The 144,179-nt window shown below is 36.0% G+C and overlaps 1 protein-coding gene across 1 annotated transcript; it reads right to left on the reverse strand.

Moving 5' to 3' along the window:
- Positions 1–20,428: 20,428 nt before the first annotated feature.
- LOC145662465 (uncharacterized) lies at positions 20,429–91,591 on the reverse strand. The gene is made up of 2 exons (XM_081728071.1): positions 86,510–91,591; positions 20,429–20,913 (listed from the first exon to the last, which is right to left on the reverse strand). The coding sequence occupies exon 1, from the start codon at positions 90,242–90,244 to the stop codon at positions 89,060–89,062; it is 1,185 nt and encodes a 394-aa protein (XP_081584197.1). The 5' UTR covers positions 90,245–91,591; the 3' UTR covers positions 20,429–20,913; positions 86,510–89,059.
- Positions 91,592–144,179: the final 52,588 nt, after the last annotated feature.

Raw genomic sequence — 144,179 nt, forward strand, 5'->3', positions numbered from 1 at the left:
AGAAAATACTGTGGAGGTAAGGTATCCGAGTACTTCCAAAGACTGGGAAGAGAGTGACATGTAAAAGAATGATCGAAAAAGACTGATATAATTGTTTTCGAGTTCGCTAAGTTGAATAGTATGTAACATTATGGATGCCGTTTAAGTTGAAATTGAATCCCCATCGGCATGTAGGGTGAGAAGAGATTGAAACTAAAATGTACAAATTGAACGAAATTACTGTCGAATCCATAGTTTAGAGTGATGACAGACCCAATGGCATACTTATCACCTATATCCAACTGAGTTTTTGCCTTATTTATTTGATTAAAACTTTAGGATTATAAGGTGGGAGTGAGGAACTATAATTTATGCGAAAAATTGGTTATTTCACGAGCTCGTCAAGCTAGGAAGATGAAACTCAGTATATAAACTCCTCATTGAAAATAAACAGACACGTTTTGCAGCGTTTTTGGAAATTCTCCTTTTAATGGGGAGAAGGGGTATTTCATATACTTTCTCGCTACTGAAGGAGGCGCTCTCTGGTGACCGTAATCATATCTCCCGAGAAACAACTGAACATTTTGAAATGAATTTCGAAAAATAGTTACTAAGGCTAGGACCTTGAAGCTCGGAATATAAACTTCTTATTAATAAACAAACGGAAATGTGTTTCACAGTTTTAAAATTCTTCATTCTGAAGGGGTAAGAAGGAGAACATTTACTATATGTTGTCGCCTCATCAAAACCGACAGTATCTGTTTCTTGTGTGATTGCATCACGGGAAAATGACTGACTCGTTTGAAATAAATTTTGGAACATAATAACTTCTCTAGGATGGATATCATGTCAGTTTGACTAAGGGACGTATCAAATGTGGATAAAGAGACTGAAAAGCTTATGCTAACAATAAACTACCTTATGGGATTTTTAATCATTACACTTTTGAAGTGCCTGTCTTAAGGAAGGAGAGAGGGGTTCAAATACTACCCACAAATCTATTTCTCCCATTTCATCTGGTTAATATATAGAAGTAAGTACAGAAGACGAATTAGAAGAAATCAATTATTGCATGAAATTTAAAGAATTGCTGCACGATACTAATATTTTGCATACGTTCTTCAAGATATATCCGTAACATAATGAAGCAATCCGAAGTTCGTCGCAATTCGTTGAAAAAAAAATATCATGATCAACATACAGTGTGTTGTAAAATACATGTTACAACACTTGGAACGTGATTCTACAAATTAAAACAAGGATAGCATCTCACGTGCAAAAGTGCCGAGAACGACACGATATGCAAGTGAAAGGCGTCCTAAAATCGCCGCAGACCATGTTTAAACCACATCAATACAAGAAGGTATAAAGATTGCAATGCCAGATTAAAAGAAGACAAAGTAAGTCTTACCTGACGAATGCAACAGTGCAGCAATGAGGCCCAGTTTAAAGTGCACAAGGGTATTATCAAAGAAAGTGAGGAGTCCCCTATGGAAAATACATTAAATTTAAGACTATGGTCCATATAAAGTTGAGATCGGAATGTAGGTAGTAAAAAACGCCAAATGTTCGAAATTAACGATGCAAATCTCCTGTTACACACAAGAAGAAAAACCAATTTGTCACATGTACCACTACTGATGTGCAATCATCCCAAATAACAATAATGAAAAACGTGTCTGCAGTACGAAATACAAAATTAAAGCAATGGTCACGATTGATAGCCTGTACAAGAGAACTCCAAAATAAAGTGGGTAATCCTCAAAGGAAGAAAGGTGTAGAATGTCGAGAAAACGCACACGTACATGTGAGAAACAAACAACATCCGCACATGCAGATCGACAACATTTGGTAAAGTGATCTCCAGCGTTCACTAGAGGGTATTATGCGGTACTGGTAGGAGGTCACAAATACTTGTATACTTAGAGACGATGTCAAAAATGTCCCCACTGACTTCAATACAAAGAGATATCAATACAAGGACCGATTGTCTGGGTAGACGCTAATCCCTGTGGCATCATCCTACTTGTTCCTACGGTGGCAGTTAAACGAGCAACGAGGTACTCAGCACTTTGGGCAGGGGATTTATATGCAACCCATTTCACTTCTCCCTACCAGAAGAAATTCAATGGTTTGGGTTCGGAGGAGTGAGGTGACCACGGACGAGATTCATACCTGTTAACTCAATGATCATCGAATATATCATTGATTACGAACCTGGCTCCCGGGTAGAAATGAGCGGGGGTGCCGTGATGTTGAAACCAGATATGCTGTTTACCTGCCACTGGCATATTATCCAAAAGTTCAGTAATATGTTCTGAAGAAACCAACAAGTCCCACCACACAAAGTAGTGGTCAAAATGTAAGGGCTTATCACGTGGTCACTTATTATACCACACCACATATTCACTGCAAACGTAGGTTGATGCTGTCACACATTGATTGAGTGTGGATAGTCCATATTCCAGACGTGTCTGTTGTGGCTATTGTACACGTTGTCCGTGGTGAAAATTGCTTCATCGGTCCACAAAGCTATTGTTGGAAAATCTGGATTGGCAAGAGTTGCTGGATGTACTATTAAAAGAATTCCATTAGCAAGGGAAGTCCGTGGGCAGTGTGTGGTGCACCTTCTGCAATTTGTGTGGGTGCAAACCGTCTTCCTCAAGATCGAACACATTAGTATACCGGTTTGTCTGAATAAGCAAAGGCACGTGTGCTTGTGCCAGGACAATTCCGTATTTTGTCCAACACATCCTCTTCAAATTGCACGGTGTGCACAGTGAAGGGTATTCCACAATCACATTTACGAGGTAGTAGAGAGCCAGTTCCACGCAGTCGAGCATCAAGTATTGGAAGAAGTATATGTGTTAGTAGCCGTCTGTTAGTAGAGAAATGTTCCTGATACAAACGCCTCGCCGTGCTTCTTGGCTTTCGGCGTGCCTCTTTATAAAGAAGATCCATACGAGCAAGCTCAATGGTAGAGTACTCTGCCATTGTCCTGTTTCGGAACTCAGAATCAATGAGAGAACTTTACATCCGAGTGACGGATCATCACTACTTTGATTAGCACCCATGTAATGTCATACAGATGTCCTTGCAGTTGTTGTAAACTGAGATAGAACACTGGACTACGCACATTACGTACAATTCTCTTTGTCGCAATTCAACCACACACATGCCAGACTAAACTTCAAGAAGCGACGCGAAAAACAAACAGGATGATCAACGATCGGCTGAACTCTCTACGTAGTATCTACCAAGATGTAGCAGGTAATTTACACTTCAAGCATCTGTAGCGGAGCTTTTGTATTGCAGCTGGAATCAAATCCAGCGAACTCTGACAACATAGTGTTACGACACTACACGTCGGAGGTCCTTGGTTCGATTCCATCGATGGACTTTTGGATTCACGACAGCTACTTCTCTGGATTATTTTTATTTTTTTTCTTTCTTCGGAATCTTCAATTATGTTGTCTCAAGCTTCCTAGAAGCATTTTTGTATACCTTTTTGTTTTATTAAAGGTAAGTGCAATAGCAGATTCGTTTAACCTTATAACAATTCAATATCCTTGTTTGTTTCCTTACCTTTGCATAAAAACTCATGTTATCAATTACACGCAAATTCTAATTGCTTATCATTAATTAACCTAAAACACACCTGTTGTAGTAATTTTACAACAGTGTTGGCAGGGACCGCGCTTCTTTAATATATATATATATATATATATATATATATATATATATATATATATATATATATATATATATATATATATATATATGGATTTGCATTAAATAGTCTTTTTACATGGCAACATTGGATCAACTTTGTCACATTTTTGCACCAATGGATAAATGTTAATGAGTTGAGTTGAGTTAATTTTGGGTTTAACGTTCCTTTTCAGCAGCGAGGCTGTATGAGACGTGGACCTACTGATTAACGTGGAATCCGTACCACATGAGCTCCCGCAGGAAATCGAACCAGGGTCTCCCACGCCAAAGGCGCGTACGCTAACCGCTTGGCCACGGAGGAGCTCGGACAAATAATAATTCATATCGCACATATACACAGGGATTCACCCCCAGGAAATCAGTTTTCTGCAAGTTAATATTGATTTTCCTAATTTTGTACATTTTTGTTAATTTTACACTTTCGGTAATTTCTTTCGTTACTACACAAAAATGTTACAAATTCCAGCATTGGTCATGATCTCGAAAATATCTACATAGAACACGCTTACATTTGTTTTCAGTCTCAGGTTTTTATTGTTCTTGGTTCAAAAGATATACGTAATCAAACTTTGGTTTACACAACTTTAAGAACACACTGTAGAACTGAGAAATTCTAGGAGGGCACATTAAATTATGTTCTCTTCTCTCCCCACCAATTAAAGAATACAAAGTGGTAAAGGGAAATATTACTTTAAAAAAAACTTGGTTATAGACAGTCTTATGATCATGTACAGTACATGAACGTAATCTGATCATGTTCCGCTTTGGTAAGTGTGGTGATATCTTGCTTGAATATTACTTATACACTTTGATATCTATTTACACAAGATAATTGATGTTTGAAAATTGATACAAATTAGTTAATATTTGCCTCTTAAATATGTGAGATTCTACGAATTCAGAACCAAAAGTAAACTTTATACTTGATTTGTATTGGAGCAAGGATTCTCGCCATTTCTACCGTCTCGTCACCAGCTGTAGTCTAGACAGAGATAACGAGGGATTATGAGTGTATATAACACATATGAATACTCGAGTATTCACATATGAAACTTGCTGACGATATTACATTCTTAAAGGTTCTCGTATAAGGTGGAGTAAAAGGAAATAATCAACATGAACTCCACCCATTTGCTTATTCAGTGAGTATATATTCTATTGTCCCTCCATACTTACAGGTACACTTATGCATAACTATAAAAGAGGTCTTAAGTAATGAGGGATGTCAGTGACTTGTGGACATTTTCGCGTGAGAACTAGGCGGGCAGTGGGCAGGCAAAATTCTTGTTATTATTTCCGTTCAAAATAAAGCAACTTCCTTTTTTCAAAACTTCATTTCGTTAGTTTAAGCTGTAAAAGAGAAAGCAGATGTCAAATAATGCTGAAGCTAATAAATGTCTTTAGTGTAATCCTTATGGTACTAATGAGATATAGCCTTCGAAATTATGACGTACTCTTCAATTTTAATTTCTGCTTGAATAAAGGGAGCACGGTGACTCAGGGTGGTAGAGCACGTACCTCTGGCATGTAGGAGTCCCTGATTTGATCCCCGGGCCAAGCAAGTTTGTGATGGACAAGATCGTGTCTGTGTGTTTTCTTGGAGTATTCCCACTTATTCATTCCACCAATTCTTTCATTATCATTCATTCATTCCATTATCATTCACTTGCCTTAATCATTCCTCTCCATTAGCCTAAAGGGTATAAAAAGTGAGACGTTAAACTAAAAGATATCATTTTCATTCTTGTTTAACTATAGTAATATTACTCAAAATTGATATACATCAGGTAATAGACCATATCGAACTAAATAAATTGTTTTGGTCGAACATAAATTCTCATGCGTGATTTTTGAGAAAATCGAAAAAAAGCTATTTTTAGGGGGCTAAAAAAGTATGTCATTCGTTGCCAATAATAACTGACAATTTTAATTCTGTTAGAAAATATTATTTATTAATTTATGTATTGTATGTGTATGTAAAAAAAAAAACAGCTGTTAAACTAGCATTTTATCTACTGTTGTTTATGTTCTCTAACGATGACACACATATTTCTAACAATGACACCGATTCTCCTGACAATACTATTTGTAAATACGAGGGCACGCCTTAAAATAGGTTAAGCTATTTTTATGTAGACTTCAGCAAAATGAGTTTCCTTTCATATTACGGGTCCAACATTCTAACCTCATATGATAGATTAAGGTGACCAGAATTTTAACTTGCAAAAACAGGATGCATATCAATCAGAGAGCGGGGAGGGAGTAAATCTCTGATTATTCCCAAATTACATTTTGGACACCAGCACTGTTTTCAAATTACATACGAGTGATAACGTATTTGAAAGCATTCGAAAGTTCTGAGTTCTAAGATCATTCAAAGATTCCTGGCACAGCCTAAAAATTTCCAATAAGTATTAATACCAAAAATAGCTCTGTAGTCATTTTAACGACTGAATGTAGAATTTGCTCTGATAATTAATATTTTAAATAAGAATTACTGGATACATTGTTCATATTTATTTAACTCTTGGATACATAAGTGAGGTCTCTTGGACCCCAAGCCGTTTTTTCTTGCTTCACATCTCCCTTGTCATATGGCACAGGAAATCCAAATTTGATGACTTTTATTCCTACAATATTCTTTCGTGTAAAGACATTTCTCAAATTTCTTTCAAATTTCTGAAAAACAGTCGATTTTAATCGATACCCTCATTTTCCATGCATCTAAGGGTTAAAAACGGGACACTTTGGAGTCCTGATTGATAATAAGAAGAAAGGGACATTGATTCAATAAGGGACTGTCCCAGCTAAAACGAAATGTCTGGTCACTTTATGGTAGTCATCAATTCTATCTTCAAAATTTTGATAAAAGAGGAGCTTGACATAGATTCTACTCTTGGGATCAGTGTGTGAATTATGTTATTGATATTAGAGGGAGAGGATAAAATTAGGCCCAACACGACACAGGAGTCTGAAGTTGCAATACTTCAAAATGAGATAATGACGTCTTCCTCACGCAAAATATGATTATCTAGCAACAATAATTAAAAAAATATTAAATCAATAAAGTTGGCAGCAATAACTACAAATTAACTATATCTTGCCTGAGATAACCACACTACCTTCCCGAATGTATTTGGGTATAAGATTGAAGGAACATTAAATGTTCAATGTAAGACGTTTGCAAATCCATAAATGATTTCGTTATAGGTGGAAATAGGGTTAAAGAATGTGTATATCATGGTAGCTATGAGCATTAAAAAAAGTAAATAGTTTTTCTTTCGCAATACAATAGCAGATGAAAATTATATGAAAGGACAACAGAGGGATTTAACAATATACTAATACTTTTTGCGACTCAATATGCTTTGGGGGGCGGAACTATTAACCCCGGAAGAAATGCTTCAGTTAGTTCCTTTGAGGAGGATCAGAATGTGATTAAGGGAGAAAATTCTCCTCGAAACCCCTGGCAATTCGCATCCTTCTTGGAATGCTAAATTTAAATTTAAAAAAATAATTTAATAATACCCCAGGCAATTTCTTATGGCTTTTGACCTATGAAAATAACCCAGAAGCAATAGATTCCTACAACTTCGGATTTCAATAGATGGATTAAAGTTACTATTAATCTAATCTCGGGATACTATTTATATCAAGAACATCAATATTGATTAACTTAATCAGGTTTCACTGTATATGACTCTGCACTACCCTGTTTCCAAGAAAAGCCCACTTAGATCTTCCGTAAATACTAGATAACAGTTTCTGTGGAATAAACTGCTCTTCGAACGGTGTGACTCTCCCATCAGTCTCCTAAGCAGACATGTGTCAGCATATTTTTAACTGAACGTCGGATACACATATGAACCCGTTATTGAACTACCGTGTTTGGTTACCACGTCCTTTCAAACGAAGCTGCTCAGAGTATTTCAGTGTTAATTTCCTCTGGAAGAACATGCACAATTTCGTTACAGGCATGTGTTCTGCATAGCAATATAAGGTTACAATTACATGCGAGGCCTATTCAAGAACCGTTCGAATTTTTGCCATAAAAACACAATTAACTCAAACAGAAATCTCCTTGTGATCCCACTATCCACAATTGTTCTACGTATTCCAAATTTATTTATTTTTTCAATGAAGTGCAGTTGGGTTGTAACGTTTCACAATTCTTCTCGTATCAAATCTGATTCATTTCAGCGAAATTTTAAGCTTGGACAACCCTGTTTATATAAACGAGCACACTAAACATGAGTCCTGGGGTGCACTGCCCACGCAAGAATAACGCTACTAAAAACGAAGATTTTTAAAGTCCTTAATCAAAAGAAAAAAAGACAAAAGAACAATTAAAAGTAAAATTAGTATAAATTCTATAAGGCAAACTCGGTCAGTTCCGTGACTTGGATAATTTAGTGATAATTACACAATGATTACAAGCTTATCCTGACAACGAGACTAGAACAAATGAATTCTCATAGTGGGCAGATGAGTGCACGTAGGTAATTCTTGTAGTGGAAACCGTGAAGCGACAACAGCACTCTGGTAAATGTTGTAGGAACTAAATCAAAAGATTATGTTATTATCGCTGTAATGCAAAGAGCGAAATGAATAGTTTTGTGCTTGAAAGAATTTGTGGGTGGAATTAGTTTATGGTAAAAAGTAAGTGAAAGGACCATTGTTTCAATCCATATACATTTTATCAATATATTGTCACAGGTTCTGAAAAATTCCTTAAGTTGGGTGGTTCTTTTTTCCCTTAGTGTTTTTACTCAATAATAAGCATGATAATTAAAATTAGCAGATATATAATCACTAAAGTGACAAACAATGCAGGGCTAGTTGTTTCAATATGCGGTCTACGGCTTCAATGCGAAAACGTAACTCTGCAGCAGAGAACGCAAGATTCCGGCACAGTTAAGCACTACTGGAAGCCACAATAAATCTTTCGTACAAGAAAAAGACAGGTACAATTTAACAGTACACCCACATAGCTCTAAGTATCACGTGAAAAAGGATAAGAAACCGAGGATAAAGGGCACCTGAGCCATTGTGCTCGACGGTTCGTTTTATTCTTTCCTGCATAAAAGACATCAGTGACGCATTCTAAAATACTCAATATTATCTATGTGATTCTTGTACTGGTCTTTAAAGTGATGATCTGAACGGTGAAAATTGGATTCAATGTTTACAGTGTGATGAGTGATTTCACCAATTGTGCCAAGAATTTGCAAAATACTAATGGAACTTTATTTGAGTTTGATGCGAGATGGAAGATGACTTTGCCACACCCGCTTAAGTTGGTATCCTTAGACATGAGAAATATCACTGAATTAATTTTCACAGATGGGATCCAGACTTACTTTGCCCCAAATTAACCTTTCTATATTTCACTTTACTCTTCTTTACCCTACTCTAGTCTATCCTATCTTATCTTACCCTAAGCTACCTAAACAGTCCTACTTTTCAATGCGTAAGAAGACGAACTAGATTGTGTCTTACAAAGTAAACCCGATGAATGAAACAGGTTATAATGACAGAGATTTCATAGTTGATAGTAACGTAACCTTCACGAAATTACCTGTAGTTACAGAATTTGCAGAAATTTTGTAGAATTTTCTCAATTATATATATACAGGGGTAAAAGTGGATCTGAAAAGGTAGGGGGACGCATGACGTCACACCGTCCTCCGTGCCTATCGTTGTCCATTGTAATTTTGTTAGAAACTAGGGGACGCCAGGATATTTCCTGGAAGTGGGGACGGCGTCCTTCCGCGTTCCCCTACACTTTTACCCCTGTATATATATATATGTATGTGCTTCTATGTCTTCTTTTTATGTCTTAGTAGGTTAGAAACGTGATAGCACGAAACTGGCCAAGTTTACCTTAAATACGAAAGGTGTAAGATACGCACTTTATTGTGAATCATGTTCTCTACTATTTATAACAATGTTCTCTTATTGATAGCAACAGTGAGTGGTAATGGGTCTTGACCCCTATACAAAACGAGAGCACAGGTGACTTCACCTTGGACAAGTGATGGAAGTATAATTCATCGTAGTAGGGTAATTTGCGGGTCTGTCCTTCTCCAAAACTATTCGTGTTGTTGTAAAGACTGGAATGTCATGGTGGGAGAGGACACCAGCCCACAGTGTGCTTAGGACAATATATATCAAACGCTGTCCTGAGTTTGGAGAACACCCAAAAATCAGAAGGAATCATAACCAGAAAATGGGGAACCTGGTGAAGTATATTAAGCAAGAGAGATTGAATCAGATGCGAAGAATGCACAGAACATGGCTATGCAGCTGTCAAGTGTTCTGTTAGGAGTAGGACATTAGTTTATAGGAATAGGTTATAAGCGTTGAAAAACTAATAAAGCACTATCCAAAAAGAAGAAAAGAAAGAAAAGAAATATTTATGTTGTTAGGGACAGTTTAGGTAGTTGATTTGTAAATGGAGAAAAGTTTAGTTGGTTTGACAAAGGGATCATAGAATTTAATAGAATTGTGAAATGTTAATAATTGAGAAATATGATGTTATGAGAGAATTTTAAGTGTACGATTTCTGGAAACAAATAAAGAGTAGCTGAAGTTTATAAGTATAAAGGATTGGTTGTTGTTAGAACATTATGAGTTTCAAATTGGTACTACCTAAAAAGTTAGAAGTGACTAAAACCTAACCTAACAGATTTAGGAAATAGAACTTAACCTAAGAGAATTGGCTGAACTAAACCTAGGAATTTTAATACTAACATGTTCACTACCCACCAGTCAGATAATTCGTACCATAGATGCTGCAGACTGCATAGACACTGGACTGTTCGATCGAAACTTACGGGCACCCAAAAATGATACGGTGAACGATTACGGTATATTGTTATATGAGAGAACCTAGAACACCTCAAACTCATTCCCCAATAATGCTGTGTTGTTGTTATAGCGAGGGCCCAAGGAAACAGCCTGATGAACTTGCAACGCTGCCTTTTCATTTAACATACGGCGCCTTACCTGTATGGTGCCACAGCGGTTGCAGCTGGTGTAATTGGGAAAATTACACCATTTTAGATTGAAAACCTCCTATTGCTAACAAATCTCTTCTCATTCCATTATTTTCGCATGTTTACTCATAACCAGTGGCGTATTTATGATTTTGTTTCGGGGGCGCTTTGCTAACTTTACTCCTGAAAATTGAGAATTCTGCAAGATATTTCATTTACTTGAACATAGTAAATAAAATTTGGGGGGCTTATGCTCGAAATCCTCCTTAAATTCGCCACTGTTCATAACGGAGTTGGCCTACAGACCCGGACTTTTAAAACACCGGGTGTACACAGTGGGGCAATTTGAAATCCAGACTGGAGATGTAGACAAAAAGAGAGTGATGATAGAAAGTTGCGTTTTTAGATCATTCACAGTATGAGCCTTCTGCATTCATATACCGGTATCGCTGCATCCTAGTCGTCAGTGCAAAGAAGGATTGCTGGAAGTCCAATGGAATGCTGTTGAAAACCCTTGTTTAGCTATTGGTGGTCGTTACATCATCCAAGTACGAACCTTTTAGTGCAGAGTTGAGTTTAGGAAATAGAAAACAATCGCATGGGGCCAGATCTAGTGAAGAGGGAGGATAGGACAGTATACAGATCACCTTTTGGGACAAAATGTGTTGCACAATCATTGTCTTGGGGCATTATCATGGAGCAGACCCGACTAAATATCACGCCTATACTCGAGCCTCACAAGTGTGTTACATTGCGGTAATAGTTTCAATACCTCAAGATAAAATGAAACATTACCTGTCTGTCCGGTAGGTAGAAATTCCTTACGCGAAATGTATATACTATCATAAAAAAAAACATTAAGCAAAAACTTGATTTTGGTTTTTGACTGGCGCAGTTTTTTTTTTCCTTGTTGTTGAGAGTTAGGACAATTCCCTGCGCACTGACGTTTTGTCGACGGGTCATATTGAAAAACCCATGTTTCATACCCAGTGACGATATTTAGGCGCAAGTTAGGGCTCTATTGGCGGTAGCAATCAGTTCTTTGCAATGATCAACCCTGTCCCTTTGTTGGTTATCTAGTAAGAAATGAGGAACGAGACAGGCACAGACCTTTCTCTTGTTGAAATCGTGGGTTATTATTAGGGGTGTTCGGAATTCGATTTCGTATTCCGGAATTCGGAATTCATCTAATTCCGGAATGTTCCGGAATGTTCCGCAAATTCCGTAACATTCCAAAAGTTTGGAATTGTGGAATGCTCAAAAGTATGAATTTCGGAACTGTTTTCAAGACTGAAATTTTGAAGAAATTAGTTCGAAGTTTGAGTATAAAAGTTCGAAACAGTCCTGAGGCAATGGTTCTCAAACATTGTTACAAGGCTTTAATCCCACAAATTTACTCGCAAATACTTTCTCGTTTTCACTTTGGTATCTATGGAATATAGTAGCAACATGTCTTAAACAGTTATGTATTCTCGTATTTACAATTATTGGAATAAAGTACAGCATTTTATCTTTATCTTTTACATTTTTTTCAATCATTGCCATTTTGTATTTTGAAGTACCAACAAGGAAATAATTTACATGTTTGACATTTTAATTCCAAAATATTTGTTTTACTATTAAGCAAACAATACAAGAGCACACGAAACATTTGTAGTCATGTCATTTGGAATTATATTAATGAACTTTTAATCTAAAGTACAAGGAGTACACATGAGTAATACATAATTGTGAACATTTTGACAACTGAAACCCTAAAATGGTATAACTGATGCTACCTGAGACGTCATCAAATAATGCAACAAAAATGTAAATGTAAATTACTATTGAAAGAAAAAGCAAAATTTCTGTGCTGCAAAATAATACTGTTAGAGAACAATGATGTGGATAAAATATTATAAGAGCAGGTATTAAATATCAATTTTCATATATATGCCCAGATGATTTTTTTAAAAATTAGGGGAAAGTAGACTTTAGACGATATTAGACAAGGCAATTATGTATGCAAAATTAGGAGACATGCATTCAAATTATTTCCTGTAATAAAAATTAGAATTCAACTTTCCATGGTAGATTGCACATGTTCTATCTCCGAACAAGGTGAAATACGTGCAATTTACTATGGAAAGTTGAATGTTAATTATTATTACACGAAATAATTTGAACGCATGACTCTTAGCATGCAAGATTGCATAGAAAATTGCATCGCATAAAATGGGCTTTAGGGACTTTTAGCTTAACAAACTTCTTTTATCTCGTTGATCTTTTTTATCTGATTTATTTGAGAAATCAGGAGAAAGAAAGTTTTCGCCAACTTTTCTACTCAAGGAAAGTAAGACATCAATTTTTGTAAAGATCAATTTACGCGAAGTACGAATAGTTTTTGATACAAATTAATTATTTCGTAAGAGCGAAATATGAACATTAGGCTAATACTTTTAATGTGAATATTAAAATTTACGAAATGATTTCTTTCATTTTTAACTTTTACCATCGCTACTCACAATTTCGGGTATACTAATTGAACATTTACCTTTCTTGTTGTTAGTTAGTCATTGGTGCAGACCCTTTCATCTGAATGCATAACTACCCTTCATATTGCAGCTTTGTATGAAAATGTACATATTCTGTTGGCTTGTATCAAAGTAATTGTTTAAAGAAAGTAACATGCTTTTACATCAGAATTTCACAACATTGATAATATATTGGTGATTAATACAATTTCTCAACAAACCAATTTTAAATGTTTTTCACTCACACAATTCATTTATCATCTTGCATAAAATTTTGATTAGTAGAGTTAGAATTAATCTTCATACGTAGGTTTCAATGCTTAGTATTTAACTGATAGACACCTTTATTTAGTTAGTTATTCAAATAAGTGTCGCAGGACAAGAAAAGAGTAGCGCGTACATGTGAATAATTATAAGATATTATGTACAGTTTGCACCTCTATTCGATTTACTCTCGTTGTACATTTTGACAAGTTATGCAAATAATGCTTGATAAAGCTTTCATTAAAAAAAAAAAAAAAAAAAAAAAAAAAAAAAAAAAACAGCAGTAGCATCATGATTATAGAAGTTACAAAAAACATTAAACAGTAATCCCTTGTTCTAAGAAATTTTTTGCTGTTTACAGCATGCAGTATACTAAATACAATACAAGCGATGCATTATTAATTTTAGCTTTGCGTGATTTGAACCTGAAATATGAAATACTGATCCTAGTTTCCAAAAAGTTCATGTAATATCAATAATGCATATTTTTACATAACACGGGCAGCAGCATAATAATTGTACATTTATATATCTGAAGATAAAAGAATATTAAACACTATTTTGTAACAAATTATGTAAGATACTAAACGGTACCACAATAATATCTACCTACCAGCTATAACATCATAGAATTAAACTGTCATTACAAATTACTAGAATTTTGTGGTGTTATGAAAAAACTTTATTGAATTTTGACTGGTTGAGTTTAAACTTGAATGACTAAATTTGAATTTAGTTTTATTTTTAGGCAACCAAGGCTAAAAATAAAAATAAAACTGTTGCGCGAGAGGCGTAGGTGTAAAGATGTAGAAAGGCAGAGTCCTGGCCGTACAGCTTTATATGTAACTTTTGAATAGTTCGTTATAGTTAGTCCTGATGAGACGATTCATGACCTCAGTGCTTTCTTTTCCCACATTATCTCTACTTTATTCATTAATACTTCATTAACTAAGTTAAAGAGATTTTTCTCTTATTTTGATTTTTCGCCATGCTATTTTGACTTTTGTTTTTCCGTAATTAAAATATATTTTTACTATCTATATTTGCAAGTAAGAAGGTAGTAATATTATGCATTTTGTAACTGAAAATTTAAAAAAAAATGCTAATTAATTACTAATTTATTTTTTTACTTTTTAGCTCAACGACGGAAATTCCGGAACGTTTCGAAATTCCGGAATGTTCCGAAATTACGGAATGTTTCGAAATTCCGGAATGTTCCGAAATTACGGAAGTTTCGAAATTCCGGAATGTTCCGAAATTCCGGAATTCCGGAACGTCTTGAAACTGTGTTCCGATTCCGGAATTGGAATTTTCGTTCCGAAAAATTCCGGAATTCCGGAATTAGGAACAGCACTAGTTATTATTTGCCGTACAGTATCTTTATTTATGTACAACTTCTCAGCAATGATTCGCAGTGTCGCATTTTGGTGTTCTGTGATCAGCGTTTTCTTTGTCCTTGCTACACCCGGATGTTCGTCGTCTTCTATTGACTCCTGTCTCTCCCTGTGTTATGCAAATACACGTGCACAGGATAAATACCGTAAGTGCCTCCGTACACTTGTTGCAACATTTGATAAGTAGTAGTCTTACCCAGATGTGCACAAAATCTAATGTTCGTTCTTTGTTCCATCACGACGCAGTTTAGCAACACCTATCTACACTCACACACGTAACTGTCAGTTAAGACCAATGCATCTGGTATCAGTTACTCATTAAACATTATCCTTTTCTTTGCATCACAGCTCACTTGCACAGATGTGCCGTATGTTGAGAAACAGTCTCAATTTCAAATTGCCCCATTGTATATTCTTTAAAATTATGAATATAAAAATATTACTATAAAAATTAACATTTTAACCGAAACATGGGTCTCTGAGACCCAGTGGCAAATTTTAAAACACAATGGTGGCACAAGTGTTTGCTCGTGAAAGTTTAAGTTTAATTGGTTCTTTTATTTTATACTTTCATACACCATGTATATAAAAAAAACTTAAATACATACATTTCAAAGTAAATATAATACAAAATTGACTTAAAGGTCTCTGAGATCTTCTGTTTCACATAACGTTTCTGAGACTCATGTTTTGGTTAAAGTGTTAAAATGCAATCACAGATAAAATAATTTCAGGGCAGATCATAGGTTGTTAGTGAACCATAACATACATGTATATACACCAACCGTAAAACCATATAATTATATTGGAAACAAGAAATATTAGCTAATAAAATGTGTTATTTTGAAGACATGAACAAAACACCTACAAAGCTTTGAAATTGGAGGACAAGAAACATGTTGTTTGGACTGAGATAATTTCTTCCTCACCATGAAACGTGTCTGTACGCCGAACAGCATGCCCAACTCACGATGTGGATTGTGGACATTTTCATCCGGCTTCACAATTGATCTGGGTTTTAAACTCATATACTATATCGTGACACACTACAATATTTAGATTAATCTACTTTTAACATTTTTTGCTTCATAATATTTCATGACTTGTAAGAAACAACTATAATATTTGCGAACTTTGTGATTAAGGATCTAAATGGTTATATTCAGAAGAAATATAACTTTACCGGATTAGCACGGGTCGGCCTGGATCACCATTGTGTCTGAGAGATATCTGAGTCTGCATGGTCTCCGGATCTGTGAAACAAAATAGACTTGGGTGGTTCGAAAAACTCACGTACCATAAACGCCTGTGTAGTTCTCTATCTGTGTTGATTATTACATAGTTGTCTAATGTTGATGTCTGTTGGCTGGATATATAGCTTTTACTTCTTTTCAGAGAAAGATGTCCAACGGTCGTTACAAGTTAGAACCAATTATGAAGAAACCAGTGTAGTTTGTGGGAGGATTCTATCAAACAAAACAATGGAAACATTTGCAGAAGAAAACTAAGTCGTTTTCCTTTTTGTCTCTCTTTCTTCCTTCTGCCTTTCTTTCTTTTGAAATCGTGGGACTAACTCAGCAGGATATACTAAAGAGAGTGAACATTATGACCTGGAGTAACCCCAATGACGTAAGAATTACTACATACACCGTCCAGGAGTAAGTAAATGTGTGTGTGTGTGCTCTTTTGATGCCCAAGGCATAAACCAAGAAAACAGTATACAAAAAAGTAAATAAAATAAAACAACTAATGCGTACAATTAATCACAGTGATGTTGTGGTAGTAGTAATATTTATAGCAATCAACTTACGTGTATAGAAACAAGCATCTACAGTAGTTTATCACATTTTTTTCGCCAAGTACTTCTTTTAATATTTCACTTTTTTCAATTTGCATTACAATTAGAGTCCAATTTAAAGAATTATATAATCATTTTACTCTTAGTAATTGTAGCAGTTTGCCTTTTACATCATACTGGACACTTCCACTAGATTTGCTATACTAAAAATGATTTTTAGGGTTGGTTGGTCACATAAAACATTTTGTTCCGCTCATGAGTTCAATCTAACTAACAAAGCTGGACGCTCAATTTATGCCTTTCACTCGTACACTCAAATTTAATTTAAAGGGTTCTGAAATGATATTCGAAAATCAAGGGAAACATTGCTACTAATAAATTTCCCTCAAATTTAAATATCCTTTCTGCGAGAATTAGGCATATCAAAAATTAGTCAGAACAGAAATCTCTGTTCTACTTAAAGATGGGCAGAACAGGAAGGAATCCCGCAATACATTAAAGATGTTTTAAAACTATCGTGGAAAATCAAAAATTTATTTTAATTTGAGGTAGTAAATATCCAACTTATTGTCCCAGAGGCACATTAAGGTCACAGAGTACTAACGGTTTGATTTAAAGTATTGCGGAACAATGCAGGTCACATTTAAACTTATAGGTCGACTAAAAGATTAGTTTAAAAATGTCACAGAGACTTAAAGTTTAATTTAAAGTATCATGGAATATTAAAGGCCCGATTTGAATTTGTAGGCAAAGTAAAGGTTTATTTCAAAGTGTCACAGAACACTTATGAAAGGTGAAATTTAAAAAAAAAAAAAAATCGTGAAATAGAAAAGACCCAATTTAATTTGCAGTCACCTGAAAGGTTCAGTAGAAAGTCTTACAGAGAACTGAAAGTTTAATTTTAAAAAATCACAGATCATTAAACTCCAATTTAGGTTTGTTGGGAGAGCAAAGGCCTAAATTAAAACGTCAAAGAATACTAAAGATATAATAAAAAAATTTCTGGACACTAAAAGGTCAATTTAAATTTGTAGACAAACTAAAGATCTAATGTAAAGTGTGACAGAGCATTAAAGATTTAATTTAAAGTATTGCGGAACACTGGAGTCCAATTTAAATTTGTAGGGAAATCAAGTCGTCTAATCTACAAATCAAATTTAAACTTATAGGCCAACTAAGCGCCTAATTTAAAGTGTCACATAGCACTAAAAGTTTAATTTATAGTATTCCAAACATTAAATATTCCATTTAAACTTTAAAGCAAACTAAAGTTTAAATTAAAAGTGGCACAGAGCACTAAGGATGTATTTAAAATATTTGAACTACGAAAAACTGAGCTGAAATTCAATAATATTGCTTCAGTGAGTAAGTGGTATTTCTATACGGTAGCTCAGTGGTATTTGTACTTACCTCTGATGTAAGACGTCCCTGATTCGATCTCAGGTCGTATGAATTTGTGGCTAACAACATCATACGTTTTCTCGAGGTTCTCCCGTTTCCTCCCTCATTCTCAGTCCATCAATTCTTTCATAATCCATTCACTTTCATTAATAATCCCTCTATTTTCGACTAAAGGTTATAACGCTGGGACTTAAAAGTAGAATTTTCATTTCATATTTGCAGTGTTGTCAGTAGGTAAAATATTTCAGAAGTTATCCAAAATTGATTTTTCCCTTTATTTTCTTTTTCTTTGTATACTGTAAAGTTCTGCTTATGCATGTGTAGGTAGAGCAAATTATAGTTGTTTTCTCCCAGTACCAAGTATTATTACAAAAATCCTCTCTTCTATAAACAGCATATTACAAAAGTGATTATAATATAAAATTCTCTAAAATTTGGATAAAATATAGTATCCCAAGGCCCGAGTAGCCTAGGGACACAGAGCTCCGAGCAAGCTTAAGTGGAGTGAATGTAAGATCCTCAATGCTTAACGGAAGCAGAAGGGAGGGGTGTTAAAGGCCACAAAGTTTCAAGTAAGCTGGGTAGCTGAGGTTAGGAGTCCAACAGAGTTCCGAACAAACTTAGTGGGCAGGAAAGGAGGTCTGGAGTTCCGAGCAAACTAAAGGTTTCGGCTTAAGTTCCTCTCAAAGTTCCAGGCAAGCCTACAGAGTGGAGGTGATAAGTCGTAGACTGATAATAATCGCTGTGATCCTACTGCTTATATAAGTGCTATAATGTTGCGGTGGTCCTGGTGGACATTCGTCATGTGACTAGGGGAGGTGCTAGTGTTCCTTTCGTCTGTAAAAGTAGTAAGTCGCAGTAGGACCTAAATGGTTAATACTTGTAAACATAAGCATGTGCAGGTTGTTTGTCAATAAAGCCATGTGGGGGGGGGGGATACTACAATATAAAACACTTGAAAAGTTAAAACGAATTCTTTCATACTAATCTGCAAATCATAAGATTTCAAAAGAGATGCTCTCCACTGATGGAACACAATTATTTGTTAAAGAAATCCGTAAAATCACGTCATTACACGTTCAGGGTGGTTTCCTAAATCACATCTCCACCTACAGAAAAGTGTTGTTGCTTATATGGTGATCTATTGGGGAATGATCCATCATATTTCTCAGGCGAGGAGAAACCATTAATGAAAATCGTTACACAGTTGAGCTCAATGATATACATCGCAAATTTGTTTGCCAGCATCCAGCAGTAGTCAACAGACATTTTATTTGCATTTCTTTAATCTTATATTAAGATCACAAGCTTTTCCTGAAGCTTGGAAGATTAGTAAGATCAATCCAATTCATAAAAAGATAATCTATCTTATGTTGAAAACTATAGACTGATATCAATAATCTTTGCTCCTTCTAAAATATTTGAACTTTTCTCTATTCCAAAATATACAATCATGCGGTCTTATAGATACTGACGACATGCCTTAATGGCATTGTTATAGGGATTAAATAGAGCTGAAATACTACAAGATTTAGTACCATAAGGACACACGTACTTTACCAATCTCGTATTGGTGGTCTTAGTTTTTTTTTTTTTTTTATAGAAATGAATCGTTTGACACAGAAATATATTTTCTACTCAGTTTAATAGTCCTTTATTGAACATTTAGGAAATGAGGAGTTTAATGTCGTTTGTGAATTTTGTGTAGGCAAGAAACATAATTTTCTTTTACTGACCTGCTATTGATGATGTAAACGGATTTTCTCTTGTGAATTTGGAAACGGATCGTCTTTGTAGATCGAGAGACTCGGACGCGATATCTACTGGATTCACTACTTATCTAATGCAACATAGAATTGAGATAGTTGATAATTAAGGGTGTTACTTTATATATATATATATATATATATATATATATATATATATATATATATATATATATATATATATATATATACCATAGAAGAGGTAGCATTGAAACGTAGAAAAGTACTACCTATGATGTCTCAAATCTAAAATCTGAACATGTCAGTTGAAGAGAAATACGTTTATCAGCATAAGTAGTAGGAAGATTTGACAGTTTGTTACAATTTGTTGTTTACACAGTTTTACATAATACAGAAGTTGTACAATGGAGGCAATATAATTCAAATATACAGACACAACACTATTTTTATTTTATTATTTATTTATTGCTGGTCTGGACAATTTAACAAGCAGATAGAAAAAACAAAACTAAAAAATCCATGTGCATGAAATAAATATAAATATTTTAATAAAATTAAAATATTGATTTTCTTTTTTATATTTTAAGTCCACAATATATATATATAATTTGTGAGCTACAGATTGTGAAACATTTTTGATCTTATTCTATAGAGGTGAGACATAGTGCATTCTAATGATGATGAAATGACATTTCTAATGATATACTGCACGTGGAACTGGTGTCTTTGAGCAAAAGTCATTGAGGGAAATTTGGGAATCAGTGTTGCCATTCAATTCCTTCAAATAATCTGAATTTCCTTTAATTTCCCTCAATAAGTTCCACTACAAAGACACCACTGTCGCATACTGCATATCACTGGAAAGACCATTCCATCATCATTTAAATGTGTTCTACATCTGTACAGTAACTACAAGGCGAGCAAAAGCAACATAAGGTCAAAAATGGTTCACAGCCTGTAACTCTCAAACTGTTGAGAATAAGACACATGGTCATATGAACTTTTATGCTTAGGATCACCCATTTTTCAAAGTATTACCATTTTGTCCCTGCACACCTTGTACACCGGGCTGCTGAAATAATGGAGTCACGAAGATCTTGGAGAAGACTTGAAAGAAAGAAAAAAAAAACATGTAGTGAACACAGAGCGAAAGATGTGTCCTTTAAAAGTTATAAACTGCCGAAAACGAAGGAAAATAAGCTTTAAAGCTCTAAAGCTCGAAAGCTAAGGAATCTATTGTAATTGGGTCAAGGAATTACACAAGAACTAATTCCTAATTCCTTTAGCTCTACCTAAATATTCACGTTTCAGAATCCTGCTGTGAAGGCAGAAAGATTGAACAGAGGGGTTATTACAGGAAAACACTTTTATGCACTATTTAACCATAATGATTATATTCATGTAGATGCTATTTAAAAATCATTCCATTCCCCATTAAGAATCGAAAATCATTAATATTACCTTTCGCTTTCATGGAACTACCAATATTGTTTTCAGAAGTTATGCAACCACACTCACCATATTTTAACTTCGCAAGATTTTTTTGAATGATAAAGTGGAATCAAATTTCGGCATTAAATTATAATTTGGTAATATTTGAAGGATGTATTTATTAACTTGCTGTTGTTTAAGAATAAAAGGGCTCAATATATGTCGCAGCTTTTAATTTTCACAGGAACAAACAGTAAAAATAGTAGCTAGGACAAAAACTATTATAATTAATTATAATATAGTCCGTTAACAAAAAATTATTATAATTACAGTCAATTTCTAAGAAAATAGATTAGTTTTTCATAGGGATTCCTGCTGGTTGATTTTAGACCGAGAATTGTGCTCATGATTTTTTTTTTCTTTAGGGAGGATGTACGTAAATTTTTCTAGAAAATAGCAATATCGAACTTTGATTGATGCTTTCAAGAATATTTTATAAATAATTAATTGCCATAACAAAGAATTCTCTTTTGATTGAAAAGATAACATTCTGGTGCGGATAGAGATTGATTCTGTTTTGAAAAGACGGGAATACAGGCTACAAAGTGAAGTAACCTCCTATGAATTTGACAAGCAAATGAGTGTGGAAACTGATTATATTTGGGGGAGTGGTAAGCAACCTGGACAAGTATTTTCACACACTTTTTTCCGGTGGGAGAATATTTGGGGGGGATGAGCACCATTGGTTCCTCATGTGAATCAATGGGGTAATAAACTAAAATGACATAGGCATTCATCAGCAACACCCTTAAGGCTGATGAGATTGCAAAACAATACATATCATATAGTCCTGCACTCTGAAAATATGCAAGTCAAAATGACCAGTATAGTAATGTTCTTTGTTATATATTGCCAGTGTGAGGGGCTGAGATACTTCCTTAGTGAAAGTTGGTTTAACAAAGAAGTCCTTTTGTGTATATTCCTTTGGAAATTAAAAAAAAAAAAAAAAAAAAAAAAAAACCTTTTCATGGAGTAGTAATCATCATATGTATACTGAAGTGCATCCACCTACAAGAGCAATTGAAACACCAGCTGCCAAACCTTGTTCTCCGTAACTACATATGCAGTTCGACCTCTGTGACCGAGTGCTCACCCTTCAACCATCTCACGACACGTGTAAATTTACGCCCATGCTTGTGCATAAAATGTTCGTTAAGGAGAGGTACTTACTTACACCCTGCCCTCATTTTTTCTTACCACTTAAAAAAATAAAAATAAAAGATACCGTCGAAAGTTATGACTTCGAACACCATTACAATAGCCCACGAATAAATAGGTAAGTATAATCAGAAGATCAATATACATTTGATGTGCAAGATCTCTAAATCAATTTACTTCTTTAGTACATTCAATGGCGGATCTAGTGCGGAGCCGGAGGGCTAGACCCACCACCCCAGTTTTTTTGAGTGACAAAAGTAAATGAAGCTATTACTTATATATTTTTGAATGTTTATATTAAATTCATGATACAACTATCACTGTCTGGTTTTTGGCTGGTTCTCCCCCAGTTTTTACCGCCTAGATCCTGCACTGAGTGTACCTGAATTTTGCTGAAATTTTTTTGTATATATTATTATTTATTGTAGACTAACAAAATCTTACTGAGGGCAATATTTTGCGTTCCTCCTTTTGGACGTTTCATATAGAATTCGTCTGGGTTCGAAGTTCTCGCACGAAATTCAAACCTTGTCTACAGGAGATCTTAATGAACTGCCGCATATTTTTTTCTTCCCGTCTGAGACATGTGTTTAATTATTTTAAATCAAAAAGATTCCAACAGATGGATATCTTATTATAATATTTGCAACAACCCTTATTTCTTTACCTTCCCATCTCTTTTCTTCCCTCCTAAGTTTGGCCTAGGCGTTGATCAGTCAGTCTTCAGTAGTTCTTTCGATATATACATACATACATCTATATATACATACAGAGTGTTAATGAACTATACCGACAAATTGTAAGAGGTCATTCCTTACATCAAAATACGAGTAGGACAAAAAGTTCACATGAACCTGTGGAGAAAAGTGCATAGTTTTAGAGCTACGGCTATCCAATCTTCATTTCAACAAGAGCTATTCTGAACAGCGGCGTAGCGTAAGGGAACGCCAGTATGCCAGACATCCCCTGTTAATAAGAAAAAGTACATATTTCATTATATATATACATTGTTTGCTTGTAATTATCACAATTATTTCCACTGCAAACATCTGAATGCGGTCTCTCGCCTTGCATTGACAAACGGAATCTACAAGATATACACGATGCGCGTCACTCAGATGCACATTTTCTGTTTTTCCCCTTGTCATATGCCAATGTTCCTTGGGCTTCCAGGCCTACTGCAAGCACCGGGGTTTTCGTCTGCTTTCTGTCGAATGCGTATATCCAATTATTTGTTTCTTACTCCTCCTCATCCCTTGCAACCCTACATCTGCTTTAGATATAAGCTGGCGTATTCTCAAGTATTTTTTTAAAGAGGTTGTTGAAATACTCTCAAACAACCTCCCTAAAATTGATTGCGCAAGTATCGGAGGTTTTAAAAGATGGATATTTGAATAGTTTACATATCAGTTGGTCAGTGATGTGTTGACCAATCATCGGCTACGATTGGTCTACAGTAGTGGAACTATTGGTATTTAAAGTTCATGTTTTTGTGTAACACCCTGTATATATATATATATATATATATATATATATATATATATATATATATATATATATATATATATTATGAAATTGAAATATAAAATTATGTTTAAGTAAGTATGTAAAGGGAAAAAATATTAAGTTGTGAAAGGTCCTTGGTAAATCAACAAGCTACATTGTAGGAAACACTTTTGCAGCTATGCAGTATAGGTTAATATCCATAATCATATCTACAGCGATCTTTAGACAGACAGGAAGAATAATTTCGTGGAAAATTAAGCAGTGTTCTTGGAAACAAATATATATAAATAGAGGGCGAGAGAAAGAAGAATATAAAACGCATACACACGAAGGAAGAAAAAGAAGTCAACGAAGGGGCCAACGAAACGAAAGAAATAGCATGTGTCAGGCGTGCGTTTGGTTGAATTGAGCGAAAACAGACAAGACGAGAGAAAGAGAGAGATTTTCGTGTTGGGAAAAGCTCGCGGCAGACTCTGTCCTTGACAGAGAAAGCATCACAGACTTTTTAGCGATTTTTTTTTGTCTTTTTTTAAAGCTATAAAAAGAAAGTTCTGTAAGTAATAAAAATAGTGTAACGAACCTAACTTCTTTGGTAAGTTAAGCAATATAAGTGAGACGATTAAAAGGAAATAACCGAAAATTGCCGACAATGAACGAAGATCGAAAAACTAAAAAAAAAAAAAGAGAGAGAGAGAGATTAGCAAAATAATGGAAATAAAAAAAGCTATCTAATTTTAAGAAGATAGAGGTACTCTAAGGACCAGAAGGCGCTGGTTTTAATTGAAACCTGCTTTTTTTTCTTTCTTTACTTCTTTCTGGTTTTTTTTTTTTTTTTTTTTTTTTTTTTTTTTTTTTTTTTTTTTTTTTAATGTATCCGTCACGATGCTTGTTCATTATAGCGAGACGGAACGAACGGACCATTTGGTGGTGGAAGTTTTGCAAAGAATTGTCTGTTGAATACTGGCTTTCGGAGGAGGTATGTATAATACACTGGCGTCCACAATACGAGTAGGGGTGGGAAAAGAGGTCATACGCTTGTTAGATGATCACCTGGTGTGTAAATACACTTGTAGCAAGCAGTACAAGCAATTACTATACTTTAAAAAAAAAAGTGAATTTTAAAAAAAGAAAAAATGAAGTAACGATATAGGAAAGCATGAAAAAAGCAACGGAACTAAGCGGATGTTCGTTATAGGATGTAGGCGGCGGGAAAATCCTCTTAACAGTGCACATTTTTGCAAAGTCATTGATATTCAAAATTCTTTTTTTTTTCTGACTAATTCCCCTCTCTCTTCAAAGAGTGTTCATATTCTGATTGATTGATTTACCAGGCTGTACAAGAGAGATACGAATACTTTAAACGTTTTTAGGCATACGTTAAAATTCAAAGAAACGATAATTTGATTTGAGTTTAGCATTTCGTTCGGCAGCGAGTCTATATGGAACGTGAACCTACAGCTTAAGGTTGGATCCGAACCACGTGAGCTTCCGCGGGGAATCGAATCTGGGATCTCCCGCACTAAAGGCGCGTATACTATCCACATAATTACGAGGAAGCTCTCAAAGAAACGAATAGATGTTCCCAGTAGGAATATACAAATGTATTTTGTATTTATTTCAATTAAGAGGTATTAATACTTTGATTTTTCTTGGACATTTTTCCTGAGTTGGGACTAACTTCATTGTCTCTCGCAGGGAAATCCTCAGATTTTTTTTTTTTTTTTTGTTCAAATAAGGGCTAAAGACCGACACACACATCCAATCGCATACTCACTTTCATGCATCTATGCATATAAGCTATATATATAAAAGTGACTATGTTTATGACTTAACTCTTGAACTACCCAACCGATATCGATCAAATTTTCAACATAGATGAGGTTCGGGCCTCAGATGATTTTCATAATTTCAGTGAAAACCATAGATATTAAGGTTGGTTTAAAGGGACAAGTTTTGCCGATAGATGTCACTACAGTCTTCGTATCTCTCTCATGTATTTTTTACCTTTCACGAAAATTCACGATTTCTCTTACAAATTTCAACCTAGAGACTTCAAATTTTTACAGAAGGAACTCTATGACCTATTGAAGGCAACAATCTATGCCGATTTTTTATTTACAATTTTCTTCATTGTTGAAATGGATATCGAAACCTTTAACAATATAACTGTTTCAACAATGAAGAAAATTGTAAATAAAAAATCGGCACCAATTGTTGCCTTCGATAGGTCAGAAAGTTCCTTCTGTAAAAATTTGAAGTCCCTAGGTTGAAATTTGTAAGAGAAATCGTGAATTTTCGTGAAAGGTAAAAAATGCATGAGAGAGATACGAAGACTGTAGTGACATCTATCGGCAAAGCTTGTCCCTTTACACCAACCTTAATGTCGAATCCATAGTTTTCGGAATTGCTAACAATGAACACTTCTAACGCCGTTTAAACCCAAATTCAGCTCCGTAACTTGGGGACGGAGAGGGGGGAGGTATGTATAAAAGTGATCGAAAATGACCGATATTAATGTCGAATCCATAGTTTCAGGGGTCGTTGAAATGAATAATGTCTCCCCCGATGTCGTTTAAATCCAAATTTAGCCCCGCAACTTGATAGACGAGATGGAAGAATTATATAAAAATGATCAAAAATGACCGATATTAGTGTTAAATTCGTAGTTTTGGGGGTTCGTAAGTTGATTGGTGACAGTTTTGATGTTCTTATGTCCAAAGTGAAAAGTGCAAAGAATGGGCATTCTGCGAATACATCATATAAAGCAACAGTTATTTACGCACATATCTTTATTAACTACAATAAATCAACTGTAGTACTACAGTATTAATACATATTGTGTGTGTCTGACAAGGAAGGGTCACGCAGTGGCTTCGCTGAGATCCGAACGAGACAATTGTGTTTGCATTTGATATGTTATAAGTAGACGAATCCCAAAGTTATACGTGCCACCGGGCGGAATGTCGTGAGTTACAACATATTATGTAATATAAAAGCTACAAAGCTGACAGAATAGTTTGAACCGAGTCATTTACTCGGAAATCGTTGGGTAAATGGAAAACTCGGACAATACGTATCCCATCATTTTCAAGAACACATTTTTTCGGATAAAAAAGTTTGCCTCAGGATCCTCGCAGGGTCCCAGACGGGATCCAACTCAAATTATTTTAAATGGCAAGGGGGGTTAAGTAGCACATCGTTTGAAATCTGTTGTAAAATGAAAGAAAATGCAACAAGTCTCGACTCTCTATGACAACCCTGTGCAAAATAGTGGAGGGTCAAAATGGAAACAAAATCTTAAATTGAAAAGCCCATGGTCACCCCTAAGCGGAAACAGTGAGACAAATATGAAAATAGGAAAGGGAGTGTGGCATTATTTTCAAAGTACAACAATTTAAGTTAAAGCGTCTTGTTCCAGGGTGCTCACAGGGTCCCAGGTCGGGTCCAACTAAAAAGTTTCAAATGGCAAGAGAGGTTAAGAAGCTCATCGTTTGCAAGATCTTGTTAAATGAAAGTAGATGGAACCAGTCTTGACTTTCTACGACAACCCTGTCCAAAATTGCGGCGGGTCAAAATGTACAAAAGTTTAAATGAAAAACTATTGCCACCTTGAATCCAAGATGGCCGCTTAAAAGCTATGTCATTCATAATACAAATCTAAATCTCTATTTTTCTCTATTATGTATTTAGAAATAATAGGAAGACTAAAGAACAATTGAATATCGATTCACTTCAACTATTATTTCATTTGGTAACAACACATATATGTTTTGTTCTTAATGCACGTTCATCACGGTTCTCTCAACATTATTTACTTCAATATAACGAATATGCGATGAACACACAACTCCGACTTCCTACTCATACTGCTAAACAAAAGTTGAATACCTTCGGGTATTTTTCTAATTTTGTCATACGTAGTTCATACAGAAAGAACTTGCTGCACCAGTAAGTTGGGGGCTCTATTGTAACGTATTCGTGACGGTTACATTTGTATGTCATTTGTTGGTTTTATTGCAATACTTCAAGCAATACCAAATATACAAAAAAAAAAAAAAAAAAAAATCATTTGAAGATTGGCGAGTAGTACCAAACATGTGTGTCATTTCAGTACATCAAGCTGTGTCAAACTTTGTTGTTTTGGTCACAGTATTCCAAGAAATAACATATTTATATACAAACACATTTTTCACGCTGGCAGCCATATTGGATTACAGATTATACTCTTTGATATTTTGTGGATATCTACTAGTAACCATAAACATTTGCTTCTTCAACACCAGTGGTGTGAGCTGGATATGCGTTCGATACATAGTGCGGCATTTTGAACTCAAGATGTTGCGATTTTGAACATTTTCCATATTTTAGTCACCTACTAATCAACATTAATGCCAAATTTGTTTTCCTAGCTTCAGCAGTTTGGTATAGTTATCCTTTCGTTATAGGTTTTAAGCGGCCATCTTGTTTTCAAGGTGGCCATAGATTTTCAATTAAGCTTTTGTTTACATTTTGACCCACCGCAATTTTGGACAGGGTTGTCGTAGAAAGTCGAGAAGTGCGTGCTCCATCTTCTTTCACTTAACAAGAGCTTTCAAACGATGTCCTACCTCTCTTGCCATTTGAAACTTTTTAGTTGGACCCCACCTAGGACCATGTGGGGACCCTGGGACAAGACGTTTTCACTTAAATCGTTGTACTTTGAAAATAATGCCACACTTCCTTTCCTGATTTCACATTTGTCTCACTGTTTCCTATTTATAGGAGTGAAAATGGACTTTTCAATTAAGTTTTTGTTTACACTTTGACCCGTCGCCATTTTGAAAAGGTTTGTCATAGAGAGTCGAGACTTGTTGCATTTTCTTTCATTTTACAACAGCTTTCAAACGATGTGCTACTTAACCCCCCTTGCCATTTGAAAATTTTAAGTTGGAACCCGTCTGGGATCCTGCGGGGGACCCTAGGACAAAGTTTTTTACCCCAAAAAGTTTGTCGTTGAAAATGATGGGATACGTGTTGGCCGAGTTTTCCACTTATCCAACCGTTTCCGAACAAATGATTGGGTTCAAACTGTTCTGCCAGGTAATTTTTTTGTAGTTCTTACATTACAAAATATGTTGTAACTCACGATATTCCTCTCGGTGGCACGTATAACTTTGGGATTCATCTAGTTATAACATATCAAATGCAAACACAATTGTCTCGTTCGGATCTCAGCGGAGCCACTGCGTGACCCTTTCTTGTGAGTAAGTGTATGAGTAAGCAAACAAGTGTGTCTTGAGATGTGTTTTTAAGAATTGAACACATGGGGAACAACTGTCTCTCCTTGCTCCCCGCTGCAAGTGCCCATAGTCACTTGCTACATGGCACAACATGTTCACGGGACACCCTACAAGTTCCATATATGATACCTGACCTGGATCATCAGGCTTTGATTGGTAACTTAAAGTATAATGAAAATATCCTAGGAGTTTTCATTGGATTCGGGTGTACAAGAATCGTCATGTCGTAATCAGAAATGGAGTGGGTCAGTGGGTCAAGTTTTCTGAGTGGGTCAGTGGGTTGTGGGTCAACAGCATGTCACCCACTGTGACCCACCACCCACAGCGATCCACCACCAACCATGACCCACTGCGACCCACCACCCACCATAACCCACTGCGACCTACCACCCACCGTGACCCACAGCGACCCACCGACTCAGTATGATCTACCAACCCACTCTGCTTACCGCATTGTAGACAGTATCTTCTGAAGACTGGTAACTTTGTCTTCGTTTTACTTTCAAGACCTTCATTTCCCTTCCTTTTCCATTTGTTTCTGTCTACTTACCTGAGGTGAGTATATCTAAGTGAAAAATGAACTTCAGGCACTTTTGGATATTGATATTTTTAATTGTAATAATAGCAATAGGACTTATACTACTACTTGGCTTTCGAGACCTGTGAGTTTTTAGAGGAGCTAACTACTGGAAAAATACACTTTTGAATCACTGTAATATATAAATTATTATATAAAAAATTGAATGTAACTATGTGTACCTGATCATCACGGTCAAATTGCAAAGTGAAATGAAATTACTTTTGGTATATAGTTAGGCCTCAATCCAGATTGGGATGTTATATTGCTTTCATTATAATGCATAATATCCTGAGGAGGTAGTGAGGATCCGAATTTTTGCGAAAAAAAAATTAGTAACTCGCACGCCGTTAAACTTACGGAGCTGAAATTCAGTATATTAACTCTTTATTGAAAATAAACAGAATGTGTCCTAGCATTTTTTTAAATTCTCCTTTATGGGGGGGGGGGGAGTTTCTATAGGTATATGGAAAATTTTTAATGAATTGGTTTGTAAAAATGATCGAAAACGATCGATGTTATTTAGAAAAATATCAGACAAAAAATACAGTGCTTGGCTTCATATATCCATTACTTTCTACTATAATAACTAACTTTCTACTATAATACGGTATTGTTATTACTGTATGTACTGAATAACCACTGTATCGATAGAAGAACATGCCGTACAGTATATGTAAGCCTAAATCGCATTTCCTTGGTCATTTTCGAAAATCCGAACTACCTGTGGTCCCAATTAGTTCGGATTTTCGACTTCCTACTGTATATGCTGCAGACATGTTACAGCAAGTAAGATGACTAGCATCAGGCCGAGAAATAGTTTTTAAATTATATTTTCTTGTTTTGCCAATATTTCCGGACAAATGATTTTTTCTAATGAACTCAAATTTTCCGGAAATTTTACATAGAACAAGGAAGACATCTCTATAAAATACATGTTTGGTTTAACATATTAACTAAAATGATTCTGGCCCTGTTATTTTAACACTTCCCTGCCATCAAGGATTAACTTCATAAGATTGCTCAAGATAATTTTAATGCGCCTATACTAATTAAGCTAACTAGGATTATATTTTAGTTTCTTTTGTAGCCATAACTCCGTTCTATCACGGTGCTAACTTTGAAGTGTTTGGATGAGTTGTGCACAAAATTTCCCTATTCTAATACAAGAAACATAAGTACTCAATTATCTTAACTCTATATCAGTAAATACAAAATAGATTTAATTTTGAAAGCATAATATAATAAAATATTCGAAAATTTCAATTTTACCCAAATTTTCCGTTTTTCTTCAAATTCGGAAAAAACCGTAAAAAAAAACTTTTTTTAAACCCAAAATGTCCGTTTTTTCCCAGGCCTTCACAACACTTGTCTGAATACATAGCGCATCGAACACTCCTAACATTGGTCCTCCGCAGCCGATGACCTATTCATGTGCGAATGTTAACACACGATATCGGCAACTACGACTGAAATGAATACGTGACCTTCGCCACTGGACCTTGGTATAGTGGCAGAGCATTGCATTGTCTGATGAATCCCGATAACTACTTTATCATGACGATGGTAGGGTGCGAATCCGTCGCATTCCAAGAGAACAGCTCCTTGACATTGTACTGCGGGACGGAGACAAGCTGGCTGCGGTTTAATTATTATCTGGGGAACATTCACGTGAGCATCCATGTGTCTAATGGAGCTCGAGCAAGGCACCATGACGGCCGAGGCGTATCGCACACTGCTTGCAGACTACGCACACCCCTTTATGACGACCATCTTTCCCAACGGTAATAGCATTTTTCGACAAGATAATACACCATGTCACAAAGCCAGGAGTATGATGGGGTGGTTCGAGGAGCGCAGAAGCAAGTTCCAAGTGATGTTCTGGCCCCCCAACTCGCCGGATCTGAACCCAATCGAACACATCTGGGATGTGATTGAACGTGACGTCAGGGCGCATCATTCCCCTCCCCGGAATTTACGGGAATTAGGTGACCCGTGTGTGTATATGTGGTGTCAACTCTCTCCAGCGACCTACCAAGCAAGGATCATTGCGTGAATGCCAAGACGTGTCGCCGTTGTTATCCGTGCCAAAGGTCGACATACTGACAATTAGGTAGGTAGTCAAAATGGTCTGGCTATTTTTTAACTCGTATATTTTGTCTCGACTCGAATTCGAGTCGAGTCGAGACACGAGTCAAGACAGAAACATATTTTCGAGTCGAGACATCATTTTTTCGAGACGAGTCGAGACAGGCTTAAATCTCGACACGACTCGACTCGTGCGCATCCCTATGAACAGTTGCTAAATATAATAGTAGTATTATCGAATGTACCGGTAAGCATAAATCAATAAATATGAAAATAGTGAAGAAGAAATTTCGCTGAACGTATTTTCTAAATATTGAAGTAAAACTTGGAAGCAAGGAGAGCATCCACGTGAGCGTTTATGAATCTGATATTGCAACTTCTGCTTTTATACAGTCCGGAAGCTTTTTTTGGATTTGATATTTTGCTTCGCTTGATGTAAGAAGCTTGTAGCCTCCTTCCCATCTTTAAAAGCCAAACTACAAATTGAAAATTGTAACAAATAGACAACATTCTAGATATAACTAACCACTGAAAAGAAAACCTTTACCGGGCTGAACCGCTCCAACGCCATCTGTTAACGACCGGCTGTACTGCATCCAGCGTAGTGACGAACACGTGGGGTGCGCGCTGCTTCGTTTTGTCTTTAAGAGTCTTCATCCCGGCGAAATTAAAATACCGCTAATTTTACAGTAATTATGTGATATCTTCAAATAGATAAAAGATAATTGAAGTATGGAACAAGAGCGCCCTAGACAATATTATTTTGCGTGAAGTACCGTTATCACAAGTCACCTAGTGGCTTTCCGTTTGCAGCTGTTTAGAAACGCGAAAATAAATGCCGAATTTCAAAATGGCTCGAAATCGAAAGCAGATAAGTGAGTCGTGATAACGGTTTCTTATGTAAAATAATATTGTCTAGGGCGCTCTTGTTCCACATTTCGATTATCTTTTATCTACTTGAAGATATTACTATAAAATTAGCGGTATTTTAATTTCGCCGGGATAAAGACTCTTAACAGGCGTATCAGGAGGCTTCTACACCTAGTGACCGTCAAGTCTCTTATATTCACGTCACTCCCCACTTTGTCTCACGACGCTAGTTGGACGCCGAAAATTGGAAGCACCGGACGGAAATCGAACCCGAGACCACACGAACTTGTGTCCAACGCTTTAACCACCAGACCACAATAACCCTTTGAGACATAACTACTTACCCATTTTATTAAGTTACAAGAATTTCGAGTTTTAAATACTTTTTAAAAATCATATCCTCTGCAGTGGAAGGCTGTTTTAAGATGCTGCAGGCTTGGATATAATGACCATAATCTCAACAATGAAAGCAAGTCAAGCAAGAAAGGAAAATATTACAATAAGACCAATAACAACAGTACTTCGTCTTTTTCGGACAAACCAATGTCTTCGAATGTTTCCTTGCCAAAATCTAGCACACACAAACACATACAAAATAGCTGCTTTAGTATTTTCCTTTTTCATCTCTTCCTCTTTCAATATAGGACTGTATATGCATATATGTATTAGCAATGTGTTGCCTTAGCAACAAAGAGTCATGTAAAGAGACTCAAAACTAAGCCAAGCCAAGAAATAAAGAAAAGATTTTTTGAAGAATTAGACAAAAAAGATAAAGAAGGAAACAGAGAAAAGAAAAACCGTTGACCTGTGCAGTATTTAGTGTCTCACTTCTTAAAGAGAGAGTGCTCCAACAGACTATACAGTATAAGATAGACGTTCTGAGGAAAGACCAAACAAACAAGAGAAGATCAATATCCGCATCAGGACGATGCTGCCCTCTACTGAAAACTTCAAGAAATAGATCTAGGTTAAAAAGTTTTGTGAGATAAACTTGTCGGAAAAGTTACACTTTTGCGAGAGAAGAAAAAGGAAAAAAAGAAAAGATTTGACAGAAAATGAAGACTAGTTAATTTAACAAGTTTTAACTTACTGAGAAAGAATTTCAACTGGAATTAAGGAATTCAATCCTAAAAAGAAAACAAGTAGAGAAAACACAAAAGTTAGTTGAATATGTACAATTAGTGTAAGTGATTAAGTTCTATAATGAATATTGATCTTTAAACTTTAATAAATCAAGTTGAGAGTTGTAATATACAAGAAATAATTGTCCACTACTGTGTATGCAGAATCATCACACTAACTTCAGCGACGGTTTTGGGGACATTGGATTGATTAGTTGACGTGATCAATATGAATGGCCTTCACGGAATCCTGATCTCACCTATAAAACTCACTTGTGTGAAACTTCTACAGGAAAAGGTTTACTGCATCAAGAACCGAACTCTGTACCAATTGCAGAAGAATATTCAGCTATTGGCTACAGTGCATTGGAATTCGTGTAGAAATATAGATTGTTCCCAAATTTTACCGAAGATCGTTTACAATTAGGGTTATCCACGAAATGAGATGAGACAGAATTTTTGTGACTAGATACGAGTCAAGACGAACTCTTCTGATAGAAAAAGATACACTTTCCGAAAAGACACAACACTTTCGCGGCATCTTATCAAGGCAAGACAGCTCCAACCTTTGTCTCGTAAGCGACACTATTTACAAATGATCAAGAGATATCTTTCACTATCCATTCCTATAGCTTCATGGCAAGTGGTTAGCACACATACCATCGGCACGGATTCAATTCCTAGTGGAAGCTTATGTTTGTGGATCCCACGTTAATTTGTGAATCCCGATCACATATATCAGCCTTGATATCAAAAACGAACTTTAAACTGAAAGTCCGTCAACTAACTATCCAAATCTAAGGCTCTATTAACAAACGACAACTTTGACGAGGCAGTCGACTTCTTTTCGCGTTGCAGGATGCTCTCCTTAAGTCAGTACGTTATACGGTTAGCCCATTCAAATCTGCATATACAACACACAAAGAACCCTTCCCAAGAAGGATACATAGATAAATATTTACCAGATCTAATCGCGTATGAATCGCCTATTTTTAAATTTTCGAGTCGAGGAGGATTTGAGAGAGCATTATACAGTGATTGTAATGATTATGAGGTAGGCAATCCAATTGTCTTTACTGTGGTTCGGGTTGCATATCTTCCAGGTCTTTAAATTATTTTGCATTAACCCTACTCTTCCTGTGCAAAAAGCGTCCATGTCAAGTGGTCCATGAGTTGATAAGGGAAACTTCGAAGGTATGCTCATAGTTCAATATTTCAGGCATTTCTTTACATTCAAAGATTGAGCATAAGCTTTATTCTTCGAGTGTCAAGAACGGGTATTTCAGCTAGCAAACAATAAATATCTGACAATATCTAGGGCAAAATAATTGATTTCCATCTTTAATTCATGATAGATGTCCATCCTAATGTCTGTAAAATTTTTAACACTTTGCTGCAAATTCTAATGTCTAAAGTGAAACTTATTTCATTCAAATCCGCCACCTGTATAGCATGTAGTGCTCTGTACCAATTACCAACTGACTTACTTCTTGCCCATCCTATGTGATTGTGTCTTTAATTTACTTGTTTTTTTTTTTTTTTTTTTTTTTTTTAATAAGAAACTCTTTAATTTTGCTTAATATTCCCGTATATCTAAAACGATTAAAAGTGAAACTCATACTTTTACATCGCCTGAGAGAGAGAGGATCTGTTTATACAGATCTGATTACTAATAGCTTAAGCAGTTCCGTTTTTTCCTCTCTTGTATCAGTTTGAAACTCGATTCTAACGTCTATAAACACACTGAGGCCTATGTAGAGTCGTTCTGACTCGTGATTAGTGCCATACTAGAGTTCGACTAACATATGCTTCCTGCAGTAGCCAGGCCTTTAATATGACGCTAATCATACGTCAAAACAACTCTGTGGACTGTGTAGAAGCACGGTAAAAGGGAAGCAGGCGCGACTTTAGCAAGAATTATACATATCTGAATGGAGAATGGAAAAGTGGAATATGTTGACCTTCTTAAGATTTATTCTAAGTATGTTTAATATTGTATCTTTACTGGTAGATCACAAATTCAGCAGTGGAAACAAATTCGTAATAAATGGAGTATTAAACTAGGAGTGTAAAAGCCATGATGATTGGAACGAAGTAATCGGTGTCAAATACAGAAGTTCGAGGAGAGAAAATAGAAGAGGTGACTAGTTTTCAATACCTAGGTGATATTATTGGTGATGATATGAGGTGCAAAGGTGAAATAAAACCAAGGATAGGAATGGCGAAAGAAGCATTAAGGAAGAAGAAAAATCTACTTTTTTTTTAGGGTCCTTGAACAAACAGTCGAGAAAAAGACTCATAAAATGTTTTGTATGGAGTATTTTACTGTATGGGACAGAAATATTGACACCACGCAAAAGTGATGGAAAAAGAAATACCAAACTTTCGAAATGTGTGTGTGGATAAGAATGGAGCTGGGTCAAACAGAAAACAAATGAGAGGGTGTTAGAAATTGTGGGAGGAGAAAAGAACAATTTTTGATGTAATTAAAAAGAGGATGAGGAATTGGTTGAGACCTTGGTTGAGAAGGAACTTTTATCAATAGGGACGTGCTAGAGAATACTGGGGCAGGAAAAAGAAGTCTCGAAAATCGTACATGAACATGTAAAGGTTAGCTGAAGACTCTGAATAATGGAAATTTCTTACTTGTATTGCGGCAAGTGACCTGCCAATAATGGCAGAATACCTCTGATAATGATTCCACCCAGTTGTTCAGGTTTGTCCATATTAATTTTTTTTTTATCATAAATGTAGTTTAATCCTTCCTTATCTTATCTTCACGCTGAGGGTGGTGTACCAGAATCCCTTTCATTTGAGAAAGAGCGTGTGTACTGTATAATGATGATAGAGTTACAATTAGGGGTGTTCCGGATTCCGGAATTCCGGAATACTTCGGAATGAAAATCTTAATTCCGGAATCGGAATTAAAATTTTAGTTATTCCGGAATTCCGAAATCTCGGAATTCCGTAATTTCGGAATCTCGGAATTCCGTAATTTCGGAATTCCGTAATTCCGGAATCTCGGAATTCCGTAATTTTGGAATCTCGGAATTCCGTAATTTCGGAATCTCGGAATTCCGTAATCTCGGAATTCCGGAATCCAGGAAGTTCATTCCGAAATTTCGAAATCTCTAAATTCCGGAATTTCGGAATTCCGAAAGTTCACCTCGAAATATCGGAATTCAGGAATCTCGGAATTCCGGAACTTCAGTCAGAAATTTCGGAATTTCCAAAACTCGGAATTCCGGAATCTCGAAACTTCAGCTAGAAATTTATGAATTCCAGAATATGAGGACTTCGGTTCAGCACTTCTGAATCTTTGAAATTCGAAATTCCCAATAACGGTACGTCGATCCAGCATATCGGAATCTCGGAATGCTGAAATGTCAGCATCTGAAATCTTCAAGTAACATGATTATGAGATAGACATCAACACTCAGACAATGTAATGATGAAACTTACTCTTTTTTACTCATTGTCAGTGGCGGCAATACTCCGTCTTTCTGCAGAACGAAAAGAGCTGAGCAGAAGGACTCATTGAACAAAGTGTAAAGACTTCATTTACTGGTTCTTGTCTTGTTCTAATGTTCTACCCAAGGGCAGGCTCTAACATGTTTATACATCGTTGCTAGCTGGGTCACTAGTGCAATACGGATAGAGTATCGACCAGTTTCTTCCCTGCGTGGCTTCAAAATGACATATAGAAAATGAAAAACTTAGAAACAGAGTGAAGCCATAGATTGCGAGTTTCGTATTCATTACCTATATATTTACTTGCACACTTGAGCCGATATTCACCCTCGTACTCCTTAATGTTTAGAAGAAAGGTTCTGGATACGTAGCTGAAATGCTCGTTCTGCGCACGAAGAGATTTTAGTTTTTAGAAAGGCATACGACTCGGTTAGGAGAGAAATATTATACAACTTCTTACAGAACTTGGAAAGCTAATTAGATTAATTAAGATATGTTTAAATGAATCCCAAAGTAAAGTCCGGGTAGGAAAATTTTTGTCCATGAGCTTTCACGTCGAAAATGACCTGAAACAAGGAGATGCGTTGTCGCCATTATTATTTAACTTTGTTCTGGAATACGCTATAAGGAAAATCAAAGATAGCAACCAGGGCCTAAAGTTGAACGGTATTCACCAGGTAATGGCATATGCTGATGATGTAAATTTAATAGAGGATGATAGGAGAACAATAGAAAGAAATGCAGAGATCTTATTAAACGCTTACAGGGACATGGATTTAGAAGTAAATGCAGAGAAAACCAAATACATGGAAGTGTGTCGGGACCGTAATACGGAAAATTGTGGATGCGTTAAAATATTAAATAATACTTTTGATAAAGTGGATGGTTTCAAATATCTAGGATCAATATTAACCGAGGAAAATCATATTCACGAAGACATTAAATGTCGACTAAAAGCAGGGAATTCGTGTTACTATTCGGTTCAAAATCTCTTGTCCTCGCGAATTCTGTGGAGGAATTTGAAGCTTAAAATATATAAATCGATAATCATCCCTGTTGTTCTGTATGGTTGCGAAACATGGTCGCTTACACTGAGAGAAGAACATAGACTGAAAGTATTTGAGAACAAGATCGTGAGACGAATATTGGGACCCAAGAGGAATGGGGAATGGCGGAAATTTCATAACGAGGAACTACATAATTTATACGGTCTACCCAACATTGTTAGGGTCGTCAAGTCTAGGAGGCTTAGATGGGCAGGTCATGTAGCTAGAATGGAAGAAAGTAGAAACGCTTTCAAAATCTTGACTGGAAGACCAATCGGAAAACGACCATTAGGAAGACCTAGGCGCAGATTGGAGGACAATATTAAGGTGGATCTCGCAGAGATTGGAATACAAAGTAGAAACTGGATGCAGTTAGCTAAGGATAGAAGTCAGTGGAGAGCTTTTGTGAACGCGGCATTGAACCTCCGGGTTCCATAGGCCATAGAATTAGTTAGTTAGTTTAGTCATATGTGTACCAAGTATGGTTGAAATTGCTTCAGGTGTTCCAGAATTATGCTGGAACAAACATACATCCATTTTTATAAGACAAAGCATCTAGCTCTTCTCCCTCATAGTTTTCTTAGTTTCTATTTTCTTGTATTAGGAAAACAACTTTTCAACGAAAACACGTGGTTCGGAGCTCACATACGTAGTCGGTCCCTGATAGCAAATACTTTTTCATAAAGTAGGTTTTGCATAATGCTATACCATAATTATGTAATTTTTGTAGATAGCATGGCACAAAAATTAATTCAATTATACCATGATACCTTTTTTAGTACACAAAATGAAAACTTTCCTTAATGTCAAATGTATTTTGCGTTAATATAAAGAAGAAATAAAAATATGATAGATCTGAACTGCGGAAGATTGGAAATACAATGTAATATATTTGTAATAACTGTATTTAATATTTGTAAAAGCAGTGGAAAAATATACAATCAATCTAGATTTCAACATAAAGTAATAATGAAATGCCATATCAATAGAATGTTAATCCTCTCAAATTTCTTTAATTTAAAGGAAACCTATAATTTTAGTCTCTACCGTAATTTTTTCTATCAGAGCTTTACATAATAGCGGATTCTTACTCTTATAAGTTAGGCTACCTGTTCATAAGATCAATAAAATAAACAAACAAAAAATACCTTATTATGTTTAAAGATGTTGGTTAATGCAATATAAATTTCGTATAAATTTTCGTAGATTAGAATATACATTATTACAATTAATTTACAAAAACTAAAAAAATACACATTACCTCAAATCCAATACTATCATTGTACAACATTTTAATACTTTTCTGAACACGGTACTCGCGGTTATAGAACAACCTTTATTTCGTCGGACTCTGATGTATAAAATCAGTTCTTCGATCCCGACTTGTGAGAGGATAGTTATGTTCGCGACAATTTTCAAAAGAATAAATGTTTTAAAAATTAGAAATAATATCCCATATATTTGATGGATGCCATTAAACCTGATTGTATCTGTAAATTATTTCTAGTACAAAATGTTACTTTTGAAAATTCTTTTATCCTTTCATAGCGTTTTCAGTCTGGTTAGTTTTACTAGGACATATGTAAAAGGCAGAATGGAAATGTACATTAACTACAAATTAAAATAAAAAGTACTTATTATGATGAAACATAAGGAAATGTTATACAAATAACATAATAACAATATATATTACGCATATTTAATACGTAACACTAGAAAACTAAGAAAATGTTATGCTGTACAAACAACATTTTAAATACGAAATATTATGAAACTTAAGAAATATATTAATTGAAATATTATATTGAAATAATATATTAACATTATGAAATCAAAGGAAATGTTATTTGAATAATATACAGATACATCTATGCAGTGATAATGACACTGGTAACTATGCCCTTCTCAATAGCTTAAATTTACCGTATCTTTGAAAATAAGAAAAAACAGATACAGAGACCGACAGAAGTATTGGAATGATATAATTAATACTTTATTTACATTGTATGAATTATAAACAACATACATCATATTTGCTTAGTAGTGTTGAATTTGTAAACATATAAACGTTACCATTATGTGTCTCCGAAACTATATTTAAAATATCATAATGCATGTATTTAACACACAATAGACTATATAGAGTCTACTATATTTCTCCTGCGGTCTCACTTACAGGACGACATAACGTCTCCAAACGAGTAGACACATGACTAGATGCATGTTTTATGCCCCCACCACACAGTCGTTGATTTCATACTGTGCCTCGCAACAGCAGCTCGCAATTGTAGTGTAAAGCTAAGCATTCACAAGTGACATGGGGTGTAAAGGTAAGGAGACAACAGTCGAAGAGAGAAATGTTGTAATTAATCTGTACAAACAACACAAACCCCTCTCCGAAATTGATAGTACAGTCAACAGAAGCAAAATCATGGTGTTCTCCATCATTCAGCGCTTCAAACAGACTAATAGTATTGTGAATAAGCCGAGATACGTCGCTCCTTCTAAACTTACTACTAGAGACAGGAGCCAAACAAGCAGAATCCGGCATCTGAGATTAGAGGAAGCCTTGAACAATATTCTGGCACTGTGATGCACACAGGAACAGTTGGACGGATTTTACATAGTGCCGGTTACAATGCCAGTTTTCCTACGAGGAAACCATATGTCAATTGTGTGAATCAGAAAAAGAGTCTAAAATTTGTTAACCTGTATAGGGGAAGCCAACAGAATTCTGGGATCACGTTCTCTGGTCGGATAAAAACAAATTCTGCTTATACAAGGGTGATGGACGTCTTACAGTGTGAAGGCTATCAAATACAGCTAAGAACATGGTAGCTACAGTGAAACATGGAGGCAACAGTGTGATGGTAAGGGGATGTATGGCTTCATCAGGCGTTGGGGAACTTGTGCTCATAGATGGAATCATGGAAAAGTTTGAATACAAGAGAATTCTTGAAAACAATCTTAAGAGGAGTGCACAGAAGCTTGAATTGGGAAATGGTTATTACTTCCATCAGGACAATGATCCAAAGTATACTGCGGAAATTATGAGGCTTTGGATGGTGTATAACACTCCTCACACTTTGAAGATACCGACCAAATCACCAGATTTAAATCGTACAGAGAACATCTGGAACGAGCTCGAAGATCGTGTTAGGAAACATCACATTAGAAGTAAGGACTATCTGAAAGAACTTCTTCAGAGTGGAGAAATATGAACTCTGCAGTCAGCACAAAAAAGTACAGTCATGTTAAAAAAATATTGTAGTAATCCATAGAAAGGGGAACATAACTAATTACTAGCTGTTCTCTGTTGAATGCTGATATCCAGATGTAAACAAACTATTTTCATCCTTTCTGGTAGTGGAAATAAGTATCCGATGCTTTTCATGAGTTTATATATTTAGTAGGAGACTCAAATTTATTTTGTAGCAGTTGTATTTTTGTCTACTTTCTTTGCATACCTATAGAAATGATAAATCTAGTAAATATGTTTATGTTAGAATAATTATGTCGGACTCTGTACTTCGTGTTGATTTATGAATTCCCTGTTATACTAAGCCAGAGATGTGAAACAATGAGAAAATTTAGCTTATATTCAATAGTATTTTAAAATGTTTTTGGACAATAGCTTTGTTCATGGACAGAAATATTAACTGCCCGGCATGCTCAGCGGTAAGATTATTTGTGTACAAAAATATTTTCTCGCTAATTTTGTTAATCTTGAAAGATGGTGGGAATGATTATTCCACCAAAGTAGTGGCTCTTCCTCCAAATCTGCATCCCTAAGGCTTAGGTACAGGTTCAATTATTCTATTTGACTGCCTTCTTTATCCTGTCACCAAATGTCCTTCGTTTTAGGCAACTGTCTCATCTTTTAGTACCAACATTCCCTCGATTATCTTTTTTAGGATTTCCTGCTGGAATAAGTCTCAACTTATACAGTACTCTACCTTTTGTTATCTCAATATTTTTACCCAAATTATCTTCTTTAAACCTGAGATCTAAGAAAGCACAAATTTTCTACAGAATTCTGCTTCTTTCATCCTTCTCGAATCGCGATTTCAGAAGAGACAAAATTTCCATTTTCATGCTTCTTTCATCTTCTTTGAGGCTGCTTCTAAGATCTGTTCACTATCTCCCTCTTCAGTCAAAAAGTCATCGAATGAAAGATGTGTTTCCTGCGTATTTGCTTCATCTTGTTATGATATATCGTCTATCAGTTGAGATTCTTCGACTTGAAAATCTTTTCAAAATTTGTTCAGATGGCCATATGTCCGACGCTGTAACAGATGTTTCTGCTGACATACTGTCACAAAGCATTTGTAAGGACGATAATAGTTAATAATTCTAATTAATAATCATAGTTAATAATTCTGTTTCTTCGTTCTGAAGGATAAGATTTTTATATATTGTTTGAGACAGAACTTTTGCTATTTCTTCTTGGCGTGTTAAAACTACCAGCATCAAAAGGAAAGTAAACAATCATCTTGTTGGCGTGCATGACGGAAGTATTTTACGCAGAAGGCCTAATGCATCTTACTCTTCTTCCAGCGCATGTCTCATTTTCCTGCTTTGACTCATAATTTGTCTGTTTCCCAAGATCCCTGTAGCTCAAGGGCTTTGTTTACTCTAATATTCAAAGTATGGCCGAAACAACTCAAATGTTGGAAATCGCTCAAGTCAACAATGGCTTTTACAATATTGGCACTACTGTTGTTACACAACGAACATTTTCAGTTGGTATTTCCCACATATCTATACTAAAATATAAAGCCTCTAACAGATTTGATTTCGGAAAATCGGAATTCCGGAACTTCATCGCAAATATCGGAAGTTCGGAATTCCGGAATCTCGAAACAAGATCTGAAATTTCGGAAGATCGGAATTCCGGAATCCAGGACACGATACTAAATTTCGGAAGGTCGGAATTCCGGAATTTTAAAATTCCATCGGAAATTTCTAATAATCGGAATTCCGGAATTTTCGGAATTCCGGGATCTCGGAATTTCGAAATTCCGGAATTCCGAAATTCCGAAAATTCCGGAATTCCGAGATTCCAAAAATTCCGAAATTCCGAAAATTCCGAGATTCCAAAAATTCCGGAATTCCGAGATTCCGAAAATTCCGAAATTCCGAGATTCCGAAAAACGGAATTCCGAAAAATTCCGGAATTATCGACATTCCGAATTCCGGAATTGAAATCTCAATTCCGAACACCCCTAGTTACAATCCATAGGAAATATAGGTGGTATGAATATATAACGAGATTTTCGTTATATTTTATATTACCCAATTCGAAGATTAAAATAAATAACACAACACCATTTATTTTTTATATATAATTGGCAAGAACCATCTATTATCACACATTAAAATTATACACAGCACAACTTACTTTAATTCTCAAATATCCTTGAAAAACTTTCTGTTATCATAGCAACACGAAACTGTAACTATCATTATATAAATATGTATCTATCTCAACACATATTCTACATTTTTTCTTCTTCTTCTTCTTTACAACAGATTGTGCACTTTTAAGCACCGTTGTCCAAAATAGCTACAATTAAAAATGGAAGTAATTCACAGATATCAGATATACAATATCGTTGTACATACATTCGCATAACTTTCTTATATATTTATTTAACAATCTTCTAGAAACAGCGTGTCACGCCAAGTTACGTTGGTACAATTAATTGAAACAATAGTTTGGAGGTTACAAAACCTGTCTATTACGGGTTCGAATCCCGCTTACCATTTACTTCGTCATCATGATTAATCTCTCATCGTCTCTTTCGGTCTAAAGAGTAGAACTGTGAGACGTAACACTGAAAATAAATAAAATAATTAATAAATGGAAAAAGAAGGAATTTGGCCAAATCTTGTATTATTTAAAGGTACAATCCAGGTATTCGTCTGGGGAATCTGAGGAGGATTAATTGAGAAAACTTCACTCTGGATGACCAGGTACGCATTAAAATTCCGAACCATCCAATTGAAATACAGGTATGGAATACCCGCTTAAAAAGTAGTTGTTAATTTACTGGTGATCTTCGGTAACTTGAATCCTAAACTTCCGAATATCCCTTGTTATTGTAATTTGTTTCTTGTTTTACATCATTTCCATCTTTAAAGCACGTAGACCTATATTGAGATACGAATAAGGAAATAAATATTAAAAACAGTTAAAAACATCCATGTTCTTCAGTGAGACAAGAACCAATAATCCATTGGGACCCCCTTTTCCAGTCAATTGACGCATACCCTTTGACTATGGCCAGCAGACACCTATAACCTAGGTTCGAATGATTTGTAAGAATATTAAGATAGTTTACTAAAGATAGATTTTATCATAGATCTTTGTCTTAAACTCGATGAAGGGAAAAGTAATAATTTAATTGTAGGATATTAAAGAAATAATAAACACTTCTGACCAGAGTATATACACTTGTTTATTATATAACGAAATACTTTAGTTTGTATAATATTTACCTGTACCGTGGGCAAAAAGTGCTCATAAATATGTAATATACTTAGTAGAATGTTCATTTTAAATTAACAGAAGAGAAGAATGTCTTTAATATATGTAAGAGATTATTATGGGATAGTTGTGGCTATGTACATGTTATGTGTTGACCTAGTCAAGTGAATTTATGTACTTCACGGTTTTAAAAAGAGAATATTTAAGACATATCAAGCAAATAAAGGTGAGACTAATGATCTTTGAATATCTGAGTTGATTTTTGCATAAAGAAAAGTAATTATCGCTTCGTAACTTATATTTTACAAGACGGACCAGGTTGACGACGCTTTTCTATAGAGTCGTTATAAAAATTTGGTTTACCAAACCCGGGACTTTTGAAAATTCAGTTCCCGAAGAAGGAAAGTAGGGCTGAATTTACTTGGATATTACCATTTATGAATACGAACTTAACCGTATTACGAAGCGGTAAGGTCATCAAAAGAAAAATGGATAGTGAAATAGTGCAACAGGAATCTAATACCAGTAATCCAGGTGAAGTTAGTGCAACACCAAGTTTGTCATCTGAGGATCGACTTTTGTTAGCTGTGCAGCGACAAATTATGCAAATGACGACTGAGATAAAACAAACCATGGAACAGAAGCTCAATGAATCTAACACAAACATGGAACAGAAGTTCTATGAAGCTAACAAGATCATGGAACAGAAATTCTATGAAGCTAACCAGACCATGGAACAGAAATTCTATGAAGCTAACCAGACCATGGAACAGAAGATAGAACTGAAATTTAATGAAGCTAACCAGACCATGGAACAGAAGATAGAACTGAAGTTCTATGAAGCTAACAAGACCTTGGAACAGAAGATAGAACTGAAATTTAACGAAGTTAGCCAGACTATGGAACAGAAGATAGAACTGACATTCAACGAAGCTAGCAAGCAGTATGAAGAATTAAGTAAACGGATAGAACGGATAGAACTGAAATCAGATGATACAAAACAAACAATCGTCCGGGTGATGAACGACATATCCTCGCAGTTTGAAGAGAAATTAAAAAGGATAGCCGATGAGTGTCAAGAAAAGCACGATCATCAAAATCATGAAATCTGTGCTGTAAAAAAAGATTTAACGTTAATAGAATCTTCCATTAAACATCAAAAGATTCAGTTGGCTACTATGCAGGAAGAAATTAAAACGTTACAGGCTAGAGACAACATTTATCGCAATAATCTGGGCAATGATCGCTTCGAGTTTCCCCAATCACCGGATATAAATACGCCTTCGCCGGAATCTGAGGAGGATATTATATTAGAGGAAAATTGTCCGAAGATCACTGATGAACGAAATATTGATGGTATCATGACACAGCACGCCACGGATCGGAATTATCCTACCACAAGAACAAGGAATGAGAAAAGAAAGGTAAAGTTAAGTGTCAAGATGAGCGAAATCAAAGCCATGAGCAAATTTAGTGGTAAGTGTAATGAAAACGCTAGTTCTTTCTTAGAGAAATTCCAAGACGAATGCAATATAATGTCTATCGACCGATCACAATACATGAAATTAATACCCCATGTATTACTCCCACCTTGTTCCTTATGGTTTAAGGCAATACGTGATCACATTAGTACATATGAGGAATTTAAAGCGGCATTGATCGCGAATTACGAAAATGACTTTTTGCTGGCAAACAGAGATGCCACTCTTAGAAATCAACATTTCAATCCTCGATTGCACAAATCTATTGTAGAGTTTGTTGTAAATGTCTATAATGAATTAAAGGTTGTTAATCCCTTGCAATCGGAATCAAGAATAATTGCATCGATTCGCAATTTGCTTCCATTTAAATTACAGCAGATCTTATTTTCCACCCAGTGTATGAGTTTCAGTCATTTATTAATGCTTGTGCAATGCTACGAAACTCAATATCATGCTATGAATCTAACACAACCAGGAATGGGTAAAAATAAGAATACTTCAGATCATTTGGTCCCTGTTCGGAATTTGAATATCCGAAGTGTGAATAATACTGAACCGAACCTAAGACGAGTATACTCTAGCAATCAAAATGAACAAAATAGACAAGGCTATGTAGGGAATCCGCCTAACCTAATTAATCGCAATATTTCCTATATTAGACCATATAGTCAAAATAGGTTTAAAAATAGACGAAATGTATGGAGAAATTCCAGGAACGCAGCGAACTACGTGGATAGAAGTAATGGAAGGACAAGAGATGGCACTTCACATCAAGATCCAGGTATTGAAGTAATTTCTGTACAGAGCAATAATACAGGACATAATCATGATTGTGCTGTACAGTGTACCCTATTGGAACCCTACTCGAGTATGAATTTAAACTAATTGCGGCTGATGTGGTAGGGGTTAAACCCATGTCAGCTGTAGATTCTCATGAGCATTTATCTAAAAATTTAAGCGATAATTTCTATGAACATTTATCTTCCAATTTACAGGTTCATGCTAATTATGAAAATGATCTTTCCTATGACGTTTCTGTGAATAACTATTCAGAAATAGCAATTAACAGGTGTCAATATCAATTTATACCTGTTGTAAATCGTTGTTGGTTTGAAGATGATACTGTCAATGATGGTTTTAATATTGAAGAAAATTTTGTATTTTTAAAATCATATAGTACCGCTAAAATACCTATTAAAGTCAATGGATTAAGTACCGAAGCTTTACTCGATACGGGAGCAAACGCCTCTCTATTATCGTATTCATGGTGGAAAGTAATTACTAGTAATTATTCGAATCCTAAGCTACAAAAGGCTGAGAACCTTATTATAGTTGATTTTACCGGTAAACATAAAAAGAGAGTAGCAGGAATTACCCGTGTGTCAATATCTATTCAAGATTTCGAAATATCAATCCCTATTCTGGTTATAAAGGATCTTAACGAGAACTTAATTATGGGTTTAGATTTACTATCCCAATTACGAGTCATGCTTGATTTTAAAAACCAAACATTGACGATACCGGGTATACCTCAGAAAATTGTTCAGAAACTGCTTCCAAAATTAGATAATAGTGCTTGCCAATATAATGATCTGTCTCCTATAGTGAATAATGTTGCTATTAGTGAAAAAGGTGATAAATTAAATGATCAACGATTGGAAAAGACACAAAATTTGATGGATGTAAAGGATGATGTAACATTTTCTGAACATGTTAAATCTCTCGAAAGCAGCCTTGATTTTGCTGATAATACCATAATAGCAGACTTTAAGAACATTTTATATAAACATAGAAAGGTCTTTTCAGAACGTCCTGGATGCTGTAAGGATTTTGTTTATTCTTTTAAAGTTAAAACTGATAAACCTATAGTAACCAAGCCCTATATAATTCCATATAGATACAGAGAGAACGTACGTCAACAAATCGCAGATATGTTAAGAGATGGGATCATTAGGCCTTCGAGGAGCGTCCACCTTAATCCATTACATGTTGTTCCAAAGAAAAATGGTTCTCTACGTGTGGTATTAGATTTGAGGCGAACTAACGGTCACATTGATCTGGAACAAGTGAGGTATCCTCCAGTAGAAGAAATACTAGCTTCTTTACAAGGGAACACTGTATTCGGAAATTTAGATCTAGTAATGGCGTATAATCAGGTCGAGTTACACGAAGATTCAAAACCATTTACAGCATTTAGTTTTGAAGGTCACTTGTACGAATACAATCGTGTAGTCTTTGGGCTTATCAATGGTAGTGCAGCATTAGCATCCTGCTTGAACAAAGTTCTAGGTCAAGACTTGCGTAGCAACGTGATAACGTATGCTGATGATATCTTAATCATGGGGAAAAATCCACATGAATACCTGAAGTATTTAGATATAGTTTTAGACAGATTGGAAAGTTCAGGCCTTACTATCAATTTACAGAAATCCAAGTTTTTGCAGAATTCTATAGAATTTCTTGGGTACCAGATTGATGCCTCTGGTTTACAATTCAGTCAATCTAAAGTTCAAGCCATAGAAGATCTGCCTGCTCCAGTAAATGTGAAACAGACACGACAAATATTAGGACTCTTCAATTGGTTTCGCAAAGCCATCCCGCGATTTGCTGAGATAGCCCAGCCTTTATTTATGATCATAAAGAAGGGTATACCATGGCAATGGGGTCCGATCCAGGAACACAGTTTTAATAAATTGAAGGAGTGCGTAAAACGAAATATCCATTTGAATCACCCCAGATACGACGTTCCTTTCTACGTACAATGTGACGTTTCTCAACTTGGAATCTCTGCAGTACTCTGGCAGCCTAACCCAACTATGCAGGAACCAGCTGTTATACATTGCGCTAGCCGTACTTTAAAGAAAGCTGAAAAGGGATACACTACGACAGAAATTGAACTTTTGGCTGTACGTTTTGCTATACAAAAATTCGCTCCCTATCTGAGCGGATGTCATTTCATAGTACTTACCGACCATAATTCATTGCGATATCTTAATAGCGTACAGGGGTATAATAACAGATTACTTCGCTGGTCGTTAGATCTGCAAGCTTATGATTTCGAAGTACAACACATTAAAGGAGTAGATAATGGACCCGTAGATACCTTATCACGTCTGTTTCCTGGAGAAGAGCAACATATTTTGTCTATTAATGAATTTAAGATCTTACAAGATGAAATAGCTACCATTTCAATAGAAGATTTAAGAGAACATCAAATGAAGTATCATGAATACCAACAAATCATGGAACATTTATCTTCATGTGGCGATGGATGTAGTTGTCCCAAGCACTGGAATTCCAGATTTAAATTAAATAACGGAATCTTACTCATTAAGGATTTTAAGTTCAAATCTAGGAACAAAATTTGTATTCCACCTACATTAACAGCACGCATCTTAAAGGCCTACCATGACGATTTTGGACATTTTGGGTATGTAAAGGTATGTGCCTTGATTAATAAATCTTTTTATTGGAAAGGAATGCGAGCTCAGGTCAAAAATTATATCAATGACTGTATCGAGTGTATGCAAATTAAGCATAATTATCAGGCTATACAAAAACCAATGCTTTCAATAACACCGGAGAGACCACATTCATTTCTATCGATTGATTTATATGGACCGTTACCCAGAGCAGCTACTGGAGAAGTTTATTTGTTAACAACAATGGATATCTTTTCACGATATGTGGTAGCTTACCCCTTGCGCAAAGCAACCTCCGCTGCTATAGTGAATAAAATTCTAAATGTATACATTCCACACTGTGGCCCTATCGAGCATATATTATGCGATAACGGCTCACAATTCAAAAGTGATGTGTTTCTCAAAGCCATGAATAAGGCCAACATTAAAATTCATTTTGTGACTCCGTACCACCCAAGTAGCTCCGTAGTAGAAAATGTACATCGCAATTTCGGTATGTTGTTTCGGCACTTTTGTAAGGATAAACATGCTGAATGGATTAAGCATGTCAACCAAATTACGTACCTTTTGAACCATTCTATATCAGACACTTTAGGTGTGTCTCCTGCTAAGGTGCATAATGGTTCTGATGTAATTTTCCCTGTGGAACAACATTTTGATGTCAAATTAGAAGATTCGACAATTATAGACTCATCCAATTTAGTGAACATGGTTAAGATCCGAAGACACAACAAGTTTTTGAAACGTAATTCGCAAATAGAGTCTTTACAAGAAGGAAAATATCGGATCAAGGTCAACGATTTAGTTTTCGTTAAACAACATCCGCAGAGTAATATGTTGTTAAAGAAAATCTACAAATTTTGTGACATTTTCTCAGGTCCTTATTTATGTTTTAAAGAGATAAATCCTAAAGTCTTCGAATTGTTAAACGCTAAAACGGGGATGTCAATTGGACTTCGCAACATAGATGAGTTAAAGGTTTGGAAGCCTACTCCGTATACAAAGGAAAAATGGATGCATCTAGTTAAAGAGTTAGTAGCACCCAACATTCTTGATCAAATAAATAAGAATGAAAAAGAATAATAATAATGAAGAATGTGTTTATGTAATAACAAAAGGGTGTCTTTTGTTTCTGTAAAATAAATTTATTTACTTCTATTTGATTATTCAAACATAGGTTATGTTTAATTTTTATTCTTTCTTATTAATGTGAAGAATCATAATTCAATTTATAATTAGTTAAAGGCAAAAATTATTTATATTAGATTGATTTGTGTTTAATTATCAAAGATTTAGTGTGAATGTATTTATGTGAATGATAATAAATAATATTTTATATATATATGAGGGTTAACCAAAATATAATGAAGATATATATACGAGGTGTGATCAAAATATAAAGAACATAGGTGATATAAAGAACATTAATGTAACCAGACCAGTGGTTCTTGAATATAAAAGCCAAGCTCACTCATGACTTTTATATTCAGTCCCTTTGTCGGGCGACATTTTCTATAACGAAATACTTTAGTTTGTATAATATTTACCTGTACCGTGGGCAAAAAGTGCTCATAAATATGTAATATACTTAGTAGAATGTTCATTTTAAATTAACAGAAGAGAAGAATGTCTTTAATATATGTAAGAGATTATTATGGGATAGTTGTGGCTATGTACATGTTATGTGTTGACCTAGTCAAGTGAATTTATGTACTTCACGGTTTTAAAAAGAGAATATTTAAGACATATCAAGCAAATAAAGGTGAGACTAATGATCTTTGAATATCTGAGTTGATTTTTGCATAAAGAAAAGTAATTATCGCTTCGTAACTTATATTTTACAAGACGGACCAGGTTGACGACGCTTTTCTATAGAGTCGTTATAATTAAAAAACTAAATTCCAGTGTAACAGTTTCAACAACGTAACGTTGTCTTCATCAGACACTAACTCAGAGTCGTGCTCCAGAGTCGTGATGGATAGAGTTGCATAGGATATTAAATACTCTAGAAACGAAAAATTACGTTTAAAAACTTGGATATCCATTTATGTTTCCAGTGGCGTAGGTTATATTTAGGTAAGAGAGGGGATATAGCCTAGCAGTAGAATAAGGATTCTGAAGTGACTTATTTATATTCACGAATAACTTGTCTACCTAGTACTTATTGAAAGTATGGTTATTGTATAAGTTCATTAAAAAAAATAAATAAGAATGTTATTCATTTCTTTAATTTTTGCTATTTTTCTTCTAGTGTGGTGTGATTGAAGATGTTAAATCTTGAAGAAGAAATCAATTAAGTCATTTGGTTTGGTTAACTCAAGTCCATAACACCAGTTGTAAGAAAATTTTATGTTTAGAAATTCCTCACAGAAATTTAATTAAGAACTCGATGAAGAAAATCCAAAGAAATTAAATTAATTCATGATGAATCCAGATCAGCAAAACAAAACGTTTCTCAAGTGAAAACTGATGTGGTCAAAATGAATAAAGCGTTTATTTGATAATAATAATAATAATAATAATAATAATAATAATAATAATAATAATAATAATAATAATAATAATAATAATAATAATAATAATAATAATAATAATAATAATAAAAGAAAAGTTTGAAAAGTAGGAGAATAAAGCTGATTGCACCGAAATGGAACAACAAAAGCGCAGATGTTGGTTAAGAGATGAAATATTTAAACTGGTTCTGTCAACTTTTACTGTATTGTTAATTATTGATTCAGGAAATGGCTCTTATGGTTGATATGTCCAGGGCCGGCCTTAGGTGCTGCGGGGCCCGATTGGGAACATTTTTCGGGGCCCCAGGTTTACAACTAACTCACCAAGGTCTGTAAAACCCATATATATACAGGGTAGCCCATTTCAATTTTTCCACAGAAATATCTGGAAAATGGCTAAACATAAATGAACCAAACAAAAGCTCAAAAAGGAAATACCATGGGACAAATCGAATGCTGATGTTGCGGTGCCACCCAGGGCCGCCCATCATGGGGGCCTGGGGCCCAACTTTAAAATTTTAAGTGGAAACAAGGGGCGGATGATACCTCATTCAAAAGGGCTTAAAAACTAAAATGCGTTGTTGCAAGAGATTTCTCATATCAGTCAGCGTATTCAGAATAGCCTCCAAGATATGTTGCCTGTATCACACAAAACGTCCAGTACCACTAATATGAAAATGGTAAAACATAAATGAACCAAACAAAAATTCAAATAGAAAATATCATGGGGACACCGAATAGTATTGTTGCTGTGCCTCCCAGGGTCGCCCTTCATGGGGCCCAGGGACCAACTTTAAAATTTTAAGTGGAAACATGGGGCAAGTAATACCTTGTTCGATAGATTCGTTGGGGCAAAATATTTTTCATATCGGTCACCGTATTCAAGATGGCCGCCAAGACATTTTGTTTGTATCAGATAAAACGTCCAGTAGGCCTACCGCTAACATGAAAACAGTTGGAGATAAATGAACAGAATAAAACTCGTATACGAAATCAAAGAGGGTATTCATCATTCCACAGCTCGAGAATAATGCAACGGAGGAAAAGATTATTAAAATACTCTCTGTGATTTCCTAGTCGAATTTTTGCTCTGGCGTTTTCAAAAATTAGTGGTACTGGACATTTTATCTCATACAGGTACCATGTCATGTGGTCATTTTGAAAACGGTGACTCATATGAACAAATTTCGCCACAACGCTTTTTAGGTTTTAAAAATCTATCAAACGAGGTATCACTCGCCCCTCGTTTCCATTTTAAATTTTAAAATTCATTCACTGCCTGCATTTCCATTTCAGTTATTTCTGTGGAAAAAAAAATAGCTGCTATAAGCAATGAAAGGGTGAGAGATTTCAGCAGAATGCATATTTCACCCTTGTGCCTCGCAATTTTTCAAGAAGGTTCTTGTACCGGTATTTCATAGTTTCCTTCTCTTACAATTAAACTCATCGATGTCGAAATCTAGTTTATTGACCAAACTTGGCAGAGAAGTGGAGAATATCAAGAAACAAGCGTAAGCAAAATTTAAAGTGCTTCCGTCCATAAAGACGGCCGCAGTGGCCAAAAACTCGATTGATCAGAATAAGCCATAACACTGTATTTCAATTTTGAAAATGTAATTTTATTTGTACAACGGGTAAAGGATTGAGTAACAAAAAAAAAAAAAAAAAAAAAAAAACATCGTGAGGAAGTAAACATCTATTTGAGGGTATGCTTATCATGACCACCACCTTGTATCTCACTTGTCTTTTCTAAATCGGAAGAGGGTAATGTAATATACAAAATTTGGCTAGAATTTTACGAGAAATACGATAGTAAAGTCTATGTTTCCATAAGTTGATATTTGTAAGACATAATGAAATGCACATTGATATGAATTCGTTCGTTCAAAAATTTCCTTACAGCTGTATCATTTGAAAAGAATTCAATTCAGGAAAACTTAATGTATGCTAGTGAGAACATCGTAGATATCTACTTATAATCAGTTTGAACTCGTTATAAACTCAAGACAAAACGAAAGGGTGATGAAACGATCACAAACCTTAAGGAACTGAGGGAAGATGGATGACATATTTTCCATTGGATTATTCGAGTTAGACGGCAAACCTTCATAAGCAGCCACATATTAAGTACACACTAGTATTTCTATACAATAGAAAGGATATGCAAAGAAGTCGCGCTGAGGGTGATTTATTTGATACCCTCTCTGTATTCACAGTAGTATAACATGACATAATCACTAAGAACGCCAGGAACTTTACTTAGTGGGGTTGTTCAAAATCACCCAAAACAATGATATACATTTTTACGCAAACACAAAGAAAACAAATTTTTCATCCCTGGACATAATATCTATTTTTACAACAAAAATTGTGAACGTAAATAATAAAAAAAATAAATAAATAAATAATAATAATAATAATAATAATAAAAGAAACTATGGTAGCATTAAATTCAGAAAATAATTGCTTATACCCGGAAACTTAATACAAACTATTCATTTACTTGTTAGGAAGAGGTCATACCCTCTTCTGGAGTCCACGGATGTACCACTATTGAGGTATCTTGTTGTCTGTACTTGACAACCGAGAGTAGAAGAGTCATCTTAACGGCACCATAGCCATCTGGCCGGGAGTTCCGCAAGCATTGAGGTCCCCGCGAACAGAATGGCATGTACACTGCTCCACAAAACTTAAGCAACCCGAGAGAACGTGGTATAAGCGACGTGTGGGGCCCATTCAACACTGGTTAGTGGCATGCACATGCACACAGACGCGTCAGAGACACACAGGCAAGGCGAGCACACGTTCTATTGCATAAGCAACACCGTTTCAAGCGCGGTGAACAAATTATGCCATGAGGCGTACACCACAGCCTAGTAGTGTCCGAGGGTCCAAGCATTGTGTTAGTGGTTCTTGTGTGGGGTACACACCTTGCAATGACTGATAAACGACATTTGAGTGACTTTGACCGCGGGCGAATAATTGGGCGGTTGGAATTGGGTCGATCGCAAGTGGAAGTTGCGCAGGAATTCAACGTGAACAAAAGTGTTGTGTCGAGGCTGTGGAGTCGTTCCAAAATGGAGGTGAAGTCAGTAGACGTCATGGAGGAGGCCGTCCGAAGAAGACGTCGGCCGTCGATGACGCATTTCTCACAATTTCTGCCAAACGTAACCGTCAAGAGTCATGTTCTCAACTGGCCAATGAGTTGTTTCAGGCTACATAACAACGCGTGAGTCGTGAAACTGTTCGTCGTCGGCTGAACAGAGCAGGACTCTATGCAGGAAGGCCTGTGCTGTGTGCGCCATTGAAAGTGGAGCACAAACGTGCGCGTTACACATGGTGTCAGGAACATGTTGCATGGGGGAACACCAGTGGGCGCGTGTCATGTTCTCCGATGAGTCGAGATTCAGTTTGTCGTATGATTCTGGTCGGACTTTAGTGTGGAGAGAGTCAGGAACACGCTATCATTCAAACTTCATTGCTGAACGGCCTTCCTATGGCGGTGGTTCCATTATGGTGTGGGGTGGAATTATGCTGAATGGGAGAATGGACCTCCATATTGTGCAACATGGCACTTTAACAGCACAACGGTACCGGGATGAAATTCTGAATGCACATGTGCGCAATTTCCGCGGAGCGTTTGGCCCAGACTTCCTGTTCATGGATGACAATGCCCGCCCACACCGTGCACATCTTGTTTCCGACTATCTGGAGAGCGAAGACATTACGCGTATTGCATAGCCTGCATATTCGCTGGACTTGAATCCCATCAAGCATGTGTTGGATGCTCTTGGACGGCGAATAGTGCAGTACAGTCCACCACCACGCACTCTCCCTGACCTGGGAGCAGCTCTCCTGGAGGAGTGGCAACATCTGCCACAAGACTTGATCAACACTCTGATTTGCAGCATGGAGGCCAGATGTCGTGCCTGTATAGCTGTTCGTGGTGGTCACATACGAGCATGGAGGCCATATTGACTGCCTATGCCCTCGCACAATCCAGCTTCACCTGTTGAGGTATTGTTGTGCTGAACTTTTTGGTCACTCTGTACATCCTAACTGTATTGTTCGTCCTCACTTGTGTTGCATTGTGCATCTAGACCGTCGGTTTCTTCATTATACTTGGTGCAGTGATGGTGTCGTTTTATTTTCTGCCACTTTCTTCGAGTTGCTTAAGTTTTGTGGAGCAGTGTATTATTGTATTAGGAACAAACTTTAGTCATAGGGACCACAACACACTTATTTGCTCTGGAGTCTAATATGCTGTAAAAACGGCACTGGAGAGTAGAGTAGACGGAACTAGCGCGGGGCTTCCCCTAGGCGCGGGGCCCGATTGGGAGCAATCGGTCCAATCGGCTTAAGGCCGGCCCTGGATATGTCACCTTATCTGTTGGCTGATATACGTGTTATCTATTGACTGATATATGTATCACCTTATCTGTTGACTGATGTATGTGTAATCTATTGACTGAAATATGTGTCACCTTATCTAATGACTGATACATGTGTCATCTATTGACTGAACTATGTGTTACCTTATGTAATGACTGATACATGTGTCATCTATTGACTGATTTATGTGCCACTTTATATCATCATCATCATAGGTATTCTGCCTTTATTGGCAGGTCACTTGCCGCAGCTGAGAAGCTTCCATGCTCCACGGTCCTCCGCTAACCTTTTCGTCTTCGCGTATGATCTTTCTGTTTTAATATCATCCATTAATTGTAGTCTCCTTCGCCCCCTCCCTCTCTTTCCTGCCACCATACCCTCTAGGACGTCCCTCATGATACAATCTCTTCTTAGGCAATGTCCCAACCAGTTTCTCTTCCTAATTATATCTAAAAGTGTTCTTTTCTCACCCACCATTTCTAACACTCTCTCATTCGTTTTCCGCTCAACCCAACTAATTCTTTCCATTCTTCTCCACATCCGCATTTCGAAGGCTTCCAGTCGATTTTCGTCACCTTTACGTAATGTCCACGTTTCCGCCCCATACAGTACAACACTCCACACGAAGCATTTTATGAGTCTTTTTCTCAACTCTTTGTTCAAAGTCCCACAAAACAGACTTTTCTTTCTTTTAAAGGCTTCTTTCGCCATTCCTATCCTTGCTTTTATTTCAAGTTCGCATTTCATGTCATTACTAAGAATACTACCCAGGTATCGAAAACTATTCACTTGTTGTATTTTCTCCCCTCCTACTTTTATATTTGACACAGACCCCTTCGTTCCAATCACCATGGCTTTTGTCTTTGTTACATTTATTTTCATCCCATATTCTTCAAAGCCCTTTCTCATTTTTTCTAACGTTTTATTGATTTTCTTTTCAGATTCTGCAACAAGCGCCATATCGTCTGCAAATCTTATGCATCTAATCATTCTACCTCCTACCGAAATGCCATCATCATCATGTAGGCTCTTTTTCACTATCTCTTCTAGATAGGCATTAAATAGTGTCTATCTACTTTATATATTGACTGATATATGTGTCACTTTATCTAATGACTGATACATGTGTCACCTTATCCATTGACTGATGCATGCGTCATCTGTTGGCTGATATATGTGTCACTTTATCTATTGACTAATACATGTGTCATCTATTGACTGATTTATGTGTCACTTTATCTAGTGACTGATGTATGTGTCACTTTATCTAATGACTGATACATGTGTCACCTTATCCATTGATGTGGGAGACCCGAGTTCGACTCCTGGCGGAAGTTAATGTGGTTCGGATTCCACGTTAATCAGTAGGTCCATGTCTCATATAGCCTCGCTGCTGAAAGGGACGCTAAACTAAAATTAACTCAACTCAACCTTATCCATTGACTGATACATGCGTCATCTATTGGTTGATATATGTGTCACCTTATCTATTGACTAATGCATGCGTCATCCATTGACTGATTTATGTGTCACTTTATCTATTGACTGATATATGTGTCACCTCATCAATTGACTGATACACGCGTTATCTATTGACTGATGCATGTGTCACCTTATCTATTGACTGATGCATACGTCATGTATTGACTGATATATGTGTCATCTATTGACTGATGTATAAATGTTGTAGTTAAACAAAAATTAAAATTTAAGAGTAAGTGATGACTATGAGCTATATCTTGTTAACCATATCTGTGCACTCTCATCTTGGTAGCATCAAAATCAAAAAGCTTCATGAAGATGTACTTTAATATCAATTTTACCTGAATATACGGCATGGTTATGGTTCAGCTCATTTCTCTCAATTTTCTTGAGAGGCTCGTGTATGAGGACTTCCCATATCATTTTGGTCAACTTAATTAGATTTATTGATTGGTTTAAGTCTCCTCTTTGGATATATTCTTTCCCCGTTAAGTTCTATTAATTTGTAGAATTAACAAAGTGGCGAATCGAGTAACAATTGGGACATCCTGTATAATGAAAGAAATAAAATGACTCCTTTAGAATCACAACACACGTAATTGGATACAACGTTAAGATTATCCCTTTCAATTTGGAAATACCTAACAAATCATAAGTAAAGATTTCTTCATATGTCTTGAATATTAGCTAGCTTTTTGAATATACCATTAATACAATCTGACTGCTGAAATCATACATCCATCTCGCAACCTCTGTTTACGAATTATTTACGGTAGAACGTGTTAAAAGTGAATTGTATAGACGAAGATAACATTCCCACGGTTTTTCTCTTGATTCCATTGTCTATTTTTCATGGAAGTGTTTTTCTTCGATCTAAGATAATACTTCCTTTCTTCACGATGATAATAAAACTACGAATGAAGAATAATAATCTGTATATACAAGGTCAGTTTCATACAAGTGATACCAAAAATCAAGCAAAACTTGATGTGATCGAAGAGCATTTTGTTATTTGACTATAACTTCCTAGAAGTTCCCCCAAACTACCTACAACAAACAAATGAGAAGTCTACAGCATTATTGAAGCTAGTGTTCGTACGTGTTATAATGAGTAATATTTTGCGATTCCCGTCTGCATCTTTCATATAGAATGGGATTTAGGATTTAGATTTCTGGGCTTTTGGCATCTCTGCTCCCGTCACGTTTGAGGAATAACATATCACGGCGAGCACACTAGCCGAAGAAAGAGAAGGAAGGAAGCGACCTGGGACCTATACCCTCTATATGTTAGGTATCACCCCGGTAGTTTTCTGGTGTGAATGAGGAAACCCGAGGAAAACCTCACTCAGCTTTTCTTTTTCGACCGAGTGCTTCCACTGGGAATCGAACCCGGGACTGCTCGAACCGACGGCGAGAACGTTAGCGACTACGCTACTCGGGGCCACTCCATATAGAATGCATCTGACCTCCAAACCTTCCGGAAAATTCGAACATCTTGTATTGTCATTTAAGTGAACCATCCCACGTCTTCTTTCCCATTCTACATCAAATATTGAAAGACTGAAACACGTTTTTCTTGAGTTTAAATGAGAAGTCCAATTACCAAACTTTGTACCTCTAACCTTAATAGACTCCGAGATGTCGACATCTTCTTATAATAATTGCAATCCATATTCCTCACACCCTCATTACACGTCAAATTTCCAAAAATCGTTCCTTAGTGGAACTTTACGTCACAAATATTATTTACTGGTCAAATTTTGAGTTTCTAGTTTAAACAGCTTAGTTCTATATCAATCAGTTAGGCCTTCTTTCATACAGACTGTCCCAAAATAAACTTTATTTTAGTGTTGCGAAGGAATGAACACTAAAAAAGCGAAAGTTGGTGGTGTGAGGTGCTAGGTAGCCAGAGCCGAAACTACTGTTTACCTAAGAACACCAACACAAATAAAAAAAAATTGAATGAAGGAGAGTGGCTGGGAATATTCAAATTAACTGCAATATTTGCATAGAATGCAAATACAAAAATTATGAACAGATTTATTCCCCTCTTGGAGATAAGATTCTCTCCTGTAAGGGCCACCACTCCCTTATGAAGTCGGTAGAGCAATAATATTAATGTTTTGTGGAACAGCAGATCTCAGGGCAATCTGCATAACAGCCATGCTCAAAGATGCTAAAATAGTGAGTTAGTTATATATTTCAAATAAGGTTAAAAAAAAAAAGAAAATTTAATCTGACATTAAAATTTACAGGTAGCAGCCTGTATGTAATCTCACTATTTCATGACTGTTATTTGGTTCCTTGGACAGAATTCTCTCTGAGCCCCATACAGAGAGGTGGTCAAACATACACAATCAAGGGGAAAATGCCTCCTTGAATCACACTCCTGAAAACAAACATATCATTAGCACAGGTACTCACCATACAGCAAATTGAATAGACAGTTGTTCTGGTAAGAGCTGGCAGTTTTATTTTCCACAACGGAATCAGGAACATAAAATAGGATGAATGTGTTGATATCCACACTTAGATACACTAATACTTATCACCTTTTTGTAGTGCACTACACACACACTTTTTAGATATATAGATATGCTTGATAATTTTAAAACACTATTTCATCATTATAAAAAATAACAAAAAGGAGAAGGTAGGATGAACCTGAAGTTATAAAGGTCTGTCTGACCTTTCAAAAAGAACGAGAAAAAAAATATATATATATAGATCTTTACAACATTCTTTTATCTCCTCATAATTTTGAGTTTCTTGTCTCTAACAGTTTTTAGAGGAGAGATGTATTTCACAGAAAAACATATTTCAAGATATATGTATATAAATACACAGATTGAAGATAAAAATAAACACAATTTAATATACTGGTTCACTGTTCCGATATTCACTTGCTGTTCACAAGTTCTATGTTGTATGACACAGTGTCCTCCTAGATTCCCATTCCACTGAAATGTAAAATGTTCTGTAGGAGATACGGTAAGCTGGATTTCACACGTTCAATGAAGGAACTTTAGTAGCTCCTATAACCAAGCAAATTATAATTACTGAAACCTTGTACTAAATGTCCAAGGACAGGCACAGCCTAGAGACGTTACTGGCCTAGGTTTTATATCTCTAACTGAGATATCATAAAGTATGTATTTCTTCCATGTTTGAAAAAACTGGGTTTTCCCATATTAAAATTGGGAGGTGCAACGAGATTCAACATATGTTGTCTCTATTGAGCATCTATAGCACTCAGAGAATGAACAATTATAAACTGTTGATCTCAAATTTTATCTTCCATTGTCACTATATGTAATAAGCACCACTGACGACAAACTGCAGATATGTGTAAGTCTTACACATTTTTGTAATATGATTATAGCTTCACATAAAAAACTGAGTTCTACACACTCGCGTATTACAGTTGTTCACAGGACAAATCCAGGGGAGCCGGAAAACAAATTGCTCACACCTCGTCCTGGGTATCGAACACTCTGTCAGAGAAGTCAAGTGACTTCCTTCGAACCGAAAAACTATATCTTGTTGCTTCACGAGTTTAGCTTGAACTACCACGTTCTCTCAGGAAAACGAGTATATGTTTCTGGCAAAAACAAGGAAACGAAGAAACTCGCTTCCTCAAGCAACCTTTGACAAAAGGTTCTCTGCCCTGAGGCGATTTGTGTGTGGTCCGACCTGCACAATGCACTTGTTCAGCTACCATCCGTAGCCAAATTCACCCTTTCTTGGCTGACACGTGCTGCCCCTATTCTGAGGAACGGCCAACACTGAACTTTTTGCTCGCAGCAGAAACTATGAAAGTTTTTCGCACACTTTTGTTTTTCTTCACTTGTTACATACAAATAAAATTGAGAAACATATGATATTATACATAAAAAAAAGGTAAACATACAAAGAATACATATATATACAATTTATGAACTGTCATCTCTCTCAGAAGCAGCAGTACACCCAATTTCTGTGGCTGTCGTTCAAACTGTCTGCTACTAATGCAGCCATGTTTTCTTGGAGAGAGATTGAAGGAAACATCTTTGTTAATTATTTATTTTTCACAAATACAAGAACCAAGTGTCTTGTTCGATAAGGGAAACACGCTGTTAAAATAAATCAGAATTTTGTGCGGTATTTCCAAGAACGTGTTTAGCTTAGTACGTAAATATTAATATTAAACACAGAAAATAAGTCAAATCAGAGTATACATTTTCAAATGGGTGTTGCATTTCGGGAACTAACTAAAAGGCTCGCTGGCCAGGTTACTGGTCTCTGGTGAGAAGGGGGGGAGGAAATGACGCTTGATCTCGGTGCATTGGAAATCACACCTATAGAAAGCTAAAATTTCGCATGTAGAAGCGAAAAAGTTTATGGCTTTTGAAACAATACAAACGCTCTGTTTCAACACACTGTATCAAACTCAGTGTAGATTCACCAAGGAAATTCGTAGGTTACTTCCTGTGTATAAAGATACTTATTTAGTTCCTATTCTGGTAATTTCTTTCCATGTAGGGTTGAGAGAGACCTCACATCTAGTAGTCTAGGCGACAGCAAGTCGGGAAAGAAAAAAAAACTTCTCTCAGCGCTAGCTCTCTTCCAAGCGTTCTGAAAACTCATGTATGATTCCTATAGAATCTTCTCATTTCCTATTTAAATTAATTCTTCATCTCTGCTTTTAATATCATTCCTTCCATCATCCTCTGTAAACTATATATTATGCAACGACGCAGTAATTTTATGCAACCCATTACTACACTATATAATGCCTATAAATGAAATAAACACAAATGAAATAAATACAATATAATACAATATTGTATTAATATTTACGTACTATGCTGGTGTTTTACACTTCATTACTAATAATATAGAAATAATATGCATTGAATATGCTAATGTTAAGCAAATTATTATACCACAAATTCATTATATTTACATATAAAAATGCAAATGTGCCCCTCATCTGCATTTCGATATGCAGATGATGGAGAAGGGCATCGGCCTTCTACAGTAATTTCCCCCCTATGATTCTAGGTGCTGTACTTTCTAGTACAGGACATAGATCATACGGAGGGCACATTTTCGTTCCTGAAATATTATTTCACAAAACATCCAAGGTTAAAAAAAAATCAAAGTTAAATACACAGTAAACATAATAAATGAAAATCAATACACAAAGACTAAATAAGAGAATTCAGTATTCCCTTAGCTACATAAACATAAATGACATCGGTTCCCAATACATACACTTACACTAATACACTAGTTCACTGAAAAAAATACACTAACACTAACACTATATACACATTTTGTCAAATCCGGTAAAGTGATGCTTATATGTGTGATCTGTGTCTTCTCTATTTACCAGTACCACTGTGATCCTTCTCTTCTCTAGAAACGTATGGTTTCAATAGAAAAGCATTTCTTGTCATCTTGACTTCTTTTGTCGCTGGATCCCCTAGTGTGTACATGTTACAACCAGTGGCGGCGATAATCTGCCATGGTCCCGAGTACAAGAGCAAGAGCTTCTTCGACACACCTGCTAGAGCATCCGACTTGGGGAAAACTCTAGTTAGAACAAGATCACCCCCTTTGTACTCTACAGTACGGTGTGACTTGTCGAAGTTGTGTTTTCGTGCAGCAGCATTCCTTTTATGGTTCTTTCTTGCAATTTCTACATAGTACTGCACGTCATGGCGCTGATCCACTTCTGGGATTTCAAACAGCCTGGCTATGTCTCTAGACATAGACTGCCCAAAGTGACACTCAAAGGCTGACACGCCAGTGGTCAGGTGTTTTGCCGAATTTAAGCACTTCTCTATTTTCTCCAAGTATTTGGGCCACAATCTCTGGTTATCATGGCACAATTTACGTAGTAAACGTACTGTCGCCTTGACAGCTACCTCTGCCATTTCACCTTGCGGATAATATGGCGTCGACATGATGTGCCTGATACCAAGATCTGCTAACTCTGTTTTCCAGCGGTTAGACTGGAAAGGTGACCCTCTGTCTGTCAAGACTAGTTCCACACTAGGGTTAACTTTCAGATACTCCTTCAGTTTCCTTATGGCAGTGGTAGTGTTTGCCTTTCTACATGCGTACAAGCCAATTAGCTTGGAAAATGCATCATAAAATACCAATATGTAATGGACTCCCCCAATTCCCTTGGTTAGAGGCCCTAACCAGTCAGCGCAGACCAAATAGCCTGGCTTCTCAACTACCACGGGATTCAGTGGTCCCGGACGATAACATTGGGGGGGTTGCTTTTTTTTTACATAATTCGCAGGAAGCACAAAAACGCCTCACACTTGCCCTCATCTTTGGCCATACGAAAAATTCTGATAGAAGTGGAAGTAGTTTGCTAGCCGACATGTGCCCTCGATCTGAATGGTAATAATCGAGCAGTGGAACTACTAACACTTCTGGGATGCATATTCGGACTCCTTCCCGGTCACGCTTGCATAAGCGCCCGTTCAAAACTTCAAAACGGTGACAAGCACCATTCACCTTTGGTGAGTCCGTCTTCTCTTCGACATCTTTCTTGATCTTGCCGTAGACAGGATCTGAAGACTGCATCTCCGGTAGTATGGCTATCATCTTCCTCAACTCACATGGGATTTCCGTCAGGATGGACATCAGCGACTCCTGGAGGATAGGCTTCCGTGCAACACTGAGGTCTTCTTCTGTGTGAGGAGGGTACCTAGAGTGATAATCACTCAAATTCTCATTGGACTTTACAAACTGGAATTCGAAATTGAAATTTGAGAGCAACATCGCCCACCGGGTGATGCGCTGGTTTGTAAGTCTACAATAGAGAATAAACTTAAGTGCAAGGTGGTCACTGCGTACTATGAATTTAGTACCAACTAAGTACTGTTTAAACTTAACAACGCCATCTATGAGTCCATAAAATTCCTTCTCCGTTATCGAATAATTTCGTTGTGCGGCATTGAACACACGTGATGTAAAAGCAATGACACGGATGTCATCATTGTCATCACGCTGGTACAACAGAGAAGAACACGCAATATCACACGCATCACATTCAAGAATCAATTGCTTGTCAGGCAGGACGGTTTTCAGTACAACTTCCTCCTGGAAGATCTGCTTGATCCTGTCCATCGCTGCCTGATGTACTGGTTCCCATTTGAACCTAACATTCTTCTTTAGCAGTTGGAACAACGGATGGAGAACTTCCGAGTACTTCCTACTAAAGCAATGATAGTACTGGCAGTAGCCAATGAAGGAACGCAGTTCCTTTACGTTCCGTGGTGTCCTAAAATCTAACACCGCCTTCACTTTCGCCGGATCTTTGCCGATACCGGATTGCGAAAGATGGAAACCAAGTATGTTCAATGATTTTCTCGCAAAATTACACTTCTTCAGCCTGAGAGTTAGGCCGCCCGCAGTGAGTAAACCCAACACTCTGTCGAGGTGTACTAAGTGATCATCGAAGCTCCTGTCGGCTAAAATTAAATCATCTACATAAGCGCCGCAGTACTCTCTAGCTTCTGATCCAATCAGCATATCTAATGCTCTTACGCAAGAAGCAAGGCTCTGTTTTGTCCCAAACGGAAGTTTTTGAAAAACATACGAAATGCCTTCATGTAGGAACCCAAGATATTTCTGGTCACTTTCTTTCACCTTAATCTGTAAAAACATCTCGGTTGCATCTACACAACTGAACCAAGAGTTGTCGCAAATGTCTTGGAGAACAGATAGGGGTGGCATAGGTCTGTCGGAGAGATCCCCTGAAATTTTGGCCAGAGCTCTTCCATCTCTACAAACTCGAATGCGTCCGTCACTTTTCGGCGTCACTACCAGAGGGTTTATATAAGCTGTAGGCATCTTCTTAATCACACCCCAGGCTTCCCAACGCGAAATTTCATTCGATACTAAATTCCTGAATTTCTTTGGGTAAGGATACAATTTAGTTTTTATGGGACGTTCGTCCGTTACTCCAACCTCGTGCTCTTAGTTAGCTATGCAACCTGGCTTGATATCAAAAAGCGCCTGGTGCTTTAAAAGAACAGCTTTCAAACTCTATCTTTGTGAGGCTGAGAGATCTGAGTAGTTCGAGACAAAATCTTCTATATCGGAATGGGAGGCACGTGTGTTCACTTTCAACCACTCTTCTGGTGGGAATACATGAACTGCCATTTCTTGGGCACTTGGGAATCTACCATCATCCAAGTTCGGGGCACGAGCAGCCTTTTCTCTGCAGGTCTTATGCTCATTCTGTGCGCTAACCCGTATGGCCTTCCGTCCTTCATCTGACGGGGAAAAATTACATTCAACAGTATCTACTTCCTCTATGAAGCTATATGGTTTCTCGCACTCACCATTCACTTCTAAACAACGAACTACTAGATCCTCAGTCTCGCAATCTACGGATCTAAACTTGACTTCTACATCATGAGGATGTTTGAGATGTAGAAGGCCGGTGTCATAGTCTAACACGGCACGAGATTCTGTAAAGAAATTGGAACCTAAAATCAAAGATCTGTTCAGACCTGAAATAATGATGCCTAATGTATGAAATTCCTTCCCATGTATCTGAATGACTAACAGCGTCTGGCCTATGATTGTCGCTGATTTACTTCCGAAAGCAGACGTAACCCGTATATTCTTAGCACTCAAAAATGCGGGTTTTGGGGTGGCTATTTGAGACGGAGTCCCAAATTTCTTTAGAAATGGCGGAGCAAGTAGCCCCTGTAGCTAATAAAGAATTAACTTCCTTTCCAAACAAAAGTACATTAATCTCTGGCAGTGAGATGACGTTATTACTGGGTAGTTCTTCATTACTTGAATCAAATAAATTCTTAAAAATGCCATTGGCCTCTTCATATACAGCCCTATCTAAATCGATGTGTTCTCCAGTCCTACTTAACAAGGTTAACTTATTTTTGAACATGCCTTCACTGAAATGCTTCTTTTCCTTAATTTCTAAACAAATTTTACAATTTTCTTCTTCTTTTCCTTCTACATTTTCAAAAATTTCTTTAACTGCGGTTTCACATGTATTTTCATATAAGTGTAGGTTTTCTACATTCTCTTCTAAATTTCGCACATACTTGGAATTTACATTTGTCAACTCAGATGTACTCGTATTCTCCATAGTCATCTTACCGTTGTCCCAAGCACATGCGGACAATCCTCATTCTCTGGGAGCAGAAGAAGAGGATTGGTTACTCCTGGTAATGTTTTGGTTCTGGCTGGTAGAAGGAGGCGCCCGGTCATAATGTTCCAACAGCTGGATTTCCTGGTCCTCGTGACGGAAGGAATTTCCCTGCGGTCTATCCGTTTGGCGCATTCCTCCCCTCCTACCGCGGGCTCCACGAACGTTGTTGTTGTGAGAGGAGTGGGAGTTCCCCCCACGTGACCAGCCAGACGACCCACTTCCGCTGCTCTGGTGGCGAGGCGGGGATCGCTGGTGGTTGTTTTGATTCGTGTTTTGATGTCTCTTTCTCTGGTAAGGACGCTGGTTTTCTCTCGTTCTATTCTTTTTACGAGCAGCGTGCTTACCACTGTGGCCAGAGGGGTTATTGTCCTCATTTTCCATGCTCACTTGGAGCATGTTGACCCCTTTCCTCTGGTTACTCTGGAAAAACTGGTCGCGATTCGTCATCGACGACTGCAGTTCCTGTACTAGATTTAAAAGTTCTGCTATTGTCTTTGGGCGAGAAGAGACTATCGCCCTAAATAGCCAGTTCGGGAAATGACGCGGAAGTACCTTCAGTAATGTAGCATCTGACATTCTTGGCTCTAATATGCTATTCTTGTGTAACAAATCCAGCAGATACTCTGCGGGGGATTTGTGTACACGATTGTCGAAGTGGGAGGTGAGAATGGTTGCCCTTAGGTTCGCCAGCCGCTCTTCGCTAAGGTAACACTGTTTGAAGTTTTGCACAAAATCTTCGTAGGTGTGGATTTTGTTCCGGTTTATTTGAAACCACTGGTAACAAGTATTCCGAATTGCTCGCGGTATGAAACTGAGTCTCATCTCGTCCGGTACTCCAGTGACCTCAAAGTACCGGTCGAGATCTTGGAGAAAGTTATAGGTTTCGGTCTCAGATTCATTTCCAGCATACACAGGTAAGGTAACGTCCCTGTGTATGAGACCAAAAGCTGTTGCGAGCTGCTGTCTCGTCTCATGATTACATGAGCGAGACGTCGACGGGACAGGTTCTGTCTCGTGGGAAGTAGCGAGGTTCCCAGGTTGAGAACCAGGCAGATCGCGACTCGAGATGTCGTTTGGAGATGGCGGTCTTTCTTGTGTGCCGGAGACAGAGATGTTAGCGAGTCTCCCCTCTATCACCTCACTCGTCTCCTTCTGAATGGAGCTCTTCCACTCCTCCATTTTCTTCTCGAGTTGTGCACACACGTCATGAACGGTCTCTTGCATCTGTTGGATGCTACCGTTACATTCCGACCTGATCTCATCGAGTGGCGTTTCCTGCTCTAGTTCCCCCCGGATCCTGGCTAGTTGGGAAGCGAAACTCACTTCCACTCGCCTGACCTGATTATTCAGAGTAAGTGTGGTCTGTTCTACACGAGACGAGACCTGTCTAACACTCTCAGAAAGCTCTGAGTAATTCTCTTCTAATCTCTTAGTGGTTTCCGTGACACGAGAATTGAGATCTTCCCGAGCGCCTTCAATCTCCCCCCTCAGCTCTACAGTGGTAATTTCAAGTCGCTCTGTCAATTCTCGCTCACTCTGCTCCAGTCTTGACGTCACGGAATCTAAACGAACCTCAAGACGAGCATTGACCGACTCTATGGCCTGTTCAATTCTTTCACTATTATGCCTAGTTTCATTATGAACTTGTTCAAGTCTCTTATCTAATTTCTCTAGGCCCCTGGAGCTTTCTCCTAATTTCAAGTTCAACTCTTCCTTTAAACTTCGATTATTCTCTTCAAGTTTTGATTCTAGTTTTCTTTCTAAACTGTATGCGTTTTCTACTAATTTACTTTCTAAAGTTTTCGCATTCTCCTCTTGTCTTCTCGTACTTTCCTCTAATTTGGAGTTAAAATCTTCCCGTATACTTCTACTATTTTCTTCTAGTTTTAACAAAATCTCCCCTAACATGGCAGCAATATTTCCGTTATTTCTGTTCTCAAATGCACTACTCGTGTTACTGGCTGGGCTAACTCTACTTTGTTCTGTAGTTTCCGTGGTTACCTCCCTTTCCTCCCGCAATGGTACTTCCTGTTCCCTACTGGGGACTGGCGGAACGGTATCCACCGCATCAGCGTCTCCCACTACGCTGACCGGCGCGTCACCAACACTATTCTCCTCTGAGAGCTCCCCAGCTCTCTGAGCGAACTCTTCAAATACAAACTCTGTGTCCATATTTCCTACTCTTCGAGCCTGTGCTCGCGTTACCACCATTTACAAATACAAACGGAAATACAAAGTTTCTTCCCCCCAAAGTTCTAAAAAACTGAATTCTCTAAGACACAGTGATGGTAAAACAAAAATATTTAAGAGACAAATAAATTTCAACACACAAGACACCTACGTTCTTGGAAATTTTTCGGGAAGAGAAACAAAACATATACCGAAATTTTAACACAAACTGTATGTTGACCAGCTAGTATATAACATATACTTCATGCCCTTTACGCTGATGGCGCCACTTTTAATGTGGCGCAAAAGCGTGAAGTATCGTGCCCTGCAGCTGGGTAGCCACTTTATTGTGAGGTGCTAGGTAGCCAGAGCCGAAACTACTGTTTACCTAAGAACACCAACACAAATAAAAAAAATTGAATGAAGGAGAGTGGCTGGGAATATTCAAATTAACTGCAATATTTGCATAGAATGCAAATACAAAAATTATGAACAGATTTATTCCCCTCTTGGAGATAAGATTCTCTCCTGTAAGGGCCACCACTCCCTTATGAAGTCGGTAGAGCAATAATATTAATGTTTTGTGGAACAGCAGATCTCAGGGCAATCTGCATAACAGCCATGCTCAAAGATGCTAAAATAGTGAGTTAGTTATATATTTCAAATAAGGTTAAAAAAAAAAAGAAAATTTAATCTGACATTAAAATTTACAGGTAGCAGCCTGTATGTAATCTCACTATTTCATGACTGTTATTTGGTTCCTTGGACAGAATTCTCTCTGAGCCCCATACAGAGAGGTGGTCAAACATACACAATCAAGGGGAAAATGCCTCCTTGAATCACACTCCTGAAAACAAACATATCATTAGCACAGGTACTCACCATACAGCAAATTGAATAGACAGTTGTTCTGGTAAGAGCTGGCAGTTTTATTTTCCACAACGGAATCAGGAACATAAAATAGGATGAATGTGTTGATATCCACACTTAGATACACTAATACTTATCACCTTTTTGTAGTGCACTACACACACACTTTTTAGATATATAGATATGCTTGATAATTTTAAAACACTATTTCATCATTATAAAAAATAACAAAAAGGAGAAGGTAGGATGAACCTGAAGTTATAAAGGTCTGTCTGACCTTTCAAAAAGAACGAGAAAAAAATATATATATATATAGATCTTTACAACATTCTTTTATCTCCTCATAATTTTGAGTTTCTTGTCTCTAACAGTTTTTAGAGGAGAGATGTATTTCACAGAAAAACATATTTCAAGATATATGTATATAAATACACAGATTGAAGATAAAAATAAACACAATTTAATATACTGGTTCACTGTTCCGATATTCACTTGCTGTTCACAAGTTCTATGTTGTATGACACAGTGTCCTCCTAGATTCCCATTCCACTGAAATGTAAAATGTTCTGTAGGAGATACGGTAAGCTGGATTTCACACGTTCAATGAAGGAACTTTAGTAGCTCCTATAACCAAGCAAATTATAATTACTGAAACCTTGTACTAAATGTCCAAGGACAGGCACAGCCTAGAGACGTTACTGGCCTAGGTTTTATATCTCTAACTGAGATATCATAAAGTATGTATTTCTTCCATGTTTGAAAAAACTGGGTTTTCCCATATTAAAATTGGGAGGTGCAACGAGATTCAACATATGTTGTCTCTATTGAGCATCTATAGCACTCAGAGAATGAACAATTATAAACTGTTGATCTCAAATTTTATCTTCCATTGTCACTATATGTAATAAGCACCACTGACGACAAACTGCAGATATGTGTAAGTCTTACACATTTTTGTAATATGATTATAGCTTCACATAAAAAACTGAGTTCTACACACTCGCGTATTACAGTTGTTCACAGGACAAATCCAGGGGAGCCGGAAAACAAATTGCTCACACCTCGTCCTGGGTATCGAACACTCTGTCAGAGAAGTCAAGTGACTTCCTTCGAACCGAAAAACTATATCTTGTTGCTTCACGAGTTTAGCTTGAACTACCACGTTCTCTCAGGAAAACGAGTATATGTTTCTGGCAAAAACAAGGAAACGAAGAAACTCGCTTCCTCAAGCAACCTTTGACAAAAGGTTCTCTGCCCTGAGGCGATTTGCGTGTGGTCCGACCTGCACAATGCACTTGTTCAGCTACCATCCGTAGCCAAATTCACCCTTTCTTGGCTGACACGTGCTGCCCCTATTCTGAGGAACGGCCAACACTGAACTTTTTTCTCGCTGCAGAAACTATGAAAGTTTTTCGCACACTTTTGTTTTTCTTCACTTGTTACATACAAATAAAATTGAGAAACATATGATATTATACATCAAAAAAAAGGTAAACATACAAAGAATACATATATATACAATTTATGAACTGTCATCTCTCTCAGAAGCAGCAGTACACCCAATTTCTGTGGCTGTCGTTCAAACTGTCTGCTACTAATGCAGCCATGTTTTCTTGGAGAGAGATTGAAGGAAACATCTTTGTTAATTATTTATTTTTCACAAATACAAGAACCAAGTGTCTTGTTCGATAAGGGAAACACGCTGTTAAAATAAATCAGAATTTTGTGCGGTATTTCCAAGAACGTGTTTAGCTTAGTACGTAAATATTAATATTAAACACAGAAAATAAGTCAAATCAGAGTATACATTTTCAAATGGGTGTTGCATTTCGGGAACTAACTAAAAGGCTCGCTGGCCAGGTTACTGGTCTCTGGTGAGAAGGGGGGGAGGAAATGACGCTTGATCTCGGTGCATTGGAAATCACACCTATAGAAAGCTAAAATTTCGCATGTAGAAGCGAAAAAGTTTATGGCTTTTGAAACAATACAAACGCTCTGTTTCAACACACTGTATCAAACTCAGTGTAGATTCACCAAGGAAATTCGTAGGTTACTTCCTGTGTATAAAGATACTTATTTAGTTCCTATTCTGGTAATTTCTTTCCATGTAGGGTTGAGAGAGACCTCACATCTAGTAGTCTAGGCGACAGCAAGTCGGGAAAGAAAAAAAAACTTCTCTCAGCGCTAGCTCTCTTCCAAGCGTTCTGAAAACTCATGTATGATTCCTATAGAATCTTCTCATTTCCTATTTAAATTAATCCTTCATCTCTGCTTTTAATATTATTCCTTCCATCATCCCCTGTAAACTATACATTATGCAACGACGCAGTAATTTTATGCAACCCATTACTACACTATATAATGCCTATAAATGAAATAAACACAAATGAAATAAATACAATATAATACAATATTGTATTAATATTTACGTACTATGCTGGTGTTTTACACTTCATTACTAATAATATAGAAATAATATGCATTGAATATGCTAATGTTAAGCAAATTATTATACCACAAATTCATTATATTTACATATAAAAATGCAAATGTGCCCCTCATCTGCATTTCGATATGCAGATGATGGAGAAGGGCATCGGCCTTCTACAGTGGGACTAGTATAGATGTAGGTCTGAGGTCTTGAGTTGAGTTGATTTTGAGTTTAACATTCCTCTCAGCAGCGAAGCTATATGAGACGGGACCTACTGATTAATGTGGAATTCAAACCACGTGCGCTCCCGCCGGAAATAGAACTCATGTTTCCTATGCTAAAGGGGCGTACGCTAACCGCTTAGGCACAAAGGAGCTCTGTCTGAAGTCTTGTGTGATACTAAAGTGTTGTCCATGGCAGTGGTTCTCAACAGGTATGTCTTGACACCTTGATATGTCATGCAGTTCCGTAAGGTGTGTCGCAGGATTTTAAAATTTAAAAGTAAGTCCAGATTAATTAATTAGTTAATATCAATTGTGAGATAAAGTGTACTAGTCGGCGCTTCCAGTGACAGCAACAATGCTTAGTAATTCATTGTTACTAAGAAATAGAAATTTCAAGTCTTGCACTATTATAATTTATGTTATTAACCCTTTAACACCGGAATAACACGCAAAATATTTTGGGAAAATTATTCTGTTATATATTCTACTGACTTAAGGTTACCAAAGGTGCATCAACTGAAAAATATGCGAAAAGTATTTCCATTAAGTTTCGAAAAAAGGACTAATCACATTAGTGCAATATCTTGAGAAACATTTGGTCCAAAATGAACACCATTGCGTTTCTGAATGAAATCAGCAAAAACACAGGAACATGTTATTCTGCTGCCACCGAAATCCTCACTCTCACAGTAGATAAAACCGTCGGTAGATGGCAGAGTAAGCAAGGTTGAGGTGAACAGGTTCGTCGCAAATTTGTTGCAATCGACATCTGCGGCCACCGCTACACACCGGCTAGCAAACACACTTATTGATGTCATATCGCGAATTCGCGACACTAGTCTGAAAGGGGTTAATAATAAGAAATCAAGTGTGACGTAGTCTCATGGATTTCAGTTAAGTGTGTCATTCAAAAAAAGTTGAGAACCACTGGTCCAGAGTAACAAGGACTAATGAATAAGTCATAGAGTCCAAGGTCAAAATGGGATTTCACTATCAAATACCGGTATCATTTGTAGCTTTTTGAAATATCGATCTTTAACTTCATAAATTGGCATACTTGTATAACTTACGATGTGAAAAAAAAAATGTAGTAACGAGCAATATGCTGTAACCTTGATCTCTAAGAGGTCACTCGTACTTTCGTTGTAACAACACTCACTTCAGCAAGTTCCCGCAACAAGTCATTTCAGTTTAATAAAGTTTACCTCAACATGCAAATAAAGAATCTATTCAAGATTAGTCTAAGCCTAACATTAAGATCACAAATCTCAAGATAGGTCAAAGTTCACAAAGCTTATATATCTTATTTCAGGTCCTCAAAAAATTTAATATACTCAAATTGATAAGGCAATAAAATAAATTAATTGTGTATTTGAACTTTAAAAAAATCGTTCATTAGATGAACTGAAAAATGTAATAACTGACCACTGTTAGGTTATCTGTGACCTTCGTTGGAATTACCTTAAATTCAACAGCTTACTGTATGAAACAACACAATCAAGAATTATGTAATTCAACATGGAGGTAAAGGACCAATGCAAAGTTTAGTCTAAATCTAAGAATAAGGTCACCAGTGACACAAGAAGTCATAGGTTACGAAGTAATCAACAGAACTTGAGTTGAAGCCCTCGTAACTTACAAATCGTTTGTTTCTTTGTACCTATACAAGCAAAATTGAGTGATTATTCCTTTCGGACCCAGGTCATTTTTGGCGTTTTCCTACATTTTCAGTTAGTGACTTATTGCTCAAAAAACATTTATTCGATTGATATGGTTAAGGCCTTTTTTATTCTAGAAAATGGATGTGGCTACTGTTTGGTATAAATTACATTGCACTGCTGCCAATGGGTGGGAAATTATTTAGGGAAATGTAGGGGTGAAAATTTACAAAATATTCCCTAATCGAATTTCAATTTTTTTGTATCTAGCACCACTGCTGCAATATGAGTTCAAGTCACCTAAAAAAAAAATTCTTTGGTGTGTTGACAAGGTACAGTGAAATCCTGAAGTCGCTGGCTTCCATTCAAAGAGGAAAAGAAAAAATTCTCTATCATCAAACACATGAAATTTTGACACTCTTTACGCCTCAGTAGTAAAAATCAACAAATATGCCGGCGCTACAGCTTCTCTAATTATCCTATTGAAACTTTTTATGGTGTGTTCTGTAGGTCAAAGAAAAAGCTTTCAGGTAGTGGTACGTTTGTTTCAATGCAGCCACCAAGAGGGGACTAATAGAGGGGAAAAGGGAAATTTTCCGAATTTCTCATCTAAAATCGAGAATTAATTGTTATGGCTCAAAACACTGAAATCAGACAGATGAAAACTATCTGAAAATTAACCTTGGTACCACAAAAATATATCCTACAAGTATCATGGCGATATCTAACAAAGTAAGCATGAAATTTAAGAAAAATTGTCCCATTCTACCTCAGAAATTCACCATTTTCTTACCATTTACAGAACATTGTTTATTATAAACCTCAACTGTATTTCCCCTAATTATTCTAGTGAAACTTTTTATAGTGAACTGTGTAGGCTAAACATGAGGCTTTTAGACACTTGTACGTTTGTTTTAATGTAGCCAACGAGAGTTGAATAATAGAAACAAATAAGCGATTTTTTCCAAAATTTCCCCCTAAAAACTGGAATTAAAATTTTCTGTAGCTGGCAACACTGCTATCAGACACACACACACTAGAGACCTGCACGGGCCGGGCCTGGCCCGAGGCCCGAAGCCCGGCCCGCGGGCCGGGCTTGGGCGGGCCGACTCTGCTATTTCTTTGGGCCGGGCCGGGCTTGGGCGGGCCGACACTGTTATTTCTTTGGGCCGGGCCGGGCTTGGGCTGGCCGACACTGATTTCTCTTCAGGTCGGGCTGGGCTGGGGCCGATCAATTGCAATTCTTTAATCATTATTGACTTTCGTTAAACGATAATTGGAATAAAGCCAAACGTTGATGAAGTGTGTCCGTGAAAAATGTTACAAAGAATGCACTAGCTATTTACGCTTTGTGTTGCTTAGCGGCTCCACTTTCACTATAGAGGATTGCAGGCATTATGCGGTAAATTGAGCTCTGACCTTGACCTTCACTGAACTCAAAATATAACAAGAAGGGGTGGGAATGTTTTGCCTGTCGCTAAACAATATTGCCATCTTCACTTTATGCTAAAAATCAATTAAGTTAGATTTTTGTTACAGGGAATGGAGTTTTTGTTCTCTCGATGACAGGCAAAGTTCTAGGAGCCAATGGTACCTTCGGGAGGCAAGCGTCAGGTTGTGAACCAGAGTTTAGAAAATGTTTCTGAGGATTAGGTCAAATTTAGTACTAAATTTTTAGAAAGATTGGGGCTTGAGGTAATTTTTTAAAAAAACTATCGGGCCGGGGTCGGGCCAAAAACTTTTAAAATTTATCGGGCCCGGGCCGGGCTTGGGCCAAGGATTTAAAAAAACTTATCGGGCCGGGCCGGGCTCGGGCCGAAAATCTCCAAAACTTTTCGGGCCCGGGCTGGGCCGGGCCTAGCTACGTTCGGGCTGGATTGGGCTCGGGCCGAAAAATTCGGCCCGTGCAGGTCTCTAACACACACACACACATACACACACACAAACTATCTCAAAATAAGCTTTTGTATCCCTCTAATATATCCTACAAGTATTGTGACCATATCTAATAAAGTAAGCATGTCAATAAAAAATACATCATTAGAGAACAAGGCCTACTGTAAACCTCAACTGTACCTCCCCTAATTATCCTATTGAAACTCTCTATAGTGCGTTGTGTAGCGCAAGGACAAGACTTGCAGATACTAGTACGTTTGTTTGAGTGTAGCCAACAAGAGGGAAATAATAGAGGCAAAACAGATAAATTTCCAAAAAATTCCCCCTAAAATCTTTAATTAAATATTTTTGTAGTTGGCAACACTGCTACCAGACAGACTCAAACTATCTTAAATTAAACACTGGTACACCACTAATATATCCTACCAGTATCATGGCGATATTTAATTAACAAAGCTTCTAATTACCAAAAAAATATATTACGGTAAACAGAAAAGTAGGGAAAAACTAGAAAAATTAAGTTTTAGAACCTAAATACGAATATTTCGTGCGCTCCCTAATAACTCCATTTTAACGATCTGTACCCGCATTTGTTCAGTAAGGACAAACGTTCGACTGGCGTAAGTTGATTTGCACTCGGACTTATAGGTACGGATATATAAACAAAAATTTCGATTTTTTGCCCAAATTTGGGAAAATTTTAATTTTCCTAATTGGTAACACTGCGTGCAGGCCCGTCCAATTGATGTCAAAAATTAGATATCCATCCGAGGTATCTGCCGGGCAAGTGTTAAGGAGATCTCTCTTCAACGAAGGAAGCTACGGGGGAAAAAAAGTAAAGGAAATTCGAAATTCGAAAATTCTCGAATCTTTGACTGGGGTGAAATTTGAGAAGGAAATTCGACACCCAGAAGAAAAAGAAGTTAATGTGATAAAGTATGGTCCAACCATATTTGGCAAAAATAATGTCCCGATATCTTAATTAGTGTCAACACAGGAGCGGATTAAAAAAGTGATACACCCGTGTGTGTCACTTTGGCCACCTGGGTCCGAAAGGGTTACGAGTGTACATTTGATTACATTTTTTTGACTACTAACTCGTGTTGTAGTTGTTTTTGTAAACAATAACTTTATAAGAAAAATTTTCTCTCCTTTTTACATCTTAGTTCCAATACTGTTGGTGAAAAATGCAGGGTGTTTCAAAATGAATATCGAGGTTTTAGTCTTCGTAATACTTATTATACTTAACGTACAATTATAAACAATACATCAAGTAAAAGAGCACCTCCAACAGTCTTTGCTATGTGTTCGATGTGAGATTCATTTGTCACACGGTACACATCTAGTCGATAGGCGAGAAAGGCCCATAAACTTTCCACCATATAGCACAAAACAGATTCAATTTAGGGGAGTGTTGTTTCACCTGTACCCTCTCCTGAGGATTTGGTGACCGCCAGATGCGAACATTATTAGTGTTCACATGAGCTCTTAGGTGAAATGTCGATTCATCACTAAAGACGACACAATCCAGAAAATCTTCATTCTATGCAGCAATATTTCATTTGCGAGATTGGCACGTAAACCGTAGTCTGTAGGCTTTAGACCTGTAGCTACTGCAAACGATAAGGACGTAGTTGCAAGCATCTCCTTAATATTCTTCACACAGCGGTTGCACTGTAACTACAGATTCAGTCTTTATTAAAACACGAAAAGCTTTCTGCTCTCTAGTCTCCATCTATGCTACTACTAGCTCTTTCTAACGGCACACAGAAGAAACAATGCATGTGCATGCGTGCGTCCAAAACTGTTTGAGTTGCTCTTTCATTTGATAACATTTATAATTGTAAGTTAATTGTAATAGATACTACAAAGTTTCAAAACCCTAATATTCATTTTGGAACACCCTGCATTGTTTCAAATTGTGTCATCCTATATTCATGTCTTGTATGTACATATCAGGGCTGGCCCTAGCGAATTTGCCACCCAGTGCAATTGTTTCATTTGCAGCCTTCCCCTTTCTCCAGAAAGAACAAATCTTAAAACTCACGATTGTAAGTATGGTATTAAGAGGAAGAAAAATGCACTCGCACTCAGAAAGGCTTAATACTACAAATACAATCTCGTTGTGTCTGTTTTTCTTTAAATAAAAATCTATTATGCTAGTGAAGATAAAGCAAACACACCTAAAAAATGGTAACCCTTTTTATAGAATTTAATATCGAGCTTCAATCTCAATATATCAATTTGCAATTAAAATGCAACTAGCTTTTTATCTTTATTGCTTAATTTTACTTCTGCATCTGTTCTTTTTTTTTTTTTTTTTTTTAAAAAAAAACTTCTTTCCACCTTCAGTGATAAGGAACTTGTTTGTGACAAAGAAAAGACTAACTATCATATCAGAACTGTGATAACTAACTAAATGGAACAGGTGTTTGAGAATTGAGTTCTTACATTTGACAAGAAACAAGCAATTCATGCTGAGATTAATTTAACCATCTGCTTTAGCATTGTCCATGTGACCTTAAACTAATGAGACCTAAACATAAATTTATGAATGTAGTATTCAAATAGAAGGTTAGCTTACTAAGTGTAACTACCATCGGGTCCATCATCATGAAATCTGTTTCCAACAAGAAATAATATACTTATGACAGATTTTGTCGAACCCTCCAAACTTGCATCTCCATGCAACTGCAGGTGTTGCACATATGGTAGAGCCGGCTCTGCATATCATATATATCTAGTCGACAAATTATTTATATATTATATTTAGAAAAATACTATTAGGCAAATTAGTACTAGTTTTTACCTTTAGACAAGTTATTTGAATTTTGTACTGCTCGTGACATTATTTTCGTACTTATTAAAGGCCTGCTTTCACGAAAAAAAATTTCATTTCTACTTTTATTTCTTGTTTGATATTGATGAAAACTGCTGAAACCCGAATTGTAAGTAGGTATACTACTCATATAAATTGTAAAATATTTGTAGCGTATCAGTATCTAGCTTTTAATTTATGTTGCATGGAGTTTAGGTAATTACATTTACATAAAAATATTTCATACTTAAATAGACGTAAGATGAGTTACAAATGACTATTTGAAAAAAATTAGAAAAAAAACCGAGAGGCAATGTTTTTTTTCTTTAAAAAAAACGTACATTTCTGAAAAAATACGAACGTTTTTTTTTTCTATTTACAATACTACCCTTGCCCCCAAGATAGGCTCAAGATAGTTAGCAGTTCATTCTGTACATCATGCGATATCCAGTTGTACTGTACGAATCTAGCTGCAACCATGTTGAAAGATCCTGACTATCTTTACACCGAAGACGCAATAAGTTGTTTAAAGTTGCTTGTTTCAACACTATGCCCTCGTATTGCAAGCCCTTGTACAGCTAAATAACGGAGAAAGGATGTGATTTTTAGCAAGCAGTTACGGTTTTCTTTCATTTGCTTCAATTTTTCATTAGAAATATGGCCAAGCACATTATCATTTGATTCTAGAGATTTATATTTATTTAATTACAATTTCCCTATAGGAACTCGATCTTTCATTCGCTCTTAACTTTTCTACCCCCTTCTACCAATTAGAAAACCCCGTTTGAATAAATGTCATTTCCATTTTGGAAGAGAACTGAAAAATGACGTCCCTCGAAAATTTGTTTGCAAAGTTTGCATAAAATTACATTTCTTATAATACTGTATTCTATTATAGGAAACTGCTGGTTCCAAGACGGCTGATACCTACGTTTATGCGAATTTTCTACTTTGATAATTTTCTTTTCCGTTCCTGTTGGAACAAAACTTTTATTTTGACACATGACAGTACAAACAGTAGGTTCAGGTTCAATTTCAAGACATAAATTAAATAACTTTTTTTTCTTTTTTGGCGCATTTATCTTTACTTGTCCTAGTGCCACCAGTGTTGGTTGAAGCTTCAGCGCTCTATTCAACACTGTTTTGAAATATTGGGGGGGAGGTGCAAAAGTGTCCTGCCTCCCCAAAGTCGGCGCCTATGGTTGGTATAGAAATAATATGATCATCTTTGATAACATGTTGTCTCTAGTTGCACCAGCAATAAGAGAAAAACAAATTTTTTAGACTAGCTGTATCACCTGAAGAAAGGGTATTAGTAGCATTAAGGTAAGCATGTATTATCCGTACATATTATATTAATTTACCTGTAAAATAATCGATAATTAAATCGCCTGATGACATTTAACAGGCGACTGTTTTGTCGCCGGTGTGCGAGCTGCCATTTACTTCCATGCATTTTTTAGCTGTTGCGCAACTGTTTCATCTCTTCACTGTCATTTAGCTTAGACTAGCTGCTTGGAGAGACACCTAGGTGAGTTTTCTGTCTCTTTGCAGCTGTGTGCGCATTTAGTCAGGGAGACAAAACAGTTGCGGAAGAAAAGGTTTCCAGTGTGCGGAGGATCTTAGGGATTTTCTCGATACTAGGCTACATGAGAAGTGGATTTGACGTTTAGCGTGAGGTCTGAACCACTCACTGTAGAATGATCTCGGATGTCTCGAAAAAGTTCATTTTGGTTTCAACATAGGAGATCAGGGTTTGATTTCCACTGGGAGCTCAAGTTGTTCGCATTTCATGTTAAACTGTAGGTCCATGTCTCATATAACGTCGGTGTTGAAGGGCACGCTAAACTCCAAACCAATGAACCAACGATCGGATATTTATCGCCGGGACCGTGGCATAAGCTTGAAATCAATCTTTCTTGAAGGCGATATAATTTGGTGGGGAACGGTCATTGGACATGTTAAATTCTTCATAACTTTGATGTTGCATAAGGACATAAAACTCAACTCAACTCGGATGCTTTGCATCGGAGGTAAGAAAACTAATCATTACGTCAGACAAACTCATTTTACGGTTTCCAGCTAATCTACTATCTATAATAGGGAGTTCCACACAATAATCCGTTCAATGTTGTTGAAATAATACTTTTATTTATATGTGATTTGACCATCCTACAATTATTATTTTGTTCAACGGGAGATCAAATTACACAATGGTAAATAGAATATTACAAAACAGTTTCTATGTCTGTCATTTCCAACTAGCCGAGATATGACGCACGAGAATGCTATTATAATCAGAAAAATAGCACAGAGAAATATAATCAGAGTGAAATACAATCATATAACTAGCAGAGAAAAATACAATCAGAGAAGTAACGTAGATAAATATAGTCAGAGAAATAGCAGAGAGAAATATAAACAGAGAAATAGCAGAGAGAAAATATAATCAGAGAAATAGCAGAGATAAATATAATGAGAGAAATAACAGAGATAAATACATTCAGAGAAATGACAGAGAGATATAATCAGAGAAATAGCAAAGAGAAATATAATCAAGGAAATAGCACAGAGAAATATAATTAAAGAAATATAAGAGAGAAATACATTTAGAGAAATAGTGGAGAGAAATATAATCAGACAAATAGCAGAAATACAATCAAGAAAATATCAGAGAGGAATAGCAGAGAGAAATATAATCAGAGAAATAGCAGAGAGAAATACAATCAGGGAAACAGCAGAGAGAAATACAATCAGGGAAATAGCAGATAGAAATATAATCAGGGAAATAGCAGAGAGAAATACAATAAGGAAATAACAGAGGGAAATACAATCAGAGAAGTAGCAGAAAGAAATACAATCAGAGAAAGAGCAGACAGAAATACTGGAGTGGAGCAGGGGAGAGGTAATGAGGTAAGACAGCGGAATAAGGAAGTGTTGGCAGTGTACGTGTAATCAAGAATCCATGAATAATATACTTGAAAAACAATCCACAAAACCATCGAAGTTATTAGTTGTCTGTTGCTTATCACCAATGTTCTTTCTTCTCACTCAACGTCAGGTTTCCTGCATGCTCAGTCCGCTTTTTGTGTGGTTTACAGAGAATTAGAGTTCTAAACTGTGACGTCGCAGAGCATTTAATTTAAAAACTGTTCTAGGATGAAGTATAAATTTAATTCTGTATTTAATATTTTTAATAGAAATCAACTGAGACCTTCTCTGGGATCAAATAACCACTGGTACAAAATGTTTAATTTATTAACTTCGAATAATGCAATATATCGAAAGTCAAATTAAATGTCTATATCAATCTGTGTACAAGTATCAGAAAAAAACATAGGAGCTATCGAAAATCGGTCCAACAGTCCAAGGATAGGGTGTATCTCAGATGTTAACTCTCCATTCAAACTGAAAGTGATGAAAGTTAACTTTTTCCGTTTTCAAATTTTGATCGCCATAGAACAAAAACGCTTTTATTAAAATCAATTCAGCGTCTGGAAAATATAGGAGAGACCGGGACCGGAGAAACTTTTCATTCGTTATTTTTTATGAGCAGATAGAGCATTGTATTGCAATGTAATGGACGTGTATGGACAGATCATGGTTTCTTCTGATAAATTCAATTTTTGTTTGTGTTATATATATATATATATTTCGAAAACCGTAGGCAAAAAGCCCAGACAAAAAATTGGATTTATTAGTAATAAACGTGATTTTTCTAAATTCTATATATATTGCAATGAAGTAAGCTATTTGTTTGAATTTTGAAATGACTTTTATTCACATTTAAAAGAATCAGCATTATGAAATATGAAAACTTCTTTCTTTCATTCTAGCTTGGTTGCCATGACATCGAAAGCTACAAAATTATCAAACCACATCAGTTTTAATAGGGTGCGATATAGGCTAATTCTTCATATTATTTCAAAATGTGACTAAAATAATTGAACTATCAAGAAACGCAGTTTATTTCCTGCTGTTCACAAAGTAGCTAAGGGAAACTAAGATAGTTTTTAGACGAATTGTCGAGAAAAGCAGTTTATTTCCTACTTTTCATAAAGAAAGAAAAAGCAATAGTTAGGCCTATATTTTTGCAGCAAAAGAGCACATGCAAATTATGCTTGACACTGAGAATTAGACCTATTCAGAAAATTCAGAGTCACAATTATGGCATGTGTAAAATGGCGAATCATCTGTGCACTCTACATGCGTCCATGCTCTGCAAGAAATACACTAGAAAAAATTCTCGCCTGGACGGCTGTTGGTATGTGCATTCAAGCACACAGTGCAAAAATCTTCCTCTTCATCAGATTATTTTATTTACTTGTTCTTTCTGGATTTCTGTCTTCCATTCTTCTGTTTCTTTTACTTCCCAAAAAGATTCTTCTTTGCTTCAGTGGAAGGAGCAATAGTTTTGGTTTGCCTTGACTTTGCTGCTCTCTCAGCTATTCATCCTTTACAGGCGTGTCGGTAAAGATAGAATGTTTGTAACATTGTACTTTGGTCCTAGTTCGGTTGCGCCATTTCTTGTAACACTGGGGGTTCCGGTATTGGAAGCCAAGTTTGGTAATGATAATGCTATTGTCTCGGGCGCTAAGTTTTGCAACGATAGAAAATTACTAATAATTAAAGGAAAATTTCTGCTCGGGCTGCCAAATAGAATTACTGCGTGATATTACGAATAAGCAGATCTTACGTATTTGGGCGACGAAGAATATGAAACGTATTGTTTTCGGAATTCGATTCCTTATCTCTAATTTTCATATTTAATCTGAACTAGAATGAATAATTAAGGCACTCACGGATGAGCCTAATATGCATCAGAAAAATGAATACCTGACTTGTACTTGAAAAGTGAATGGTATTGATGAGCGACAACTCATCTGCCTATTACACAAATAAAAAAAAATGAATGAGAGTTTGGAGAATTGAAGTTGACTCCACGGGGCTCGAACTTCAGTTCTCCAAGGTAAAGATACAGTTTTGCTAAGATGGTTAGGAATTAAAAAAAATGATATATATAACGAAAGATGACCTAAGTCTAATCGATCCTGTTTTCCCCATAACGGTGTCTCCAAGGCGCTAGGAAAACAGGTGCGTAGTTAATAGTTAAGTGATTTAAACATGCGGAGCAAAAATCTCACAAGCTGCAAAGCTGAAAGAAAGATTTTTCGCTAATGGCTTGTTCAGTTGGCTACACTGACTATCACTCTGTCACCGAAGTGTGTGGAGATAGCAAAAATAGTTAAAAAGCAACAAATAAGGAAAGTTTAATTTAAAGTTAAAAAAATGAGTTAATTTAGATAAAAATTTCTGATGGTCAATGTAACCGTGCTTCAACTTTTTCTAGTTCTTCTAGGTATGCTAATAACGGTTAAAGAAATAGGCATATCTTTGAAATGATAACCACATAAATGCTTTGGTTCTAACGTCAAATAGACTTTTAATAAATTTAACGAGAAATAAGGTGATATCTACAAAAATCAACAAGAAAGTTAATTTGGATTTACAAAAAAATGAATTAATTGACTTTACTGAAAATGAATCAGACTTTTGACTGTTTTGACCAAATAATATGATTTCTCTTAACACATTCTTCACTGTACAACGTAATATTCAAATTATTCAATCTTGACTGTAAAATTTAGCAACAATCTATTTCTACTCAACTAAACTGACAATATTCGATTCTTTATAATTACTATGACGTAGTTATACAAACAAAAATTTCTATTAAACTGAATATTAATTAGCAAAATGATTTATTGTTTTCCCCCTAGACATAAACGACTATTAAGTAATTCGCCCACAGTTACTACCTCTTTTTATTAATAAAAGAAATGGAAATAAGTTTAAGAATCGGATTGCGGAATGAAAGAATTAATGATTTAGGTTGCTTGCAAGACTTACTGGAGAAATAGTTTAGAAGCGATAGTATGCTTTTGAGAAAATTTAGTGTACTGTTTCTAATGAACGCTAATGAATTTTCAATATTAAAAGATTTGCATAAACAAAACATAGCTTTGTACACATACTATATCAGTTGGTAAATAATACAATTCACAATAAAAATCGTTACACAACACTAACTACACAAATATTTCATATTCAAGTACACTACACAGAAATATATATATATATAGTACTACTATTATTATAATTTGGCCAATTGATCAAAATAATTACGTTGTCGACGCTTTCTGATTTTCTCAGTGATTCCTTCTTTTGCAAATAAACGTTTCTCCATAGCTATGGACCCTATCTGCGTTCGTTGCTCAGATAGGTACCTCCGAAGGGATTTACTCGAGTATCTTAAATTTGTTTACCTTATTTACGAGACTCTAGCGATATTACGGGATAAGAGTGTTTACACTTATTTGTCTGAAACTTACTCAACATAGCACGTCTTTAGAACCTTTATATTGATTGTTTCTTTTAAGAATGAGTATAATAAAAATTGACAAGTTACAATAAAATCATATTAAGCCTGTTTACCGCTCTGACACATATTTCCCTAACACAACCTATACAAATGTTAAAATTTGAAAAACTAGACTTTGACGCTAAATCATAGTTTACTCAAAACAGAAATTACATTACATTCACACATCTTAAACGCGATTTATGTTTAAAAGAGAAATAATCCATACTTGATATAAATAAACACTGGATTGCATATAAATGATTATAATGACGGCTTCAAGGATCTAAATATTGACACATTACGATTACAAATAAATGCATGATTGAAGATCAAATCAATGTATACAAATTTCACTAGTAAAATAATCAAAAATTTTATGGTACTTATTCAAGAATGAAATTAACAGTTCCTATATCAGTGAATTAATTTTGGAAATGCAACCAAGGCATTAGGCTATTTGTTTACTTCTTTTACAAAGAAAGAAAAAAAAATGCTCTAAATGTTTACGGACAGTTCCGTATGAATAAACAATGTCCCGAAGTTTCTAGGAAAAGGTGAGTATGGAGATCACGAATCACGGAAATATTGGCCATAGTCCTTCTTCAATAAAGAAAATAGCAGAATACTTTGTCCTACCTTAATAAGTCCTTCCGCTTATATTTCCACACTTCAGAAGAAAACTGCACTGTACTTAACTGACCGTCACAATGCTTCCTAATGTCCCTTCTCAGACCCCGCTGTCCTCTGGATTCAACTCCCGGAGAAGAGGTCCTCGTTTGTCTGAAGCGTCTGGGTCTTCCTGTGGCAAGGCATCTGTCTCGAGTATTGGGGATCGAACCCGTGTCTCCGTCCTTCATCTCCATGTTGTTGAAATGCAACGATGCGTCACTTATCAAATCCATCTGCACTTAAATTTCACTCGCACAGTTTATATATATATCCGCCATACATCGCACTACTTTTCCTGTCTTTGCACTTTATGCGGGAAATCAACGTATATAGAATCACAGACTCACTTCAACATCACCATTTATGTAGCGTTACCGTAAGATGATAAGAATTATCTGTCGATGTTTTAAATATTTGTATAAATAATCTTGTAACGACGAAGTTGCTGTGGATAACGCGTGATTTAAGTAACTGGCTGCTAACGGGTGTCTAGCTAGCCATTTTTCTGAAATTTAAACACTTAAATATATATATATATATGTACATATGAGTTGACGTACGCTTATGAATCGCGTGTTGGTGATGTTTTCACGATGAAGTGTCGACTTAGAGTAACCTCTCTTCCGTGTAGGCGTTCTCCCAGCTTTCTTTATTTTTTTTAAAAAAATAGACGCTTCATTCTTCTCTTTGTGAATTTTGAATTTCGGATTCTGATTCGCCGCTTTAAGTTCGTGACACCATTTCCCAAAAATCGGTTGATAATTTGGCTTGGGTTTCTAGCGTCTGTTCTGGGCTCGTACGTGATGTTAAAGAGTTTCATAAGCACTTGCGAAGATTGTAGATAAAAAATTTTGGTTCCTGTGTGTCTGTGACGTGATATTTGCGATATCGAGGTACTTAGGTAGTGCGACAGTATGGCTGGAGTAACAATACCATCGACTGGCGAGGTAGAACGGTGGGTGGTCTATTAGTGCGGTTACCGTCTTATGTTTTTTTTTCTTTCTGAAAAGCAGAGAAACTTCTTTACCTGGGACAAATGAAAGAGGTTGCTTGGTTGCTAAATGAAACAAAATAAAATTTTCCTTGACTTTTTAAAATAAATTGAATTTACATATAAAGATGTTTTAATTTGAATATAAGAACAATTAATTTTAGTGTGTGAGCGTAATTGTCACAATACCCCCCTCCCAAGATGTAGCAAGTGCTGCAACAGAGTGAGGCACGGCTGCATCTAAGGAGAAGTAACATTTGCTAAATATAAAAGTTCAAATTCTAACAAAAAGTACAAATACATGAAAATCCTAACCCTAATCTATGTTGAAGAAAATTTATAAATTCACAAAAAATCCGAACCCTAATGTTAAAATTTCGTGCAAGCTGAGAGAGATAATCTCAATCTAGATGAGAGGTCTCAGGTATTGAGTTGTTGGTCAGTTCAAGCTGCTGGACACAAGCTTATGAGGCATGTTTTAAATAATATGACCTTATTCTTAATTGTCTCTTGGAGTTCTTCTTTATTTTCTATGCGCGGGATACGACTTCTTATATTTCTTCCAAAGTGCTGGCTGCCCTAGGTAATAAAACAACAAAACAACAATATTAAATAATCTTCAGCGTCTTGTATCATCGGGAAAGAGAGCATTGGTACAGAGGGTGGCATGGAGCTTCAATTCCTCCATGTGCGAGGGCAAAGCCACTGCTCGCACTTTTGCTTTTATTCTTCGGCCATGATTCATCTTCAGTACCATAACTTTAAAATATAAGGAGAGTAAAACGATTAAGGCAAAGTTCCATGTCGCGAACATCCAATTGTGGGAACTTGCAAACATCTTGGTGGATTTGTCATCTGCTCGCTGCTCGTAGCTCACTATTCTTAGGCTCGGCGCGTTTTCGCAGGTATCATCACCAAGGCGAAGGGGTGCGTTGAGTCTTTGCTCTAAACGCAAAACTCCACTTCAGAGAGCTCAAATCGGGAATCCATCTCTACCGATTGCTCTGTATACAGGCACTTCTTCGTGCATAACAAAAATTACATCTCCTGGGCCGGTTTTAATGCTGGGTTGCGCACATTGGTGAACATCTTTTTCCAATCTTCCTCTGTAACTTTGATTGCCTCACATCCGATATCTGAAATAAAGTTAAAACCAATGATGGTAAACAAATTCATTTCTGGGCATTATGCTTCCATATAGTACATATTCTTATTCTTTATGTTTATCTTCTAGGGTTAGCCGCTTGGATAAGAGATGCAGGTACATTCAACTGAGCTATGCCATAAACAAAATTCTCTTATATTTCTTTCATCAGTTTCCTGCTAAGTTTTCTTTCTTCGCGCTAGTACTTTATTCTTGACTTATACTTTTCTTGCAGTATCTTCTTGCAATTTTTCTTTACTTCTTGCCTACAATCATTGTATTTCTGTGCTTCCATTAGTTTTCATGCCATTGTGTATCTTAGTCTGTTTTCCAGCAAGCTGTCACGTAACCTCGACTCGACCCTGGACCGTTGGAGTCAATTTTAGTATGCAACTGTCATGGCCGGGTGAATGGTGACAATGCCGATACCATTCTTGTCATTTTCCAGGCTTTCCTTGGTACAATGTGAGTACTGCCAATTGTCATTGCTCATTTCCTGAGTGCTCACCACTTTCCTATTGGCAATCAATGTATCCTGTTGGCCACTTTTACATTCTGCTTCTGACTTGTGGTCTTCTTCTCTGGTGCCTTCATCATGAAAATAACTTCTTGGCGGATTTGCTTCGTTCTGCCAGTTATCGTCACTTATCTCCTGTGTCTCTACTGCTCTGGCCTGACTGTGTGTATCTTGCCGGTCACATGGATTTCTCTGGCCGTTGTAAGTTGTCCATGAGTCTTGGTCCTCGAACTCAAGTACTCCTTTTCCTTCTACATTTCTGGAGTCTTCAGCCTGTTTTCTCCGTACCTTCAGGTGATTATTCCTCCTGCAGTAGTTATGGCTGCGTTGCCATACTGGACGTTTGTCGTGGAAACCTTTCATTCTTGTATTTTTGTTTCGTCTTGGTTGTATTCTTGTCCTACCAGGGATCATTCTTCCACACAGTTTACGTTTGCTCTTGAATTTTGGAGCGTTCACAGCGTTGGAAACACTTGTGCTTATCTCTGCAGGTGTGGGGGTTTGTTTGGCTTCCTGGTGTGTATCCTGCACAATTGCTTCTGATGGAAGTTCCTCCAGTACTTCCGTGTTCGACTTCTCGTGTTCGTCCAGCCTCCTGGCTTGCTCCTGTCGTTTCCTCGAGAGGTATTCTGCCAAATGGTCTTGTTTTTCCATGAGCTTGTCAAGTTTTCTATTTTGTTCTTCTCTAAATTCTTCGATTTTCTTCCTCTGTTCTTCTCTAAATTCTTCGTTTTTCTTGTTTTCTTCTTTTTGTTGTCTCATGAACTCATGTAACGCTGATAGAAGAGATTCCTGAAAATCGCCATTAGTGCTGTTCGGCCTGTGATGCTGTTGAATGTTGTCTCTACTTCCTTGAGTGACATCATTTTCCATAACTGGACTTGTATTCCTCTGGTCACCACATTCAGGACAATTTTGAGCCTCATCCGTGGGATCCAAATCCTGTTCCCATAGGTCACGTCCACACGTGCGACAACGTTGTGCTTCTTCCATGGCAGACATCCTGTTTCTTGGTCGTTGCCTCAAGGTAGATGGCCTCAACTGTGGCATCTGCAAGTAGACTTAAATAACTGGATTGTCAGAATGATTCTTATTAAAATTTGTCTAAAATTAATTCTAATTATCTGACCTATGCTGTCAATCACTCTAAATTTCGTACTCTAAGTTCACCTTAATACGCAAAAATATTACTATTTCATCAATGTAGCATGCCAAGCTACTTTATCACCACACGTTTTCCACAACAACTTAGTTCATTCTTGTTTTTTTTTTTTTTTTACTATATTCATATGGATATTTATGTGTATATACAAATAGTGTATTAATTAACAGATAACATGTCTAAAACACACTAATATGTAAGTAATAAAATGCATGTGTAAATAAAAGTATTAAATCTGACCTATTCTAAACATATATCTATATATGAATATATAGTTATATTAATACTAATGTCATTCATTAGAAACAAACTTAGCTAAATTTATGCATCAATATGCCAAGAATTTGCATGTTCACTTATATTAGTCGCTTACCTGGTGCATTACCTTTTTGTTTTCTTCTTTCCTTCTTTTCTTCTCTCTTTTTTTTTAAACAAACAAAATGGTGTATCTCCTTTCTCTTCCAATCAAACAAACCAACAAACAAACATGAGGTAAGAACAATTATTATTATTATTATTATTATTATTATTATTATTATTTTTTTACGCATGTGCTGACATGAAATAAAATTGGTTGCGAGGGGGAGTAGAACGCTTAATCGTTCCCTACGGGTAATCTCGAAATAATGATTCTTTGAATACAAAGTTACCTAATTTCCTATCACGCTTCCCATTCTTAATTTTAGTATTACGTAATAGACTTGATTACTGTTTTCGTTCGCTGTTCGAAATTTACTATGTATGCTTCTCCAAACAAGATTTCCTCCTTTTTTTTTTTTTTTTTTTTTAACGCTTACTACGCTTTTCGGTCCTGAAATAAAATTAACTATGCATGTTGGTCCTTCAAATAAGATTAACTACGCATTCGGGTTCCTGAAATAAGATTAACTACGCATTCGGGTCCTTTAAATAAAATTAACTACGCATTCGGGTTCCTGTTCGGGAAGCCATTTCTTGTAACATTGTACTTTGGTCCTAGTTCGGTTGCGCCATTTCTTGTAACACTGGGGGTTCCGGTATTGGAAGCCAAGTTTGGTAATGATAATGCTATTGTCTCGGGCGCTAAGTTTTGCAACGATAGAAAATTACTAATAATTAAAGGAAAATTTCTGCTCGGGCTGCCAAATAGAATTACTGCGTGATATTACGAATAAGCAGATCTTACGTATTTGGGCGACGAAGAATATGAAACGTATTGTTTTCGGAATTCGATTCCTTATCTCTAATTTTCATATTTAATCTGAACTAGAATGAATAATTAAGGCACTCACGGATGAGCCTAATATGCATCAGAAAAATGAATACCTGACTTGTACTTGAAAAGTGAATGGTATTGATGAGCGACAACTCATCTGCCTATTACACAAATAAAAAAAAATGAATGAGAGTTTGGAGAATTGAAGTTGACTCCACGGGGCTCGAACTTCAGTTCTCCAAGGTAAAGATACAGTTTTGCTAAGATGGTTAGGAATTAAAAAAAATGATATATATAACGAAAGATGACCTAAGTCTAATCGATCCTGTTTTCCCCATAACGGTGTCTCCAAGGCGCTAGGAAAACAGGTGCGTAGTTAATAGTTAAGTGATTTAAACATGCGGAGCAAAAATCTCACAAGCTGCAAAGCTGAAAGAAAGATTTTTCGCTAATGGCTTGTTCAGTTGGCTACACTGACTATCACTCTGTCACCGAAGTGTGTGGAGATAGCAAAAATAGTTAAAAAGCAACAAATAAGGAAAGTTTAATTTAAAGTTAAAAAAATGAGTTAATTTAGATAAAAATTTCTGATGGTCAATGTAACCGTGCTTCAACTTTTTCTAGTTCTTCTAGGTATGCTAATAACGGTTAAAGAAATAGGCATATCTTTGAAATGATAACCACATAAATGCTTTGGTTCTAACGTCAAATAGACTTTTAATAAATTTAACGAGAAATAAGGTGATATCTACAAAAATCAACAAGAAAGTTAATTTGGATTTACAAAAAAATGAATTAATTGACTTTACTGAAAATGAATCAGACTTTTGACTGTTTTGACCAAATAATATGATTTCTCTTAACACATTCTTCACTGTACAACGTAATATTCAAATTATTCAATCTTGACTGTAAAATTTAGCAACAATCTATTTCTACTCAACTAAACTGACAATATTCGATTCTTTATAATTACTATGACGTAGTTATACAAACAAAAATTTCTATTAAACTGAATATTAATTAGCAAAATGATTTATTGTTTTCCCCCTAGACATAAACGACTATTAAGTAATTCGCCCACAGTTACTACCTCTTTTTATTAATAAAAGAAATGGAAATAAGTTTAAGAATCGGATTGCGGAATGAAAGAATTAATGATTTAGGTTGCTTGCAAGACTTACTGGAGAAATAGTTTAGAAGCGATAGTATGCTTTTGAGAAAATTTAGTGTACTGTTTCTAATGAACGCTAATGAATTTTCAATATTAAAAGATTTGCATAAACAAAACATAGCTTTGTACACATACTATATCAGTTGGTAAATAATACAATTCACAATAAAAATCGTTACACAACACTAACTACACAAATATTTCATATTCAAGTACACTACACAGAAATATATATATATATAGTACTACTATTATTATAATTTGGCCAATTGATCAAAATAATTACGTTGTCGACGCTTTCTGATTTTCTCAGTGATTCCTTCTTTTGCAAATAAACGTTTCTCCATAGCTATGGACCCTATCTGCGTTCGTTGCTCAGATAGGTACCTCCGAAGGGATTTACTCGAGTATCTTAAATTTGTTTACCTTATTTACGAGACTCTAGCGATATTACGGGATAAGAGTGTTTACACTTATTTGTCTGAAACTTACTCAACATAGCACGTCTTTAGAACCTTTATATTGATTGTTTCTTTTAAGAATGAGTATAATAAAAATTGACAAGTTACAATAAAATCATATTAAGCCTGTTTACCGCTCTGACACATATTTCCCTAACACAACCTATACAAATGTTAAAATTTGAAAAACTAGACTTTGACGCTAAATCATAGTTTACTCAAAACAGAAATTACATTACATTCACACATCTTAAACGCGATTTATGTTTAAAAGAGAAATAATCCATACTTGATATAAATAAACACTGGATTGCATATAAATGATTATAATGACGGCTTCAAGGATCTAAATATTGACACATTACGATTACAAATAAATGCATGATTGAAGATCAAATCAATGTATACAAATTTCACTAGTAAAATAATCAAAAATTTTATGGTACTTATTCAAGAATGAAATTAACAGTTCCTATATCAGTGAATTAATTTTGGAAATGCAACCAAGGCATTAGGCTATTTGTTTACTTCTTTTACAAAGAAAGAAAAAAAAATGCTCTAAATGTTTACGGACAGTTCCGTATGAATAAACAATGTCCCGAAGTTTCTAGGAAAAGGTGAGTATGGAGATCACGAATCACGGAAATATTGGCCATAGTCCTTCTTCAATAAAGAAAATAGCAGAATACTTTGTCCTACCTTAATAAGTCCTTCCGCTTATATTTCCACACTTCAGAAGAAAACTGCACTGTACTTAACTGACCGTCACAATGCTTCCTAATGTCCCTTCTCAGACCCCGCTGTCCTCTGGATTCAACTCCCGGAGAAGAGGTCCTCGTTTGTCTGAAGCGTCTGGGTCTTCCTGTGGCAAGGCATCTGTCTCGAGTATTGGGGATCGAACCCGTGTCTCCGTCCTTCATCTCCATGTTGTTGAAATGCAACGATGCGTCACTTATCAAATCCATCTGCACTTAAATTTCACTCGCACAGTTTATATATATATCCGCCATACATCGCACTACTTTTCCTGTCTTTGCACTTTATGCGGGAAATCAACGTATATAGAATCACAGACTCACTTCAACATCACCATTTATGTAGCGTTACCGTAAGATGATAAGAATTATCTGTCGATGTTTTAAATATTTGTATAAATAATCTTGTAACGACGAAGTTGCTGTGGATAACGCGTGATTTAAGTAACTGGCTGCTAACGGGTGTCTAGCTAGCCATTTTTCTGAAATTTAAACACTTAAATATATATATATATATGTACATATGAGTTGACGTACGCTTATGAATCGCGTGTTGGTGATGTTTTCACGATGAAGTGTCGACTTAGAGTAACCTCTCTTCCGTGTAGGCGTTCTCCCAGCTTTCTTTATTTTTTTTAAAAAAATAGACGCTTCATTCTTCTCTTTGTGAATTTTGAATTTCGGATTCTGATTCGCCGCTTTAAGTTCGTGACACCATTTCCCAAAAATCGGTTGATAATTTGGCTTGGGTTTCTAGCGTCTGTTCTGGGCTCGTACGTGATGTTAAAGAGTTTCATAAGCACTTGCGAAGATTGTAGATAAAAAATTTTGGTTCCTGTGTGTCTGTGACGTGATATTTGCGATATCGAGGTACTTAGGTAGTGCGACAGTATGGCTGGAGTAACAATACCATCGACTGGCGAGGTAGAACGGTGGGTGGTCTATTAGTGCGGTTACCGTCTTATGTTTTTTTTTCTTTCTGAAAAGCAGAGAAACTTCTTTACCTGGGACAAATGAAAGAGGTTGCTTGGTTGCTAAATGAAACAAAATAAAATTTTCCTTGACTTTTTAAAATAAATTGAATTTACATATAAAGATGTTTTAATTTGAATATAAGAACAATTAATTTTAGTGTGTGAGCGTAATTGTCACATGTTCTCTTTCTGGAATTAGCACGATCTTTTTTCCTGGGGCCAGCTTTCAGAAATTGACGAATCTTCCATGTTAATAACACTTACGCGCTCTTTATTTCCGGAAGTAGCCTAATGGTCCGAATTCAAACAAAAATAATGGTCTTGTGTCGGCATTAACACAAACATATGTACCAAATTTCAACTACATTGATAATTTTACGCGAGTTTTTTTTAGCGAAATATCTATAAACAGACAGACAAATACAGAGACCTCAAGTTGGATATGGTTTTCATTTGCGTTTCAGTGGTAGTAGAACCTAAATCCAGTCTTATCTCGATTTCGAAATTTTGACAGTAATCCAATACGTGCATGCTATTCTATAACATGCAAGTTAAAGATTGATAGAACTGTAAACAACATAATAATAAAACAAACAACTTAACAATAAAAGTAAGAGAACACAAAATTCCACACGAGATTGGTTGGCGTACTTGCCAACTAGCACCAAATGCTATACGCCAACTAACTCCAAGCAGATACTGTGCAACAAAGTCGTAATTACTCAGCAATTGTTTGGCATTTACGTTTTATTGTTTGAATATTCATAAATCAAAGTTCAGATCTAACTAATGCTGTATTATTTACCTCTGTACTCCAAGAAGTGACGATTCTGCGATGTTGGAACCGAGAACTGAAAAAAATGCTTCAGACTTGGAAGAACACTCTTTATCTAATAGATGCCTTATCAGTAACTTACAAATTCCGTACCAAGGTGGCAGTAGCATCCACACGTCGCTCCTTTATGATAGTAGCAACAGCACATTATTAATGGAGGAATTATATGCAGTTCATCAACTAGCCCCTGCTGCCAACCAGCCCCGGTTTCCCTTACCATCTTCTCCCGCAACTACTTACTAAAATCGGAAGTAGCAGAAATTTACTACTTCATCCGGTTTCAATAGTGGTCTCAGTAGAGAAGAATAGTGGTCTTGGTATTGATTTAACGTTCCTGCCATATATTCTATCTATTCTGTTAGTTCTCCGGAAGTGGTATAAGTAGCTAGCTATTTCCGGTTCAATTTATAATCATTATAGAGCAAAAAACGGTAAGAGAATCCGAGCAGCATATTTTGGAATTGATTTCGAATCCCAAGGACATTTCCTCAGTTAACTCTATTTAAACTGTAAGTGAAAGAAATTAATAATTTCCGGTTTCTACATTGACCACAATAGAACAAAATATAATTATCGTAATAGTTAGAGACAAGTGTTTTTTCTTTGCTAATCGATTCGGCGTCTAAAGAAAAGACTCAATCTTCACCCGCATCTGTCTACAAAAACCGGAAGTAATATAAATTTACCAAACTTCCGGTTTCAATAGTGGTTCCCATAGATCAAAAATAGTAAAAAAAAAAAATAGAAACAAACATTTTTGTGATATAGAATCAGCATCGCCAGCATGTTTTATCTGTGACTTTATTCTTCTGCTGAAACCGGAAGTGATAGACATTCACTATCACTTCTGTTTTCAATATTAATGTCAAATAGAGTAAATGCAGTAAGAGATAACGAGTAATGGCTTTTGGTGTAAATTTAGCGTCCGAAGAACAGGTTCTAGACATCTCCCGGTTTTAAGTTAATATCCACAGAGCAAATATAATAAGAGATAGTGAGTAATGACTTTTTTGATATGGATTCAGCATTGGAAAAACAGGTTCTAGACATCTTCCAGTTTTAATGTTAATATCCATAGAGCAAATATAATAAGAGATAGTGAGTGATGGCTTTTTTGATATGGATTCAGCATCGGAAAAACAGGTTCTAGACATCTTCCAGTTTTAATGTTAATATCCATACAGCAAATATAATAAGAGATAGTGAGTAATGGCTTTTTTGATATGGATTCAGCATCGGAAAAACAGGTCCTAGACATCTCAAAGTTTTAATGTTAATATCCATAGAGCAAAAATTAGGGATGCGCAGGAGACAAGATTTGAGGTTGTCTCGTCTCAAAAATGTGTTGTAAAAGTGATGTCTCGATTCGAAAAATGTCTTCTTCTCTATTGGAAGAACTGTTTCTTGACACGAATTTTGTCAGGAAAATTCTGTCTCGACTCGTCTCGTGCGCATCCCTAGCAAAAATAATAAGAGATAGTGAGTAATGTCTTTTTTGATATGGATTCAGCATCGGAAAAGCAGGTTCTAGACATCTCCCGGTTTTAATGTTAATATCCATAGAGCAAAAATAATGAGATAGTGAGTAATGGTTTTTTTTTTTTTTTTTTTTATGAATTCAGCATCGGGGAAACAGGTTCTAGATATCCATCAGTTTTAATGTTAATATCCATAGAGCAAAAATAATAAGAGATAGTGAGTGATGGCTTTTTTGATGTGGATTCAGCATTGGAAAAATAGGTTCTAGACATCTCCCGGTTTTAATGTTAATATCCATAGAGCAAAAATAATAAGAAATAGTATTTTTTTAAATATGGATTCAGCATCGGAAAAACAGGTTCTAGACATCTCCCGGTTTTAATGTTAATATCCATAGAGCAAAAATAATAAAGAGATAGTGAGCAATGGCTTTTTTATATGGATTCAGCATGGGAAAAACAGGTTCTAGACATCTATCGCTTTCAATGTTAAACTCCGTAGAGCGAAAATAGTAAGAGACAACGAATAATGTTTTTTTTTTTTTTTTAATGGATTGAACGACCGAGGAGAATATTCTATCTTTGATCTTATTCTTCTATTGTAACCAGAAGTTATAGGTATACTACTTCAAGTTTGAGTGCTGAATTCGAATATGCAGTTTGGAAGTCTACTGTAGTATTACACTGTGATAAGAAATTCCCTTGCTTTGTTCTTATTTCATTTCGTGCTGGAAGGAGAGGACTATGAGTTAATAAATTAGCCTTTCACTACATTGCACAGTGGCAAATCCGCCATTAAGACACTTCGAGGGTCATTTATTACACTCTCAGCCTAAAGGCGGAGCGACAATTGTTGGATGACGAAACTCGATGAAAAGACTGCTTCATCCTTACTTAGCACGGAAACAAAAGTAAAAAGTGCTGTCATTCACGTTAGGTTTTACTAAGGTGCCAAACCTTGTTATCCAACCGATACGTACATGTGAGCTGTGATGTCCACGTCACCCAGCAAACCGGTTTCCGAAGCTGCTGGGCAACAGTCGGATTCCAGCTTCTTCCTCATCCACGCTATCATCCAGACTTATCCCTACGTAATTTTGCCTTGTTGCAAAAACTAAATAAATACTTGCGCGCTTCACGTTACAACGAAGATGATGACTTAAGGTCGATTATTTTATGCTGCCTAAGATTGGTTTGACGACTGTAACAAAACTTTTTTCTGGTAGTATTTTTCTGAAGTCTTACTAATTGATGTGCTATTTGCGTTCAGATTAGAGGAACTTAAGCAGAAATCCGAATAAATATTTTCAAATATTCATCTACTTTTTATAGACTATGTTAGGCTTAGAACTGTTTGAACGCCCCTCGTATCTCTCCCAAGTTCTTTTGTTGGGTAATGGATGATCGATTCATGAGGTCACCATAACTATACCTGGCTTTCTAGACCGGAATACACTACTTCTTAATTCAAATAGCTGCTATTTGTCTCAGGATGTTGGTCAAAATCGAACAGACTCCGTTTGCAAGAGTCGGGTGCGCAACGAAGACACTTGCTCTAATCTCGACTACACTATTAAACGGTCAACGTTTCAGTCCATCATGCTTATTCCTGATAGTAAATAGTCACGTTGATAGATGTCGCCAAATGTATTATCGTTTGTTTGCCTAACGTTAGTACATGTCCCTAGCATGCAGGAAATACATTGTTAGAACTAGATTGCGCTTTAAAAATTATATTGTTTCAATTGAATTATTTGAAAATAGGAATAACCATAATTAGATTGGACCATTAATATTTGTGTAACAGCATGTTGATTGGTAATGAAAAAACTGCTAAATGTAAACAATTATATTTTTTACTTCAGAAGTATACTATCCTGTAATATACAGAGAATAGAAGGTACGACCGTACTAACTAATAATAATAATAATAATGTCAGGCTATTGGTTCAAGACTTGCAGACTTCGTTACTCTCGAAAGGATCGGGTAAGTTGATCGCCAAGCACAATAGGTTACAGAACACGCGTTTCGGGTGATTCTAAAAAAAAAAAAAAAAAAAAAAAAAATTGCAAAGGTAGGGTTTTACCGTCTGGCCGCGAGAGGACTCGTCAGTAGGTAGTTGCGGCCCCGTCTCCGCTCAATCAATAAACGGATGTAGCGTAGCGCGTTGGAACAGAGACACGGTAGGGTGTGGTCCAATCTTCAGATGCTCTGGTCAAAACTGGAGAAAGAATGCTCGGCATGCTGGAGAAATGTCAGGAATTGCCAAGTCTGGAGAAATTCCAGAAAAAAATAGATTTGTGGGAACTATCTTTGTCTGAAGCAAAAAAAAAAAATGTTTGGTAAAAAAAAACAAAAGGGAAAACTTTTTTCCTTTTTCTTTCACCCAGATTATGTGTTTCAATTTATTTTTCGTGTTTCTTTTTGGCGGAATTTGTACAGAGAAAAATCTATTGTGGAAGACACTTATTTTTATCACGTACTCTTGAATCTAGTTATAGGCCAGATATCAATTATAAATGCAGATTGGTTGAACGACTAACATTGATACGGGAGACATGGGTTTGATTGATCTCGGGTTGAAGTATATATAGTTCGGATTGCACATTTAATTGCAGGTTAATGTCTCGTTTACAGCTTTGGTACTGAGAACGGATGTGTTAATTACAAATGAGGGCACCATATGAGTGAGTGAAGTCCTCATGCGCGGTTTTCGAGAAAATCCAGAAAAAAGAATTTTCTCTCGTAAGTCTAAATTGAAGCTGTACTATATCCAAGCCACAAATCAACTTGAAACTGATATCCAAGTTAAAGTGAAATCTTTGAGTTTTACGTCCCACGATTATGCCGGTTAGGCTAAAGGGGACGGTAATTACGAGAAATGAATGAAATGGTGGAATGAAGAAAATGGAAGAACCCCGAGAAAACCCCACGAGCACGGTGTTTGTCCACCACAAAGTCCACACGGCGTGAGCTGGGATCGAAATAGAGACCCCAAGCACCGGAGGTGAACGCTCTACCACTATGCCCCCCCCCCCAAGTTAAAGTGTACAGTATCAAAGATTTTCACTGTGACACTAGTAAAACATCAGTACACAATATTGCTAATGTCCTCAAAATTATGACTAACTCTCACAGTTTAATCTTCATTTAACTATAATACGAGGCATTGTAGTTCAGTGGTAGAGCGTTTACCTCTGTGGCGTGAGGTCACTGATTCAATCCTCGGTCAAAGTAAGATTGTGGTGAACAACATCATGTTCCGTAGATTTTCCCGGGGTACCCCCACATTCTCATTCCACCATTTCTTCCATCATCATTTCTTTGCCTTAATTACCCGTCTCACTTAGCCTAATGGGCATAATCGTGGGACGTAAAACTGAAAGAAGTTTGTTTAACTATAATGTTATGCAACAATGTGACATGAAGACTTCGAACTGAACAAAATATTTAAGTTTAAATTCGCATACGTATTTTTCGAAAAAATTCAGAAGGACGAATTTTTATGGCGTGAAAGAGTGTGTTACTCTTTATCGCCAACAATAAATTCGACCATTTATTCTGTTAGAACATATTATTTATTTATGCTACTGTACACACGTATATGAAACATGTATTATACACTGTTAAGTGACAGATTTATGCAGTAAGTGCTCTTTAAATCGTGATGTTGGTGAACATGACGGAATTTGGGATTTCGCCGAATTATCGAACCTCAAATATAGTTTTAACTGGAAATACTAAAGCTAACTCACTCTAGATGGAAATGCAAACGATTAAAACGTGTATTTTATGTGTTTATGCATACGAGGCGCATCCAGAAAGTAAGTTTCTCGCGCATCCCATAGCTAGGAAACGGTATGTTGCGCAAAGCGACTACGTGTACGTGCGAGAGTAAGGTCCTAGCATAGCACATGAGCCAGCGGAACTTTCCTAGTGCTGTCAGTAGCGTCGTGGCAGTGGTTGAAGATGGACGTTCCTATTCCAGCTCCCGCCGCGTGTGAAGTGCGAGCAGTGATAAAGTTTTTGAATGCACATGGCATAACACCAATCGAAATCCATCGTTAGCTGTGCCAGGTCCATGGGCCTAACGGCATGAGCAAGCAATTTCTGCAGATTTTCCGCTCCTTATTGCACACCACTGTCACGGAGTGCCTGTTGATCAAGAAGTTTTGTATTGAAACAACTGACCCTAGAGCACAAAGCAAGGTGCACAGGGTCAGCATTGACATTTTTGCAACGAATTAGCTGACGATGGATTTCAATCGGTGTTATACCCTGTGCATTCAAAAGCTTTATCCCTGCTCACACTTCACACGCGGCGGGAGCTGAAATAGGAACGCCAATCTTCAGTCACTGCCACGACGCTGCTGAGAGAATTAGGGAAGATCTGCTGGCGCATGCACCATGTGAGGACCTTACTCTCTCACGTACACGCAGTCGCTTCGCGCGACATACGGTTTCCTAGCTATGGGACGCATGGGAAACATACTTTCTGGATGCGCCTCGTATTATGAGTTTCATTAGGTCATGAGAACTAATGCTGGGGTTCGAGAATATTTGACAGTGCAGTACACTGTATGTACAAAATTGTAAATTAAATTAAATTAAATTTTTCACTGTAGCGTACCAAAATTATGGCCTTTAAACTAAGTAAGACGATGATAAGCTAAGTAAATGATGATGGAAGAAATGGAGGAATCAGAATGTGGGAGGAAACGGGAGTATACCAATAAAACCCGTGAAGGCGATGGTATATACCACAAACTTACTTGGCCAGAGATTGAACCAGGGACCACAGTACCAGAGGTAAGCTATCTACCATTGACCCAAAGTGCCCCAAATGTACATAGTAGTAATATTGTATAGACGTAGTATGTGACTCGTTAGAAAACAGGAAACACTCTACTGAAATGAAAACTGATACATACGATAAACACTGAGAAAGCTAAAACAATAAACAAGAAAACACGGATCACCCAGTGGCGCAACCTGGTGGTCAAGGACGAAATCACCGAATTCACCCAGGGGTTCAACCGTTGTTGAATTACAGAATGTGTCGAACCCAGAATCCCGGATGAATGCGTGCCTACAATACAGGTTTGATTTCTTCTTACAGTAACGCACATCACATACTATCTGTAATAATAATAATAATAATAATAATAATAATAATAATAATAATAATAATAATAATAATAATAATAATAATAGTTTATATGTGGATATTTCGAAAACACTGATAATAAGTTCGTAAAACGGTTGGCACTTACTTATTTACTTTACGTTTCTGAGTTATGCAGTAGATTCGCTGTTGGCTGAATTTGGAACTTCCCATATCAAACTTCAGTATGCTTAGGGGATTAAAGGTTATATTCTGGGCTGTCGGCATCTCTGTCCATTTTTGCCCGTCACGCATAAGGGATGCTGACTCTCAATGATCACACTACCCGAGGAAGTAAGAAAGGAAGAAAAAAGTGGGGAAGGAAGGAAGTAGCCTGGGACCTTTATGTTAGGTACTATCTCGGCATTTCCCAGGTGTGAATGAGAAAAAACCTTACTCTTGATGGCTGACTTAAAAAGATTTTTACATCTTTCCTATCCATGACACCACCTGGAACCGAACCCCAAGGTGACCAGACGTCCCGTTTTAGCCGGGACAGTCCCTTTTTTACAACCGTTGTCCCGTTTTCTTCCGATTCTCGAATGGGACGCCTAAATGTCCCGTTTTTAAGTAAAAATGACGTAGGTGTCCCGTAATGGTTATTAAAAATATAAATCGTCAATGAAAATTCTACTCTCTTCCGTACCAACACTCGTTGCCAAGGTCCAGCCGTGTCTAGAACTTCTGAATTTTCAAATGGGAATTGAGTGTTCGTGGTTCAAGTGGGAATTGAGTGGGAATTCTGAGTGTTCAACTAGTTAAAAGAATTGGTGGGTAGAACTCGCAAACAGGAACCATTATTTTTTGTGTGGTACACGTAAAGTTAGAAACGGTGTGTTATCACTCTTAGTTGTGTATTTTGTAAATTGAGAACACTGCTGAGTTCCAAAATGCCATCTGGAAGTCAGATATCCCCTCCCCCCGTAGCCGATTCCTATGTGTCCCGTTTTCGCAAGTGAAAATTCTGGTCACCTTGCCGAACCCGGGTTTACTTACACAACAGATAAGAGTATTAAAGACTACACTACCAGGAACCACCTCAAGTATACTTCATTAATCACCTCAAAGCTCCTTATCTCAACAATAATACTCAAAAACTTCCTCGTAACTAAATGGTTTTCGTTCTAACTTTATATAAAGAGACCCTTGTTCTATTCCCAGTGAGAGTACACCTTTTCACGTCTCATATTTCTACTCTAGGAACACACAAACCCATACTGTAATATGAGTCCACGGAGGTTAAAACAAAAAATCTGTATCTCTTCAAACTTCATGTTTACGGTGATACTCTATTTACGACTGCCATTTCAGGTAAAGGTCACTAGGCCAAACACGTGAATATTATTGGTTATTCTATGTCATTTAAATACATAACTGATATATTCTCGTTCTTGCGTTCCAGCTGCATCACTATTCATAATGATAATCATACATAACATCAAGTGAAATAAGAAAGTCATGAAAGAGCACATTTGTAATGTCAATACATACAATACATTTGATAAATTAACATTGTTCAAAGAAATTCTGAATAACATTGTTTTTTGTATAAATGAAACCAATAACAGTGTCAAGTGTACACCAACTGTAGGGATATGGTTTCTATGATCTGATACTTTCTTAATCAATGTTGAAACCGGAAGTGGTAGTAGATTTCTATCACTTCCGGTTTAAGTAGAGATATTAGAGTGGAGATAGAATATATTCTTGGGACACTTAACTGATTTCAATAAAAATACTTCTCGCTATCTATTACCTTTTGATCTGTAGCTATCAACATTAAACCGGAAGTGGTTGATTTATGCCATCTGTGGTTTAAATAAAGTTAAGAGAGATGTACTTATTGATAGAACGTTAAATCAATTCCAAAAACACACGCTTCTCGTTTTCTTATCGTTTTTTGTGACATGTATCAATACTGAAACCGGAAGTTGTTGTGGATGGAGATTAAATGTATTCTTGAGACGCTTAATCGACTGCAGGAATCTGTTTCTCGCTATCTATTGCTGTCCATGTCATACTGGGTCATTCCGGGTCACTAATCTAACTGCTTTCTGGTCTTCGGAGATCATAAGTTACTAACTTAGTGACCCGTTCAATGGCAGCCTGCATATTCGTCGATCGAGCATCTTGAGAAGTCTTCTTGAATTATGAGGTAGCTAATATCAGAAAAAAAAAAATGAAATGGAATTTTGAGTTTTACGTCCCACGTTTATGCCGGTTAGGCTAAAGCAGACGGTGATAATGAGTAATGAATGAAATGGTGGAATGAAGAAAGTGGGAGGAAACGGCAGAACCCCGAGAAAGCCCACGCACACGGTGTTTGTCCACCACAAAGTTCACTTGGCGGGAGCAGGGTTTGAACCCGAGACCCCTAGCACCAGAGGTGAACGCTCTACCACTGAACCACCGCGGCCCCTAGCTAATATCAGAGTTAGGATCGATAGAAAGCATGTGTTAAACACACATTCCTATATATATATATATATATATATATATATATATATATATATATATATATATATGTGTGTGTGTGTGTGTGTGTGTGTGTGTAGTCTAATAGTTAGAGAATTGAACTCAAGTCCGCGTTCGATTCCTGACCAATGTTTCCCAATTTTCGGCGTCCACCCAGCATCGTGAGGCAAACTGGGGAGTGACGTTAATAATAAAAGACGTGACTACCACTAGATCTAGGAAGTTCCTGATACGCCTATTAGAGACAGGGCGATGCGGTGCGCTGACCAAGTGTTCGTAACTACGCTGGTCGCTAAAAGATGACGTTGGAGCGGTTTATGCCCACAAAGGGTTGTTACGCCGAGTGGTTTGGTGTGGTGAGCAAACTGTATGAGCAGAAAAGATCATGAGCTTGCTTGTGCTCAGGCTCATTATCCTGAAAGGGGCTCACATTCACAAATCTCAGTGAGGCTCACACTAGTTCGTTCTCTCGACCATTTACCATATTGAGCTCGCTCTCGCTAAGGGTTCAGACTCACTATCTTCGACGTGGGGGCGCGGTGGCTCAGTGGTAGAGCGTTCACCTCCGGTGCTTGGGGTCCCTGGTTCGATCGCAGCTCGTGCCGTGTGGACTTTGTGGTGGACAAACACCGTGCTCGTGGGTTTTCTCGGGGTTCTCCCGTTTCCTCCCACTTTCTTTATTCCACCACTTCACTCATCTCTCATTATCACCGTCTCCTTTAGCTTAACCGGCATAACCGTGGGACGTTAAACTTAAAGATTTCATTTCATTTTTCACTATCTTCGATGGAGCTTGCACTCACTAATGACATTGGGACTCATGCTAGATCGAATTCAGACTCTGGCTCGGTACCGTTTTATACTTGTTGCGTTCACAAATGCTTACATTTAATTATTGAGCTCAAGGTCAATTGAGAGCTGGGTTTGTTAGTTTAGCCTACCCTAGTACGGACTGAAGTGGTTATTTATTAGAATCACGCAGTGGAACTTATAAAATTATACTTTCTTACTCCTTTAACTCTTAAATGAAAGATTTTTTTGAATACACAGCTAGGTAGGTCGATTTGAATTAGTAGAATTCGTTAATCAAGTCAATCCGTTAACATCTTCACGGGTAATGGTAACTTTAACAGAAGCTCTCCATACCCCGTTTAAAATCTATAATCTTTCCTACCTTCTATGCAACCTGCATAATATCAATGAAACTTTGGTTGCCTATCATGCAGGATATATAGATTTTCTTACTGGATATCCTCCCTCCGAATATCCCATACATGGAATCATGGTCCTCTTTACTCTTTTTAGCAGTTTATTTATTTAACAAAGTTCCAGTTACCGCTTTACAAGGCAAATTTGCACTGGAATCTATAAGAATAATGCACGGGAACGAAATGTAATTAAGTCTGACATGGCCTATATTTAAGGGTACAGTAGGAGTTCTCGTAATTGGCAACAAAAGGGGACTTGTTGTTTCCGGATACAAGATTTTGCCACATAATTGAAAACACAATATATATTTACACACTTTATATCGTATAAACTTGAACTTAAAATTTTATATTTCTCCTTCAATTTCAACCTATTGATTCCTCTGTCTCCATCCATTTTCTCGACCAACTCAAGTTTTAATTCAAGCCTGACAACATTTCTCTTCTGTTTTATGAGAGTAATCATGCCGGCACGATGTGAACAAAGATTTTAAAATATCTTTATGTAAACTCAGTATAATGACATACGCTGAACTATTTACGAATCAAGTTTTCTAGCGTTAGTTCCGGACTCGTAACGTTTAAAAGAATCCACGTGATGTCTCTTAGCCAATAAACTGCTTAGAGTAAACCGTTGTATGAAGCGTTCGTGCTGTATTTGACTGTCTAGGGCGAACAGATAAACAATACGGAAGTGCCGTTGTTTTGGTATTACCGGTTGATTGGATGCCGGTTACGAGAGATATTACTCTACCATGTAAGTATTCGCTTAGCAGAATATCTGTGAGGGAAAATTTGAAAGAAAAAAAGTCAGGATAGACTGATAATAAATTCGAACCCAGGGCCAAATTAACCCATCTGGAGGCTAGGGGCTAGAAGAAATATGTGGCCCCTGCTGACTTCGCCTATTACATTTCTGTGAAAGTGCAGTAAGAACGTTAAGGGAATATACATAATTCTACGATATCAACCATGCCGTGCATTAGATGATGATATACCAAATGGAACTTTCCACATGCATTAAAAAAAGCATACAATGCTAAAGCTGATTTATGCTAATTTGTTCAGACCATGGATGTAACAAAGGAAGAAATTTATTTCACATTTTTGGTCATATTTTATCTTATGACGATGATTGTATCCAGTGGCGGCGGTTAGACGTTAAAAGTGGGGGAGAAAGACATAATCTGAATATTTGTTTTTTCAATCTTAGTTTTCCTGGTTATTTCTAACAATTTGTTTGACGAAAGGTTGTATAACTAATAGGATACTATGTTTTTCAGTTAAAATACCATATATCTTATTTCATATTTTATTTAGTAAATCGACAAGAGCAAAGCCCTTTGTACTCTTAAACAACGAAGGTGTAAGGAAGATTTAATTCCTTGCTCATGAACATCTTAAAAATTCTGTCTGGAAAATTGTGTGATCGGATTATTTAATAACAAATTTACAAAACAAATAAATAGAAAGGATAATATTAATCATAATAATGAATAATGAGGCTTGTTTTGCAAAAGTCATATTGAAACTGGGGATTAATGAATAACTTATGTTTGTAATTCCATATGTGCTATTAAATGTATGTTATTACTCTTGGAAAATAAAAGATAGTAAATACTACAAGCATATGCTACGACATTTAAAGAAATACTTTTGCAGCTTCCCGAAACATGTTTGTTGCCATTAGGTACAGTTTCTACTTTCTTGGAACACATCAAAACACAACAATACTTAGAATCATCCACACTCCAGTTATACAAAATAATCATAAAGCTCAGAAGTACGTTGAATTCACTAAATTTTATTGCATATGCACTCGCACACCCCTAAACATACCACTTTACTCGTATATTACACTGCAAAACAATGGAAAAGGTAGAAGTTGTTTCTTATTACTCTCTTTTTAATCAATATTCTTTATTGCTAGAAAGAAGAAAATATATTTTAGGAACTGTCAATTTTTCTGCAATTAAAGAATAACTTATGAAAAACTTTTTTTTCTCGAAATGTTCTCTTAATTAGTTTCAAAGCGGCTCACTTACATATCAACCCCGTGTAAGAAGAAGTCAAAGTATGCTGGAATTGTGCTCCAATAAGTTAATTTTGGGGTTATTTTCCGTGGCAATTAAAACGCAATTCCTGTATCTTTCTTAACTCCACGGGAAAACAACTAATACGTTCTCACGCAATGGAAAATATTATATGCTACCATATTTTCTATGAAACAGTAATACATACAAAAAATTTACATTTCCAAATGAAGCTATATACATTAATGGGTTACTGGGGGGGGGGGCAACTGCCCCCCTTTGCCTCCTAGTCACCGCCCAAGATTGTATCTTGTATGATTCTTTTTAGACAGCTAGTTGAAATTTTGATCAGAGTGGAGGCACCTGACCACGTGGAGGCCCGGAACTACAGCTCTCCTAAGCCTCCTCCTTAATCCGGCCCTGCTCGAACCGGAGACTCTCGATTACAAGCCAGATTACTAACCACTGGTCAACGCTCTCATGTTATTATTAACTATGCCTGTAACTAAGTACAGAATAAAAAAAAACTAGAATACTGTAATAATCAGTGGAAAAACTAACTACAAAATTACTACAAGTCATTGGGAAGTGTTGAGGATATAATGGAGTAGTGGATATAATGAAGCTATTACATTGAAAATGATGTAATTTTATTGCAATGATTGCGTGTGCTTAATAGAAAGGAGATTAGCTTGGTTGCCAGTTCGAGGGCAATGCTCTTCCGGTGTCTGTTGAATGGATTTCCTAGAAGCTCATCATCAACATAATTAAATTATATGTATACTATATACAGTTCGCAAAAAAACACACACACACACACATACATATATATATATATATATGATACATATATACTGTACTGTCAAAACGGAAGATTATGTTACATTCAATTACCTTCGCTACGAGACGAGAGGGAGACACAGAATTTTATTAACGAGTACAGAGCACTTCTAATACAAGGAGATACACTTTCAGGGATGGGACGTGGCACATTTTCGAGACTGTACACCCTTAAGAGGCCTCATCACTGCGAAATTAAAATACCGCTAATTTTACAGTAATTATGTGATATCTTCAAATAGATAAAAGATAATCGAAAAGTGGAACAAGACCTCCCTAGACAATATTATTTTGCGTGAGATACCGTTATCATAACTCATTTATCTGCTTTCGATTTCCAGCGATATTGTAAATCGGCATTTATTTTCGCATTTCTAAATAACTGCAAACGGAAAGCTACTAGGTGAATTGTGATAACGGTACCTCATGCAAAATAACGTCTAGGAAGGTCTTGATCCACTTTTCGATCATCGTTTATCTATTTGAAGATATCATATAATTACTGTAAAATTAGCGGTATTTTAATTTCGCAGTGATAGGGACTCTTAAGAACCTAATATAGGAAAAATAATACAAAATTTACCATTTTTCTTTTCCTTGCTTTTCATAAGTGAAAGAGGAGAATGAAATGCAACTTATAACAATCATAGATAACGTTGTTCTACAACAGAAAATATGAACTTGAAGAATTTTCAGTATCGGCATCCACAGAAATTTAAAGTGTCACCCGAATAACATTTTCGTGAAAATCTAAGAGGAACGAACTCAACTGCATTTGATTATATATCGTGTTGCTTTGGAATCCTGTGAACTACTTTTTTGTTTTAATAACATTAATATTTAGTCTAATTTTAATAATTGTATGTTAAAACTATTTTGTTTATTACAAACTAAATACAACTATTATTTAAAAAATATTTCACAGGATTCCAAGACAAAATGATACGTAATCAAATGCAGTTGAGTTCGTTCCTCTAGTTGCTGCCTTAACTTACTCGTAGATTTTGGAAGGAATGTTTTTCTGGCAACACAGTAATTTCTATGGATGACAGCCCTGAAAATTCTTCTTATTTTCTGTTGTAGAATAACATTATCTATGATTGTAGTAAGTTGTATTTCATTTTCTTCTTTCATTTATGAAAATAAGCAAAAGAAAAAATTATAGATTTTGTATTATTTTTAGTATTTCAGGCTCTGAATTCTTATCTTGTGGGCAACCTTATTCGAAATATAGTCTAGCTTATCTAAAGAAAGAATTGATTTGATTTTGAGTTTATCGTCCCTTTCAACAGCAAGGGTGTATGAGATGCGGATCTACAGTTTAACGAAATCCTAACCACATGAGTTTCACATGAGAATCGAATCCAAGTCTTCCATGCCAAAGGCACGTACGTTAGCCGCTTAGCCACAAGGAAAAGGTCTTTATAAAGGAAGAAATATGTGATTTTAAATATTATGGTTCTACAATATTGTTAGCTTTAACGAAAAAAAATGTCCAATGTTGGGTCTAATGGATATACCTTTCTGAGTTGAACAAATATGATATCAGCGTAAAAAGAAATCATGCGTAGTTTTCGAGAAAAACGGATTACTTTGTAGAAATGAAATTGATACCGTACGAGACTGATGCCATTTGTTATGATAAAACTGATTATGAAGTATAACATTAATGACTTTTTCATTATGACACTAGTAAGATGACAATTACATTGTGCTGTTAATTGGATATATCCTAAAATTAACATCAACTCTCAAATTTTAAGATCCGTTTGACTAAAAGTAAGACATGACATAACAGTCGATAGTCATCAGACCGAGCTGAACAAAATAACTTGTTTGACGGTAAATTCTGATGCTTAATTTTCGAGAAAATCAAAAGAAATCAAACTTTTTGTTGCACTAAAAAGAACGTAGTTTGGTTGCTAATAATAATTGACATTTTTTGTTTGTTTATTTTGCTGGAAGTAATGGTTATTTATTTTTATGAATGTTCTGTACATGTAACAAAAATGTAGTAGTAGTACTTGGAAACATATGACGATTGAAAGTATTCGTGTTAGGCGGAAGAAAAAAGTTATGGTGTTTAGTAGTATATTGTACAGGGTGGACCAAAAGTAGGTATACAGTCCCGTACTGATCGGCTCATGGTTTTTTATATCAGTGCTATTCAACCGGACGCAAAGATGCTTCTTAGGGTACGTAATTCTGCTTTTGGGGGTCTGTTAGAAATGACTGTTGACAGTTCAGTGCAAATGAAATTCGTTAATTTGTCAATTTGTGACTTTTTGTATTTATGCTCGAAAAGCGTATAATGAAAATAATGACAGTGGTATTTCACAACTTTTTCTATTTCCATCAACATATTTGTGCGAACAGGGTTTCTCTGCTCAGCATCTCGGAAACAAGCTCAGTCATCTGATTAACAGGTTAGTTCTCAAGTTCCTTTTAGTTTTTTTTTTTTTTAATTTTTAATATTGTCCTCAGCGTACGAATTATCAGGGAGGATGAGGGGAAAATCCTCCTCAGTAGAACTGAATGTCTCCGATATGTTTTGAAATTTCCCGTGTTAATTTTTTTCGAATCTGCACTTTATCCCCCTGTATTTTGATTGGCACACTGACTGTCTTTTCGTTGGATCTCTCTTTGTCCTCCTTTTTCATCAACAGAACATGTGTATTAAGTTTAATAAATTAATTTCGATCTAATTTCTTTTCAACAGCTTCAAGGGCACACAATTGGATGGCGAACTGTGTCCTGGGGTACGCGAAAAAAAAGTTGAATAGCTGTATATCATTTACTTATCATCCACTCAAGTATTGACATAGTTTCTTCATTATTTGTTCTTAATTTCTTTTCAATTATACTTAAAGCTCGGAACAGACCGAAGCAAATAAATGCATTATCTTAATAAATTAGAATGCCATACTTGATCGATGCTGGTTTGTGTACCTATTTTGGGGTCATTCTGTATATTATGCACTAGAATAAGAAGAAGGATCTAACTTGTTTAGAGATCTAATCCGAGTCCATGCGTAGTAAGAATGAATGCATCAGCTATTAGTTTCTGAAACCCTGTGTGGTCAATTAATATTCTCTAAAGCTTACAATAAGTGAATATTTATCAATTTTAATTTGAAAATGAAATGAAATGCAATTTTTGAGTTTTTCGTCCCACGGATACACCGCCTAGGCTAAAGGAGACGGTGATGACGAGTAATGAATGAAATAGTGGGATGAAGAAAGTAGGAGGAAACTGGAGAACCCCGAGGAAACCCGTGCATACGCTTTTTGTTCACCACAAGGTTCACTTTGCGGAGGCTGGGATCGAACCCGGGACCCCATGCACCAGAGATGAACGCTCTACCACTGAGCCACTGCGGCCCCCAATTTTAATTTGAGTCAAGCTTATCCGTGCTTATTATGGAAGTAAAATAAAAATTTAAGAGAAAGTCAACTGTTATGTTTAAAACTCTTATTTGAAATGTGGAATAATATGAAAGCTTAAAGCTGAACTACTGAATACTAGTATTGCCAATGAGACGAGAAATAAGGATTTCTCATCTCGCGTCTTAAATTATTATCAAATTTTCGTCCTCGTCTTGGTTCTTAAAGAACTCTTCTTCGTCTCGTCTCAATTTTTTCTTTCTCGTCCTAATTCAAGTACGTCTCCAACTGTACACCGAAAATTCTTTGCTCCAATCAGGATTCGAACCTTGTACCACTCCTACTGAAAGCCTATAACTTATGGCTACAAGGAAGGTCAATGTTTCACCCACTATAAGTATAGTAATAAAAGCTGAACGGAAACAAAATTAAGTAGTACTAGAGTGTCGTAATCAATACTGTGAAAAGCTTTGAAAACTCAGGGCAAACAACATAAACTTCAGTGGATCCTGTAGCTTGGAAGCTATAAAAGTCGTTTATTAGTGCAATATTAGCTGACACTGGTCGCTAAAGCAAATGAAACTTGTTGATGACTTAGACATAGCTGGACAAATATAATTAGACATTTTATGTCTATGAGATTATAAGGAAGGATTGAATATTTGCTTACCCATTCTTAAGTAATACTTACTGAATAAAGCTTCCCTAAATTTTAATTTAAATACGAAAGTAATTATATAACTGAAAAAAATGACCAAATTTGAATTAAAACAAAAAGGTATTGAAAATTTACATGTAATGTTTGTGTCTTAGTTGTATCATCGTTAAAAGAAAAGAAATAATTAAAATACAATCTGTTACTTAGCTGTGTGTTTTAGCATATGTACAGACAATACGTAAATAACTAGACAATTTGTTCCATAGAATAAAAAATATATAAATTATTATTGGACAACAAACGACATATACAGAGTATTTCAAAACAACACCGACAACGTTTGGGAGGTGTTCCTGACACCAAGATAAGACAAAAAGTATAGACCATCCTGGTGCACAAATGCTTCCTTTCGGAGTTATAGACTGCCGGAAACATGAAAAAAATGAAATTTAAAGGTCCATAGTTCCAAAACTATGGTACTTACCTTAGTTGGGTCAAGACTTCACTTAAGAACTATTATGTGCGCTATCCAAAAATACATGTTTCAGAATTATAAGGTATTCACGAAGCATTTTTTATGGAGGGAGTTTAGCTAAGGGCATGTAATTTGAAGTACTCTGCAATTACTTCTATAAAAATTGTTGTGGAAGTACGACAGGATTTTGAAATTTGGATATTTGGATAGAGTACATGCTAGTGACTAAGTGAAGCTCTGACCCGACTATGATAGGTCCCATAGTTTTGGAGCTATGGACCTTTGAAGTTCATTTTTTTTTATGTTTTCGGCAGCCCATAACTCCGAAAGGAAGCATTTGTGCACCCAGGTTGGTCTATACATTTTGTCTTATCTTGGTGTCAGGAATCATCTCCCAAACGTTGTCGTTGTTCTTGTGAAACACCCTGTAAATATTTTTAGCCGTATAAGAATTCGTGATCTCTAAAATTTTCTCAATTCGTACTCTCTCATGAGAACTTACCATCAAGCATGCATTTTTGTTCAGCTCAATGCCACTTATTGATTAATGTCGGTGGGGGATAGAGCCTGAATCAGGGGGACACACCACCAGTTTTCTTTTTCTGTTTTTTTTTAAACAAAAATAATTGAAGTCATTATTTATATATTTTTGAAAGTTTATAGTAAGAGTTGCCTTTTATGCATTCTTTATTGGGAAATTTTTGAAACATTAGATATAGTTTCTGCTATGCAATGTGTAAAACAATACAAAGTGGCCCAAAAGTAGGTATACACCCCCTGCATTGATCAAATATAACATTCTAGTTTATGGGTTTATTTGCTTCGGCTCTTCTGAGCTTAAGATGTAAGTAAAAAACATATTAAGAACAAATAATAAAGAAACTAAGTCTACCTGATGGATAATAATAATAAGAAATGATATAAAATGCGGTATTGTATACCTACTTTTGGGCCACCCTGCCACATTGACAACGTCCAACCTACCGATAATATCCGTCGGTAGAGAATTAAGTTGGAAACTGCTGCAGGACCCATTAAGAAATTGTAAACTCATGAAATACCTATCATAGTCTGGGTTCTGGCCCTAGTTTTTACCTTCTCGATCCGCCACTGATTGATGCCTCATCTTTGTACAGTATTACAGTAGAACAAAAATTAAAAGGTGAAGCTCATTCCCATAGGCCATGTTCCTGACAGATAACTAACTGAAAGTTTCAAATGTTAAAATACTACCTGAGTCAATACGAAAAACCATATTAGTTTGGAAAAAGGCCAAACAGAGGCCGAAAAATTGAATTTGGAATTGACATTATCATATATAAGAAAAATAGGAAAATAAGTATAACTTCTCTTTAAACCACAATATGTAGATTTTTGTTATATATTTCAATAGTTCTTACTAAGATCTTTAAACTGAGCTTACACTTGCCTTGGGGAAATGTACCATTGGTCAAAGTTAGACCAAATTGATATCTTAATCTTAACTATATATAAAACTACATGATCTGACATAAATTATTGAGCAATTCCTCTAGGGCTACAATGATGAAATTTGGCATGATTGTAGCCTTCCAGGACTGACCGACAGGAAAATTGCCAAAGGTGAATATTTTTAATTTTTAGGGGTCTAAAGGGGAATGAAGAAATTCCCATGCTATTTAAATGGGCGTTTTCTCGGTATACAAAATGGTATCTTTTAGATATAGTAGCTGAAATAGGAAAAGAAACGATAGAATTGTGGATTTAAGGGATGCGAGGCCGTAGGCCGAGCAGACCCTGGGGTCTGGGGCCTCCGCCCCCAGCTAGCCAAAGGCTAGTTTTAAACATAAAAACCTAATAAGATATCTCTTATCACACAAACCAGATGGTCGAGTGGTCATTGCAGTAAGCCAAAGGTCTTAAACTTTTGATTATAAAAATGTATATAAATTACTACCTACCCTTTTTTGTTTAAGAAGACAACAGCTTAAGTTGTATTAAAAATAGTTAAAGTGCAAACCTTATACAGTATTTTGATTGACCATAGCTCGCCAATGGTACATTTTCTGAAGACAAGTGTATACTGATTTTTAAAGCCTTACTATTGAAATATGTAATAAAAATCCACATTGTGGTTTAAAAACAACCAAAAAAAGTTATGCCTATTTTTGTATTTTTCCCATATACAGTAATAATAATTCAAAATTCAATTTTCACGCCTCTGTTTAATCTTTGCCCAAACTAATATGGTTTTTCGTATTAGTTCTTGTAGTATTTTTACATATATAAGTTTCATTGGATTATCTGCCGAGGAAATGGTCTATGGGAAATGAACTTCATTCTTTATCAGTTAATCATAACTTTGAAAAAATGAAATGAAATCTTTTACGTCCCACGCTTATACCGGTGAGGCTAAAGAAGACGGTGATAATGAAAGATGAGTGAAATGGTGGAATAAAGAAAGTGGGAGGAAACGGGAGAACCCCGAAATGAAATCTTTGAGTTTTACGTCCCACGGTTATGCCGGTGAGGCTAAAGGAGACGGTGATTATGAGAAATGAATGAAATGGTGGAATGAAGAAAGTGGGAGGAAACGGGAGAACCCCGAGAAAACCCACGCACACGGTGTTTGTCCACTACAAGGTTCGCTTGGCGGGGGCTGGGATCGAACCCGGAACCCCAAGCACCAGAGGTGAACGCTCTACCACTAAGCCACCGCGCCTCCAATCATAGCTTTGAAGTATTATATCTCGTTAGCTATACGATATACTGTTGCCTTACAAGTATTATAACGAAACTGTTGATAAGGGTATATATATATATATATATATATATATATATATATATATATATATATATATATATATATATATAGTAACAGTTTCATTTTAATGGGTGATCTCGTTATCCGTTATCGTATAGCGCCAATGTAAGTTTGCAAATATTGCGAATATTACACTCACCTATAAAGGTTTACACTCACCTATTTAATTTTGTTCAACTTAATAAGAATTATCGATTCGTATATATTTCATCCAGAGGCGTATCCAACGGGGCTGCACCGGTCCCGTATCCCCCCCTCCAAAAAAGCTTCCTAACTTAACATACATTTGTACACTTTCTCAATAAAACTCTACTTGTTTAACAGGGGTATGATTGACATAGCATAACGATTTGATCTTACAACTTCATCTGTTCTCTTTCTGTTATAAAAACAATTTAGTTCTATCATTTTTTTCTAAGAATATAATTGTAAGTATTTTACGGTTACTTATCGTCTTTTTCAGCCCGTTGAATATTACATAGATGTTTGGCTTGGACCCCTCGCAGCAAAAATTTCTGAGTGTGCGCCTGCTTTCATCTTTGATAATTTATTCGTTATGCTCTAATTAAGTATTAAGAAATTAATTTCAAAGCGACCTCTTTGCCTAGTTGGAACTAAATTCGAGGAAATGTTTCCACATTTTGTAATAAGATTAGAGCTTTCGTGTAGCTTAATTTTGTACACGCCTTTGACACTCGGGTTCGATTCCCGTCTAGCTGTATTATAGGATTATCGATGTTGATACCGTCTACTCACCTCCATAAACATACATTATCCTTCCACTTTCTTAATTCTAAGATTTATAGTTCGCACTGCCTTCCCAATAAGAACCTAACCTGAAATGTATTATGAATGTAGAGATAGGTCGTCATCTCCGAGGCAACAATCATTTTTAAATGTTTGCCTTGTTTTCGCAAAAATTGTGTACACTGGGATGATTTAATTTGATTTAATTTTGGGAGGGGTAGCGTCCCTTTGAACAGGAAGGCTATATGAAACGTGAACCTACAGTTTTAACGTAGGATCCGAATCACATGAGATCCTGCAGGGAATCGAACACGGATTCCCCATGACTAAAGCGCGTACGCTAACCTCTAGCCACGAGGGAGCTTAGAGCACTGGAATAAGCAAGGGGCAACCAATGACATTCAAATTTTGAGATTCAGAAGAGGAAAGGTAACATAATTGAAACATTTTTTTAGAGCACTTTGCAAGAAAATGAAATCTTGAAAGTTCAGTCCCACGGTTATACCGGCTAAGCTAAAGGAGACGGTGATGATGAGAAATTAATGAAATGATGGAATGAAGAAAATGGGAGGAAACGGAAGAACCTCGAGAAAACCCACGCACACGGTGTTTGTCCACCACAAAGCTCACTTGACACGAGCTGGGATCGAGCCAAGGACGCCATGTACTAGAGGTGAACGGTCTACCACTGAGCCACAGCGACCCGTCCAGTACTTTGCAAGAGAAAATTTGTATAAAAAGTGTATAAATCATATCTAAGAATAATCTGTTAATCAAGGTATTATCCAAGGTAGGGAGTGGAGGATATAAGACAGCAAAGTGATTTAGAAGCTTTATTTTTTATTTATTTATTTATTTATTGAAAATTTGCCATTAAAATTTGGACAGGCCTTCCATGAACGGTAAGGACATTCTTAATACCACGGCTTTTTCTTTTTAAAAAAATCTCAGTGTTCGAGTGCTCCATTTTCAGAGCCGCCCAGAACAAACCAGTGCCTCAGTGGCGTAGGCAAGGAGAGTCCGGGTTTTAACACACCCTCACACTTCAACAAAATATTATGAAAATAAATAAACATTTACCGTGTTAAGATATGCAAAAATCCTCAACTTGGAATCTTAATCAAGTTTTTCTTTCCTCACCAGTTAATTTAGTTTAAACATTACCCCTTGAAGACAGTAATTATTGTTTTTTTTTCCTTTTTTTTTAAGAATAAACAAAACAACAATAATGCTGGTGACAACAACATTTTAAATGAGAAGTACATACGTTATATCACATGTTGAAATAGACAAAAAGAAGGGAGGAAGAAAGCCTGTCCATCTCCTTCTAAACTTTTCTTTTTTCTGTCTCTGGTTCTCTTTTCTTGCGAAAAAGAGGACCTGGGCCAGAGGAAAGGAAAAGCGGGCGGGGGGAGGGTTACGAAACGGAATAAGCTTGTGCATAACAATATTGCTCAAGCGTGACAACTCAGGCTTACTACCATTTATCAAAAAGTGATGCACGGAGGATGAGAGAGAAAGAATCCTATAATGAAATAAAAATAAAGGCTCGTTTTCTGTTCAACTACTGAAAGAACCCTCCTTGATCATATCGCTGGAACATTTTTATTATTATTATTATTTCTTATGTGCAAAAACATAATACCACACAACCAGGTGAGGTCCTAAAGCAATTCTCCTTAACGGACGTATTCGAACAAACACACTCATATATATATATATGTAACTCGTAGACAAGAATCTCCATATCTTGAAATCCCCCTCCATTTCCCACTTCACCCCATCATCAGAGAGTGCTACAGCATTTCTAGTTGACCAGTATAAGCAACGGCTTCCGATTCAAAGAGTCCTGGGTTCAAAATTCTTCTTATACGATAGCAGCATATATACGGTTTATTCAGAACTCCCCTTTTATGAGCTATCACCTACTCTCGGATCTTACTTACCCCCCTCCCCTTCCCCAACACCTTGCAAGGAAAGACTCCAGCAGCTTCCAGGACGGGAATACGAGTTAAGATCTAGCAAAAAGATTTTTTTTTCACGTAGGGGGACAGGTTTAAACAAGATTCTGGAGCCTAAGCATGGAGAATATAATCAATGTCCATATTTCACCTTCATCCCAATCTTTTAACCTCGCACTCGTTCTTAGTTCTCCAGCTAGTCCAGCTATTTTTGTGTCTCCCCTTTCTGGAGAAAGGAAGCTGTTTCTCACATTCTTCATCCTCCAGCAACAAGCATTTCACAAACATATATAGTCATTGCTTGATGCAGATGCATATATATACATATATACATAACTGGCAAAAGGAAGAAAATTCCTTTTAAAAATCATTTGTCGTTAAGCGTGTATAACTTCTAAAGGGGGGGGGGATAACTGTTGCGTATTTCAAGACGACACCCGAAAAGAAGAAAGTCAACTTATTATTTTTATCTTTTGTATAGATGAATCCTCAATAGTGTATACATAGTCCCTATATATATATATATATATATATATATATATATATATATATATTCATTCCTCCAGCAAGTCTTTTTTTCTATTGGTATTACTGTCTTAGTATTTAGGGTCAGTATTTTTCGATTTAAATCTGTGTCGTGCTGTACATTCATACCTAATAAGTATCGTTTGAAAATAATAATATACTAATAAAATTAATGTCCTAGAGTTGGTAGAGTTGCCCATAAGACCAAACCAGACGAGATACGTAGATTATTTTGTGATGTGTAGTGTTGCTCGCGATACAAGATTTGGAGCTTTCTCATCTATCTCAAGTGGTAGAGCTTGGCTTCGTATTCGGGAAGTCGTGGGTTCGATTCCCGCTGCCGACCATCCTGACTGGAGTTTTCCTCAGTCCTACCAGGCAAATGCCGAGATGGTACCTTCTAAACAGGCCCTGGTCGAAACCTTCCCAAATCCTTTCCATTGATATTGTTGTTAGATACAAAGTATAAAATGGCCTCTGAGCTGTATTTGGTGATTGCTAAATATTTGAATAAATAAATAAATAAATATCTCTATCTATTAGAAGAGCTCTGTATTATCTCATATCTTGATATGATAATTCAGTCTCGCCTCATCTCATTTCGTAGGAAACATTAGTGATAAGATGTGATATAAAATAAAGATCTTCCAATAGAAACATATACATTTTTCTGAGACAAAACATCACTTTTTTGAGGCGAGACAGTCCCAACTCTAGTCCAGTAGACCGATGGGTCTCGACGCACTCGTGTGTCACACAGTCCCCTAAAGTGTGTCGCGAAATTTTAGAATTTAAAAACCATGAAGAATGTACCGTAATAATAATTAGTTAAAATCCAGACAGACCATACCAGTCAACACCTCCAGCGGTAGCAATAATTCTCAGTGCTATATAGAGACATTATAAAAACTAGTTGCTTTCACTATTGGCATTATTATAGATATTATTATTATTATTATTATAAAATAAAATAAAATAAAAACTGTTTTGCGATGTTCTGGACTTCAGTAAAGTGTGTTGCCCGTCAGAAAAGGTTGAGAACCACTGCAGTAGGCAACTCTTGTCCCTTTAGGTTGAAGAAGACGGGTGGTTACTGAAACTGAATGAAAATTAAATTAGTTGTATGAGAATATAGGAGGAAATTGGAAGACCTAGAGGAAACACACACACACAATGGTGTCCACCACAATCTTACATGACTTTGGATTGGATCAGAGATGTATCTCGTAACAGAGATTAGCGCTATACCATTGAGACACAGTCTCAAATAATAGTCTTGAGAAAAATCAAAAGTCTATTGCCGCAGAAACAAAATTTTGCCGCTTGGTTATGAGGTTGCGTCTTCTCTGAACGTCAGTCATGCTGAGCTCGATTTTCTACAAATTTGCAGAAAGCGATGCAAAAGCAGATTCGCAAGCAATAGAAAACTTTTTTTTAGGAAATAATACGAAAGCTTGTGGACCGCTGCACCGACTGCATTGACAAGGGAAGTGATAATGTGGAGAAATGATATATATGTTGAACCCTTCCCTTTCTCTATATAAACTTATAGAGGCATATACACTCTAATTCCTTCTCTTTCTCTTATCAGACATATACACTCTAATTTTTGACACGCCCTCGTATTTTGTCCTGTTCATTTTATATTGACCATCCTGCTCTAAACAATCCAATTCTTCTTCTATGAATACAAGACTACTAATACCACAGTTCAGATATGTTCTCAATTTAAATTTAATTATAATAAAAAATATTTGAATGAAGTATTTTTAAATTGTTATGGTAATTACGTAACTATCCATTATTGTTAAGATACACAACAACACTCCTATAGGAATAAAATGGGAACTAATTGTGGACCAATTATTTTTATAGACATTTGTGACTCATACGACACAATTCTGGCAATTTTTCGTTTATTTTCTACAAGTAGCTTCATGTGGCACAGCTGTAAAGCATTTGTATCCACCGGAGTTTATGGTGCCATTCCCAATGCTCTGCCAATTCGTATTTACAGACCATCCCTTCCACTAGTAAACTAAACTAAAGATTTCAATAGACGATGAGAGAAGCAACATTTTTGAATCTTCTTCCTGAATTAAATTAGAAGTTACAAAAGTGAATAATTCGTTTCGAAGCCGGTAACTTCAACAGTTAGCTCAATTGGAGTCTTTTTTTTCATCGGTCACATAAATAGAATCTGTTGTCGCTAGATGTAGCTGCAAAAGCAAATGTTATGATTATAAAAGTTGCATATCTCATATTGTTGTTAGATCTATAAATGTTGGAATTTAATTAAATGAATCATGTATTCCAACAGAAACTTTGGTTGGACATTCAAAGTTACTGAGCGTACTTCATTGGGTAAGAAAAATAGGGCACCCAGAAAAAGAAATATAATTTGTAAGTTTTTTAGCAAGTGTTGCCCACGAAACGGGACAATATGAGAAATGATTTTTGTCGGCCCATATCGTAAATTTTGTGTCTCTCATCTCGATTGCCTAAGATTTTCTCGTGTAATTTTGTAAATTGATTTGTGCACTGAGTCTGTGTTTTCCTTGGTTTCGTTTGAAGAACTTATCAGAATCATTTCGCGCCACTGTATTTAAACCATATTTATCATTGGAGAATATTCTGTAATGACGTGCTATCTTTAAGTGTTGATTGTGTTTGTATAAACATTTTATCTAATTCTGGTCAATATCTCATTTCCCATACTACGTACTGTCATCTTTCTAATGTCATAAGGAAGGGCTCCATGGAAGTATACTTCAGTATTTCTTTAACCATACTATATACTCTCATCTTGCTAATGTCACAAAGAAGGGCTTCATGGAAGTATACTTCAGTAATTCTTTAATCATACTACGTACTGTCATCATGTCATAAGGAAGGGCTTCAAGAAAGTATACTTCACTATTTCTTTAACCATACTACGTACTGTCATCTTGCTAATGTCATAAGGAATGTGTACTTCAGGATCAGTCTTACATTACTAGCTGGCGTGGTTTTCGGTCATTATCAATTTTAGGTTTACAAAATATAGTAATTAGTTTATTTTTGAAATTTCTCGTAAACTACTCATAAGCTTTTGCAATGACTCGTATCGTTTTGCTCTACTAAGTGCGATCTATCAATCGATTTGTCTGATCTTAGAATATATATATATATATATATATATATATATATATATATATATATATATATATATATATATATATATATATTCGTTGAGCGCTATTAATATTGTACATTTTGCTCCATATTTTAAAATTCTACTTTAGTTCGTTAAAAAATAAGTGATTAATTCATTTGGACAATGAAATCTTAGAAACCACAAAATCTACAAACGTTCCGTTTTCGCTTGGCCAAATTCAAATTTTCTGCACATTTTCCAGTTCTCATTCAAATTTTCAAAAAAAAAGAGCCGTTATTTTTCTATTAAACGTTTCAGAGGTCGTTTTGAGAGCAGGGTATTTCTAAAGTTGATATTCTTGTGTTAGGAAACCAGTAGAAAAGAATAGTTTCGTAGAGCAGGTTGATGGATGTTGTAGGCGTTTTCCTTTAATCTAAATGGCAAAACATATTGCATGCTGACACGTTAAAGCCCTGTAGAGCCCGAATGAAACGTGCTTGAATATGAATTGATTTATAAGAAAAATATATTTTCATTCGCCATTATCTGTCACTTCTGCAAGCTAACAACAAACTCACCCCACGATCTATGCAATGTATGTTTGACTATAGAAAATAATTCAATTGGTAAGTTCTTCTATCAGAAGTGTAACTAGGGATGACAAGATTTGTGGCTGTCTCGTCTCGAAAATGTGCTGTAAAAGTGATGTCTCGACTCGAAAAATGTATATTTCTCTATTGGAAGAGCCGTGTCTCGACTCGAATTTTGCCAGGAAAATCCTGTCTCGAATCGTCTTGTGCGCATCCTTAAGTGTAACTAAAGGCTTGTAGATTACTGGCAAACTTTTACGGTGTCCTGTATTCTCTTCTGGTTTCTACAACTGACAATTGAAATCCTTACAAATTTTATAATAATTGAAATATGTATTTACTCTGAATATTTAGTATGTATGTATTTACATAACTAAATATAATTTATATGCAAAATACGGAATATACAACTTATTTCTAGGGTAATATTTTTTTTATATAAATGTAGTATTCTATAACATATTTTGTTAACTTAAAATTCCCACTTTCTTGTTCTGATATCGATAAAATTGTCTATTACTTCTTCAAAATCCAGCTTTCTATTCAAGAACTGTTCAATGCAAAGAATTATTAATCTTATCAATCTTTCTTGATTCATGGTGCTTCTCAGATGATTTATTATTATTATTATTATTATTATTATTATTATTATTATTATTATTATTATTATTATTATTATTATTATTATTATTTCAGTTTGAAAAATAAACGCTTCACAATCATAATTGTGACAGGAATGGTTAGAAAAAACATCAAAGCTGTACAGATTCCACAAAACTAGATGAAACGAAATAAATGATTTTTCACTGTAAGAATAGGTACTAGTTCATTTATTATTAGAGATATTATTGCTAAGCGCCGACCGCATAGTTAAAATTTCTCGCGAAGATGCTGAAGAAATATCTTTGTTGTGTTGAACAGCTTTAAGTAGACTAGAGACACTTTAGACTTTGCTGTAACTCAGGTTCCAGCACGTTAAAGTTTGATTCACTTCATTGAAACTGTTGCAATGACATCGTATTTGACTTATCACATCTAACACCCGAGAAACCACTTTAGATTCTTTCAGGTTCCCGTAATCGCTGGTCTTAAGAAATTTCATGGCAGTGACATCGCAATCTCCTACGTCGAGTGTGAATAAATTCAGGCTGAATGAGCAAGTTATTTGCTATAAAATTGTTATACCTCCTTCTTAAGTTCTTCAAATTTATTTTGATAACTTCTCAACTCTTCAAGGTACCTTTGTAAAAAAAAAATGTACTCCTTTTAATAAATTTATAATTTTTAATTAAAGTGTGTTTGACACAAGGTTGATTGTCTGCAATATTGTATTGTATTGGAAAACCATTAAGTAAACGAAGTTATAATTCTCAATATGCTTTTTAGTGCTTTTTTGGAACTTAACAGAATTAACATTACCAGTGGCGGCGATTGGACGTTAAAAGTGGGGGGGGCAAGGCATGATCTGTTCCTGTAGCTTTCTTAACCCTACGGGGAGACAAATAACCAATACATACTCACGCAATGACAAATATTATATGGCACCATTTTTTTCTATAAACCAATAATACATACAAAACCTTTACATTTCCAAATGAAACTATATACACTACGGAGACACTTCAAAAAAAACTGGAGGGGGGGCAACTGCCCCCAATCGCTGCCCCTGAACCTTACTCGAATGTCTTGAAATCACATCAGAATTATCTTACTCAAGTGTCTTTAAATCTCACTTTTAAGGCAAAAACTTTGTAATACCTTTCAGGCCATCTAATTGATTTAATTTCCTTCAGAGTTATACCTTGGTCATCTGTGCAGGACAAAAGATCGTTGAGTAAATTCCGCAGCTTGTATGGTGCCCAAAACCACTTATTATTATTATTTCATTATGACATTATCGATATACAAAGATGGAATAATCCGTGTTTATTACGGTAATAACTTATACATTGAGAATGACATGCATTGTAATAATAATAGATAAGAATGTCACATGTTTACTTTATGAACACTTTATAGGAAAATATATATACTTAAAGAAGTAAAAAATGTAGCAAGCCATGGGTGGGCTCCTTCATTTGTGGTCTTTTGCCAGTCCCAGCCACCCTGTAGTTACGCCTCCGCTTCTCGTCTTTGATTTGTGTCTGTAAAAGGCCAATGTACTGATATAGTGAGAAAATGGGAAGGAGAGTCATTCTCACATTTGCATGATGGATTGTGTGGACAGCACAAGTTCAGCTAATATCATCATAAAATTGTATAATAGAAAGACGCAATAGAATACAACAAAAACGGCTAAGACATTATTTCAGTCTAAGTTAATGTTTTATCTAAATCAACCTGGGAATTAAAAAGTCTCTGTGTTTAAGAGTCTTCATCCCGGCGAAATTAAAATACCGCTAATTTTACAGTAATTATGTGATATCTTCAAATAGATAAAAGATAATTGAAATGTGGACCAAGAGCGCCCTAGACAATATTATTTTGCGTGAGGTACCGTTATCACAAGTCACCTAATGGCTTTGTTTTCAGCTGTTTAGAAACGCGAAAATAAATGCCGATTATCAAAATGGATCGAAATCGAAAGCAGATAAGTGAGTCGTGATAACGGTTTCTCATGTAAAATAATATTGTCTAGGGCGCTTTTGTCCACATTTCGATTATCTTTTATCTATTTGAAGATATCACATAATTAATGTAAAATTAGCGGTAATTTAATTTCGCCGGGACGAAGACACACAAGTGATTGTGTTCGATGTTGCCCACGAGACAAGGCGAGACGAGACGAGAAATAAGGTTTCTCTCGTCTCGTCTCATACATTTTGTAGAAATTTCGTTTCGTATCGATTCTCGAAGGATTCTTTCTCATCTCGACTCGTTTTGTAAAGTTTGTTCAAAATTTATGGTCTGATTGGTTTCTTCATTTCACTCAAAAAAATATCAAAATACTTCAACGTAACGTCAGGTTCATGAAGGGAATGATATGACAACATTTAAACCATATTTATTGGAATATTCTGGAATAATTGGAATATATTATGTCATGACTTGTGTAAACGTTGATAAATGCGTACAACTACTTTATAAATTTTTAGTTTTTATTCTGTGAATGATTTAACACTAAAGCAGAATTTCGAGATCTACAATTGGGATGAACTAGTGTTGCTAATAAGACACATGAAATTTATCGTCTCGTTTCGATTCTCGCCTTGAAAATGAGACGAGAAAGTTTCCTAGTTTCTCGAATACTTTTCATATCAACTCTCGTCTCGTGTATGGTAGCTCAGTGGTAAAGCGCTTATCTCTGGTGCATGTGGTTCCTGGTTCGATTCCCGACCAAACAAGTTTGTGATGAACAACACCGTGTCCGTTTCCTCACACTTTACCATTCCACTAATTCTTATATCATCATTCACTGCCTTAATCATCGTCTCCCTTAGCCTGAAGGACGTAAAAAATTATGATAAATTGTTTCTTGTCACAAAAGTAGTTCAGTTCGGTAATAAATTCGGAATTGCAAATGCATTGTATTCTGCTATCCAGTTTTTCCATTTCAGCTATATATGTCTGTGTATGTTTGTGTATCTGTGTGGGAGAGGGGTACAGAAAGAGAAAATGAATTTTTGAATTGTAGAACTGAGTAATGTGCTCGGTAAACTTCTAGACTCAGTCATTGTGAAAAAAACAGTTAAATTTTACCATATTCCTAGCTATATAAAAGAAAAGAGAAAGAAAAAAATTCTCATGGAGTACAGTAGTAATAGAGATAAACATTTTCTAACTGAAAAAAAGTGCAGAGATTTTCATCTCTTTCACTTGCTTCTTCTGGAGTAGTAGACACATATATAGAGGGTTAATTCTCCAGTTCACGCCGAGCGCTAAATGACTAGATGGAAATGGAACCAAGAGATAAAACGAAATTCCAGTTAATAACTAACCTTCTAACACCGTTAAGTGCATTCTTAGTTCCCTACCAGATAGAAGTTGGGACACTAAAATGTATATATTTATATTAAAAGTAAATTAATTTCTTAGAAGGTTCTATTACGTGCGATATATATATACATGCGTAAGTGAAATTGCTGTTTTTACTTATAATCTTTATTATTTTGTTTCATTATTTGACTGTAATAAAATAACACAGTAAATAGAGTTCGAACGGACTAAAAAGCACCTGAAATCTAGAGAATATATCACACGAAATCAAGAGAATATATCACATGTAATATGGAGAATATATCATACGAAACCTAGAGAATTCATTATATAATATCTAGAGAACTTTTCACACGAAATCTAGATAATATATCACATGAAAGCTAGAGAATTCATCACATGAAATCTTGAAAATATATCACATGAAATCTAGAGAATATATCACACGAAATCTAGAGAATATAGAGAATTCTTCACACAAAATCTAGAAAAATCATCACACGAAATCTAGATAATATATCACACGAAATCTAGAGAATTCTTCATTCAAAATCTAGAGAATTCATCACACGATATCTAGAGCACTTTTCACACGAAATCTAGATAATATATCACATGGAATCTAGAGAAATCTTCACACGAAATCTAGATAATATATCACATGAAATCTAGAGAATTCATCACACCAAATCTTGAAAATATATCACACGAAATCTAGAGAATATATCACACGAAATTTAGAGAATATACCACGCAAAATCTAGAGAATTTATCCGATTTTTTCACCAAACTTTGCATAGTAGTAGATTTTGACTTCCTAGTATACATATGAAATATTTTTCTGAGCAGTCCTTCTATTTCCAACTAGTATTGCCCACGAAACAAGAAATTTCTCGTCTAGTCTCGACTCTCGTCTGGAGAACGAGACGAAATGCAATATTTTGAATTCGAGGCGAGACGAAAAAGTTCACGAATCTCATGAGTTTCACCAAGTTTAGCCAAGCTCTATATCTCTAACATTGTTGGTTCATAGCATAAATACCATAAATTGATCAAGTAATAATATGAATAGAATCAAGAACATTTATCAATATCTAAGTTAAGTCATTACACAATATGTGCTAAAAATAAATAAGGTTTAAATGTTATGTTGGTTCCTTGGTGGACCTTTCGTGACGCAACAGTATTCTGATCATTTGTATATGAAATTAAAATATAAATCAAGGTATACATTTTGTACATAAATTTACAAAATGAAATGAGAGTATAAAAACCTCAATAAATCGAGACGGGATGAGAAGGCAATCTTCGAGACGAGACGAGACGGAAAAATAAAACACTATCCCCAAGTTGGGTTCACCGAAGATGTCGTTTGAACTTGGTCAAATTTTAGTACTAAAAAAATCATTAATTGTATTTAGAGCAGTGGCGTAGCGATAGGGTAGGCAGGGTAGGCATTGCCTATGGGTGGAGGATGTTTCGGTATATTAGGAGGCACCCCAGGTTTTTTAATAAAAAAAAGAAGAAAATTATATCAATGGATCCCCAAGTTTTCGCAGTCTTCGTTTCCGAAAATAGCAAGAATAAAAATTTCTTCTCACTTGGCTTACAGTTTATTACATTTGCGTATCAAACTATTGGCATTACTGTAAACTCGTCGAGGTTATAGCACTATATGATTACGAAATTAATCCTAATGTAATAATACGATATCAATCCTGTATTACATGTACTGAGCTTACCAAGTTTAAACAAAATTCTCCTGCACAACAGGCTTTCAACAATAATGACAAATTCTATGACCTATATGATCTGGATTAAAACGAGTTAAAAAGTGTTGCCATGATTATGAGGTACAGCACAATTGCCAGGTGCCGCGGGTATTCACAACGAAGCATAAGCACCAAGGGTTGGACAAACCGGGCAACTGCCCGGGACGCCAACGTCAGGGGACACCCAAACGAGCACCCCAAAATAAATTTTCGAACGTATTTTCTAATATAAAAATAAAAACGATCAATACCCTCCCACTGATAATTTTCGATTTATGGCCGTTTCTGCTCGTGCGTAAACATAAGTTATAGATGGTCATGCATGGGGGCTATTCAATGGGTGAGGGGAGCCACTAGAAATTTTGCCTAGGGGAGCCAAAGGCCATTGTTACTCCACTGATTTAGAGCAAGAATTAGGAGGAAATACGTTGAATAAAACTACTAAAAGTTGATTTATTATTTGATATTCTTTGGTTATGTGTATCAAATAAAGGTAAGGGAAATTTCAACGTAACAGCCAATTTTCCTTGTTATTTAAATAGCTTCTATACGTCAATACGTATAATTAATCAGGATACTATCTAACTCAATGGCTTCAGAAGCTACATGAATTATAATTTATGTAGCTAATAATTGTTATCACAGTCGCTGTACCTACGTGTGGCCACTAAAGACCAACAACAACGCACATATGTAACTTGTGTTTTTCTAAGTAAGCTTATCAGTACGTCTTGTATCTTCTGACTTATAGGTTCCCTCCTTAACCTACACTAACAGTTCAAATTACATACACTACAACTCATACATTCACTTTGTTTATTCTAACTTTTCACATTTTATCAATATATCATAAACAACGGCTACTCTATCGTGACAATGCATCACAAAACTAGGGATGCACACGAGACAAGATTTGTGGCTGTCTCGTCTCGAAAATGTGCTGTAAAAGTGATGTCTCGACTCGAGAAATGTATATTTCTCTATTGGAAGAGCGGTGTCTCGACTCGAATTTTGTCAGGAAAATCCTGTCTCAACTCGTCTCGTGCACATCTCTACACAAAACACTATGTCCAATTATTCAAGCTTAGAAAATTCATTAAACTGTCCTAATAGCCATCCCAGCATTTATTTACTTATTTCCATTGCAGAGAGGACCCAAATGATGTCAACAAGTCTATTGTATTAGAGTAAACTTTCAATTTGTCGTGAATATTCTTTGTAACTAAAATGTAACAAAATGTAACTACAGATGGAAGATGATGCACCTTTACCTCCATCAAAATTAGCTTTGTTGATTAATTTCTAAATGCAGAGTATGCACTTACATTTAAAAAAAAAATGCTTTACAAAAATGAATGACCATTATTTTCGCATGTCGGGAAACCTCACATGTACATTTTTCAATTTCAGAGTATATAAATTTGTGTGAAGAATCTGATTTCTTAAATTGTAGCAAGTGGAAGCGGAACGTAACAGTAATTTAGGCTTCCTTCCTAGTGTAGTGATTAAAGCACGTGGTTTTGGTGTTCGATACCCGACAGGAATATACTACAACGGTTCAGATCTTACTTTTAACTATATGTAGGTATAGCCTTACCTACATATACATAGGCTCCTCATTGACAAAGAAAGTAAACACACATTAATCAATCAAACCTACTATGAGAGCCGAAACGAGAAAAACAGTTTTAAATACTAAGTAAGACGAGAAATAATTACAAAAGACAAGTGTGTATTTCATTTAAAACGAGACAAGAAAGGCTTACCGATCATCGAAACGAAAGGAGAGATAATCCATCGAGCATCAAGACAAGACGAAAATTTCAGAAATTTTACGAGACGAGACCTAGTAAAACCTTATTTCTCGTCTCATGTGATCTGGTCTCTTGCGCAACAGTAATAAAATCGTAATTTCTCAATTTTCCTATACGCGCTGTTCATAACTCTAATTCACAATTAACTCCCTAATTTCCCTTTTCGTTTTTCTTTCATTTAGAATTACGAGGAAATAAACTGGCCACTATACCCCTACGTTAGAATTAGTGGTAGAGCTCTCTCATGGGGAAGCAGTTACCGTACGCGCCTTTGGCGTTGGAGACCCGGGTTCAATTCCTGGAGAGAGCTTATGTGGTTCGGATCTCACGTTAACCCATAACTGCCGATTTTTTTTTTCGATTTTATCCTATTTTCAATTACGTTTGTTCCATATCATCGTAGTAAATGTGAAAATAACGAAATTTTTGTCATTATTGTTGTAATGTGTTTACTGTGAGCCGTGCCACAAAATTCCACAAGCAAAATCTCCCAGGCATAAAAAGTTATCCCTATTTGCGTGTCCATATGAACACGCTGGGAAGTTATGTGTTAAATTGTATGTCAACGTTTCAGATCGCTACTGCCGAAAGGGACGCTAAGCTGAAATCAAATAAAACTCAAAAATTAGAATTTGTGATCCCATTTAGTTACAGTAGGTAAATGGGCAAGAAATTATCGTTGGGCAGAACACTCAGAGCACATAAGATTTACTTATAGATTTATAAATAATGCCCCTTGCGAAGCGGAATTGCATTGTTCAATGCAGTTCACTTAAGGAAATACACTAAATATACAGAATTTCATAATTATTTTTCAATTGACACTAGGAAAACCAACTGATTTTCATTTTATGTCTTACATGAGGACAAGTATTAAAAATGGTTTATCACTGCATTTAATCGGTAGGCACAGTGACACCACACTAGGACTAGGAGCTTTCCACTGGTATAAGAGTTTGTATCTCTGATTTATTGCAATGTTGATTTGTGGTAGGCAACGTATCCATGGTGCTTCTTCCATATTCTCCACGATAATGCAAAGAATACGGTTAACAACAAGTAACAGTGTTACACCTGATTAAATGTAATTTTACAACGATATCCTGGCAACTTATTTGCCATCGAATGTTTCGTTGTGTTTTTACAGAAAAATATTAAACAATGTTCTATTTTCATAATACTATAGCTATTCTTTTAATATCTATACTTTGCATTTATCTTGTTTTTTCAAGCGTATATTGAACGAATACGGTAAGGCATTAAGCAAGAGTTAATTTCATTTACTGGTAGTTCAACCCATTTCTATATGAAAGGTTAAAATTGAACGAAATTCTACATTTTTCTTGCTTTTCATAGTTTCTTGGACTAACCTAAGTACTGTATTTACAGAATTTGTACATATCTACATTTTCATTTTCCTTTAAATATTGTTGGTGTAGCAACCTACTGAATTTGGCTCAAGTTATTTTCACCAAAAATCGTAGTGTAAGTAATTTTTACTTCCTGTTCTTTATTATTGTTCAAATGGAATCAAACAACAAGTTATTTCGAATCCTATTTGTTATTTAGTGTTGTTCACAAGAAAAGAATGGACACGAAAAGTACCTTTATAAATTCGAGAAGAGATGAGAAAATAATGGTCATCGTCTTCTTTTTGAGACGACCACGCGGAAATTCACACTAATTTCGTGGGAAAACACTAGTCCACTCAAATTTTAACTCTGAAACACTGTTTTAACGTTACGCGATGCATGGTATATATAAAAAAATAAATTCATAAAGTATGTGAACGAACAAAATGAAGAACATTTATCAACCTTTGAAGACATTCAAGCCATTATAAATATACGCCAATAGTAAGTATTGTTTAAATATTGTTATCGATATACACTCATGTCCAAAATTATTGACGCATGTCTATAAATATGTTGTTGTAGGAATAAAATTTGATAACGAATTCGCCCGGTATTTCTTATAATGTTAGTATGTGTATAATCGGCAAAGACATGTATGTGGCAAATTTCATGCGAAAAGAGCACTAAATAAGAACAATAAAACAAAAATAAAACTTTTTTGTCCATTTAGCAACATTTTGTTTTACTCATTCTAATTTTCGTATTTATAATTCTTTTCCTATGAAATTTACCACAAATATACATTTCTCGATTATACACATAGTATCAGTATTAAAAGTATCCTGCAAAATCATTATCAAATTATATTCTTACAAGAAGACAGTTATAGATATGCGACAATCATTTCGGATATAAGTGTACCACACCCTTCGTGGACCTATGGTGACTCGGAAAAATTCTGATAACTTCTGGAGAAAATTAATATAGGAAACAGACCATAAATTTTATGCATAAATTTACAAAACCACACGAAAAAAGAAAAAAAAGCTTTTCTGGAATTGACACGAGACAAGATCAATTTATTTGAGCATCGCGACGCGGGGAGACTTCAGCAAAATTTTCGGAAAAACTTATTTCTCGTCTCGTAGAAGCACTAATTATATTGAATTTATTATTCAGTAATATTATTATTCAACATGTAAACACAAAATTACCATTTCTGTCTAATTTGGTTCCTGAGATTCTCAGTGGCGTAGTCGGTGATGCGTCTTCTACTACGCACCTATTCCATAGTAATTCAACCTTCTTGGGATAATTGATCCTTATCTTCCCAAAATCCTACTGTATATGTTATATACTGTATATGTAGGTCTATTATTCTCCTATCTTCTTCTTCGCCTACAATGAACTTGTATGCAGGATAAGTCACATAGTATTTTCTGCCATAATTCACACTTGCATAATGATGCATTCATCCTTCAATTACTCAGGAAGTGAAAAAAAAAAAAGCTCAGTAATCCGACAGTTAAACAGCTATCTTTCGCATTGTAGTTGTTACTATGGCAGTTATGGACTCCTGAGCGGAGGACAAGGGGAGGGCAGTTGCTTCCTCTGTATTTTTTTTATTTAATTCTTGGAAAAAATAAAATGAAATCTTTCAGTTTAACGTCCTATGATTATGATCTTGAGGCTAAGGGAAGCGATGATTAAGGTAATTGGTAGATAATGGAAGAATTGGTGAAATTAGAATATGTAAAGAACGGGAGCACCCCGAGAAGAGCCCACGGACACGATGTTGTCCACCTCAACCTTACTTGCTTAGGGAACGAACCAGGAACATCACACGCTAGAGATAAATGCTCTACCACTAAGCCACCGTATCCCCTTCAATTCTTGGAAATGCATGTCAAAACATGCTAATTTACTGTCACATACTATAGTACTTAATACATTTATATTAAAAAATATAGTACTATAAAGTATATTAATAGTAAATACATTAGTGTGCATAATATTAATAGTGTGTGCATAAATAATTAGAAATATTGTTTTATTATGATGTATTATATTCGCACTTGAATCAAAGTTAGTGTGCATTTACGACTATGGATGTCTTCTGTCAACCCTTTACCCCCTTAGAATTGGTCTTTCGGTCTCCCCTTGGAATCGATCTTTTGCCCCTTTTGGAAAACATCCTACGAGCACCCCTAACGACAGTGTTGTCACTCAACAAAATGTATATAAAATTTTATGACTAATGGTATGTTTCGAAACACCCATATTGGTCAAAAAGAATCAAAATATTGTGTACTGTATCCTTTACTGTGTTGTACAGGAACTTGTGTTCAATTAATGTTGCTCTGAATAACATTTCAGGCTAAGGCCAATGTGTACTAAATTGCACTTCCAACATCACGTAAATAAAAATACGTAATGTGATGCAAATAACGAAAAGAATGAGCACTCTAAGTAATCCGGCAGTTTAATTAACTCGAGCACCCATCTGTAAAATAATAATAATAATAATAATAATAATAATAATAATAATAATAATAATAATAATAATAATAATAATAATAATAATAATAATAATAATAATAAGAAGAAGAAGAAGAAGAAGAAGAAGAAGAAGAAGAAGAAGAAGTGTGTACTGTAGACTTTACTATTCTATACAGGAACTTGTGTTCAATTCATGTTACGTGATAATGTGTATTAAATTGTTCATCCAGCATTATGTAAATAACAACATGTAATATGATGCAAATAGGAAAAATACAGAACTTTCAGAAATACAGAACTTTCATTAATTCGAGCACCCCTCAGTGTAAAAATTGCCAGATTAGTGAAAATGTAGAGGGGGTATATATATATATATATATATATATATATATATATATATATATATATATATATATATATATATATATGTGTGTGTGTGTGTGTGTGTGTGAGTGTGTGTGTGTGTGTGTGTGTGAGTGTGTGTGTGTGTGTGTGTGTGTGTGTGTGCTAAAAGATTAAAACTATGGTAACAAAGAATTTCTTACTGACTAATCATCCAACTAGAGAGGTTTTTACACTTTTGTAGTCTTGATGCGATAAGGGTGTAAAGTTTGGTGAAATTCTGTCTGCTTACTTTGGTTTAGGAGATAGTGGAAAGTGTGACAATATGAAAGATTGCGATGGTGCATCAACCACAAAATCTGAGGCTACGAAATAAGGGTTCATTAAAAGGTAAACCATGTCATTCTGAGGAGAAGTATTGATGGTGTTTTACGCAAAAAAAAAAAAGTACCTTCTACTGAATCCTATCTACGAACATACTGTTAAATAAAAGGAAAAGAAAATGTTGCAGTAATGAACATTTTTTTTTTCGGAGTTTTTCGCCATTTTTATAAGTTTTTCATCCCTCTGTACATTTACAACTTTTTTCCCTCATCTGAACTCTGAAAAATTCCGAGGGCACATTCATTGATTCAACACATTTGTTTGCGACCCCTGGAGGGTTGTAACACACTGAACACCATTCGAAGCTCCCATAATGTGCAGCTATATTGGATTCAAGCAATATATTCAGTGATGCTTGAAAAAAAGAAAGAAAAAGAAAACATAAGAGAGAGTCGTCATAAAAAATTCTTGTTAGATCGAATTGTATATAAACACCTCTTTTCTTTCAATCTTGAATCAGCTGCTTTAAAGAGACCGTGATAGCTCAGTGATAAACTGTTCACCTCTGATGTAAGGGGTCCCTGATTCGATCCCAATTCTAGCTAAATCCCACTTCCTTCATTCCATCATCATCGTTTCCTTTAGCTTCGGTGCATAGAATAATCGTGAGATGTTAAACTCTAAATTTTGAAAAGAACTGTTTTAAAGAAAGGATAATAGCTCCAAACTTAAATTCGTTTAATGTTGTTGAGCAGAAAAATCATATTAAAAATGATATACCATGTTAACTAATCGCTAGCACATGCAGACCCGTGCCGCGGCAAATCAGCGCCCGGGGCGAGAGTATATGACGGCGCCCCCATACATATATTCCAAGAAATTTTTCCTCTCTTTTTCCTTTTTTCTTTCCAGAATTTTGTGCCAGCCTTACTTCAGTACCCGGTGCCATAAAGTACTGCGCACATGTATACATTTCGTCTTCCATATGATAAATACTCTTCTCAAATTCATTTGATGATATAAGAAGCAGTGTTTCCGCTAAAGGAATGTGTCTTTTTTTCTTTATGGGGGAGGAATTAAAATAAAGGTAATTAACAGTTATGTCTGTGCCATCTGTATCATTTCACTTCCACAATAAATTGTAACGAAAAAAGTTATGTCAGTATCTTGGTCATATGATCATTCTTATATATATATATATATATATATATATATATATATATATATATATATATATATAGATAGATAGATAGATAGATAGATAGATAGATAGATAGATAGTTAGATAGATAGTTAGATAGATATAGATAGATAGATAGGTAGGTAGATAGATAGATATAGATAGATAGATAGATAGATAGATAGATAGATAGATAGATAGATAGATAGATAGATAGATAGATATAGATATAGATATAGATATAGATATAGATATATATAGATATATAGATATATTAAAAAATAAACAACTCATCAAATCGATTCAGTGATGGTAAACCTTTTCAAGGAGAGTCAAGGTAAAAAAAAATAAACTTTACGCAGGCTAATACAATTTATTGAAAGCAACAATAATATATTTTAATGTGATATATGAAATTGTATATGCATTTCTAAAAGTTTCTCATAATATGGTTCAAACTAGAATGCACGCCACTGACTACCCGAAGTGGAGTTAGACTAAATTTGTCCGTTAAATTCATCTCGCGGGCCGGAAAAATCTTTTCAGGGGGCTCCATCTGACCCTTGGACTGTAGTTTGCCTATCACTGTATTATACAATCTACAGAATTCATCTCATCTTAAACGAACTTTTGACATGACTTTACTTAGTTTGCACGTGAAACATTTTCCTGAACCATATCTTTGCTTCTCAAGTTATTACGATCACGCTATAGTGGAAGTTATAAGGTTGTAAGTTCGTTAATGGATACAAGGCGTTATCATCTTTACAGGTAACGGTAGACTTTAATGGTCACAATCCATATTCCATTCATTCATAAATGAACGTTTCCCATAACACTAACATATATAACCCTCAAAACATTTAAGAGGTGTGGGTTGCATAAACATCTAGGCGAAACTGTATATTCTTAATTCTTATTATAAATGTAAACGAATGCATTCATAAGTGTACGTTTCGTGTTTCTCTTTACTGTCTGTAGCGAAAATTATTTAGTTGGAAAGTTGGTTGGTTTAACATAGAATATAATTGTACACGATCTACAGAATTTATATCATCTTTTAATGACATTTTGTGATAGAGTTAGATCATAACTTGCTTTAGTAAGCATGTGAAATATTCTTTATTGTCGAGTCCTGTTCTATGGTTGTGGAGTTATCATATTAACCAACAAAATTGGAATTACTTAATAAAATTTTTGCAAAAAAATAATTACATATTGATATTTTAAAAACAAACAAGTGACTTCCATTTCACAATGTGAAGCTATGATAGATTTCCAAACTATAGAAACACAATACTCAAACTTCAAATAGTACATCTATAACTAACTACTGTTTGCCATTGATTAAGATCAAAATACCGAATCTGTTTCTGGGACGTTGAATCCATACCAAAAAGTCATTACACATTATGCCTTACTGTTTTTTTGTTCTGTGGCAATATAATTTGATCCAATGGCTAGCACGTAGTCCAGGGTTCGATTCTCGGTGGGAGATCACAAAAAAATTAATTTCACAACCATTCCCTTTCATTAATCATCCGTCCCTTTTTAGCCTAAAGGGGATAGATAACCCGTGGGGCATTAAACTAAGAAATTTTATTTTATTTTCACTTCGGATTTTTTTTTTTTTAATGCTGAATTCATGTCTTCTATATACAAAGAGAAAGTACCTCCAGAGGCGTCATTTCGAAAGAGCAAGGGGTTAATTTCCACTCCTCCTGAGTTTGAAAAAATACATTTTTTAATCAATTGTATACTATTACACTAATAAAAACGTTAAATTTCGGTGGAGAGCCCCCCCTCCCCCGAAATCTGAAATTTACGCAGCAGCGTAGACTATCTCATACCACTTTTGGTCTAACACGTATTAACAAACAAAGAGATGGATATATCTTATTCATAACTTCCCATACGTATTTATAACAAAGTTCGGAAATCTGGAAAATGTATAGTGAAATGCATCCACATTAAATGTACCAATAAAATGCGTTAATGATAGTCAAAATTGATTCTAATTAGTAATAATGTAGTGATACACATAAGTATATGCTTATGCTTGAAATTAGTAACAACCAAATAGAGAGAATATCATTTGGATCGTTTGCAATAGTTTACAAGTGTTTTACGGAATATCTTCCCTCTGGGAACATTAAAAATAAAAAATTCTTTCTGCTGAAATGTTTGTGCAGTCAAAAAATATTTTTTTTTTCTGTGAACAGTAATTTATCGAAGAAATTAAATGTCGACTAAAACCAGGGAATTCGTGTTACTATTCGGTTCAAAATCTCTTGTCGTCGCGAATTCTGTCGAGGAATTTGAAGCTTAAAATATAAAACAATAATCATGCCTGTTGTTCTGTATGGTTGCGAAACGTGGTCGCTTACTCTGAGGGAAGAACATTGACTGAAAGTATTTGAGAGCAAGATCCTGAGACGAATATTCGGACCCAAGAGGAACGGGAATGGGGAATGGCGGAAACTTCATAACGATGAACTACATAATTAATATACGGTTTACGCAACATTGTTAGGGTCACCAAGTCTAGGAGGCTTAGGTGGGCAGGTCATGTAGCTAGAATGGAAGAAAGTAGAAATGCTTTCAAAGTCTTGACTGGAAGATCAATCGGAAAACGACCATTAGGAAGGCCTAGGCGCAGATGGGAGGACAATATTAAGATGGATCTCGCAGAGATAGGAATACAAAGTAGAAACTGGATCTAATTGGCTAAGGATAGAAGTCAGTGGAGAGCTTTTGTGAACGTGGCATTGAACCTTCGGGTTCCATAGGCCATAGAGTTAGTTAGTTAGAACACTAATTCATCTCTAGCTAACATACATTTAAAAAATATCCTTGAAAAATACATAGATGACAAATATAAGAGAGTTAAAACGTCCTCTTTGTCCTATTCAGCTTCGTTCTGTGAAAACCCTTCATATAGAGTTAGGAACAGAAGAAAAGCTTTTAGGATATACCTGAACCGAATCCGGTGGCTCGTTTTCCACTGAGCACATTATTATTACTTCCTTTTTGAATAGAGGAAAAAGATAACATCTATACAGTCAGTGTCCTTCATTGTTTTTTCTCTCTTCAAGAACAAATTTGCAGACGCAAAACAAAGCCAAACAAAAAAACAATATACAAATAAATAATGCGTATATAAAATGTACTCTGTGGAACAACACAGGAATTCTTTTATTGCTTTTTTTTTCTGTCTACTGTTGGTTGTGATTATAGAGGGAGATGTGGATCCGTAGGAAGTAATCTTCTGCGTATGGAGTAATCTTGTTGCAATTAACAAAGGATTACGTAGTTTTCGTCGAAATGTTCAAGCGACAGAAAAAAAAAAACTACGCTTCTATCTTGCTAACAAGCATAACATTCCTGGTATTCTACTAACGAACCACAAACTATAGTTATTTCTTAAAAGGGGAATGAAGCTAGTATTAAGAGTGTATGGCGTATTTCATATAAAGACGTTCAATGACCTAAGTCAGTGAAGAGTACAATGACGTTAAGCTACTGTGTGATCATTATAAGTTAAACCTTACTCAATCAGCTGGCGCTAGTATTGTAGTCTGTCTATAGATCATAAACTGTCCTCTAGTGGAGAAAAAAAATCAAATGAAATCTTTTCAGTTAACTTCTCACGATAATGCTCTTTAGGTTGAAAGAGACAAATTATTATTATTAGAACGAGTTGAGTCGACTTGATTTTGAGTTTAATGTCCCTTTCAGCAGCGAGGGATATGAGACGGGACCGTGAAATCCGAGCCACATGAGCTCCCTCCGGGAATCGAACACGGGTCTTCCACGCCAAAGTCGCGTACGCTACGAAGGAGCTAGAATTATTAATAGAAGTTAATGATTCTGAGATAATTGGTAAAATGAGAATGTAGAAGGAAACGAGAGAATCTCGAGAAGATCCACGAATATTATACTACTCATTATAAACTTACATAGACTGGGATCGAACCAAGGACTTTTCAAACTAGAGATGAGCGTTCTACTACTGAACCGCCCTGTCCTTTTTCTGATGTACTTTAATCACATTGCTGCTTGTTTTAGTTGTATGTAGTTCCACCATAGCCGTCCTAAACACGGATGAGAATGAAAGAAGGTTGATACAGCTGGCTGGCCTAGTAAGAACGATGAATCGCACCGTAAAACGAAATAACTTAATTCACTTACCGAAATTTCAGTTAAAGGAACCCAAGTGAAGCAAATCCGAATGAACAATCAAAAATGATTTTGGGCTTTAAGAGGAAAACAAATTGTTGGCACTACATTGAGTGAGCCAGGTTAACTGGCTCAACTAGGAGTAAAAGCTAGGAGGGAACGTCGTTCCACCACTTCCAAAATTTCTAAAGAGTCCCCCCACTTCCTAAAAATTTACAATGGGCAAAGGTAGGCACAGGGGACGATGTGACGTCATGTTTCCCCTGCCTTTTCAGATCCACTTTTACCCATGGGCTTAACGAAGCTGAATGACGCTAAATGACTAAAGACAGAAACGTGAAACTAGCAGGGAAAAAAATTGAACGTACACTTAGTGACAACCACTGAAAAATAGTAGAGCGGGGACGACAGCAACAGAGAAACACTTGGATGGAGGCTAAGATACTTGCCAAATACAGGACAAAATGGAACTGTTTCACAGAGGTCCTATGCTCCACAAGGAACGAAAGGAAATAAATTTTATTTTTCTCTCCTCTGCTATAACTAAAAAATATATGAAGACAAGCATTCCTTATATAATTAATTCAAAAAATGTATTCCAGAAACTGTCGAATACTCATTAACTTCACCCATCATCATTCTCAAACTCAAATCATTCCATGACACTTCAACCTCACTCAACCTCACAGCAAAGTTTGCCTCTTAGTATGTGTGATGTATTAAAATTGGAGTCGGATCTCATTACTGATTTGTACAAATGAAACCTGTTGAATTGCCTATAACTCTAACTTGATCATACGGGTGGAGAAGCAATATAGTAGGCAAGAGCCTCGAGTTGGAATACAATGTTTTAATTTTTTTTTTTCAATTTCCTCTATTGAAGTGACAAACTTCTTTAGAAATCGTGACTGAATTTTGATGATGACTTCACTGTTGAAAAAATTCCCCCCAAAATTTTTGGTCACAGTTCGCCACTGAAAATAGATACACAGACATATGTTACTACTGTATAAGTTGGCCACTCACGTAAGTTCTCTGGAACAATGGCTGGCCAATTTGAACAAATTTCACTATATATAATATATATAAAAAATTGGATTATTATTTTAAATAGAGAACTCAAGGGTTTCCAGACCACAATGTTGTTATTCTCGTTTTCATGTTACTCTCTCTTCTACGCGATACAGCTCGTCGTATGTTCGCTAGAGGCGCTATTACATTCTCGCCTTCCAGTCGTTGTCATGGAAACAAACGGCGTTAGCAACGTTTTATGATGACAAAGCTCCATGCAGGCTGGGTGAATCTTTAGATATGCCCTGAACCTTTTCCTTTAAAAAAAAAAAAAAATCATCAGATAAGAAAGGAGGGGCGACTATTGTTCAATAGTCCTGTAATAGCCTTTATTCATCATTTTTCTTTTAGATCTTAGATAAATCCTACAATGTCTTGTTTCTTATTTGTCAATCAATATACTTTCACTTTGTTGTGTCAGGAGAAACAGCTGATCGTTTTAACTAGATAGTTAAGGTTTCATCGTACTATCTTCATAATCATTGCTAAGCTGTGATTTGTTTTAGTTTATTCAATATTGTATTTATCGTATGTATTGTATTAGCGTATTTTGTTCAACTGCATATTCCAATCCGCATATGTATAATGTATATTTCAGTGCACAAAATATAACTTGGTGTACCTTCTGAGTTCTGAAATTAGCAGACAATTTTCGTCTTGTAGACTCTTCTCTGAGTGAGACAGAAACAGAAATATGCTACTATAGGCTCATTCATGATATATTGCTTTGAAGTCATAGTAAATTTTATAGAAGTTTAAATCTTGACTCCAACTTATTGAACGCTTCCGTTGCGAGAAAATGTCCAGTGGCATTATTCCATTTTTTTTTATTATTTTGGGGCAGGGGCAAGGTTCTTGTACAGTTAGCGACAAAAATTCTTTCCCTTTGTTTAAATTAATTTCGTAAATAACTTCAGAATGGAAGGACAATTAGAGTACAGTTTTCAGTAAATTAAAAAGAATATGATTTTCTGCACGTTCCAGCCTACCACCGTGATTCCCAAAATAAATTTTATGACACGGAAAGAAGTTTTGTTGCTGATTGTACATACTAATTTCACGTTTTGCATCAGTATATTACTATACTATTTATTAATGTATATACGTACCTCAAACTCAGTAAAGAGGGTGAGGGGAGTGGCAATTTCCCTTTGCCCTCTAAATGAAGTGCAGCGTGAGCGAATGAACGGACAGCCGAACATGGGAAATTCTCGTTTTCGGTCAGAAGGATTTTAAAAACACGTAATTCTTTCAACATCTTGATTTCAATTAATTTCGCCGTTGATATGGTGATGGTAGGTGGAAGATGAAAACCGTTTCGACAGGGACGCCCACAGGATTTTTTCCAAGGGAGGTGAAGGTCGATTCCAAGGAGGGAATAAAAGGTAGGCACAAAAGCACAGTCGCTAATACACACATACAGTACTTCGATGCACGCATACGGATAACATATATATATATATATATATATATATATATATATATATATATATATATAGGTCCCATAGTTTTGGAGCTATGGACCTATAAAGTTCATATTTTCATGTTTTCGGCAGTCTATAACTCCGAAAGGAAACATTTTGTGCATCCAGGTACGTCTATACTTTTTCTCTTATCTTGATGTCAGGAATCATCTCACAAACGTTGTCGGTCTTGTTTTGAAACACCCTGTATACCATAGAAAACAACAATTATTTACGCATATATCCTTATTAATTAACTACGATAAATTAACTATAGTACTTGGTATAAATATATTAAGTGCTATAGTACGTGAGAGCAAATTAGTATGTTTTGATATGTATTTCCAAGAACTGAACATCTTTCTGAACACGCTATCTTGGGATTATCTTAAGTATACGCACTAATCTCAAGGAGGCTCACGCTATCTTGGCCTAATCTTAAGTGTACTCACTAATCTCAATGGCGCTCACGCTATCTTGGCCTTATCTTAAATGTACTCACTAATCTCAGTGAGGCTCACGCTATCGTTGCCTTATCTTAAGTGTACTCACTAATCTCAATGGCGCTCACGCTATCTTGGCCTTATCTTAAGTGTACTCACTAATCTCAATGGCGCTCACGCTATCTTGGCCTTATCTTAAGTGTACTCACTAATCTCAATGGCGCTCACGCTATCTTGGCCTTATCTTAAGTGTACTCACTAATCTCAGTGAGGCTCACGCTGTCGTTGCCTTATCTTAAGTGTACTCACTAATCTCAATGAGGCTCACCTATCTTGCCCTTATCTTAAGTGTACTCACTATTCTCAATGAGACTCATGCAATCGGATCTCACTCACTAGGGATCAAAAGTTCTATCCCCAATGAAGCTCGTACTAGGACGATCTTGCGCTCACCAACATCATTCTGGCTCAGACTCTAGCTCGCTATTCACTAAATTATTAAGTTCATGATCCAACACTTACAAATTTTGACATTTCTAGTTAGTTTCGGTCTAGGAATAATCTAGAGCAGAC

The sequence above is a fragment of the Thermobia domestica genome, chromosome 10 (assembly GCF_964235325.1).
Source record: "Thermobia domestica chromosome 10, izTheDome1.hap1.1, whole genome shotgun sequence".
NCBI lineage: Eukaryota > Metazoa > Arthropoda > Insecta > Zygentoma > Lepismatidae > Thermobia > Thermobia domestica.

Bases quoted from the DNA above. Each gene is read 5' to 3' on its own strand.
- LOC145662465 (XM_081728071.1), bottom strand. From the start codon at position 90,244: ATGCCACAGTTGAGGCCATCTACCTTGAGGCAACGACCAAGAAACAGG.